The following is a 132,375-nucleotide window of genomic DNA, read 5'->3' on the forward strand; positions in this document are numbered from 1 at the left end:
GCAGAAATTTTGGGGGACTCATCGCCACGATCAGACCTTGCACGAGCATCCGGAGACCCTTTCGTTTCGCTCCTCCATGATGTCGCCATGTGCTCATAAATACATACGTATATGAACGCGGAGTGTTGAATAGGCAGGCAGTTGTCATCGATGAATATCAACGATTGCGGAGAATATTTCGATCCTCTCCGAGTGATTGCGGAAGTTTCCTTTCTGCATTCTGGGACAGAATTCTCTTGACACCGAATGTTGAAAGTCGAAATCGAATAGACGCGAAAATAACATTCTTCAGTGGATCTGTGGAGCGACTTCTCCCGCGCTCTATCCTTTTATCAAATGCCTGACACGGATCGCTTTATCTCTCCGGCGAAGAATCCATCGTCAGGAACGTGTAGTCGGCGGAGCTTTCGAATCGAGCGACCATGTACCCCGAAGACGACATTCAGAAGGTCGGGAGTCATCTCATCCAACGTTTTTCAAATATTCACGCTCCCACCATTCTGTACGTCTCCGATAATTCATAATCGCGTGGATAACTCGTAATGATCACAGGCATGCAAGTTCTTTGCATTTCATGACCCTTGGAGCAAAGAAGAGTCTACTGGAGCTGTCAGCTTTGCATCCTCGATGAGAGACGCGGGAAATTGAGGTGATGCTCTGCCAAACCCACGCCGAGCTCTCGACCATGGCCTAAAGCTTATCCTCCTTGGGGCTGGACGGTGCTCTAGCCTCTTTCCCTAGGATATTGTTTTCTAATGCTGAGGTATAGGAGCGGCTCACAATCCCGGATTCTAGCGCCATACAGATCCGAACCCGGCCTCGTCCCCCACAAAAATCCTGGCCACGCCTCTGACCATGGCAGTCCGCTTTCGCGAGCGGAATTCCTACTTCGGACGAGCGTCACGAGTCCGTTTTATATCAAAGGTGGCGAGTTTCTTGACACTCCTGATAACATTGCAAAATTCAAAAACAATATATCACACCGTATCACCGCGTTAAAAAGAAGACGCTGGCGCCAGCAAAACGACTCGTTGGGACGAATGATCGTAGTCGCACAGCGAGCCTGTGCGACTAGTAGCTCCACGGGGGACTGACCAATATAGGGGAAAAATTGTAAGTCATGGTGAAAATTCATTGCGACGCGGCTCGTTGTAGCGAGGCTGTACCGAATCGATTTATCCGAGCGAGAAAAAAATCGATTACATTCGAAAAATGCCGTATAGTCTCAGGTAGCATCACGGGCCGTCAGAATTCTGGAAGTTATTCCTCGCTGACAAAATGGTGCCGGTGCTGCTGGATGTGGTAGTGAGCAACATTTTGAGCTGCCATCGGAATGACAACCGAAGAACACCCTTTCATCAACTCACCCCTTTCTCGGTGCGCGCTTCGGAATCACCGACAGCTTCTAGGCGGGATCGTTCCAGACACTAGCGGAAATGAAAAACTTGTCTGGATTCGACTGTACGGTGATCTCCCGGTGCTCCTTCAGTTAGATACCGTGTCGATCGACGATCATTTTTTGGAATTTCACCCGACGAGCCTCGCTTCGGAAAAAAGGTATTTATGGACAGTCTGCTCCGTAGAAGAGATTTCTGGTCAAATCGACGGAAACCAGTTAGCACTTCCGATATCTATTGAAAAATTAGCTCGGAGTGTCCTTGGAGATATGAGGTATTTCTCACAGCACCTAGTGATGATTGTTAAAGGGCTGATCTTGGAGAATATACCTCTGCCGCAAGCAGCGTACCTCTCCTTGCCTGCGTATTCGAGAAGAGAACGAAGCGCTCCTCTGAGTATTCATGTGTTCTCATGCAGAATGAATATCCGGCGTTGTCTCGGACGACTCCATCCCCGAGCTCGATTTTCCAATAACGGATCCCTATCGAGTCGAGCTATCATCACTCTCACAGAAATTCGACATCCGTGGCCGATGTCTGGACATATTTTCGTACCAAATATCACCCGACCTCAGCCAGCGTTTGACTTGGTCGGTCTAACTCAGTGACCGTGGATTCCGATTCTTTCTACGGCGCCGGCGCGTTCATCTAGGAGGAACAGACTCGGTTCCTTGGCTCGCTTGGTCGCTCATCTGACCCTCGACTCGCTCATATCATCCGCCATAATTGGAATCTCGTTCTGTTGGCTGATGTGCGCGATCCGGCCTCTCATTTTCCGTCATGAGAGCTTGAGGGGTGAGGCCGTGAGGCGGCCGACTCGGACTGACCCTGTCCTTTCCGAGTGGGAGAACTCTATCTACAACAGAATATATCCGCCTATTCTGACGCTATACAATATTTTCTCTTCCGAGGGCGGTTCGGTCCCCGCGTCGGTTCCACGGTCCGCAGCAATTCCAGGCAGCCCGACATCCGTTGTGGTCTTCAGACGCTCTGATCACCATGCCCCGGCCCCCAATCGGATTCGCCGTCATGAGCTGGACGCTTGGTTACGCGATTGCTGTCACACGGGGGTTCGAGTCCATCGGTCGGGATTCTAAGTCCGGGCTCCCTTCTCAGGGAGCGGTCTCTCCGATTCTAGCGACATCCTGAGAGAGAGAGAGAGAGAGAGAGCGAGCGAGCTAGACCTGCGGGTTTTCCATGATTCCTCATCCTGAGAGGAACATTTGAGAGAGTCTGCGCCGATTGGATCACCCTGCGCTTCGACCAGAAAATTTCCAGTGGGGAGCGCTCTCCCTCCGAGGGCTCGACTGTAGCTCTGAAGATTGGCCGCCGGTATCGTGCTCTTAGTCCTGATAAACTGATCGAGGGGTGTTATTTTCGCTGACTTGCCATGGTGCTCAGGGATGCCCTCTCCGACCGAATTCGCGATCGGAGTAACACGACACAGAATGGGTTCCGTTGTGAATCCTGGCTCAGAGACTTGATTCTGCCGACGGCTTTCCGGAGGATATCGAACCATGAAGTCGCGATAATCCGACCGGGCGAGGACTGTGTCAGGATAGCGATCTATACCACTATCGGGAGTCCTCTTCGCTCATCTTATGGCTTTTCTCGGAAAGCGTACCACGTTTCTTCTAGATACTTGTTTCTCGAGTCGTCCTTCGATCCGTCCGTCGAAACCGTCAGCTTTCATCTTGTTCGGCTTTTTTAACATTGGATATTCTGAACCAGACGTACAGGGCAGCAGACTGTTTATCAAACCGTCTCTGGGTCAGGAAGCGGTCACATAAAGTACAATATTTGAGGTCAAGTGTTGCTGCGATCCTGCCGCGAACACATGACGAACCGCTTCTTCAAAGTCCGCCATTCGCTTTTCACGAGAATTTGTGGATGTCGGATGAGCTGCTTCAGGAGCGAAATCTGAAGGAAGTTGTGTGTACTTCTTCCGTTGCGGCTCTGAATGCAGAGGATCAGGTGTGCACTCCGAATGGCCCGGCCCGGGTATCGACTGAGCGTAGACGGCTGGAAGCGCTTTCGTTCTATCATTCCATTTTTCACTTATAGCACCAATTCAGAGCCACGTAATATTTTGTCATCGTGGGCCGATGGGGGTCGGTCTTCTGGACCACTACAGAGAAAGTCATGCTCCCGCTGTGGAAAGCGGCTGATGCATTCTTGATCGACGATTGTAGGCTGCCAGATCAGCCTTCTCCGATGGTTTCATACTCACTCGGAGTCAAGACTTTTTACAGGGTGTGCAAGCCTGGGAGGAGCTTCAGGAAGTTTTGAGATCTCGCAACTTTTGTTCTGGTCGCGAAGTCAGGTCTTGCACTGACGCATTCACAACTCTAGTCGACCCTTCGACGTCTATACATCTCCCCACGGGCCTCCCAGGTGGTGGTCATGGATGATCCATGATAGTCACTGCTGATTTGATCATGGCGCGGCGGCACCTTGATAAACCCCGCGGGGCTCGGCGTGCCGATTCCGCAACAAGGGAAAGTTATCGAGTTTTTGAGCCTCATAATGAAAGTGGGGTCGTAGCGCGCTCCACTGAACTTCGAATTAGCGGCTTCGAACTTCGGCCCGTGCGCCACCGCAGTGGATACATTTTTTTGTCTCCAACGCCTCCGAAATCATTTTGAAAAGTTCGGGAAGATACGTAAAAACAGCTCCGCTGGTCGGGCCGGGGCCCAATGCGACATTGAATTCGCATTGATTTCTCTGTGCCCGCATTGGTCCTCTATCTGGGAGATACATACCAGAATACACATGTTTCCCACCCCGAGCCCGAGTGCTATTTGCCCGAGGACCTGTAAATACATCTGGCTCTTCTGCACCTTACATCTCTGTTTCACTCCATGTCAGGAAAGATAACGTCAGCTTTCCTCCCAATGGTCGCATGTTTCCTACAGGTTTTTCTTTCGTAGTCGCGTCTTCCCTAAAGGTTTCCCTTTACGGTCGCATCTCCTCTACGTGATTTTTTTCTTTACCCAGTCCCCATTCATTTCAGTTTGTTTTGTAGGGCTTGCACGATGTGTAAGGTTCCGAGCGTGCAGACGCTTCACGGAGGCGATGAGGACAAAGAAAAAACGCCCGGGGAGACGTCAGCATTGCCTACCGAATGCCCAAATAAAGCCAGAAAAACCGTGCACTTCCATAAAAAGTTAGAGCCCGGCGCCCCGTTTCCGTCCGACGTGAGTTTTCGTTCTTCTATCCTCTCCGAGATCATTCAGTGCTCTTTCTTTTTGGTTTGCTCAAATTGGAAATCTGGTTCCTAATAAAAATACTACGATTAATGTTTCCAAACTTCGTGCATGAGTGACGGACTAGCCCTGTTGGAGCCGCAGCACCTTCTCTTCTCCACCTCAACGAGGCATTACATATCGACTAAATTCTCGAGACGGCCTTATGATAAGCTGTGAGCCGAGTCGGTTCAGAAGTTCGGTGCTTAAGTTTGGGGCATGCTAGACCAAGCAGCCTCGCTCCCGCTGAGCAGAGCAGCAGGGTCGGATAGGAGCTCATCATGGCGCATAATGTTTGATCTTCAAAAAATTTTCGGGGCAGATCGAGCGCGATTTTCGCCGGTCATCGGGTGTCAATCTCCGGCTTTCTGTCAAGCGAGACCACTGTCAGCATTGGAGCGAGTTGTGTCGGAGAGAGGATGTGAGTCTCTTCTTTCGACGCTTGACGAAGAGAATAGTCTTCCTGGCCGACAAGGTTAACAGCGATGAGACGAAGAGGACAAATATCGTCGAGCTTGAATGAGAGACGCAACAATTGTGTTGAAGTGGGATTGACAACTGCGTGAGAATCGGATGGGGAAATCACTTTTTCCGAGAATTATGCTCTATCGTGGGTTGCAATCTGCCACCGGTGCCACCAGAAATGCATTTTACGGCCTCGAAAGTTAAGGGAGGCTGATTCCATAAGTACAAGTATCCCGTAATTGGGTAGTCTGAAAGCTTCCCGATTCTCGTTCCCGTCTGAAGTCGATTATTCGCCTTGTTTCTCAAACACTCTGTTGCCGTGCGCCCATCCTCACGGGTAGTCTCATGATGAGTGACGAGCGGGCTCTAGTGTTCCAGCTTTTGTTCGTGCCCACGGAAGGGCGCAACGATTTGGGCGCTCCTTCCCACCGATGACTCAGCTCAACGACGACTACGGAGATCACTTCCGCTCAATCAAGCGGAGGGCAGTCCGTCGGTCAGACTCTCGTCAAGTGCATCCGAAAACATCGCATTCACCAGAACTTTTTCGTCATCAAGTCATTTGCGGCGTTGGTCCAAAAAAGTTCTCGACGAATGACAACTTTGAAATGTTTGTCCACGACATCATTGTTCTGACGGTCGTCAACCCTCCTCAATGGAGCGCGACGGGGAGAACTCGAAGTATGAAACATTTCTGTATATGTATTTCGCTCACGAGGCGATTTTTATTCCAAAATCAGGCGATTGCCATGAGCAAGAAGGAGGTTGTCGCTTTGCTCGTCGTTTTCATTCTCTTCGTTGTGATTGGCGGTGCTGTTTTCATGGCTGTCGAAGGTCCTCAGGAGCTGGAAACGCGAGCTGAACTCGTTCAACTGAGAAGAAAGTTTTTTGGTAAGTCGTCCGAGGCTGACATCCGCACGGAAACGGGTCTCTTGGCGCTGAGAGCAGCGAGTAAACTAACGCGGCAGAGTAAAGTAACATCCATACGGGAGAGCGCATCCCGTAAGGGTCGCACTTCCCCTCTTTCGTAGAAGAGTCCTCAGCTGATACAGTCTGACTACATACCAACAAATGTTCGATATCTCAAGTTCAGTTTCTTCCTCAGACAAGCTCGAGGAGCTTCATCATCCGAACTTCACGAAACGAGAAATGGTAGAAATGATACGACAACTAGCGAACGCTCGATCTCGGAATTTGCTCGACATGTCAGGACGTGAGACGAACGTCAATTGGAACTTCTACAATTCATTTTTCTTCGCAATAACTGTCGTTACTACAATAGGATACGGACACGTTTCGCCGTCAACGGTGTCAGGAAGACTTTTCTGTGTTGCATACGCTATGATAGGCGTCCCTCTCACCGGTGAGTCGAGCTTCCGGCAATGGCACAGCGTGCAAGCATTTGTTGGGATCAAGTTATGGGGTCGATTTATTCGGGGCCGCTCAACGAGCATGCCGCATGATCAATGATCGAACATGCGTCGAATGAGCTGTGAACTCCACTTTGGGAACTCCTCTCTGTGAACGCCGGTACGTGAAGGGTCGCGACGGCGCTGCTCGAGCGGTTCGGCGTGAATCGATCTCTATTGCCGGCGACTTCTTCAAGTCTTCGTCATGAGGCCTTCGAGCACATTCGCTTCCTAGATCGGTCCAGGAAAGCAATCGCTCGTCGGTAATGAATGATGAAACATACCTAGTTCTTGGTATGCGGTCCGGCCCGTTGGTGATGCATGAGATCAGAGGCGTCCTGTCCCCTCCCAGCCTCGGACCTTACAGACACGATAATCTCGTTATTCACGGAGGTCAGGAAATATCGTGAAGATCAGATCAGACATGTTCTGTGCACGGACACAGGGGGAACTCCTGAATTTTTCATTCAAGGTATCTTACTCGCTGCGATTGGTGACCATTTTAGTAAGCATCTTGTTAAACGAATCAATGCTGCCCGAAAGGTAAGACCGACCTACCCATGCGACTCTTGATCTCCGTTCTCCCGTCTCCGACATAATGTAATTTCCGACGTATCCACGCCTCGAATCCAGGTCTACACATCGAAGATCGCTCTGGCGGTAAACGCAGCCACGTTTCTCGTCCCTTGGCTCGTGGTATTTCTGATCCTCCCCGCCGGACTTTTCATGTACATCGAAGGCTGGACTTACTTAGAAGCTTTGTACTACTGCTTCATCTCTCTCGCCACCATAGGATTCGGCGATTACGTAGCAGGTGATTTCAGCACGGTAGAGTACTAATTCATGATGTCAAGAATTACCTCGTCAGCTCAGGGCTTCACTTCGGATCGATTTCTCTGAAGCTTTTGAAACGTTGCCCTACCCCTGATTTCCAGGCAATTTCGAGGGTGACTACATCTGGATTTACAAGGCTGCCGTTGTGCTGTGGATCATATTCGGGCTGGGCTATCTAGCTATGATCCTCAATTATATAAGTAGAGCAATGCGCTCGAAAAAGGTACGTACGACGAACGGTGGAGGACCGGCCAGAACAGACCAGATACGATCGAGGACGTCATTATTTGACTGACTGCATTCCACGATAGGTGCGTCGGATGGAACACCGTCTCTCCTCAAGCTTCCAAAACACGCAACAGAAACTCGGGGCTCGACTTGATGAAATGCAGAAAATTCTCCAGGAATTCGCTGTGAAGCAGCGCAAAACCCGACCATCACCGAGGAAGTGCCGTTCTTTCGGTGCGAACTATTTTCCACCATCCTTGCGCTCTGTTCCTTATATGACCCTTTTGACTCTCAGTGAGCTCTGAGAGAGACTCAATCTCATTTTCTCAACGATACAAGATCTATCCTGCGTAGTATGATGGACATTATGCAATAGCCGAGCCTGCGAGCCAAATTTCTCCATGAGATCCCGTTCCAGGTAACATGGTGGAGGAGAATGAACGGGACGGCGGCTACAGACTCTCCGGAAGTCGTCCAGGAAACCGCGTCACAATTGTTGAACATCCCAGTAGCGAAGGGAGCGAGACAGGCGAGATCGAACGCCTCTTGACGCTCGTCGAAGTGCTCAAGGAAGAATCGAGTCAGAATCTCTACAGAACGAAACAACTTCTCGAGGACACAGAGCGAGATCTATTGTCCTTCTGCAGGGAAGATTCAGCAGATTCCAGTCGCGGGGTTGCCTTGACCGTCCCCGGTAGGAAATCTTCTTTCTTATCGCCGCGTAGAGCTAATCGCTGGGCCATGAAACCCACATTACAACTAGTTCGATTCCGTCAGCAGGCACTCCGAACCGACGGCATTCCTTGCCGGTCCTCCTCACTCCGTCTCCCCCAACCTCTGGAGACTCTCTGAGCGGGGAAATCCCTGGTCTTGTGACGGCCCTCAACTTCCCTTCTCCACGTGCCGAGTTCGCTGCGTCCCCTGGAAACGCGTCTTTACTCGGTCGATCTTTCCAATCCTTCCTTTACCGCAAACGTCCAGACATCCTTGATCTGGAAACCGGGAACCGAGGGAGTGACGAAAGCGTCAGAGGAGTCAAGCGCAAGTTTTCCGGCGGAAGCACGGCTGGACTCGGGGGCCACAGAATGACTTGCGGACCCGTCGTCGATGATGACGGGGAATTGGACACGGTACAGAGCAGTCGCATGTAGGATGACCTTGGGGTCAGCCCTACCGACACGCTCTTCGCAGCCTACCGATTCGGAGAGGCGAGGTCGCCCCGAGAATCACCCTGTTCCGTTCTGTCTTATCAGCGCGAATTGCTGTCAACAGTACCACCTCAGCGGAGAGGGACCGGAAGGTCCCGGTCGCGGTCTCCGATTAGACCTCGAGGGATGACACAAGTGCGCCGAGTGCGCTCCTTCCAGAAGCCTTCTTCCGAGAGTTCGTCATCGATGCTCAGTCGCTATTACCAAGACGGTCCGAGGTCACAGCATGCTCGCCGATCTCTGGCGGGTGAGACTTTCATCAATATGCCGACTCTGGTGCCCCCTGAAAGCGAAGTCTGAGCAGAGGAGCTCACGATGATGATAGGAAGCCTGCGGAGAAGATGGATCGTCCGGCACCGAGAGAGGATAGTTCGGAGTTCGGTGCTAAGGTTCCGCCAGTGAACTCTCCGTCTAGCCCCATCAGAGGAATAATACCAACCTGGATGATGGCCGATCACGATAGATCCAGAGAACTGAAGCATGAAGCAGACGTATAATGCTCACACGGCGCACTGCGGCGGCCACGACGCGCCCGCTCCTATCCGATGACCCAGCGTGGTCTCCTTCAGGAGCGCCTCAAGATTTTTCTCTGCACATTTTCACATGTCACAGTCCCAGTACCAGGCGCGCACATCGTATATTTTTCCTAAGAAGGAGGGGGGCGGCGAGGGATAAAATAGTGACGCGCCCTCTCAGGGCCTTCGATATCCAGGATATCGACTGAAAACTTTCGAGGGGGTCATGGCCCGTCGGACCAAGCCCTCCCTCTCCGCTTTTTTTTTCCGGGTACGCCTGTCAATTGGGCCCTTGGATCCATGTCGATATCAATGTCCTTTTCGGGGCCGACTCGAGCAGGTAGGCGACGAGATATATGCGAAACAGACGCACACCAATTACGCGAGACAGCGATCCCTGACGAATTCATATCCAAGTTCATATATTCAATGCTCTCACGTTCTCCCTCGATGCCTCTCTATCGTTGTTTCATGATTTGTGACGACAGCTCCATTGCTCCCCTGAAAACTTCGGAGCTTCTCCCGAGTCCTTCATGAGCAATCCCTGAGTCTAGGGCACATCTAGCAATAATGAAGCTGATCAAGCCAAAGGACCTCTCTGTTTGCGCGTGGGAGCACCTAGGTACATATGACAATGACCCAGAAAAGCCGCAGCGCACCCTTCGTATCTCCAGCTCTCAGCCTGACATCTCCTGAAAAGTTTCAAACACCAGGGAAATCATGATCTGAAGACGTGGGAAGAATCGTATGACGATACTTTCCCTCCGTTACAAGCTTTGGACAGATTTCGAATGTTCCTCCCGTGCTATGAGCGAAACCCGTTCTTCAATGAGAGCGGATATAAGATTCTGGCTCAACCCAGCCAGGCAACGGATCCACCCCGCAGCGAGAGAAGACACTAGCGAGATGAGGATGCTCGTAGAACTCGAGAAAATACGATACCTCTTGACAATATGGTGACGAAACAGATCTTAACCTAGAGGAATCCGATGCAGAAAACCTAAAAAACAGTGCTTGGATGGAAACACTGCTCATGCGTAGCCCGCAGCCCTGCCGTAGTACACTACGGAACGCGGAGTGAATGTCCATTTATCGAGAAATAAATTGGAACTCAGCTTTAGAGGTATGCGAGCTGCATCCATCGAGCGTTTTGCTTCTTCGAGGACAGTTTGAGAGCGCGATCCTCCGTCGTCTGAGCTCGGCTCTCAGAAACGGACACGAGAAATGATAATGATGGATCTCCTCGAAATTGATCAGGTCACTCACGGGATGACAGCGTATTTTTTTTTCTGTTTTCTCGTATTCCCCGTATCCTAAGATATGCCGTGATGCTCCCGACCCGACTCACGGATCGAGGAAAAAGTTGTGACTGCTCTAATTTAGAGAATGTATTAAAATCAACCACATCTCCTCCCCTGACTTCAATTGATCCGTTCATCGTTGTGAGCGACTCACGTCGATTCAGAAACAAGGAGCTCTAGACTACGATTTGTACATGATCATGGAGCATTCGATCAACAGCTGACTCAAGGCATGTCTGCATGTATGTATCTATTACTCGGTGCACTCCCGCGAGTTCGGGTTCGTGGCGCATATGATCGGAGGTCCACAAGGCTCCACCAAGAAATGGCTTCTAAACGACCAGCGATTAGTAACACGTCTAACAATTTGTCACCGGGTGACATTTGAGGGCCGAACAAGCAAATTCGAGTCATATTCCAAGATTGTGGTCTCTTCCCCGCATGATGGTTATGCTCGCAAGCAGCCGGCGAGAAAATGAATTGCTCACATTCTTTCCCATCAGTGTTCCACGAGCCAGAACCCGAGAACACTCGCTGCGGTCAGAGCGAGATGTACAGGATATAGCAGTGCCCAATGCGCGTACTCCGACAGGTCAGATTGGAATGATTTTCATCCGGAGTAGATTGGGCATTTGACTCCTTCATCCAACAATCAAAATTGTCGCCGAGACATCGTGTAACGGCAGCTCACTCAGTCTTCATAAGATCTATGGAATGAATCCAGCGACGATTCATGAGAAGAAACACTCAACAATGATTATGAATTATGAGCAAATAGAACCGTTTCCTGGGGGAATCACGATGTGCGCGCTAGAGACGATTCTCAGTGGAACGATTCTCTCAGACTTCGAGAAGTTACCGGAAAATATCAACAACCCGAGACTGCATTGATTTGAGCCTCGCTGTGAAGCTTATGCTCGATCTTGCATCGTTCGACGAATCAATCGAACCCTCCGGTTGATGCAAGGAGGCTCAGACCATGATGTGGTTTGTACATTGAATAGGGTCTGAAGGGATTTACAGAACCTACGGAAAATACTGTCGAACTACCTTTGACCTCTTCGAAATTGCTCTGTTGTAGGGAGGCTCTCCTCGCGTGTTCCCGACTGTATTCGATTCGGAGAGTCCGATCCGATATTGTGCTTCAACACTCGTATTTGTATCTTTTGAATACACAGATCCGATTCCAGAGCCAGTTATGGAGGCCAGAGAGATAATTAGCTTCCGGCTTGCGAAAGGAAATTCCTTTCCTTGAAACAAAACGGGTTCGATCCGAGACCGAGCACAGCCAGATCCTCCTCGCCAGACGACTCGAGTGTTGCACTACCTCCGCTTCTCTGGCGTTGTGCGGCTCCCATACGGGGGATTAACTCTGCCGAAGTGTACCCGAGCCTTGCGGCAATAGATAATTTTCAGCAGTGTAAGTGTAACCACGGAATGCGTCTGATCGCCATATCTCGAAGCGGTCTAGGCTTATGTAGAACGTCGTGGAACCTGATGATCAGCTCAATGTCTCTCCCTCGAATCGGGAAACTTTCCGGAGGGAGGTTAGGGTTCGAGTTGCGACGCTAACAAATGCATATGTGTAATGAATAGCCTGGGAGTATTATTTCACAGACTGAATGCACAACGCGTTAACATCTCACACCCATTGTTGGGCTCTGATTTTCTTCGTATCTGTCTGTGCCGCCCATGGCTCCAAGAAATAAACCAAGCCACCGAGTATCTGGCAGCTCCCTAAAATCGAGTAGCAGATGACGAAGCTCCTTGTTTTCTCGAGAACGTATCCAATGAAGGGTCCTCCGGACAATCCTGCGATGCCGGTGCACATCGTTGCCATGGAATGTGCTTTTGCCACTTTATCGTTGCCGAAGGCATCGGCGAACAGGGCCACAGTCAGGCCAATGTATGCACCCGATGCCAAACCAAATCCACTGGTACAAATGAGAAGTTGCAAGTACGTCTTCGCGAACGGCATACAGTAGGCCACCATCCCCGAGAGTAACATGCCTGTCATGTAAAAATACTTCCGCTTACACAGCTGGAGGTCAGACAGCCAGGCACAGCCGATACGTCCTGAAAATCGGAGAGGTCTCAGAGGCTTCCGATGCGACCTGGATTAAATTTGGATTCGGGCTCTCGATTGCCACAAATCTGTCTCCAGAATACCTATGCATATTTCGGGTCGATTTCCAGAGGCGCTTACCCAAGACGTCAGCGAAGGCCAAGAATGAAAGACATCGGGCAGAATCTGAGGTAGAAAAGCCCAGAGAACGAGCGTACATCGGGGTGTACATTTGTATGGTAGTATATCCTATGCTGTGCAGAAACAGTGGCACCATCATAACGTAGAACACGTGTAGGCGGAAAAACGAGAAGTCGAAGTACTTATTCCGCTGCCGAGGAGTCGGCTTGAGGGGCTTCGCAGGGACAGTGCGTCTTCGCGCAGATGCCACTTGCGGCTTCGTGGGCTTCTCGGCAACAGATTTCCGCTGCCTACCGGACGCGCGAGACCGGGGCACATCGACTGCTTGTGGGGTCGTGTCCTTCAGGGCCTGCAGAAGCGAGAAGGTTGCTCGGATTATCTGCTCAATCCTCAGTCCAACTTCGGTATTATTCGGGCCGAACTCGGGCGCGAAACACATATGTAGATCACAGATGCGTCAAACCGGAGGTCGACAGCATTGTCTCAACTCACAGATATATCAGTTGAAGGGTCTGGCGTTATCGCTTTCTTTGGATGGAGGACAACCCCGAATTCTCTCAGTGCTGGATTCGGAGCCGAGGTGGTTTCGTTCGCCGAGCTCCCGGCGGCAAGGAGGCCAGCGATGTCCACCTTGAGATCGCTTCTCGCTCGAACTGTTTCATACACGTCGTAATCGTCGTCTTCGTCTTCAGAGTCGTCGTCGAGGTTGTTTAGCTCATCTTCTTGGTCATCCCCCTCGTCTTCGATGGCACCCTCCTCATCGTCATCATACCGGAGGTTAGTTATGTCTTCCACCGTTCCGAAAGACGGTCCCAAGTGGAATGTCGACAAGAAGACGAATGATGACAGGGAGGCCGTGCTTTGCGAGAAAATTGATTGATGATCGAGACTTTGTTGTGTTTCCAATGATCGATCTACTTTGTCGCGGTTTTTGCGCTGGCTGCCGCCGTTCACTTGAAGAGGGGGCGGGCTCGCGGACGGCTGAGACTGCACCTAGGAAGAGTGAGCACTTGTCGATACTCTGCTCTCGATTTTGCGAATATTCATACAAATGTCGCTATGTTCATCTACTGTTCAGGGCCAATTCTCCCACGGCTAACCTCAAAGTTCGCTGGCACGTCCCTCACCGCTGACGCTGCTGTCGGAGCGCTTATGTCGGGTACGCTCGTCGAGCATAAGGATGGTAGAGGCAATGGACAGCTGATGTTGCTCACCGCATTCGCGCCGGAAGACAACGAGTTATCTGCGTTGTCCAGGATGATCAAATCCTTAGGCGGCTGAAAGACTTCGGATGGCACTTCCTGGAACGTCGGGACACAGCTCTTTGGTCAGCATATCACGAGCACCGATAATGATCACACATGGGTACTCGCAGGCGCCCGCTCTGAAATCCCCTTCTCCTGATGAGAACATCTCCTCGGAACCTACGTCTGGGAGGATTGCGACCGCTTCGAGTTTGTCGTCCGTAGCGGTGACGTTGTCTTGTATCAGAGGTGCTGAAACTTTTTCGTTCGCTGTAGAGGCTTGAGCGCTCAAGGTTGGGATAGGGACAGTTTTCGCGGTGGCGGAGGACGTTCTCCCTCGAACGTTGTTGACCGTTTCCACGGGACGCCATAGCATAGCCCCAACGGCAGCGTTCAATAAGATGCCGCCCATGATGAGGAAGCCTCCGTGTAGAGAATATTCCGAAATCAGGCTAGCAGAAGAACGCAATCGCATTCATTAGTACCCGGAGCGAATCACCGCGGAAGTATCGCCTGATACGTTGGAGCAACGGAAATTTCTGTTCCTCCGGTGAGCGTGAATCGTTCGCGCCTCGAGATACTCACAAATCGGCGAGTATCGGCATGAATATACCGCCGAGAGAGTTGCCAGCCATCCCGAGACCATTGGCCAGCCCTCGACGCCTGTCGAAGTACTTGGCAATCATGATGACGCCCGGCGTGAAGGTGAATACGGCCGCAAGACCTGCATCGAGAGGAATCTCTCCGAAGCATTCATCAAGAGAATCAAGAACCCCCAATATTTCTTATGTTTTCTTCGCAACTGACCCATCATTACTCCGTAAGAAAAGTACAGATGGACTATGGACTTGGCCCTGGAACTCAGCGCCATTCCCGAACACGCGATGACTGCACCGACCAAGGTAACGGTCCTTGGCGAGAATCGTTCGGCGAGCATCGAGGCAATCGGAGCTAGAAGAGTGAGAATTCCGTTAAAAAGAGTGAATCCCTGAGTTCTAATCGTATGCCGCAACCCGCGATAGTGTTGACGGTACAGCTGATGTTCCATCTTACCGAAGCCGAGGAAGAACGAGAACTGAATCGATTGGATCCATGCCACTGTAGACGGTTTTTCATCGAATCGTTCAATGAGAGTCGTGATATAAACGCCGAAGGTCTTTGCGTGACCAATTATCAATATGTTCCCTATAACGACTCCGAGCAGCACCATCCAGCCCCATCCTCCATCTGGCGGGGGAGCCTAGGTCGAAAGATAATAATTACATTTCTTTGAGCTCTTTTATGGCGGTTTGATTCACTCCGAATACTCGGTCGTCGTGAGTCCCGATTGGCAAGGGAAGCGTTCGTCTCGCATGATGAGAGACTCAGAGATAAGCTCGCTCGGAGTATTTGGAATTCTCTTCATCGAAAAGAGTTTCTCGTGGCAAGCAGAACGGCGGCGCAGCCCCCTCGATCTCGCGGTGTGTCTGGCCGCGATATTTGAATTGATGAACTAACCCGAAAGAATCTCTGGGGACGCGCGGTCCGATTACTGACGCTCCGGGCTAATTTCGCGTCAGAGCTCGGCCGCAGGGGGAGCTCCTCGCCGCGACCAATGTCGTTCTCAGTGATGTCCAGGTTCGGCGATGAAATTTCTTCGGTACCCTCCGTCTGCTTCGTGACACAATCACGCTCAACCGGGGTCCGCACTGAAAAAATACCACACATGTTGTATTCTGGAATATCGAATTCGATCTTGCTTGAATTGGGAGTGTGAGATATCCCGAATGGGAATGACCGCGAAATCAGGCTCGTCTCCGGCTCTGTGGGACATCCCGCGATGCGGAGACGAGAGAGGAGCTGCGGACCGTTCTCCTAGGATTTTTCTTCGGGAGATACGGGCGTCCATCGACTCCGATCGGGCTCCGAGACATTGCCACCTCGACATTCTGGCTCACCCGAAAATATATTGAGGAGTCAAGGCACACGGACTCTCGATCGAGCTCGGTAGAGCGTCACGCAGGGAGTTTAAGCCCCTTCGTAGTGATTGAGAGGAGGACAGGAACGATCTCAACGGCGGAATGTCTCATGCGATTTCCTAGATCCGACGCCTGTGTTTGCCCGTGTTCGTTGGTTCTCTCCTTGATCCGTAGTCTGTAACATTGTCATATCCGGCATGTCGCGGATGGCAGGCATTCATGGATAGAGAGCACGGCTGCAGGACCGAGGGGCAAGAGTCAGACGATGACTTCCTGACCAAGTTTCACCATGATTCACTTTCGAGACCTAGCCGAGGCGGTCTGACTCAGGAGTCCACAATTCATTCTCGCAGAGCTCTCTCGATCTGTCAGTGGCTGGGAGCTGGCTCCGTAGGCGAGAGTGGGGATCTGATGCCGATACCCCTCTCGGAATGCACTCCAGCGAATTGAGTAGTTGGCTGTGCATGCTTTCGCCTGAGGAAAGCTCGCTCATCGGGTCGAACTGTTCAGAGCTGAACACGACCGACGATGAGCTCGTAAGCCGATATGCCGATATATACCCTCCTACGACGATCGGAGCGCTCAGTTTCTCTGCGGTCGCTGACCGAATCGAATTCTATTACACTTTGACATTGCCATGCGAATCAGAAACTCATGCCGCACAGGTTTCCGGAGCCGCGAGTCGAGCCTTCGATAGAAGCCACTGATGCGGTTCGCTCATCGGTGTGGAGCCAGCTTATCTTCGTTTGTCCCCTCGATGACCGCAAGCGGCTTCCAAATCATGACAAGTCCTCTCCCTACCTAGAACTTCTTCGATGCGTCCGAGTCGAATGTACTCGGTAAGACAGGTCGGAATTTATCCCTCTCGAGAAGCATGATGTGGATTGGTGCACTTACCCGGTGTCGGAGCTGCTTCCGGATGCTCCGGTCGAGGTGCCATTCTTCAATTATTCGGTGACAGATCTCTAAAGTGTCACCGGGTCCTCCCTCCGCTGTTAGAGAATTATTGGTGCAATGCTTCCTGCCTCCAGCCTTGCGACGTCGCAAATGAGGAGACGGAGCACATCCGAAGATTTTGTTTCCGAAAGAAGTCACCTTTTTGCGGATGGGAGAGCTTGGTCCGTCCTTCGAACAACTGATCAATAACGAGGGCATCGAGGTTGACGCGTCGTCTGAATCCCTTCGAAATAAAAGCCGATTTCTACAGGACCAAACTCATGAACTCGTCTCTACCTGATCGCGTTGGCCGTGCGCCCGACAGACTGTCTCTGACCCGCTTTCTCGCTCTGATCGGTCGTTGGCCCACGAACTGGAAAGCTGACTGACTGACGAACTGGCTGACTGACTGAGTCGCCAACCTACGAGCAGACAGATCGGCGATATTGATGGTTGTCAAATTACTCCACTCTGATCTGGTTCTTGTTCTACGGCGACTCCGCTAGTCCCATCTACTTACGAATGGTTCGATGTCAGCGACTGTCATTGAAAGATCATCGGTGCTATCGGATCACCGGTCGAGGACACGCTGTGGCGATTTCACCCAACTCCGTTCGAGCTCCTAGGCCAGAAGGAATGCGAGCGTTGTCGATCCGGTCTGATCTGCGTAAGACTGACTCTAGACCGCTGGCGGCCGGAGCAAGAGGGCCCTTCTGAGTAAAGCAGCCGCGGCAGCCGTTGGGGACGAGCGGTTGGCCGACAGGATAGCTCCCTCTCCGCTCGCAGCGAGCCCTGTGACGTCATCGAACTTCCAAGAGCGCGGGGTTCGCTGGAGGCCTCTGGAAGTGTTCTCTGCACCATGGAAAATATCCACTTGTCTCATCGTAAATTCTTCTCTCTTCGGGTCATGTTCGAACCCGGCTACTGAGGATGCAGTCTCGACGCGTCGACCGTAGATCTCATCGAGTCCTGCGAGTGGAAGGGAGACTGAAGCGAAAGAGCGGGAGTTATCCGGTGTGCTCGCAGATCATCTTCCTTACAGGTTTCCGCTGCTGGTCGAGCTTCTTCGACGTCCTTGCTCCAGTCCCCTACGATTCCGGGCGCGACATTTTCCTCCGACATGCACTCGAACTGCGACGTTTAACCTGAGCCTTGAGCCATGGGGTCCCGTCATGAGTGAAGGACTCCGCTGCTCACAAACCCCCTTCCCCCGACTCTCCCGGACTCAGCGTCATCATCTTCATAAGAACCGGCTGATCCCTTCCTTGCTTAGGAATGACGTAGTCATTGGTTGGCACTCGCTTCGGAGTGGAGCAAATCGCTAACACCAGTTGTGGGAAATGGCGAGAACTTGCAGCGCGTCAAGAGCACGCATGGGAGTACCATTCCACAGATTATTATCGATGAGGAACTCGAAAGGGAAAACAAACAGATTCCTACGTTACCATGGGAGCGTCGAAGACGGCTACGTATACAATTAGGGTATAGAAGCGGGTGGAGTCGACACGACCACAACTAACTGAGAATTCCAGATAAGCGCAGGTCATTGTGGTTCAGCCAATGCTCTCGATACGTCAGCGTGAAGCCGCGAGCGGATTGGGGAGGCTACCCTCGTCGACGCGTGCAAGCTGAGTCCCGCCGGAACTCAGAGCTCACTCACGTGGTGTCTCTCGATCAAAGATTGAACAACAAGGTCTTCGGTGCTCGGTGGCTGGGTGGGGAGATGTGCAGAGACGGTGGCCCGCTCTAAATTGATGAAGTTGATCATCCTCGAAGGTCCGGCGTAATTGAACGAATTTTGCGCTACCTGCAATCATCCATTTCCAGTCGAGGAGGATATCTGGAACGCTAAATAGCGGGCTCTGTCTGAGCCCGACTTCTCGCTCAATCGGATTTTTGATTTCGGGATTCGGGGCTCAGGAGCTGATAAACAGGGCCCTATCTTCAAAGTATTGGCTCTCGGAAGTACTGACACATTTCACCGTATTCTGCCTCCTATGCTACATGTTATACATTTATAACTCTATGGATGCTTAGGCGTTTCCAAAGTCATCGTCGCCAGCCTCGCGCTCCTGCATTCACGAACTTCCGCGCTGTACTTTGAGACAGAGAGACTCGAATTTATGTCCACCTTCCGGGAGCCGCTTCCAATATCCAATACATCGGATTTCGCTCGGCGTCTCGACACTCCGGCAACATTGGGTTGTTCGAGGGTCTCCCAATTCCCCCATGAACTACACGGGGTGCGTGTTCCAAGGGTCGGCGCTGTACTCGTCGTTTTCTACCTCTTCTTCAGGCGTTTCTGGCTGGCAGCAGAAAGAACGGACGAGAGATTGGAATTACTGGAAAAATACTTTTATTCGAAGTCGAGAGTGTGGCAAGTTTTTACAGTTTGTTCTATGTGTGATTCCGGTACAGCGAACAACATAGCACTGAGTCGCCAAGTGAAGATCTCCTCCTATAACGGGAAGCATCATAAACGAGCGGTCCGCCAAGGAAAATTTCCTCGACTGGTTGCGCCGGCCCAGCGGCTTAGGCATTGTACGTCGATGAGGCTACGTTTCCTCCAGTTCCAGTCCAATTAGTGTGGACGAAGCTTCCGGGAGCGTTTTCCAGTTCGTAGGTGTGAGCCCCAAAGAAATCTCGTTGCGCCTGTGAAGTGCAGCATCGAGTGAGTATCGAGCAAGCATCGCGCGTATCTTACCTGATTGGTAGAAAATGAGAAATCGACAAACCTGTATGAGATTGGCGGAAACTCTCTCCGAGCGGAAACCGTCGTAGAAGGCCAGCGCTGTCGAGAAGCAGGGAGTTGGGACTCCGAGTTGAACTGCCGTGGCTACGACTGTCCTCCACGAACTTTGACATCGGTGGATGGCTTCCGTAAAGAACTCGTCGAGGAGGAGATTCGTCAATCCTGGGTTTTTGTCGAAGGCGTTCTTTATGTCGCCCAAGAAACGGCTGTGTTTGAGGAAAAGGGTAATTGACGACGGTTGACCGGAATGCATCAGTTTTTCAGGCTGCATGAGCACAGGCTATCCGAGAAGACTGATTGTAAGGTAAGTTTATCCGCTCCTTGTCCCATCAACATCCAAAGCTCACCTGCGGATGATGCAGCCGCCTCGCCACATGAGCGCGATCCCTCCGTAGTTCAAACTCCAACCGTAAACTTTAGCGGCTTCCCGAAATAACATGAAACCCTGAGCGTAGGAAACGATTTTCGATGCATACAGGGCTTGCCGTATATGCTCGATGAATTGAGCCTTGTCCCCATGATATCGCGCGTCCGCTGGTCCTCTCAGCAGCTTAGCCGCTTCGAGTCGATCAGATTTCAATGAAGACAGACAGCGAGCGAATACAGATTCCGCTGAAAGTTGAAAGGTTATTCGAATGCGAGGGAGCTTCTAATTCTGGTAACATATGTTTCCTCAGCAGATTTTGCGGATATTCGTCGAAACGATAGCCTTTGAAAACCTACCGATCAGTGTCACCGGGATCCCTTTGTCGAGTCCGGCGATTGCCGTCCATTTACCAGTGCCTTTTTGCCCGGCGGTGTCCCGAATCTTCTCGACGAGAGGGAGACCATCGGTATCCTTGTACTTGAGGATTTTTGCGGTGATCTCGATGAGGAAAGAATCAAGTTCCCCCTTGTTCCACTCCTCGAAAACATCGGCCATCTCATCCGGAGTCATACCTACAACGGACGGTGGGCATGAGACCTTTGTTTGATTTCGCGCGCGAGCGGAAGTTTCCATTCTCGTCTGGGACGACCGATGTCAGTGACGCTCTCCCCGGCTCAGCGGCGTGATAGGGAGAATAATTATATGTATATATGTATATATATTATAATAATTATGGGAGAACTTACCAAGAGCGCTCTTCATGATTTGGTACGCCTCACAGATAAGCTGCATATCGCCGTACTCTATACCATTGTGAACCATCTTCACATAATGACCTGATCCTCCGTCACCGACCCAATCACAACACGGCTCGACTATGTTCTGATCCTTCGCGTCATTCACCTTGAAGCAACGATAAGTTTGAATGGGTTCTCTGGAAAGACTGTTATTGCGATCTCAACATCCAAAGACTTCAAAGCAGACTGACCTTTGCGGCGATGCCCTGGAAGATGGCTTTTATGTGAGGCCAGGCGTCTTTGTCCCCACCAGGCATGAGAGAAGGTCCATAACGAGCCCCTTCTTCCCCGCCGGATACACCGGAGCCAACGAACAAAATCCCCTGACTTTTACACTCCTTCACGCGTCTTTCGGTGTCCTCGTACTGGGAGTTCCCTCCATCGATGATGATGTCACCGCGTTCGAGGAGAGGCAGAAGCTGTTTGATGAAGTCATCGACCGCCGATCCAGCTGTAACTCGCCGAAGACTCATTGTCAGTGAACGGTGGTAGTTTTTTCGGATTCTGCCCCCTCAAGGATCGATGCCTTGTGGCTGTCGCTGTACCTTTTACAAGCAGCATGACACGACGAGGTTTCTTTAATTTGTTGACCATGTCCTTTAGGCTCGCGGCACCGATGATTTTCGTTCCCTTGGCTTCATTGTTCAGAAAATCTTCGACCTTGGAGACAGTCCGGTTGTAAGCGACAACCGTGAATCCGTGGTCGTTCATGTTCAAGATGAGGTTTTGACCCATGACGGCCAAACCTATCAGAGCGATATCACCCCTGGAAAATATCTCGTTCCGTTAGCACGTCATCCCAGCCGGTGACCACCTACTCGGCGTTTCCCGGTCCCGCACGTCAGAATTCCCATCTGGAAATATTCTTTGTGGGGCACATCGATTTCCCTAGCTGAAACCATCCTCTGGAACTCCGCTTCTCTACGATCCTCACCAGGGAGGACCCTGCTTCCAGTGGCATGGAGCTGGAAATCGATATCGGATGGATCGCGGAAAATTGGGCTCGCCCCCGTTCGATAGGATTAATTATCATTAATAATCGGAATTAGCGATGCAATGCTAGAACTTGCGGGAGGGTCCGAGTCGTCGCTGACGAAGCGAGCCGCTCGGTACGGAGCTGCTGTCAGCCACATGTAACTTTGGTTCTACCTGTCTGATAGCTCCATTTCGCCTTGCGAATCGGCATCTCATCAGTGCCGGCAGGTGAAAGCTTCTCAGGTCTATGAGCCTTTCGTTGACAGATTATTATGAGCATCATTCCGAACCTTGGTTCCCCACGGGGCCATGAAGAGCATCAACCTGACTTGAGCCTAATGTCGGTCGGGCTTCCTGAAGTAACTCAATCGCTCAGTAAACAAATGTAGAGAATAGTGCCAGAGAGTTCTTAATCGAAACCGCGGCAAGCGAGCGTGAAGCGAAACTTCGAATATAAGCCGACTTCCCTTGAGGCGACCTTCAAGGGCATAAAAAGTTCCGGAAGCCTTCACGGCGTGGAGCAAGCCGCTACAGGGGCTTTTAACGACAAATTCATATATAAATATATATGAATAATGATCAACTGAACAGCCGTTCCGTCTCGGAAAAGAAACATTTCAAGCCCGTGTTTGATACCCAGGTCTCGCGACGTGTTGCGCTCCCGACGGAGAATCGGATATTATCCCGCCTGTTAGTCCTGCACCACATCGAGAAGCAGATGGACAGTGCGAAGATTCATCGGAAACTGGCTTTTGCTGAAAACTCAGCTACAATTCATGTCGAGAACGACCTTAAAATCGTGCATGAAACCTTCCTCGACGTGCTCTGACGTCACTCCTGCGCTCCCTCACAGAAGATTTTCCGTGGCAGCCGCTGAGAATCGGAAAAAATCAGACGAAGTTCGTCGTCTTGACTGAAGCTATCTCTGCTCTGAGGGCATGAAAGTGTCGAACTCATCCTTCGCGGTGTTGGAGAGACGCTCCCGGGAGGTGGCGCACCTCTTGGAAGCTCCTGTCATGGCATGGTCAGAAGACAGACAGCAGACCCGACTTCCATGCGGTTCGACTCACTCAGTGAATGGGTACGAAATCAGGATTATCGGGTGCGCTCTCGTCGGAGACGCGTGTGCCAGTATTACCCGGAGTTAACTCGGACCGACGCACGACGACGACATCGTGGTTATTATGATGAGCGGTCAAAATCAAACAGCGTACCCTGAACAACAAGCGAGACAACATACCCTGAACGAGGATCCCAGAGGACTTTTTGGGTTTCATTTCTAGTGCACAACGAGGCTCCCATCTTCGCGAGGCGGAGTTTTTCGGATGTCCTCCGACGTCACGACACGTGTGTTCAACAACGAGCAGTCGTACTGGTCTTCCGAACGCAGGAGAGAGGCAATCGAAAAAAAACGCTTGCCCTCCCATGAGGAAAGTACTCACTGAATGTCCCAGAAAGCCCTGCTTCAGTTCCGATCAGTAATTGGCTCGAATTTTCTGTTTGTAATGCCTGTTCAATGCCCCGGGCTAAGATCACACCCATTCACGAATTTCGGGGCCACATCCCGGAATCCCGGTTCCGCTACAGAGGAATGGGAGGAAGTCTACACGGATGTCCAGGCTACGACTCGAAGCTCGCTGATAATGCTTCGGAACTCCGGAGTTACATCGTAGACTCTTCGACAAGAGCAGCCCTCCACAAGCCTTAGGCCAGCGTGGAAGGGATACAGATCGATAAGGGTCGAGCTTTGAGGTCACTCATCCTCCGATAGAGAATTGCATTCCCTGATCCTCGTAGAGGATTCAGAATTCATCATTCAATCAGCGAAAACTCGATTGGCCCGCAGCGCTTCGAAAATAACCGGAGCACCCTTGTGACTTTGCGAGCAAAAGCAGTGACAGATTAGACAGATCACACCGATATGAATCGCAAGGGCAGCAAACAGATGTCGAGAGAGGTCGCGTGGAGGATAGTTCTCCGTTCTCGATGATTGTCGCCTGGGAGGAGCATTGATACTTTCGGGACGGAGAAAATGAAGGTCTTCTGGGCTCTACATACTATATATTTTGCGAGAAAAGATATCGACCGCCAATGCTTCTATCGATTCACAGAGGGTAGATGGATCGTAGAAGAAATCAAATCCTATTTAGCGTCTACTTCCGGCCATCTGATCTCGGAGAAGAGCCCTGCCACGCCAATCGAGACCCTCAACGCTTGATTACGACATTGGGAGAAGTACTCTTCAGGGTCATATCCGGGAAATACTAGGTGCGCGCATTGCAAGCGGATCAGATCGCAGATATCTCTTCGAACACCTTCTTCTAACTTCGACAACCCAGATGTCTCGTCGTCCGCTCAATGCTCGAGGATTCCAGCTTGCGATGGAACTTCACCTCAGATTTCCGCTCGCTATTCATCGATCCAAGATTGAGCCGATAAGAGTACGTAAGAGAGAACCTATCAGCTGCCTGGCGGAACAACCAGGAGCCTCGGGTACCGGAGCACTGGCGCAGATTGATCTATTTTCGTAAGCTAGGCTCCAGTCTGCGTGCGGAGCAAATGTGGAAACGATCTCGTTTCCTCCAAAATCACTCGACTTTCCAGTGGCCAGATTAGAGTCAGTCAGCGAGATGTCTCGGATATATCAGTAGGATAGGCGGAACTCTCTTCTCCGGCTGACAGTTACGTAGACTCCTAATTCGGTTCGCTCGAGGAATGACAAGGATGGGGCACGACTGACACTAGGTATTCCTGAGGAATGTCGCTTAGCTCAGAGATTCAGGGCTACCGGGAATCAGCTGATCCTGTCGGATCTGAGGGACGGTGACATCGGGCGATGCTGACGAGTCGGCCCCGAGCAAATCATTGTTCCGAACTTCCACGGCTTTCGACTTACGTTTTTTCGCACATGTTGATCCTCACAATAAAATTTTCCGCACAATCAACCACGAGCTCAGGAAACGTTCACGCCAGACCGTAGTGTCCAGCGGCCGTCGGCCTTCTTGGAGAGAGTACCGGCACGAGGGGTGAGCGCGCAATTCGAAATTTCCAGATTACGTACGAGGGCTGTCTTCCGAAAAGCTGATTGTGAGCCACATCATTTTGGAGGGAGCCACACCATTTAAGAGAGAAGAGCAGAGAGGAGAGCGATTGAGAAGGGGCGAGATGCTTGGTGTGGGTCGAAAATTGTCCCGGCGAGAGACCAGCTCAAAATGAAATGGGAGTCTTGCGAACAATGCTCACTGCGATGTGCACCCCCATCTTAAAGAATCTTCAACAGACAGCGACGCGCCGATTCCACCGCAGGGGAGCCAATATCGAACCTGCTCCCCTCGAGCTGTGACGAGCGCTCTGAAGTCGACTGCAATCAGAAGCGCATCAGGTCTATTGAGGTACCGAGATCGAGAGCATGGACTTACATCATAGAGGCCGTATGAAGCCATGCGGGGTGCCAGGAATCGTGATACACTCGATCGAGATTGTCTCGAGAAGATTATATCACACATTGAACACCCGACCCCCAAGACTCCACAAGAGTCTCACCCATCCGAAGTCATCCCGAGGGTTGCTCCGGAATCAGGCTAGATCGATGGCTGGCAACCAGGCTCAGATTCTCGCCTTCAATGAACTCCTCAAGCCGAATGAGACACTCCCAGCTTCGAGCTCCGTGGCTCTTCTGCCGCTAAGGCTTATCAGAACCCTGGGTCGAGGATCATTTGCGCCGACGGGGTGCGCTCCTCATGTCCCCGGTTACTTTAGGGGGCCTCCCCCAGCCGATACGTGCATAACAAACTCGACGGATGGCGAGACTGCCGTTTCGCAATCTCGGCGATTCTGGCTTCTCGAAAGTTTGCTTGCTTGTTTATTCAATCATTCTGTCCTACGCCTCGTGCGGTTCGGATGCCTGCACCTTGAACATCTTGCCTGCTTCACTCATGTCAGTGCTGAGAACACTGATTGTGACGGAGACACGAACAATTCCCTCCATGTCTTGAAGATCCTCCATAGAGTAGAATTTCTGATACTTCCATAATCAGCCGGATTCGCTTCGCTAGAATGGAGCGTCGATCTTCCGAGCCGGAAAGCGAGTCTCGCCCTATGACGTGCTGTCGACGGAAAGGGCCAGGCGGACAGTCGGCATATCAACGTTGTCGCCTGTTTTTTGGAACGTCCCGGGAGCGAGAGCTCACCCTCGCGCATCCCGCGCGCCAGTCATGTCCCGATCGACAGCCGGATGCAATCTTTCCGCCTATCAGTATTTTCCGAGTCGATGCTCAAATACACATCATCGTTTCCCGTCCATGGGAGCCGGAAGAAAACAAGGACTCAATCCGACCCTACGAATAAATACCAAGATGCAAGTGGGAGCGTTCTCAAACGAATCGAAGAGGTCTCCGGAACGCGGTGTTCAGAATCGCTGCTCACTCATCAAGCCATCGACAATCGAATTTATTTTTCATCCCGATGTTTAGTGCGGTCGAAGAAGTTAACATGAGAAGAAACACCGAGACCTCAGACCGTTCAGCGCTCCGATCGGTGTGAAACTTCGTAAGGACCAAGAGGGAAATTTTCATTCGTCCGTCAGAGCATCCGGAAATGGGCGCAACTTGAATGACTTCTCGGAGAGCTCCCTTTTGACGTGAAAACGTCTTTAGGATAGGTGGTCGGTCGAATGTACTTCGTCTTTCGTGCAACGAAAGTCCAACTTCGGGGCCATCAAACTCCGCTTGTGCGGCTCACATCTAGTTCTCGTTCGTCAAGACTTGAAGCGAATTTATGGTGGCTTCTTCCGTCCAATTTTTATGGAATTGTATCGTCGATCTGATCATCTTCAACAGTCTTGAAAAGGCCCCTCCGAATATCTTAAAATATTGATAAATAGATAAATTGATTAAATAAATAAATAAATTGATCCCGGCGGTGAATGAATTCTCCGGGACTTGCGACAGCTGAGCAGGTAGGCCAATTTGTAGCGCACCCGATAGAGTGTACATTCGAAACCAGAACACCTAGGAGGGTGGCAAGCTCGACGAATACACCTCGACCCGTTCCCGGATAGCGTACCTACATTTATCTGCTTTGGCAGATTCTATTCTGATATGGTTTCTAACGACGATGTACCAAATATCAGTTTGAAGGAACGGCACTTCCCACAACTGCGGTGGGCATCTCATTCCAGAGGAAGTATTATTTTCTTTTCCACATGGTCTCATTCTCAGGATGAGACCTAAACTAGCAAGTCGGAAACGCAAGGCGACAAAAAAATCGAAGACGGGCGCGGAGCGGGTTGCTTAGCACCGAGCGCGGACTAGCGGAACCATTCGACCCTTCATTGATACGCCATAGGGGCTTCCGTCACGAACAGTTTCTCGCATGAGGATCAGCCAGTGGTTGCGGGAGCGATTTTTGAACGGATTGACCCGAGCTTTGCGAGATCTCCCGAACTGTTCCATGTCTGGTAACGAGCATCCTCATACATCTGCCGTAGCTTCGAAGAGAATGAGTTCGGACAAGCGCGCAATGTGTGCGATCGGCTATGGTTTGAGCGGGATTCAAAGGCAGTGACCTCTCGAACGGCGAGCATGATAACTAGAGCTGCGAAGTTCAGGCATTATGCCTCAAACGCCTAATTTTGCCTTTTTCAGCGGAAAGATGGCAATTTTTCCTATTTTCGGTTTTCCCTGCCATAAATGCCTATTTTGGCTTGATCGGCGTCAAATTTCAAGGAGAATGCCGGGAATTTCGGGTCTTGAGTCCTGTCACTACTGATCCGGATACACCCCTCGGTCGGGAGGTGCGTGCTTTGGAAAAATCATGGTGTTCGAGAGTTCAGGACGTGGTTGCGCGATAACACTGAACGGAAATCTTCCCCCGGGTGGCGTTGTGTCATTCCGTAAACTGGATAGAGCTCTAAACTGGGGTGGGGATCACCGAATCGGAGCCAATCGAAGTGATTTAGATGGCAAAACACCTGCCTTTTATGCCTATTTTGCCCAGTTTCAGTGCCTATTCCGGTGTTTTTCGGTGCCTTTTTGCCTGCCTTTTCTTCGACTTTTTAGTGCCTGAACTTCGCAGCTCTAATGATAACCATTTCCCAGGCGAGGATACGATCATGTTTAGACTCTGCGGCAATTGTTTAAGAGTTAGTCGAACAAACAAAATCCCGGCAATGAGTAGGACGAATGGACATGTGTTCCCCCTAAGCCATCGAACTTGCCGGACTTGAATCTTATAAGTTATAACCGAAAGACTGATCTCCCCGCGAATACCTTTCATGCAGATCCGTCGCCTACTTCGAGAGGGTTCTCATGGTGTCATTGACCAGGTGATAAATGTGCCCGCGGAAGTTGACACTATGGTGCGATCCCTGCCGCGTGGTTTAGATGACGACTCCACGCATTCAATGTCAACTTGAAGAAAAAATCATTCATAGGTCATCATACATCAGCGGATTCGTGAAAAAATCATCAGTGTGGAGATGGCTACATTTGGTCGAGCGAACCCTCTACAATCTTTACAATATCGAGGTGGATCGGTCTGTCTCCAAGGATTCCCTCATTGGAGCTGATTCCATCGCTGATGACGGTATAGAACACCTGGATCCTTGCGATGCGCTGAAGTCCGAATCGATTAATTTACGGCAACATACTATGATGTTGACTGCAGAGTACTGTCTAAATAATTTTCTCTTCATGTTCGATCATACTCTCTTGAATCCCTCCATACACCCTTCAAATGAGGTTAGGAAGACGTTTTCACACCTCCATTACGGTAGTGTCCATGACACTTCCACTGTGACTTTTTTGCTTATGCTTCTCAGTGTCCTCGACGATCTTCGACCTCCCCCGTCAAGGGTCATACAGCACCTCCGAGAGCGAACAACGGTGTCGAGGATTGGAATTCTACATGACAAAACTCTGAATCCGATCCCAAAGAGACAGCACCTAGGTATGCTCTCTCTGCCCGGATCAAACTTTGAAAGAAAGGAGGCCTCGACATCGGACCACAGTCTGATTGCAGCGCTTCCGAGACCTCATTGGAACCTGCCGGTCCACTGAATCCTCGTCTAGAACACCTCGATCTCGGCTCTTCGCTTCATGTCGATGCTCGGATTGCGGGCATTATGCATGCATGTGAGTGGGCATAATTCCACCGAGCTGGGAAGGGTATTGAGAACTCTGTCTTTATTGGATTAATCGATGTAAGGTAGACAACTTCACAATTCGATACACCAGTGTCTATGTAGAACTGTCCGTTCGGAGCTGGCGCTCCAGTCGATCCCTGACGTCATCCTCGCGGCATGAGCCCGAAGCTCCGAAACTCGACATCTGATCCTGTGAACATGACGGAACGCCCCTCCGCTCGATCGTAGGTCTGAGGTTTCTAAGAGCTCGATCTCTCACGTCCGAAAGTCCCTCCGGGTCCTTGGATCATGGAAACGCAAAATTTTCTTCCCATGGCTCGCGATAGCTCCGGCTCCGACCATACCTACATAATATGTATCTACATCATTGTACCAAGTCTTTGAAATATTGCTTCGATTGCTCTCCATTGCGGAAATTCTCGGAGCATCGATGGTAGTCAGACGGATCGGATCGCGCTCGTTTCTGGGATGGAGATTCGAAACCGTGATTGGCGGAGACTACGGCCCGCGCGTGTTCGCTTCCGCGAGTAAGATTAGAGCGGGCTTCTTCCGCCTCTGGAGCCGACAGCGTAAAGAATAATACCTAGATAATCACAATGCTTGTGCTATCTCGTAAGATTCTCAGTTCGCGCGACAACCCGAAGAGCGCTCCCCGAAATCACGATCAGAGCATGCGAGTCAGTCGTCTCACGCGGTGCCCCCATCCACCGTGAGAGGGGGGGGAGTGACGGGTGGTGTACGTGTAATCTGCGTCGGCATGAAAACCTGGGCTTCGATGCGCTGTAGCTCATCTTCAGGACGTTTTGTAATATCAACGCGACACATAGGGCAGCGTTTGTCTGCGCGGAACCATTGATCGATGCAAGCCGCATGGAATAGGTGCATGCAAGGTAGTCTCCGCACTTCTTCTTCGACTTCGTAGTCGGTCAGACAGATCGAACACCTCACACCCTACGGAGAGAGAGACAACGATGAGAACGTCGGCGAGGAGCGCTTTTCCGGAAAGGAAGCGATGAATTTTCTCGATTTCGAAATTATTTCCATCTTTGAACTTACCTCCTTCATGTCTTCTATCTTCAAATTGTACTTGACGGTGAAATTGTCAATCACAGCGCTTATAATGCCCATCATCGAAGGGATCGGGCTGACGGGTGGGAAACTGCCGAGGGGCATGGAAGATCTAGCGGTCGCCAGCACCCCCAACCGCAGGAAATCACTATGGTTCATCGGCCTCTCGAAATACGTTCTCGATGGGTCGCCCAGCGGTAGGGGCAGATGGGGCGGAGGAGGAGGAGGCTGCGCCGGAGCGACGCGACTCGCCAGACGGTAAGGATTATACGACGCGAAGTAATCTGGCGGGGGACAACTGCATTCGGACATCGTGCGCCGAGGCTGCAGAGGTCTTCGATTTCTGCCCGACTGGTTGGCGCTTGAAGTGGACGGTGCCGGAGACGCTGCGCTGGCTACTGTCGATGATGATGATGAGGAAGCTAATAATGAATTTAAGGATGAAGGTACGGAAGCGGACGAAGAGGTTACGTTCGGTATGACTTGCGGCGCGGCTCCAGAAGTTGAGGGGATGGCCGTTTGTTGCTGCTGACGGAGATTGCCGTAGAACTCGAATGGAGAAGCCGCCGAACGTGCCGGGAAGGATGGCCACTCGCTTCTTGCGGCAGCCGCCGCAGCCGCAGCGACCGCCGCTACGACCGCTACATGCGAGCCCGGAGGCACGGGAGCTGCCGAGGGAGTTGAGAGAAGGGTCGGGGACGTTGAGGATTGTGGAGCCGCAGCCGAGGGAGATACGGCAGCCGACGACGATGGCCAAGTGCGAACGTATGGATTTTTCGAGAAGATGTAGGCGTTGTTACCGCGTATGCGGTGATGGTGGTGGTGATGATGATGGTGGTGATGGTGGTGATGATGATTGGATGGTAATGACGATGATGACGATGGAGACGATGGGAACGGTACTTGAGTCGAAATGAATCTTTGGAGCTCTGCACGATTTTGTTGCTGTTCCCACAGAGCATTTTGGCGGAAGTTCGAGCTCAGACGTGCAGGTCTCACCACAGCTGCTGGCACGGCGCTTGGAGCCGGATTCGCCGCGGTCGAGTGCGCCGAGGCGGCAACGGTATTGCTACAAACTTGGGCAGACATTGTCGGAGGGGTTCGGCTGGGGAGATTTACATAAGGAGCCACTGAAACAGGAGTGTAATTCATGGCGGCAGATTCGCCGTGAACATCCGATCCTTCTGTCGCCGCGGCCGCCGCCGCACGTGGAGAAGCACCCGTGAGCGCGACACTGAGGGTTGATCCATCGCGGAGTCTGATGATTGTTGGTTCCATCGGAGAGTTGTGATTATCGGTGGGGCGCGAATTCAAGGCCCGACAGCGGTATCCGTGTCTACGTCGACCGCATTGGCACACATCATCGAAGTTGGATAGGCAGCATGAGCAATGGTGATATCTCGCTTGGGGCTCTATTCCCAAGACGCGCGAAGGCGCTCCCTCACTCCTCGGCGTTGAGGCCGCAAACTCCGCCGTCGTGATGATGGGTGAGCTGTTTGTAACCTCTCGGGTTCGTGGCGATGAAGGAGAAGAATTGCTTGCCGCTCCGACATTCAGCTCAATCGGCAATGACCCCGTATTCGCAGGGATTTGCTGCTGAGAAGTTGCGGCATCCGCAGAAACTATTATGGCAGTGGCGTTCTGAGGCGCAGCTTGACTACTTCGAGCTTCAGGCTGATGGTTTTCAGAGTTTGTTGCGTCGTTCGACCCGGATGCCGAAGGCTTGGAAAGTTCTTCGTCGCTGTCATTGGTGAGATCTACTACGTCGTGCGAAGGAATCGGCACCGGCCGGTATAGGGATGTACTCTGGAATTTTCTGAGAGAAACACGATTAATTGCATTGCTTATTTTTGAGGGAGACACAGCCAGCTTTTCGGTCGGTCGGTCGGTCGATGCCCAGATAATAATGAACCCACAAAATGCGTTTAACATTCGCGCCTACCTTCTCATAAGTTTCCGTAGACGCTGACGTCTAGCGGTATGGAAACTAGGTCTGTGCTGAATGAGTACTTCTCTCGATGGCGGCCTCAATATTTCTACAGTTGAAGATCCCTCAGACGATGAGTCTGTGCTTTCCGTGGCTCCGCTCGATGCGGTCCTCGAGACTCCGTGATCCCGACTCGTTCCAGCAGGTACAAGATGACTATCGCCTGAACCTGAAGAGCGTCCGGCCTAGAAGAAGAATAATTGAGAATCGATCATTATTGATGATGAGGGAAGATGGATTCTTCTCAAAGGATCGCGACGACTTGCCGCACGGAACATTACATCGAGTACGTACCTTGACTAATCGGCATTGACCGTTTTCCGATTCGGAGTCGTCGAGAGCGGGCCGCCGCAGATTTCGCGGAGGAACGTACACGGCTCCTGTCAGTAGGGAACGGGAGTCTCCGTCGTCGCTGCTAGACGACGAGTGCATTGTCGTAGACGGTTGCTCGCTAGACGTTGTCGACTCCTCGTCCGAATCCGAGCTGATGAACGACGTTTGCTGGAGACACTTCGTGGATTAGACCTCGACAGAGAAAAAAAGCCCCCTCTACAGACTTCAACGCCGAGCGTCGCAGGTTTTTCGGCGAGAGTCCTCAATGGCGGAGGGCTGCGGGAGGCTCTCCTTCATACTGTTTCGTGAGGACGGCTCTCACGAGAGGGCTCACGGAGCCAAGAGATTGCATGGAAGCATCCGATATGATTAGCGAGGAGATAATTTTCAAATCTTGCGAGATTATTGGGGAAATCTACCAGCATGTATCGCATGAGTTCCGCCTATTCAGCGCAATCGACTGAGAATTGCGTGCTCCCGCCGAGCGAGTAGCGGGGAAATCAAGACTGGAGTAAAGAGTTTCTCCGGACGTCATGCAATTCGGAGGGGTGACGAAATGTCTAGAAGTCTGAGGGAGCGGGCGAGAGGTCTACGCAAGACTGATAGCAACATTGAAAACGTTTGTGAGCAGGCCAGCCGACCGGAGCCCAGGAGGTCGCTTTCCAGCATATCGGTGAAAGTTTTCAGGACGGAGGAATTATTTATCCAATCAAGGGCTGGAACATATAATTGTTTCCCTTCTCACGGCCGTCCTAGCGACGGCGAGGGAGGGAACAAGTTTGGGGGCTCCTGCATCCTCTAAGAGATGGAGGTCAAGAGGAGATGCAGTAACTTAATCGCGGGACGAGTCGATAGTAGGCGCGTCGCCAAGGAGCACCTCCGACACAGTGATGTGAGTCGCACGCGATAACTATCTCCCGTAGAATTTCGCTTGAGCGCGACAATCTCTATAGTACAAGGAAAGTCAGCGCACGGTCATTTCGGCTCAGCGCTTCGAGGATTCCAGCGAGTCCTGACCGCACATGACTCATGTCCGAGGCAGGCCGAGGTATCGCTCCCCTACCCGGAACAATGACCCCTCCCCGCAAGAACAGTTCCGAGTCGTTGGTCAGAGCTCTGTTCACAAGACTTCAACATGCTCGGCTAAACCTAAAGGTGAGAGCCATGTCACAGAGCTTGATGCCCTACTCCTTATGAGCTCATTCGAGATATGTATACGGTTCTCCTCATCCGAAACATTGGCTTTTCCCTCCGAGAGATCCCGCGCCCCCCGGCCTAGACGGGATCTCCATCTACACTCATGGATCGCCTCGCGTTGGGAAACTTTGATCGGAGGATAGCGAGGTCAAAGTTCGTGCTGGTCGGAATGCTCGAACAAGTCACACAGCCGCCGAGAGCAAACGCTTTCGTTGCTCGGCTCTTCGATACCAACACAAACATTGGGCTAAGGCCTCCGCAAAAAGCCTCATCCCGGAGTTCATCACGACGAGCAGTACACGTTCGAATCATCAGAACTCGTGCAGTAAACTCTTCACGAGTAGAATCGCTCTCGTATGACAGCATACGCAGGGCTACCAAAACTGTTTTTATCGTTCAACCGATCGAGCATCAGGCGTCTCTGCTGTCGCCGTCCATCATTTCCGAGAAGACCAATGGAATGGCATAGGATACCTCCGTTCGGGCAGCGGATGCCTTAATGTCTCATCGATCCGGGGGAAAACAATCAAGCATTTTGAATGATATCGAACCCGACTCACCTCGTTGCTCGATTCGAAAGAAGGGATCTTCTCCATGTTCCAGCTCAAGTGTTCAAGACTAGAACAGCATGAGTGCGTCGATCAGGCCCAGAGCTCCCCTCCAAAATGCTTCCCGAGGGCGACCGAGCTTCGATGGCCCGATTTTTGTTCGAGGGACTCCTTCGCCAGCCGAGGAAAAAAACCCCTACAGCAATAATCTAGCTATAGCGAACAAGACAAGAGGGACACAGCAGCTGCAGCAGCGGGCGAAGGCACCTGATGCGGTCCTCCGCTATTGAGCTGTCTGCTCATTGCTATCGCCATGGAATACAGAGCCGGGGGCTTCTGAAAGCGCGGCAAGCAGACGCGTTCTTCCGAAAATCGCTTCGGAAGACTACAATAGCATGAAAGAGTTTACATCGCTCCGGGGTCTCTCCGAGCGGCATGGAGAAGCAAATATCCTCAGTTCCAGGAGAACTCAAGGAGGATTCCTGACGATGATCTTTACCAGATATCTCGAGAGACGAGAAGGGAGCGGGGATCCTCTCCTCATCATCCATTAGATCGCGATCAGAGGCGTCGATGCTCTGGTATTGGATGTTTCCGTTTCAGAGGAGCTCGAGCAAAGTTTCTGGCCTCTCGAATCCTCAAATCCAGGAGCTTCGTCGCCTGGATCCGCGTCTGCCTTGCAGTCCATCGAGTCGAAGACGACCCTCCATTCGCTCCCTTGACTTCCTCGTCCCTATACCGCAATGACGAAAGATGCTCCGCACTAAACCTTTCGACTCCAATTCGGCGATGGAGCGAGTCAAGAATCTTGAGGACTCTTTCTCGGTAGAATGGGATCTTGTTTCCTTCAACCTCGAACAGCGAACTCAACGTTTCCACGGAAGATCCGTCGCATAGGTAGACTCTCGTCGACTCCATGATCGAGTCTTATGCTTCTTCGCTCTTCCTGGACATCCGGTGAAGCACCGATTCCCACACCGCTGAGACGGATGATTTTTCAACATCGCTCAATAAGCTGATTCCAAGAGTTCGGTCTACATCCTTAATTCGCTTGCAATCGCGAGCTCATACTCTGCGTAACAGCCAACACTATGCTTCTGGACATACGTGGAGCCTCCAGCGGAGGTTGCGGGATGAAACTCGTCTGAAATGTTGACTTCTGAAATACGTCGGACGAAACAAGTGAATTGACGGAACAATTTGTATCATCGCCCAGGAATGGCGTATGCTTTTCAAAATGCTTCTCGGTGATAATCGATGATTCAAGGAAGTTCCCATCGTACGCTTCATGTATTTACACATATATAAAACAGCCTACAGGTCCTAGGGCCGCCGTGGTGGATTCTTCCCATCTCGCATAGCTCGGGTGAAAGTTCTACGAAGTCGAAAAGCGAGTCACTGATTTCAAGCGAAGATCACCATCAGCATCTGGTGGTGCTGCTGATGGTGGTCATCTGCCTTCAATCTTCGAACGAGCTCTCAGGTCTGCGCTCCTCAAGGAATCATGTAGGCAGCGCGACGCAGCGACCTTTTTTCCGCGCTCTCCGCCGTTCCCTAGGAATGTATACGTAAGGTAAAAGGTTTTCTTGCACGTATGAGAGTGAGACTCTCGCCCCGAAGAGTCAGCATTACTTGGAGTGAATGCCGGGATGCCGGCGCGGATTCGAATGAGCGGTTGCACTAGCGGCCTAGACTCGTTGAGTGTCTCGGCGAGTGCGTTTCGCAGGGATTGGACGCGATCCCAGTGAGAACCTTGAGAGAACTCATCTTTCATTGTAAGCGAAGCCTTGGCAAGCCTGAATGGACGATCTATCCTTTCATTCTCCCCCGCTAAACGAGTATCCAATGGTTGGGTCCTGTCCTAACTCGACCAGTCCGAGTGATGGAGGACCGTAATTGATAAGAAATCATTCGCCGCTGGATTCGACAAGCTCCCATCATGTGCAAAATGAGTTTGATATTCCCAACAAGAATTGTGAATAATCATCACTCAGCCGTGATTTGAAGGAGAAGTACATATGCGAGAATAAATGCTCATGCTGGTAATCATTTTGTACCGGATCTGAGGAAAGCCCGAACCAAGCTCTGTTCCTTACGAAGAGCTCTCTCGTGAGACACTCGGACCTCAGGGCCATCAACGTTCACTAAGAGAATCGGAAAAAAACAGTTCATTTTAGTATCGGAAATTGCTTGACAAAACTTACAACAATTGACGATTCCGGAAATCGTGAATGAGTAAGTCATTGTTCTTATAGAAAACAAAAACGAGAAGTATCGCAGTTGCGCAGACCGGGGTGAAAAACGGTATACTGGGGTGCGAGGCTGGTGCTCAGAAACTCGTAGTGAGCAGACGTTAGAGTGAATGCATATACGAAGGGTCGAGAAGACTCGGGGGAGGGGAGCTCCGATTTCTTTCTCGTCGAAAGAGAGATCCCAACACGATAAGGCAATCTTGATGACGTCGCCCAGATTTGGACCTCGGTGCTCCACATGGCTCGTACGCCTGATCTGGGCGCCGAAAAGGAGCGAATCCTGGGTATTGACAAGTTGCTGGAGGAGCTTCGGCGGAAGATACGAACGCTGCGTCTAGAAGAACGAGCGTTGGAAAATGAACGTAGAGAACTCCAGGAAGTCATCAAAGCCAAGGTGAGCGGGCGTCACTGCCGATCACAATTCATTTGATTCTATTCGATACCTCGAAAATTATATGCCTGGGATTGTCGTTAGTGGCAGAATTCCGGTTCCCGCGCGCTGTTATCATCGGTGCTTTCCAGACCATTCGGAAAGATGGCTCTCAGTTCAAGGATGTGGACTTTCCGTGGTCTGGGCCCATCAGGAGCATCATCGCAGACACATTCAAGATCCCGGCCTTCCGCGGATCGCAAGAGGCGGCTATCAACTGCATTCTGTCTGGTTAGCGGCTCGATATCAACGAGATGACGACCTTATTAATTGCGTCGAGATGATTGGAGGTGGTGGGATCTGCGAAGACCCTTCCGAATTTGAAGCTGCTGTCGGATGGGCATGTCTCCATACGTGGTTTTCTCGAATGCGGTCAAGATGAGGCTTCACGCACAGAATTCCTCCATAGGCAAGGACTGCATCGTCATCATGCCTACCGCGGCTGGAAAGAGCCTTATCTATCAGCTATCGTCCTTCTATCTCCAAGGACTGACGCTTGTTGTAACACCCCTCATCTCTTTGATGGAGGATCAGGTGAGCGGAACATTGAAGCGCATGCACCAGCGTGCAAAGCCCTCCGCTCCTGTCGCGCTCAAGTGATGAGCTCTTCTCAGGTAACCCAAGTCTCCGTAAGATACCCCGCCCTCCCAGTCGGCAGTCTCCATTCGCAACTGACTCGAGAGCAGACATCGGCGACTCTCAAGCGAATGCTTTTCCCATCACCGGCGGAGGTCACGCTCCTCTTATACGTGACCCCGGAACGCCTGGCGAAATCCAAGCTCTTCATGACGAAGCTGCAGAAATGCTGGGAGATGAAGAAACTGAAGCTGATCGCGATCGATGAGGTTAGTTAAGAAGCTTCTGCTTCATTTGAGCCCTCCCCACCAGGGGCGGTCGCACATTTTTTCCTTGGAGGGGGCTGGGTTCGGATCTTCATGGGGATTTGAATCTAGATTCGCGACCCGCTCGTTTACTCAAGCATTTCGAGGCAATGTCCTGGGGCTAGGAAGGGGGCAGGCACGCAGCCCCGAGGCGGATACGCTAAGGCATCACCACAGTTCGAGCGGGATATTTTTCTCCCACAGGTGCACTGCTGTTCGCAATGGGGACACGACTTCCGACCTGACTACAATTACCTCGGCATCCTGAAGAAACAGTTCCCAGGAGTACCCCTAATCGGACTAACTGCCACGGCGTCCCAGAGCATTACTTCGGACGTTATTAGCATGTTGAACCTCGATCAAGATGTGGTCGTACTCCGAGACTCCTTCGATCGACCGAATCTGCGGTATTCGGTCAAGAACGATACCGATGATATCACTGCAGCGATAGGTAACCTCATAAGAAATGAATACGCCGGTCAGAGCGGTATCATCTACTGTTTCTCGATCCGTGAAGCTGAGCAGGTGGCCAGATGCCTCGTATCGGATTTCGGCATCTCGGCTGACGCCTATCACGCTAACCTCGAAGCTGAACGAAGATCTCGAGTCCATCGGAAATGGTCGACCGGTAGTATACAAGTTGTCGTTGCCACGATTGCTTTCGGCATGGGTATCGACAAGGGTGATGTTCGTTTCGTCATCCACTATTCGATCCCCAAATCACTGGAAAATTATTATCAAGAGTCTGGTCGAGCTGGCCGTGACGGCGAGCCCGCAGACTGCATAGTATTTTTCAAATTTCAAGATATTTTCCGGCAGTCTTCCATGGTCCTTTCGGAAAAAGCTGGAGTGCGCAATCTCTACAACGTCGTGAACTATTGTCTCGATACAATTCACTGTAGACGCCTCCTCCTGGCTAAATATTTTTGTGACGGAACATCGTTCTCAGGCACATCCTGCGGGCAGACCGAGCAACGCTGTGACAATTGCTCTCGTGTCAAGCAGACTAGAACGATAGACATTTCGAGATATGTCGTGCTGATGAGCGAGGCCATTGAAGAGGCTCAAACGACGGGGGTTCGCTTGACGGGCAACAAGCTTGTGGACGTACTCCGAAAAAAGACGAAATCGTTGCCCAAAGCTCAATTTGAGCAACTCGTTGCGTGGTGTTTGTGCCAAGGTTTTCTGGAAGAGAAATACCACTTCACGCCTTATTCGACGATTCCGTTTCTAGTATCTGGCTCGAAGATGAATGGCGTCGTCGCCGGGAAAGCCTCTGTGGAAATGGAAACGAATCTTTCAAGTCCCGACCCAAACGTTCCGGCCGATGGACCCACCTCATCCAGCAGAGCACACAAAAGGAAACGCGCGGCGCTACTGGAAAATTGAGTCCGATCACCTCATGGCGGAATGTGTGATAGGCGACTGTCCAAAGTTATGAAATTCAGGATCTCAAAACGTTTTGGCAACGGCTCGAGACGGAACCACTGACTCCTCGAAAGTTGGATTATAAAGTTTATTGAAACGTCAGAGAATCGTTGACTCTTCTTTCCACCCATGCCATGGATGCTCCATGATTCCGGTAGTTCTCCATAATTCCAAAATCTCGCGGAACTCAGAAGGTCGAACATTCGAGAGCGGACGAACTCGACCGAATTGATAGAACTTGTGGAATGATATTCTCCTCAATTTCTAGTGAACCATATCACGATTAGACAGCCGATCTCCCTCCGGGAATAATGGAAGTGGAAGAGGGGGAGGGAAGCTTGAGATGGATCGTCTTTCTGCACGATGGTTGAGTTCTTCAGCCTTTCAGAATGCTCACTAATATATCAGCAGCGATAAAAATCCAATCGTGAACACAGAAATGTCTGATTAACAAGGTGAGTCCCCTCTCGTTCAGAAAAATCATCGTGATCTCTAGGTCGAAACTCACACAAAACTCTCGCGCAGTCCACTCGCATCGTCTTGCTCACGATGGAGTTCCGTCCTAGCTTCATATTTCGAATCGATTCGTGAAGCCCAGGCCGCATCCATTCATGCGGGGTGGAAGCGAATGTACCCTCCCTCACGCGCTCGAGGCATACGCCATAGACTTGCACTTTTCCTCTGCAGATGGTGTCAGGGAAAAACCCTTCATGGCTTACAAATGTTTATGAATTAAAGTAGATACAGGTACTCCCACTGACGGAACCCATGCGCGTGGGATGATCGAAAGTGTTCCCGGAACATGCAGCTGACTGACTGAGTATTTCCCTCAATACGACGCACTCCGCAAGCTCTTTCGATCGACTAGATGGATGTTTTCGATTTCAGTGATGATAGCAGCCGAGAGAAGCTACTGGTACATGCCATCAGGGAGTCCGAAGATCATCCCGGATAAAGATGCATATGTATATATATATTCTCCATGCGGGGGATAAAAGTAGTAGAAAATTGAAATTGGCGTCTGCTTATAACGCAGCATCGATTTTAGGTGTCATGGGAATGAATATGATGGTGATGATGGGTGAAGAGGCTGTGAGGCACTTCTGTGACCGGGGCCTTCTACTTGGCGCCCGGAATCTTCGTCAAAATCTGCAAAGACAAAATTCATTGAATTCACACGCTTGAGACTCCGAGTGACTCATGGAGATGAGGTGCAGCTCAAACGTGACTCGCTGCCAACAAGAACGCAACCGACGAAACGCTCGTTTTTGAAGCATCGGAAATTGGAGATGGAGGGGAACTCGATAGCAAAGCAACTGCGGGACTGCATGGAGTGTCGCGGTGCGCTCTGGATCGGGTCTCAGTGTAAGCCTGGTCGACGAGCATCGCGAAAGCTAAAGAGCAGCTAAATTGGTGCTTGACTCGAGAAGTTCCTCAAACTTTTCTTGTCATGATCGGTAAGGAGAGGCTTCTCAAGTCGTCCACTGCGATGGTCCGGAACGAGAGCTTCAAGCTGCCACATCGCTAGACGACTCCACTCGGACGTCGAAAACCGAAGAAGTTGCATGGCCCACGCGGCCCGACAGTTTTTCGAGCACCTAAAATGGCACTCTCTCTATAGTTGTCAACGCATGCGAGATCAGTCCTTCGTCTTCTCAGCGAATTCCATATTCATCTGCCAGAAATACGTTTGAGCGTCTCCCAAGAATTCTCCCGGAAATCGAAGCAGCATTCCTTCGCCAATCAAATAGAGCGGATCATCTATCTCATTGCTGTCTGCCGGCTCAGAAACTGAGGCGATGTCACGTTTAGCGTCCACCAAAATCGGGGGCGTGATCACGGAAGCGAGGTCCCATGCTGAATCAATGAGTTCGGTTATATAGATCTCCCGACCCACCAACGAGCGTCTCGCTTACCTTAGATATATCGACACCAGTAAGGGCTTGAACTGTTGGAGGTATCTGGGAGCATAGTTTCCCGATTTCTTGCGCGGTTCGATCATCTCCGCCGAGCATGATGATTTCGTCCGTCTTAGCCAGGGGAGCAGCAACCTGTAAATAGATGATAGGTAAGTACGATTCAGTTTCAAACCTTATGATCCACCTCTCATAATTGGTTCAGTGTTTTGGGAACTCACTTCGGCAGCCAGTTTCGGTAGAGTTTCCAGAACCAACGACAGGACGGCTGCCTCGCCATACTGTTTGTAGGCTGCAGCTCTGAGTCGCATCCTTTCCGCATCAGCTTTACCTACCGCCTCTATGGCGTAGGCTTCGGCGGCACCAGTCATCTTTATCTTCTCTGCGTCACCCCTGGCATTCTCGAGAACTTGTGTGCTGTGGAGGCATCGGCAGTATTAGGAATCAGATCAGAGCGGATACTATCGATGTCAGCGAATCTGTAGGTTCCAAACGGGAAATTCACTAACCGTTTGCCCTGCGCGATCATCTCGAGACGGAAAGCTTCAGCTTCGGCCGGTAATCTAATCATGGCAGTGAGTTCTTTTTCCTTACGGAGGATTTCTTTTTCTTCGACTGCTATGTCTTTCCTCCTTTCCACGACATCAATTTCAATTTCTTCGTTACGGATTTTTTGCTTGAGCTTCGCAGCTTGCAGCTCGTAGGCGAGTTGAGCCTCGGCTTTCTGGAAGAAAAGTCAGGTGCTCGCGCCCTTTCAGTCTGTCGGTGGAATTCAGGAGGCGCAAGAAGGATGAACAAAATCGGCTGAGCATACCTTCGCGTTCACTTCTGTGTCGAATTGAGCTTTCTGAAGCTCGTACATGCGGATGGAGTCTTCGATTTTGGTGTTCGCCCCATATTTCACATCCATAGCGGACTTCTCGCACTCAGCTTCCCGGATCCCCGCGTCACGCTCTGCTTGGGCAACCCCGATATCTGCGTCCCGTTTTACGGCGGCCGTCCTGGCCTTCCCCAAAGATGTCAGATACTCGACTTGATCAAAGACATCCTTGATTGTGAACGACAGAATCTCGATACCCATGCGGCCGATGTCTGGCGCCGCAACTTCTCTCACCAGAGAAGCAAACTGATCCCTATCCCGATAGACTTCTTCCACCGTGAGCGTTCCGAGGATAGCTCGGAGATGACCTTCGAGCGTTTGGAGAATGACAATCTTGATGTGGTCAATCTCCTTGCCAAGGAACTGCTCGGCAGCGGTCGAAAGAAATTCCTGCTCGGTCATGACCTTTTACAGAGAACAAAGAAAGATATTAGTCGCCGTTCGTCCCGGGAGGCTCGATCGTATAAATGGTTTCTATGGTTCTTCCAATTTGAGGTAAATTGAGTACTTTGCATTGAGCCACCCCCGTGACGGTCAGTGGAACTCCTTGTGCTGTCTCAACGTGCTCGCAACGAGGTTTCAGGGTCATCACTTCAAGACTTAGTCGCTGAACATCCGTGACGAACCACCAAGCCCAAGCCCAACCACCGACAACCATTTTCTTCGCAGAGTTGCCGCAACATCCTCCTGCAATTTTCAAAGAAAGGGCAATGAGAGTCGTTCCTTTCGTCCAGGATTATCTCATCTTTCCTCGGGGATGTTCATGCTAATGAAGCTACAGAGAGACTATATGTCGCTCGCAAACGCGATGTCCGGAAGTTCCATCGTCTAGAATGCAGGGATCAGAGCGGAATGACCGTTCTTCGTCTTCATAAATTCACCCAAAGGGTGCTCAGGAGCTTCTACGAAGACCCATCAGGTCATGGAGAGTTCAACGAGGAAGTTCATCGAGGGAGCATCATTGCCAGTGCCGGAGACAGCCACTACTAATAGCTCCGTCACGGTATATGTTCGATCATTGTCAACAAGATGAAAGACGGAAGAATTATGCATGTCTTGCGCGATTCAATTCGTCATTTCAGGCAGGACCTAGCAGAGAACGATCCAAACAATTACTTTCTGAATAAAACTGCACGAGCGACCTGAAGAATGGAAAGGATGTGATCGATAACACGATTGTTCGCCACCCGCTCTGGAGAAGGACACGCCCGCAGCACTCATCAGAGAATCCCGTCGCTCCCAGGAGCAGTCTTCTCGATCAATTTTCTTCAAAAGAGCTGGGACGCTGATACAGGAATAAGTTTCCACCATGCATCGCCATCTATGTCTTATCGGTGGGGGGCTGCATTGAATAGACGTCGTGCTTCATGATCGCCTCCATTGCATGATTGCGACACGGGTCGGACGGAATTTCGATTATCGGTGAAGATACATTGGTAAATTGGCGATATGAGAGGACACTTCATTTTTTGTAGTTTCGTCCGCTTTTCCGAGATTTTCTGGAGAATGTCCGCTTTCCGAAATTTTCGAGGAGATACCATTCCATTGAATTCGATAGATGACATTGAATTTCTGCACAATATTCCCGGTCTCGGCACCGAGGTCCATGGTGCACGAGCATAAGCCAGGGATTGGGTCGGAAACTTTTCCCTCAGTTCACCCGAGTGTAACTCATGGGAAAAGTTGTTGGAGATTCGGAATAATTCCATGGAAGGACCAGAGACATGAAATAGACTGTCCGCTCGTCGATCCGATGCCCGCGCGGACAAAATCCTTTTTTCGGGAAGAAATGTTCCCTCATATCGCAACTCTATACATAGATCTATTCTCTCGCGAAAAATTCGAGGCGAGCCGGAGACGAACTTTTCGGCCGTGTCGGTCGCTCATGATCTGACTCTGACCTGTAGAGTCACCGTATTGCGCCTAGGGATCGATACAGCTCCGAGGACGCGAAGGCAAGCCTGAGCTATCCTGCCGTAAAATTTTATGCTTTTCAGGCGGTTTCCAAGTTCCGCAATTCCGCAGTCCAAACAGACTCGTCGATCGAGGACACGAGAAAGGCTGTACAGGAAAAACCTAGATCACTAAGGAATCGAGATCGTTGACTTAGCCATGTACATCATCGACCTTTCTGTATTGATAGGCGGGTCTAGGACATTCACTCCTTCGAGGATGATTGTATATCAGCAACGCTGGCCTGGAAGCCTCGAGTCTCATATTCGCGGCGCCAATAGAAAATATCGAGACTAGCGGGGATAGGAGTCACCGGTTAAATTCCGTTCGCCCACAAGTCGACTCCCAGAGCGAGCTCCAATCGCTCGCCGGCGCCGTAGCATCTCCATGAAGGGACTGGAGCCCCTGTCCGTCAATGAGGCCAACGCCTTACAGTCGCAATCAGAGCTCGGAACTGATGAGAATCGACACTTACCCGAAACGATGAGAGCCTCGTTAGGCCCTACGGTCTGTATATTTCCCATGGCCAGGTACCACCGGTTCGTCTTGCAGGCAGAAAACCGGCTACACTCAACGGTCGACCACCGTGGATCTGGCTATACTCGAAGAAGTTGACTCACTCTATCTCACGGAATAGCCAGCTCTATAGTAGCTATGATCGCAGTCGACGCCGCACCGTCGGTCGTCGTCGAACTCGAGTGGCGGCCGGTATATCCGAGCTTTTACGAGATTCTTCCTCCAATCGAAGGTTGAGAAAGCTCAACAGCTAAGCTGTCAACTGTGGGGGAGCAGCTGCTGAAACTTTTCATTGATAATCCACGCTGCGCATCGCGCGAGCCGTCATCGGGTCTGGCTCATCGACGGCTGCTTCTCTGACGTCGGACCCAGTCGTATCCAAGACAACTAAGATTGCTTCGATGCCTTCAGCCACTGCTTTCTCTATCCTTCCTCTCACTCACGCATGCACGCATCCACTCGCCACTATCACACAACCGCCGCTGCGCCGCCGCCTCCCAAAAGATTCGTCTGCTGCTCTGCTGCACCCACACACACAAACAACACCACTCAACTCACTCATGCCGCCGCTGCTTGACCGCTCTCTCATGGGAGACAGGAGACAGCCTCGGTTCTACTTTGGCGGGAACTTTCGAATGATGTCGCACGGACATTTGACAGTGACACAAACACGCCATCTCGGCGAATTTTCGACGCGCTTCTCCCCGGGCCGGTCGTCACCTCGAGGCCTGGGATGTGATGATATACCCCGGCTGTGAGCCCCGATCTGGTTGTGCTGGAATAATCGCCGACGTACCTACCCGGCAGCAACAGCCGGGGACTCGGAACCGATTCCGAAAAGTATCCCGTACCACGACACGAAGCGCAAAGAAAACAAGTCAAACGTCATTGAGCTGCGCCTCGATTCCCTGCGATCGACTTCCCTCACATTAAATCGTGAGGAAATCTCGAAAATACCGGGAGAGCTCATTTTCTGTACGATGAAGCCCTCGTTCGATTCGAACCAGTCCCTGGTACTCCTCGCGCTGGATGAGGCTTGTTTTTGTTGTGTTCACTTTCTGCAGCCGCTGGTGCCGCCGCCGTTGATACGTCGTGGTGCTCATCTTCTGAGTGAGGCTCGATGCTGGAGCGCTAGCGCCGTTGGTCAAAGTGCTGAAAACTCCACTGATGCTGACAGACCGGATCCAAATCGACAGCGAGTTCGGCACATTCGCGTGATTCGGTGCATTCGTGTGACCCGGAGCCACTGATAGCGCGGAGCTGCACGCGACCGAGGGGTAGGTGGCGAAATGTCAGCGAATGACTCATTCTAATACTTCACTTCCCGCTCATGTCATGACGCGAATCTTTCAGAATTTCGCAATGGGGGAATGCGAATGCCCGTCTAGCTTGTAAGAGACATCTTTTAGATGGATGAGATAGGTAGAACAGGGAGGAAATCTATTGATCGAAGCACCTTCTTGAGAGAGAGATCCACGGACTCGGCCTACTTCTCGGGTCCGTGATGCTGCGCAGCTCGTGAACCGTCGTCATGAAGTTGATGTTAGAGATGAGGGATGGCCTCGGCTCCATCCGGTATTCTCGGACTCATGGAGAAGTTGTCGAGCCCTCAGCATTCTAAGATGTGCAGTCGAACGTCCGCTCTTCTTCGATTCCAAGAGCCGATGGCCATCAGCTCGGCTGTGGTGCATCGGTTGGGGCTCACGTCAGACTTCTCCGGGCTGTCGTGTGTGACCCTCAACGCCCTGGACCGGAATCCTCATGATACGCCGGGTTTTATACCTAAAATATTTACTCTGATCTCCCCAGGGTAGGGCTCCCGCTCTTCCACCTCCACGTTCGATTAGGACAGAAATAACGCGCTCTTGTTCGAGGTCTGGGATTAAAGCGAAGATACGGACCTGTAAATGGTCTGTATGGAGATATTTGAGGGCGATCCGTTCGAGGGTGGGAATCCCGGGGGAAATCCTCCTCCCGTGTACTTATCCATGATCGGCGAAGCGGGCTGTTCGTCGACGGGAGTTCCCAATAAAATAGAACAGAATATACTTGACGCTTGACGCTCCTTTCCATCCGGAGGTTGGAGCGAGAGAGTTCTCGGGACATTAGTGCTCTAACAGGAGAACATCACGTCGGGGGCTCATTACTAATGCTCGCTTGGATCGAATGAGGCAGTGTCTCAATGGGAATCATCGGCACCGGAATTCTCGCTGCTTGAAAACAAACCACTCCCCAAATATTCGGAGCTCATGGTGTCTGTTCAATCAAGGTTCACTATCTTGAGAACCAGCGTATCCGACCGCCTCTCTGAATTTTCTCACCGCTCAGGGCGCTCTGTTTCCAGTCGCGCTACGCGACCAGCAAGAGGCTCTGTTTGTGGGTAATGTCGTAGTGATTCGGGTTCGCGAGAGGGAATGTTCCTTGACAACTGTGTATATTGTATTTCAGAGAATGGCAGATACCATGGGCTTTTCGATGTCGGATCTGGACAGACAAATAGAACAGCTCCGTCGCTGCGAGATTATCAAAGAGAGCGAGGTAAAAGCTCTATGCGCCAAAGCTCGAGAAATCCTCATCGAAGAGAGCAATGTTCAAATCGTCGACGCACCCGTCACGGTAAGTTCGAGCTCTTAGCCAATCGAGGAGGGCTTTCCTGCAAGCCTTGAGGCGGCTCTAGGCGCGTAACATCCCCTTCTTGGAGCGATTGAATTTAGCACGCTTGGTTCAAAATCGAACCCCTGACGATGATCACAAGGCGACCTAGACAAGCTTCGAGAGCAGAAGTGCCGCTAAGCGACTTCATGTGCACTCATCGAGAGATATTTGTGTTGCAGGTGTGTGGAGACATCCATGGCCAGTTCTACGATCTCAAGGAGCTGTTTCGGGTCGGGGGCGACGTTCCTGATACGAATTATCTTTTCATGGGTGATTTCGTCGATCGAGGTTTCTACTCCGTGGAAACATTCCTGCTTTTGCTTGCCCTGAAAGTAAGATATCCAGACCGGATCACCCTGATACGGGGGAATCACGAAAGTCGACAAATCACTCAAGTGAGTCTTTCGCTTCCTCTCTGTCTGAATGCAATGGATTGAAGCCTCGAAGAGGCTCCGCTCTAGCCGAGCATTCCTCAATGTTTCTCATTCGATGGTAACCAATTTCTCCGGCAGGTTTATGGCTTCTACGATGAATGTCTAAGGAAGTACAACAGTGTCACCGTTTGGCGATATTGCACGGAAATTTTCGACTATTTGTCTCTATCGGCCATCATAGACGGTAAAATATTCTGCGTGCACGGTGGTTTATCACCATCGATTCAGAGACTTGATCAGATTCGCACCATTGACCGGAAACAAGAAGTTCCTCATGATGGTCCAATGTGTGACCTCTTATGGTCTGACCCGGAGGAGACTCAAGGATGGGGCGTCAGTCCGAGAGGCGCAGGGTGAGTGTCAATATAGTTTTCTGAATGAGAAAGTGTCTACTGTCGAACACTGCGCGAGTTCACTTACTCCTATCGATGCCGCTCTCGCCAGGTACCTTTTCGGAAGTGACGTCGTGCAGCAATTCAATGCCACAAACCAAATCGATATGATATGTCGAGCGCATCAGCTCGTTATGGAAGGCTATAAATGGCATTTCAACGAATTAGTCCTGACTGTATGGTCAGCACCCAACTACTGCTACAGGTATTGCATTCAGAAGAATCCTGAAGAACTTATATGGAACTATCCCTAAATACGGACTCCCTAACTTGGTGCCATGACAACTGAAATCCCTTGTGCATTGAAGGTGCGGCAATGTTGCGGCTATACTGGAGCTGGACGAGTACCTTCAACGGGATTTCACGATATTCGAAGCGGCGCCCCAAGAGAGTCGAGGCATTCCCACGAAAAAACCTCAACCAGATTATTTCTTATAAACACGGCTCCCTACGGAACGAGCACGAGCAGTGGGCCGAAGTCCAGCCACATTTCAAGGGAGAGTATAAGCCGCCTCGCACAATCCATGTGGCACTCCTGCCAGGGTCCACAAATACGGTCGACACGGGGAGTTCGATTCGGGAAGGGAAGATCTTTTCGGGCACATCTATCTTCCGAATCGCTACTCAAACATTTCCTCAAGTTCGGCATCTGATGCACTTGTTCCACGACTCGTTTGTAAACAAATTCAACATCAATAAAGAAAATAACAATATTTCAACAACTGTTGAAGCTCAGTAAGGCAGCTAGCTCCATCCGTTATCCCTATTCATCCATTCGAAACACTGTCGATTCGCCGTAATCGAGGGAGTCTTGGGCAAGCAGGCGGCCAGAATGCAGCAATACACAGGTTTACTCTAGTCGTCGTGAACATTTATTCGCTGACCAATAACACCCAACCTCCTAAATCTCGAAACACGCGATAGCCATCGTGTCTAGTCTCGTGATGACCGACTAGGATTCCAGTATTCAAAGCCTCATTTTCCCAAGATGAGTTTCCCCTCATTCAAGAGAAACGATACGATGATCTGATCGACGTCCTCTTCAGAACGAGCCATCTGCTTCTCCATGGCCAATCGTAAGTCTTCCTTCGCCCCCCTGTTGACTCCCCTCGTGACCGTTCGTGACCTTGCTCCCAAACCCGGTGCTGGTGGCAAGAGATCAAGCTGCAAGCGACTATTCTCCAGCTCAAGGCTGGGTTGAGTTGCCAAGTAAGCGAATTCCTCGAGAATATCAGGGAGAACGATGTACGTCATGAAAAGAGGATAGGAAAACGCTTTCACTTTACGGATGTTCTCAATCAGTTGATGGAACTGAGTCTCATACGTAGGCCATTCGGACTGACAGAGTACGATTAGATGTCCCATCGCCGAATCGTCTCTCTGATCGGCGATACGATCCTTGAGACAAAGCATTATCAGACGAACACAAAATCGCAGAATTTCGACTCGAGAACAGAGAATGAAGCATAACTGGTTTGATTCGGGGACCCGCGCGCAAAAATTCCGAGCACTGGACAGTGTCGACCCGCCAGTGCTTTCACCCGATTCAGGAGCGGTCTCCGGCAGATCCGTGATTACTTCGAGAACCCGAGCTAGCGCGTTCTGCCGATCACCGGTCGCGAAGAAACAGCTTGCCAAACGGACATTCGCCGTGAGACGTTCGTGGAGCCCCGTTTTTGCCGTCACCATGAGATTGCACTGCATTCGAATGGCCTCGTCATGTTGACCATGATAAATCTTAGAGTCGATGAAGAATATTTTCGAGAACGGCCATTCCGGCAAACCAACAGTTTCCGACAGTCGGTCGAAGTCTTCCTTGTAGTTTATGAGTAAACTCCAAGTCTTCACCGCGGTCTGGAAGTGATTGATCAAAGAAAAAGCTATGTTCCCCGATAAGTGCTTGCTAGCCGAGAGCTGATTAGAGCCCCGATCGATTTTCTTCTTCTTTGGTACCTGAGGATGCGTTTCCCGAAAGTCTGTAAGCACACATCCGGGAAGATCGTCCATTACGGACGTGAAGCGACCGTAAAAATGTACAGAGCGCAGGAATAGGACCAAAGTGATGTAGAACCTTTGGATCTCGTCATCGGCAACGACTCTCGATTTCGATAGGTCGACGATACCGATGCTAGATCGAGGAACCCCGAAGCTCTTCAATCGAGACAGTTGACTGTCCGAAATGTTAGTAGTCTCGAGCAGATCGGCGAGGTTCCAATCCAGTTTTTGTGCGATTAGACGCGTCAGGTTAAACAGACGATCCCAGAGTTCTTTCGGCTCCATGGGCAAGTCTAGATATTTATCGCTGGAGCTCATGTAGCGCACGTAGAAGACTAGGGAATGCTCTAACAGCTCCACGACGAGTTTCGCCGGGAGTTGCAGTCGCGGTAAAATCAGAGGCAACACATCGCAGACAAGGAGCTTCCTGTGGATGCTCACGGGGATCTGAGACTCATTCTGATTGCTTAGTAATTCTTCAATGAGCGGGGGGCCGAGTTTCGCGGTGCTCTCTGGAAATCTCCGCATTACGAGCAACAGAAAACGACATCGTTCAGTTATGTCGATGGCATTATCGCAAACTGAGAGTAGGAGATCGTATTGGACGGCGGGAGTCATGTGTTTGAATATAGCAACAAGCTGGCGCGAAGAATCGATGACCGTCGTGCTGTCCTGTATGGCGCCTGGGGAAGAGAGACCGACAATTAATTTTTCCTCGACTCGCACTCCGACTCTTATCATGTCGGGTCATGCCGAATGGAATTCCGAGACTTCTTGGAATATTACTCACCCGCTATGGATTTCATCTCTGAGGCGAGTCCTTGTTCGCTCGGGAAAGTCGACATCAAATTTGCCAGCTCACGTGCGGCGTCGGAGCTCCGATGGGTTCCTTTGTACATGTCGTACATGGCGAACTGGATCGCGAAACTATTTGGGAAGAGCGTCTTGGCCGTGATCAGCCATGCTTCGGCTCTGAAGGGATCGTCGCACATCGATTGCTGGATGAGGTATTCCTCCGCACTAGTGGTAGCGATCCCGTGTTCCGCATGGCGAACGCCAATCATCTCGCTCTGGTCGGAGGAGAGCGATTCTCAATTGCCTATCGCCTTCTAATGTATCCTTCCAACACAGCACACTAATGAATCGGATCTACATATAGCGTCAAAATCCTACTCACTTGTTTCTGTGAGAAGTCAGCCCACCGAATTCTGTATCACAGTGTTTTCCGCCAAGGAGACGTATAACTGGTAGGGAGATACGATAGGGAGACCCTTACTCTCCTCAGTGCTCTACCGGCGGGGTCTTGGACACGTTATCCACGGTCTGGTCAGACGTGTTACCATTCATTTTGACCGTTTTAGGCTCTGGCGGAGGTTCTTCCGATCAGCTCCGAATGCAACTCGTCGGTCGCCTTGTCGCTCTCTTGTTCGATTGCGCCCGACACTTCAACCACCTTTGAGAGCCTATGGATCGCCGCCGCCGAGAGCCGCCCTCTATTTACTGAAGAGAGAGAGAGAGAAAACACCGGATGCCTCTTGTTTATTTTGCGAATGGAAGTATTCGACGGGGAGGAGGAGCGAGATGCGGCACTCTGCGTTGGTTCGATCTCTGTCATTAATCGTCTCATTGTCTGAAAAAAAGGGGCCGTTCCCTGGACAATCTTGACCCACGAAAATAATGTTTACCTATTGGAATTCCTCAATTTAGGCCGCGAGATTCCTTGGACGACTGCGTGGCCGGGCGGTAAGTCCGGCGGATTCGACTCCGTCCTGATCTCTTTATAAGCGTCACCTGGATTTTTCATGCCTGAGCCGCTCCCATTATCTGACGAAATGGATTGATGATGATGTCGGCATCCTTCCTCTATGATTCTGGATTCCGACCGCGACGACTCTCCCATCCCGCTACAACAACTTCTCGGGATCATCCCCGCGTCCCAACCCCAGGTGGTTAAGCATAACTTTAGCTGAAGTCGGTAGGCTGTCTGGGTAGGTACGTATGACAACATCAGTGTCGATACATGCCCCGGCCCCTTCATGAGCACCTCGGCATCTTCGTGGTCGGAAAGCGGCGGAAGGTGTCTCACAAGTCACAATCAGTGCTAGAAAGAAGCATCACGACAGCAGATGCCACTGTAAGTCAGAGAAAGGGAAAAATCATCGACATCATTGTATTCTACTTGCGCTCTGTGTTCTATCGCGCTGTGAGCACGTGAGCTTATGTCGGACTGTGGACGGACGGATAACTTCTTCGATCAACACACACGTTTTACGAGCTCTCGAACTTATCTAAATGCACCCGCGCACACTCTTCTAATGGGGAAAGGTGGCTAGTGGCCAGAGAGACAGGTCTCTCAAGGACTATAAAGCAACTTCACAGGCTCCTCTGATAGTTGGAATAAGTTAAAAAATTCAGATCGAGAATGAAAGTTGTAGCTTTGATCTCTGGCGGGAAAGACAGTTGTTACAACATGATGCAGTGCGTCAAAAATGGACACGAGGTTGTGGCACTAGCAAACCTTACGCCGGCAGACGGCGAGGACGAGCTCGACAGGTTAGAAAACACTGTTCCATGCTGAGCACAGAGTGTTCTTGGAGGTCCGATCATATTTTTCGAACGCACGACAAGTAGGTGCCTAACGTCCCCTGCCTCGCAGTTACATGTATCAGTCAGTTGGAACGAAGGCCCTGCCGATTTATGCGGAAGCGATGGGTCTACCATTGTACCAGGACAAAATTCTGGGGACACCCGTGGACACGCGGATGGAATACACGCCTTCAGAAAATGATGAGGTTGAAGACTTGTATCGACTCTTGAAAAGGATTCGGCACGAAATTTTTTTCGACGCCATTTCAGTGGGAGCCATCTTCTCGGACTACCAGAGGATTCGTTGCGAGAGCGTCTGCCAGCGACTGGGCATCGAGATGCTAGCCTACTTGTGGCACCGGGATCAAAACCAATTACTGCATGAGATGGTAGATTCCGGAGTGGAAGCAATAATCATCAAGACTGCTGCGATGGGACTCTCGCAGAAGCATCTCGGTCTCACGTTGGCCGAAATCCTCCCAGATATGCTACATCTGAATGAAAAGTACGGGCTAAACATTTGCGGCGAAGGTGGGGAATTCGAGTCCTTCACTCTCGATTGTCCACTTTTCAAGAAAAAAATTGTTATTGATGAGATGGAGCAAGTCATCGATTCTAGAGATGCGTTCTCGCCCGTTACATTCCTCCGCTTGAAGAAACTTCATGCGGAAAGTAAATGCATGAACGAAAGATGATCTCCCGGTCGCGCACACTCGTCATTACCATTCTGTTGATTGTTGTGAACCTCTCTCTTCGAAAACAAAGGCTCCAACATTCCTTCCCCATGTTCAAGTTGATGGAGCTTGAATAAAAGGCAGTTCGTCAACGCTCATCACGAGGGCCTGGATCTTCAGTCGAAACGCGATGGGAGCATTTTAATCGTGTTCGTTGATTCCGCGACGTTTTTTCGGATTACATTATATTCAGTGCCTCTCTCCCTGATTTCCAGTGCTTCCAGGGCTGTCTTCCTCAGTGCCTGAAGTCTCGGGTCTTAATCACTTATCACTCTTTACCATTCGGATCAGATGTGCCTGCATTGGTGACGGAATTCCTTTGAACTTCATAAAGAAAACATATTAGACGACGCAGCTCCACGCCGCGACACCCGTACAGGTGATCCAAGTCTTCTTCATGCTCATCATTGACCGGGCAGCCGAAGAGGATCGAGTATGGATCGACGTAACAACCTCGAGCTCGGCTGATGCAGATCGTTTCGCTGGACTCCCACGGACACCGAATTTCAATCATGGATAGATCCGTATAGGTTGTCCTCCTATACCCTACTGATATAGCGCGCCTGTCCGTGATCGGGAAGTCGGGAAAGTTACCTCAAGGCGTTGATGCTCTGCTCAGGGCTTCGGTAGTCGACGTATTCTCCAGGGAGCGTGCACAGAGCAGCGACCCCGCAGGTATTCCCCTTTATCCGAGTCATTGATGTCGGCGCTCTTGCTGCAACCGCTGGAAGATCTCGTCATAAGATCCGGCGTGGGGTTCGTCATGAATCGAAGACTCCTCTGTTTACGCTACACTATTCTATTACACGCGGAAACCTAGAAACCGAGACTCTGCCATTTCTACTATTCCACGGCCGTCGTTTCTCAAGCCCTCCCTCACCTTACCCTCCCATGCCCCAAGCTACGCTTCGTTTCTTTTAGACTCCCCTTAGATCGAAGGCCGCCTTCCACAGGCCTGGTAAGGTTTGAATATCCAATAAGGTAAGTCCTTCTGTGTAAAGAAGAGCAAGACGACTCCCCAGCAGCTTCCGTAATATATTTACGCTTTCGACTTCGGATGCAATCAGGCCGGCGGTGCCCCCGACCGTCGTATATCACCTTCAGATAGTCTAACCTACAGCTCTCAGCGATACAGATAATCTGCTCGAATGTTAGCCTGGATCTCAGGCTCCCATTTGTCTCCATTATCGAGTAGTTTCTCCTTGTTGTATAGCAACTCTTCGTGAGTTTCGGTAGAGTACTCGAAGTTGGGTCCTTCGACGATCGCATCGACTGGGCAGGCTTCTTGACAAAAACCACAGTATATGCACTTCGTCATGTCGATGTCATACCTTGAGGAAAAACGGAGGTGAGCTCAGCGAATACTTCACCAGGAGCGCCCTTGGAAGATGCGTCAACGCCCGGATCACCTACCGTGTGGTTCGTCGACTACCATCAGCTCGTTCTTCGGCTTCAATGGTGATTGCTTGAGCTGGACAGATAGCTTCACACAGTTTACATGCGATGCAACGTTCTTCTCCCGAGGGGTACCTTCTGAGAGCATGTTCTCCTCTGAAGCGGGGGGATAGCGGACCTTTCTCGAAGGGATAATTTATTGTGGCCGGCTCTTTGAAAATCATTCCGAGCGTAACCATCATCCCTGAGAAAAGAGAGCAGATGAGTTACGCGCTCCTCAAGTGTCAGTTTTTTCCTCGATCGGTAGCGCGTTCCCCAGGCCCCCGCTTACCGCGGACGAGTTCCTCGAAGAAGAAGAGTTTCGCCGTGCGGTCGGCGATAGCTTCTCTCGTCATGAGCTCTTTTTCAGGGATCTGGTTCACCTGTATGTATTCGCCCTGTCCCTGAAGGATACTGGAGGTTCGAACATAGCGCAGACCGAATGCTGTAATATGACCTTTCGTTCAATTAGGGACCCTAGGTAGCTGTAGACTGTCTTAGGCGAAGAGCGGCGTGTCTGATCGGTTAGACGTCTAGTCTGTGTGAGCGCGCTCTATCTCCGCAAGTACAGTTGCGAGAGGACATAGTTCTTTCCGTCAGAGTTAGACTTCCGCAGCGGCAAGCTCGCGGATATCCGCAGAGTCGAATGTTCCAATGGATTCCGGAGCATCAGGCTCCTAGCTCCCGGTACGGCCCGATAAGGGACATGCCACGATAAGTTCGGATGATGCGGTGGATGTTCCCCGCTCAAGAGTCAGAATGACCTTTTGAGGGACAGTTCGGTGAATTTTCGAGCCGATCGCGAAGAAACCATCTTGGACTGCTGCTCTCTCATCAATATGTTTTGAGCTTCTCGATAGACCCTTTCTAGTGGCTCTGGAAGATGCTATTCGTGCGGTTTTTCGCTCAATTCTACTCACTTTTGTCGCGGAGAAGTGTCCGTACGAGCGCAGCCATCTTCTCTGTTGTGGTACTTGAACCTGTGTAGGGTCCCGGCTAGCCAGAAAGAGGGATACAGCGACGATCTTTGAAATCGGCTCAAAAGAAAGCTTCGCAATGATCTCGACGGACATCATGATTCAAAATGAAGAGCAAACATTTCTCATTCATGGTCGTAGTGATCTCGAATTGATTGATGACATCAGCCTTTCATGAGACCGGAAGGTCGAGAAATCTCGCGCTCCGACGTTTCACGAGCGAGAGGGGAATAACTTCACTTGGTGATTGGAGAGCTGACGACGCGCGAGGAGAACCACGTGTGATTGTAAACATATCAGCACGCTCATGCGCCAGAAGTTGGAATTTCGCTCGCGAGTCTCTATTCCCGCAAACGTCAATTCAGTGGACTTATCGGTGCCTTGCGTAAGCTTCGAGAAGAGTCTTTCGACGTCTTCGTCCCCGACGACGCGGGAATAACCCATACCACACGTTGAACTCGGCTCGCGCGTGAAGTAAGTCCTTTCGAACAATGGGCAGAAAAGCCAAATACGACGAGAAACAGAAGAAGGGTAAAGGCAGGAAATCGAGAGTTCAACCAGCTCCGCAATTGCCCAAGCAACTGAAAGCGAAAATAGGTGAGTCCAAGATAGTTGACATGATCATGGTTTGATGTGGGCAAGACGACGATGGAGTCCTGGATTTTTCTGAGCTCGCCCTCGATATTTCGCAGACGAGGATGCGAAGAAGCTATCTCGGAATCAAGTCAAACGACTCAAGAAACGCCAACTCAAAAGCTCGTCGAAGACGGATCAAGCGAAACAGAAACGGAGCCCCGAGGAGGCGAACTCCATTGACGACAGGGAAGACGGTGCGCAGTCGAGCGATGACGCGTCCGGTATGGATTTCGAGAACGATTCTCCTCGGAAAGGATTCACGGACGAAAACGACTCGTGGCTCAAACCCAAGCAAACGTCGAAGAGAGCTCTCTTCGATGACGATGCGGACGACGATGGCGTCATGGATGACGATTTCGACGAGGACTCGAGGGATCCGGGCAGCGAGGCTTCGTTGGAAGATGAGGGAACGATGAGAATAGAGAAACAATCGAAGAAGATTCTGGAACGTCGTCGGGAAGACAAGGAACTAGAAGAAGATGAGCTCCGTGATCAAGCGGATGAGCAGCAGAAACAAAAATTTTCGGACTACTTCCGCCTTCCATCAGAGAGCGAATTAGAAAACGAGAAGGAGGTTCCCCTCTCCGTTCAAGCTGTCCACCAGAGAATCAAGGATATACTCCATGTCCTTGCGGATTTCAGCAAACGGAAAGAGGCGAGTCGTTGCAGGCAGGACTATGTTCGTCAGCTGATACTCGACTTGTGCTCATACTATTCATACAATGCGTTCCTGATGGAGCGCTTGTTCTACCTGTTTTCGCCGACTGAGCTTTCCGAGTACTTGGAAGCGAATCAAGTCCCACGTCCGCTCACCATCAGAACGAACACCCTAAAGACTCGAAGACGTGAGTTGGCTCAAGCGTTATTGAACCGCGGCGTGAATCTTGACCCGATCGGAGAGTGGTCGAAGGTCGGGCTGGTGATCTATAACTCGCAGGTTCCTATCGGGGCAACTCCGGAATATCTCTCTGGACACTACATGCTCCAAGGTGCTGCCTCGATGTTGCCCGTCATGGCCCTCGACCCTAAAGAGAACGAGAAAATACTCGATCTCTGTGCCGCTCCGGGCGGGAAAACATCCCACATTGGCGCCCTGATGAAAAACACCGGGGTTCTATTTGCCAATGACTCACAACCTGACAGGTGTAAGGCTGTCATCGCGAACCTCCATCGTCTCGGCGTTACGAATGCTGTCGTGAGCACGATGGATGGTCGGAAATTCACGAAGGTGAGTTGACTGACTTTACGCAACATAACTTCATGAATGATTGGATCGGGCAAGGACAGGAGCCATCGTTACAGGTGATGACGGGTTTTGATCGTGTACTCGTGGACGCTCCCTGCTCTGGCTCGGGGGTGGTCTCCAAAGACGAGCACGTGAAAACTTCGAAGGACGAGAAAGACATCCTGCGATGCTCTCATCTCCAGAAAGAATTGTTATTGGCTGCTATTGACTGCGTCGACTCCAATTCGTCGGCCGGATTCGTGGTTTATTCAACATGTTCTGTTCTGGTGAGTTTATCGTCGCTGAGAGCGCTGTCGGTCCTGACGACTTACGAATTATATATTCTAAAGCTCAGTGTCTTTCAAGCCGGAAGAAAACGAGTGCGTCATTGACTACGCGCTGAAACATCGACACGTGGAGATCGTTGATTCAAGCTTGAAGTTCGGCCGAGAGGGCCTCCCTCGATATCGGGAGCACAGATTCAACCCCAATATGAATCTAGCTAGACGATTTTATCCTCATACCCATAACATGGAAGGGTTCTTCGTTTGCAAGCTGAAAAAACTTGCCAACGGCAATGCAAATAACGATGGGAAAGGTGGAGAGAAATAAAAGAAGCCTGATATTGCGAGACAACTCCTCTCGATCATTCCTCGGCCACGGCCACTGAAAGAGCGAAATCTACGCAGTCTCGTAGAGATCGGCAGGACTGGATATCCAGCTGAGTTCCGGTGCTGATGCATCCTTATTCGTACAGACCTTTCGATTCGGAGGTGGGGACTGCGCCCTTGCTTTCCCAGATGACAAGGCTGATGATTACCGGCACCAAGCGACGCTGGAACCCTCCAGACTAGAGAGCCTTGGTATCCTTGCAGAAAAGAGCGCAAATTAGGCTGCTCTGTTCTTCACGAGCGTGCTGTCGTTGACCGGCTACCTTCTCAGCCTTCGCCCCATGCATTTTCTCTGTGGCGGGCGGGTCTTTTCTATCCATTCACAAATCGGATATTCCCACCGGCCCGTATTCCTCCCCTAATCGCTCTGTCGGGAGCCTCGTGCGAGGGCTTGCCAACATGGAACGGAATCTGCGTGATTCACTCATTCGAATTGGAGCTCGAGTTCCCGTTACCTCCGATACGCCTTGGGTCTGGTCCCGGTCTCGTACATCCATCCGACTCCATAGTATACAGCCTGTGTCGAAGGTTCGTGGTTTTGCTTCGATTTCTGTGAGAGGTAGCATCGAAACGCACAGAAAGTATTTCTCGAGAGAAAGCGCCCAACGACTTCGAGAACGTCGACGTCTTCATGGGACGTGGAGTGGGGCGAATGAGCGATGCAGAGGTGATTCTTCAAATTATTTGAGCAGGTTGGGATCCCCTTCGGTTCGAGAATCTAGGTAATTCACTCCGGACATCCGAAACAGGGTAAGAGGAACAGTTTCGTTCGGCAAGATGACTCGGAGAGAGACATCTCATTGAGTTCTCGGTTCCTCATTTCTAAGCGGGAATCGCTCCCCTCCTCTGCGCGACCTAAGCCGATAGATTTGGCGTTTGATGCTTGAGCCATAGGTATCGATGAAAATCGCACAGCCTTCCGTTCTATTGTTCAAGAATGGTGAGAGCGCATCACGCCGCAGGCGACTTCCTCTGGTGGGGGGCTGCCGCATGATTACCCTGATTCCTCACCGGGGATTACCCTCCCTGGGCGTCTCGGAGGATTGAACCGAATAAATCGAATGATGCCTAGACCGTGAGCTGGCTCCGGAGACCGCCCTTCTTCGGCGATGTCAGGTCGGAAACTTTGAGCCTCAGGTGTCCGTCTTCTCAAGACTGATGTCGAGACCAGAGAGAAGACTCATTAGAAGAGAAGGAGAAAAGACTACCGTTTTTTTCCGTCGCAAAATCTGCCCTCCGTCATGTCTACGGAAATGATGTTCCTTTCACTGGCCATCATATGTGTATCGAGCACGCCTCCAAAGTCATGTCCTATAGTTCTATAAGTTATTGATCCCTACCAGGAGAGACCTTTCTTCATCACTTCACGTTCGAAACACTCCTCAGATGTGATGAGACCGGATCCGTATTTTTTCTCTGGGGTAACGCAAATCACACTAGCCTTCTCAGAAATATCGTCCGGGCTGAAGGGCCGCCTATTGATTTCAATCCGGTTCCAATGAGTCCCTGAGTCATTCTCTGAGGGGCGTATAGCACATAGAAGCTCCGTCATGATCCATATGTGAGGTGAGGAGAACAGGCGGGGGGGGGGGGCTCCTCAAGATCCATTCCCACATCAAGAAGAAGACATGACACCCTGATCGTAGCCTGACCGCTGATGAAGATCAGTGAACTCGAGCCTGCGTTCCGTCGCCCTTCAGAAAGCTGACCGTACCGAATTTGGAACAGTCGATCCAAATTCTTAAGTCGAGGGAGGATCCGCTTCTCGTACGCCCGAAGCAATAGACCCAGATCGGGATATTCTGAGATCGACCTAATCAGGCGGATGATCCAATGGAGCGATGCCACCTAAGAGGGACTTTCCCGTCGTTAGAACATTTCCGTATCGCTTAGGCCCCAAGTCGGGAAATCCACACAGATTTCGGAGATCGTAATCCAGACTGACTACGACGCTTTGACAAGTGGAACTAGCGAAGTATATCGGATACCGTGCGAAAGGATATGATGAGACCAAATATTTATATCTGGTGTCCAATCAGATCGAGCATGCTCTGGCTTATCATGCAGAGATTACTGCCATTGCTGAGCCGTAAATTATGCAAACGAGCTTCGAATCTATGATCGGAAACCCCACTGTTCAATTAAGAGACGATCGGGGACGAATTTCCAGGACTTATTTCTTATTCAGAAATACGGCGCGAAATGCGATACATTGGCATGAGGTATCCTTCAAACTTGAGCTAGGCTCTAAGCTTCGATCGACATTTAACCATCTCTACGCTGCTCAGGACCCTTCGTGATATAGCCGTAATGACTGAGTCGGATGAATTCTTCATTCCTAGCGTAAAGTTCTCCGGTTATCCAGCTCCAATCGAAAGGACCGCCTTTCCCCCCGTATTCCTCCGGGAGGATGCTAGGACAAATGTGCTTGTGGAGAGACTTTACATTGGCGCCGTGCAGATACACTCGTTCCTTGATCTTCGCCTTCAAGAAAGGTTTCGAAACAGCCCAGATGTAGTCCCAGAGTGAAGAATTATTGACGACGTGGAATCCTTTGAAGCGGCACGGATATCCGTCTTGGATGGTCATGATGAGGGCCTGTGGAGAGGGAAGAACGAGGAAGACAAACTCGAAAAGGAACAAGAGCTTACAAAGCAACCCCCGAAGTCGAGATGAACCGACAGAGGTGCTCAGCACCACGATTCTCGGAAGACGCAGTTATGACTTCATTACCTTGATCGCGGAGAATGGAAAATGCCGAATGTACGACAAATGCATCTGACCTAAATCCATCACCATGTGACATCCCGCCACTTGAGCCTGCTCCTCTCGGAGTCGGAAGTCCCCACCCATGGCAGTAGGCGTGAAAATATCACTGAGGTCGAAGCCACATTCTGGATGCCAATTCCCGACTCGCCATATGACGACGAAAGAGCCATCGATCGGATTGTACTCTCTGAGCTGTGTTCCGGTAGCGAGATCAAATCCGGGCTTGTACCGCAGAGGACCCACCCCGACTGGCAGATAACGTTCCGGATCTATCAATCTGGCCGAATATGGAAATTATTAGTGAATAGGAACCGATAGCTCCATAATCTCCGCGAGAACAGTCTTTTCTCCTGGCACGCTAGCACCGACCTGATGGTGTGGAACTTCTTGTACGACTTGAAGGCTTTGTCGACGTCAAATTTCTTCGATCTCAAGAACCTGAGCAGGAAATTCTCATCCAATCGCGGATTGAAGTTCTCAAGCTTGATCGCCTTGGCCGCGAATTCCTGTGGAAGCAATGAGAAACGACTCAATGCAAGTTACGGAGGGGCTTGCTCGCATCCGAGAGTATTTGCCCCGCTCGCTTCGCGGTCATTGGTTTGATCTCCGAATGACCCGTATTGCCTAATATTCTGAAGGGTGTCTCTCAAGCACCTCGCGAGTGGTGGAGACCATTGACGGGTCACCGGTATGAGGCTCAACAGGCGCGAACTTTCTTGGAGGTCCAAAGAGTTCAGCGTCGCGCAATCCATTGCGATATCATGCAGAGTTCCGAAGCTCAGGTTGCCACTCGGAGTCACGAAAAGAAGCTGTATATCAAGCTCACAGCTTGTCGAGATTCGCAGAGACCCCTTCGGGAAAATCACGGACACTATCGTCGGGGGTCGGAAAATACGTGGGGATACCCTACCCTCCGAAGGGAAAACGCTGTCTCTGATATCGCATTCCCATCCACGGTCATACCTTGAGGGCAGCTTCTCTAACTTCCGGCGTTTCTCCGAGCTCTTCCCGAGCTCGTGCTTCCCAGTCCAAAGGATGCGGCTTCTCCATTGCGTTCGGCTGGGTGCTTGTATCCGCACGACGCACTCGGCTGGATTTGGCTCTCGGCGATTTCTTGAATAGTGACACGTTTGAGCCCAGGCGATCGAATCGGGAGCAGCAGCCAGCGAGCCGATATAATCAACAGGATGGAATTGGAACTCGGCCGACTGTGGGGTGGTTTTGTGCAGGAAATCGTCGTGAGTTGTCGAAGATTTACCGATTCTCATCTGACTGAAAGTGAAAGGCGGAAAGTGAAGCCTACTGCCTCACCACGGGACGATTATTCAAGCTGACGGAGCTCCAAGGACTCCAGAATTTGAGGACGAATCAGACAGTCTTCAGCGGGTTAACTTCGGAGAACTCATTCACTTATGGGGAACTTTTGATTATCTTATGGGTGAAATATATGCGCGCAGGAGGAACGAATGACGCTGGCTTTCCGAGAGAGGCCAACCGGGAGCTCTGAACTTCCGAATCTTGCTCTCCCCGAGAGCGATGTGAAAATAAATTCCCTGAAGACCAGTCTGCATCTGAAGTGACGAAGTATGGATGACTGAAGTTATTGAAGGGAATCGAGGCAATCTCATATGATTTCTGATGGCATCCACTGAAGAAACGGAGATAATCGATCCGCTTCGTGACCCTGCATCGAATCACGTAACGTCTGTAGACGGAAGACGATGACGAGTGACCGGCTCCTTCCGCTGCAGAAGAATCTTAACCGGATGGCCTTGACCGCAGTTGCCGTCGGAGCTTCCGCGTTGCAGGTTACTTCGCGTTCGCTACTGCAGCACACAATAAAGAGAAACAGCCGACATGCGGAAGTGAAGGAAGCTTCTTTAGTACTTGACTCTTTTTCTGCCCATACTCACGACGCGAGGCATCGGCGCAGTCATGAAATGGTTAATGTCGCGCCCCAACATTCCCGGAGAAAATCAGGTTCAGATTTCGGTCCGGTCATGACTCCGGTCAATTTTTCTCTCGTTTAAAGTCCTAGAGCGTGAAGCTTCAGACTACCCGACAAATCGGGAGTACGCCAATTACAATCGGAATCTCTGCTACCAAGTGCTTCCCCGGAAGTCGGCCACTCGGCGAAGAGGAAACTTGCAGCCTTGTATACACTCAGCGCGTGAAGTCGTCCATGTTGTGGATTGTTGGTATACTGATCAATGCCCAATCTACCCCGTATTCTGAGCGGTCAGCTGTCCTGATAGAGCCCATCGGAGATGGGCCGCTCCCCGTTCCTCCGTGGTGGGCGGCCCAACTTCTCTTAAGCGTGAACGAATGATCCATTCGGTGAACCCGTGTGCAGTTCGCCGATGGAATGCCCGGAATTCCTAATCGAAAGTCCGAAGTTTTATTCTATCTCGCTCACTCGCTGATTCATTCACCATCGAAGAGGGCCTGAATAGGACCGAGTCTGAATAAACTGCGAGGAGATGTGATGCTCCCATGCGAACATCGCTCTTCCGAGCTCGAATGCTGGCGCCGACTACCATCTTGAAGGCAGGTTCAATAATTGGGGGCCAACAAGAATGTCGTACAAATATCTCCGATGCTTGTCGTCTCCGGGCAGAGCCGATATAAGACTCAAGAGTTTATAATCCTAAGGCGTATCCTCTCGGGCCTGACTGCGCGAGGAAGTCACCGGCGGGCCCGCATCAAAACAGGACCTTCGACAGGAACCAGCAGTTCCAGCAGGCCTTGAGAACGACGCTCGATCGAGCGCTATCGTTCCTGACAGCCCTCCTGTTCCCGGAGCAACGCAGCCGTCCAGTATATCTCGGCTCTGCGTTGAGCCTTGTATATTCATAACGAACGACAAGCTTCAAGCCCCGCGAAGCGATGGACTGAATTCCACCGAGCATGGACTCCCGCTTTCGAGCCGCGGGAGACTCCAACACAGTCGCAGGAGCCTTGATAGGAGAAGCCACGTGGGTCCGTGACGGCTTCGATGCGGGTAGGAGCAAGCAAAAACTTCCAGAGTCGCGGAGCGCAGTTTTTATCGAGCAGGCTCTAAGGCGAATAATACGTCGCGTCATTGACAGGATGGTAGTTTTATTACAGCAGCCTCACCTACGACCTCATTGAGACATATACACAGCGCGCAGAAGATTTTCTTGCAGTGGTCGATTGCGGATACGGTTCGGAGCTTCCATGCGCTGAATACTCAGGACCTGTCTAGGTCCTAAGCGATCCAGCTTATCTGGAAGTCTCAATCCTACGAGAAGCTCGTGGAGGGGTTCCAGTGAGACGGCGATGACCCGGCTGCAGGTGCTCAGCCCGTCGCGCCCTCTCTGTGAAGGTGGCAGATGAGAGAAGTCGATTTAGACAATCAGCATGGTGATCAACCACACCGCAGAGATTATTTACTTACAATGACACTTTCTTCGCCTCTACTTCGTATATCAAAAGCCTCCACATTTTGACTACGAAATTTTCCGCCTCGACATCTAACACTATAGAGACATCCCCAAGGAGACTTTTAGCGTCGGCCCCGGCGATTATTTTCGTGCAAATGAAGTCCACCAGAGTTGCCTCTTCTGAAAAAGGGACTCCCGATCAGTTTGAGAGGGAAACCAGGCTGCTGTGATGTAGAACCCGGGATCCGTGAATTCCGAAAGTCAAGTCAGCGCTACACGTACCTTCACCGATATACTCGACTATTTTTTTGTTTATCCAGGGACGAACACGTCTCTCCATCAAAGTTTCATCCACCAAACTGCGATCGAGATCGTAAGCGAACAACTCCTCTTTGTTAGATGGAATTTTCTCCACCAAAGTCTTGATGTGTCGGAGCTTGTCTTCCTGAAAGTCGGAATTTTGCGATTAATTCCTCGGTTGTTCTTTGAACACGAGACCACCAAAGGAGAATGGCGTCCTAGTCTCCACGGTTTATGGTCGAACCTTCGTTTTCTCCTTCGCTTCACGTTGCTCGCGCGCAGCGCGTTCTTCCTCGGCGGGATGATTTTTCGAACTCTGGAAGTTCAAAATTGTGCATCAGAAAATAAGACCAGCAGGTTTTCACACGAGGACATGGGCGTAAAATAGAGTACCTTCTCCTTCCTCTGTGGCGGCTTCTGAGCTGGTGGAGTGTCCTCATCGTCAATGCTCCCGGGACCTGCTCCTGAAGAGGATTCGGAATCAGAGGATGCCAGGCATTTCGACCGCGGTCGATGGGGGAAAATGTCGGAACCCTCGAAATTCCTTACCGGCATCGATCTGATCGTGGTCATTCGCTTGCGCTGGCTGTGGCTGCAGCTGCCGCTGGGCTTCGCCCTCGGGGTCCGGGTGACCCTCTTGCGCCAGTCTTCGTTTCAGTTCATCGAACTCTTCTCGCTCGCGTTGGCGATCTCGTAGATCCCATTCGCTTTCTCGCTCGCGCTCCCGCATCCTGAGAACAGATCGGAAGAGGGGATGAGAGCGAAGGAACTTGAATGATTTAGCGAACCTTTCCGAAGACAGATGTCCTGACATCGCCGATCATGTACCGTCTTTGGAGGGAGGCTCCGCTGTAGAAACGAGGATCGTCCCGTTCATCGTCGTAATCTTCGAAGAATTCGCGTAAGCGTCGAGCTTCTTTCTGTTCTTCGATCAGGCGCTCTTCTTCCTAGGAGAGTAGTCTCTTAGAATATGATACGGGCTCAGTCGCGGGAGTTCCCGCGGGGAAAACCTTAGCCGCTGAGCAGGGACCGCCTGTACTTACTCTCTCCTTCTCTTTGAGGTACTCCTTGGCACGTCGTTTCTCTCTCGCCTCCCATTGTTTGAGGTGATCCTGATAATTGGCTTCCTTCTCTCGGAGTCGTTTCTCGTTACGCTTTCTCTCTTGCAACTGAAATTGAGTCATCGACTCGGGATGAGAACATCCCTTCTCGAGGCATACCCATATTGTGAGACCTGAGGAATCAGGGAAGCTCACCTCTTCCTCTTCGCTTTCATCGAGCACATTCTTATCTTCCCGTCGTTTCTCCCTCTCTATCCTCATGTACTCTCTCTCGCGTTCCTTCGCTTTCTCTCGGAGTTCCTTCTGGTATCTTTCATCGTCGTCTACACTGTTCGGTCTTTGCTCTCGGCTTTTTCTGTCGGATGGTCGTCCATCGGGTGATCGTCTCGATCTTTCCGGTGTGCGTCTAGGTGATCGCGGCCTAGGACTCTGGAATAAGGAAGCAGACGCTAGCAGAAGATCTTGACAGCTTGCGGAAGATGATGTCTTCAATGGTACAGTTGTGGAGCGTACATACCCTGCTTCGCCGTCGCTCGCGTTCCCTTTTCCGGGTCCCGTTGCTAGGCGATGGACTCCGTTTTCTTTTCTCGTCTTTACGGCTCCCGCTCTCCTCTTCTTCTTTCTGAAATGTTCAAAACTTCAGTTGGTCCATCGAGTCGGCATTACTTGCTTCCGGAAAATGCTCGCCTTGGGAGGACTTCCATCTGATATGCTCCGCTCTCAATAGAAACGATAGGCTCTACTGTCAGCCTGCGACGTGAAAAAAAAAAGCGTCGCTCGGTAGCCCCAGCTTCTGGCCTCCTGGGTCTCCAAAGCAGATAACACAACGGAGCGGGATTCGATTAGGAAAACGAGCTCATTACAGAAAGAAAATGATAGCGATTCCGAACGCCCGCACACCTTCGTTATTGAGGTCACCATCGCTGGAGTCGACCTATTGATTCCTTCGCTAGATGCTTCGCGATTCGCACAAAGATACTGTTGATCGAACGCCTCATGGGCAAGTCCTCTCAGTTCAGCAATTACGGGGAACGATATTCGATCTTTGAAGAGACCAATGGCCTGAACCGATATACTGGAGGGTGGGGCTGCGCCACTGGACCGAGCCATACGGCGCCGGAGACGTTGAGCGAACGATTCTTCAATGAAAGGTTCTTGATGCGGCGAAAAACTTTTAGCGCAATGAGAATCTGATGTGGAAACCCTGTCAACTGCTCGAACCATCTTCTCCGAGCGTCTTTGTATACCGACACCACACACGAGAAACACACGGAAAGGACCCATCGATTCGCTCAAGAAGCCGGATCTCTGAGCACCACTATGCTTGTATGTATTGAGCATCCGGAGGAAGCGATTCGGGGATCGGGAAAGCTTTGACTATAATCATTCAAGCAGAGCGCCCGTGTACCTTGATGGAAAATGAGGAGAGAAAGTCACGCTGCCCCACACGATTTTTCAGCCACTCACCCCATGAGCATATCGGTAAATCTACCCCTGGACTAACGGGCTACAAGTTTGGAAGTAAGCATTTTAGAAATATCGGCCTCTCATAGAGAAGGAGGATTCGCACGAGAAACTGCACCACTCGTGGGCCGAGACGCTGCAGCGAGACTCCAGAAGTCGGTTCTTCAATTCATTTGCCTCTTTCCAAATCCAGTCGACGAGAGCATGAACTTCCATAGGAGCTCCGTCCGTGACTTCGCTTACGTTACTCCTCCGACCACTAACATGGAGAATGCTAGCATCACTCACTTTGTAGGCGTCCCGGAATTTGTCGATCTCCCGCGTGATGAGACTCTTTTTCTCTTCGTCAAGCTCCATGTCATCCATGGATTCTTGTATCAAAACTCGGTTATTCCTCTGACCACGGTCTTTGTCCTGCCGAAAATCATGCTCATCAATCAAGTATCCCGGCCTAGGAGTCAAACGATCCCGCGATATATGAGGTCGCCGAGCGAGGTCCTACCTTGTCCGCTTTCTCCTTGTCGATGCCGCTCTTCTGCTTGAGTTCTGCTGCGTGAACTTTCAGGAGCTGTTCGATTTGATCCAAGACCTCTCGATCCACCTTGAGCGAAAAGATAATCATTCATTCCAGAGATCTATTTCGATGAAAATCATCATGACGGAAAATACTTCGATTGTTCATACCTTCTTGGTCAGCTCAACATAATCATCGGCGCTCCCGTTGCCAACGGCTGATCGACGTTCCTCGTCATATTTCGAAAGCATTTCCTTCGTTTTAGAATCGGCTTTGACCATAAGGTTCTTGTCTCCGATCTCCATATCGTTGAGCAATCTTGAATGCAGAGGAAAACTAAATATTTCGATTCGTCATCGAAGATGAGCGGACCAGCAACCCATCCGAGAGGCTCACCGTATGGCTCTCATGGCGGCATCGGGCTCTGAGAATTCACAGAATCCGAAGCCCTGGAGAATTCCGTTAGCGCCATGGGCTCGCTTCCAATTCGCTATGTACCTGCGGAGCGGAAAGCATACCCAAAAGGGAACGACAATGTTCTGTGAGTCATATGCGCTTACAACCAGAGAGTATCTGCGATGAGAAACGACATTCATGAGGAGACGTGAGACTCACCCGCACTTGGCGAGTACAGCTCGGACCAGGTTATCAGTTGCGCGTTCGGTGATATTTCCAACAAAAACGGTTATGGTGGAGACTTTTTCATCAGTCGAAGATTGCTGATTGAGCTAGAGAAGTGAGTCTCGTTTACGAATGATGCTGATTCTGACTGATTTGAACACACAAAGCATCCTCCGAGAGTAGCCTACGCTCACATTTTTCGGAGGAGGTTTCGAATAGGGCACGCGAGGTCTACGTTCTTGAGAATTCACTGCCGGAGGTATCGCAGGGGGTAAACCCGGCGGCAAACCGCCAGGCATTCCGACAACCGGGACCTGGAACTGACAGGAACGGTCGGTGAGGATCGATGTATCCCCCAACGCTTGTACATATAGATGTAAAATGATGCGCCAAGGCGCGCTGCGATCGATGCAGCAATTGAATACTTACGCCTGGAGGTCCCATCACTGGGAGTCCTAATACGGGTTGTGGCATCGGATATCCAGGAGCGGGAATCAGAGGTACGCCACCGAGAGGTGGCGGAGGTGGGCCGCGCGATCCCGGGAATGACATCTGCCGTAAGCTAGAGCAAATTAGGAGAAAAAATGGTTACTACAAACGGCAATCAGTAAATTCCGGTATCCTATCCGATAGATAGGTTTGATGATTCTTTCGAGGGCGAGTCAGCTTGTCATCAGGGGAATCGCTACGGTTCCGCATAGGGAGCACATCGGAGTCTCCAGCCACTTCAGGGTAAATTGGAAAAGTTTGGGGCTCGTTCCGGCTCCAAGAGATAAAGGATCCTGGACCCGGAGAGTCTCAAAACGTTCGTGACAGAGAACTGTTCTAGCCGGATATCCTCCGCGTCATGTCTCTCCCTCCGTCGGTCACGAAGTATTTTCCGAGACGAGCACGTCCGTGAGCTCACCGTCGGACAAGCTGTTGACGCGATCCAAGTCTTGAAAAGTTAGTGACGGGGAGAACTTCAAACGTTTCCTCCAGACGCCGTCGGAGTGCACACCGACGAGGCTCGAATTGATTTAGCGATCAGTTTCACTAGAGTGGACTTCTCAAAAACCTCGAGCAAAAGAATTGCCCATCCAACAATTTTTCATGATCTTTCAAAAAAGTACATACAAGCTCGAATTAGAAGAGAGTAGAGAGGTTTGAGTCTGTCTGTATGTATTATTTTTTTGATGAGCATCCGCTGCAGACGACACAACCGCACACACACACAAACAAACACAAGACGACAGCGCAGCAGAAATCAACGACGACAGCAACTGACCAGCTCCATCACGAGAAACCTTTTAAAGCGGCGCCCGGGATCGCAACCAAACGAGACTGCCGGTTGTTCGCCCACAGTGATCGGATATCCTCCAAAATAGTTCTCCCAGGAATGGGCGAGGGAGCGAGACACAAAGCAGAAAATCCTCCATCGCTCAGAGCTGATGCTTGATTATTGATTATGTTCACCAGACAGATATGTCGATGGTCCCTGTTTGCCGCTGGCGGAAGAGCAAAGTCTGAACTGTTGCTAGGTATATATACCTATCATTCCGGGTTTCTCATCTAGAGGTGCGCCAGCGAGAGCGACTGCATCCGATTCCTCCCTTTGTGGATCCTGAGCAGGCTCACCTCCACTGCGGTCAGCTTTCCCCCTCAGTCAGACTTTTCTACGGTGCTTCCGCGCAGAGGAGCACTCGGTGCTGCAGCAGTATATGATATTGTGCGGGGTGCACGCGCACGGTGAAATGTTTCCCACGGAATGAGGATTCTTCGTCGTTTCCCCAAGTCACCATCGACACCGACAAACTTCTGTTTACCTACCAATTCGTCACCCCTTTGCTCCTTCCGCCTCTTCGATTCGCGCCGCGGTACGCTTAGAGACGCTCCATCCAGACCGTGGAGATCCGGATGAGTAGTATGCTCATCCTCACCTCCGTCTATTCTCCGCGAATCCCACGTTCTGGTCCGCTGACGCTTTCACGTTGACGAGATATCTCGTCCCGATCTCCGGGAGCCTATTCTCGAACGAGGGATCAGAGTATCCAAGCTTTTGGTGCTCTCTCGGAGCCCTAGCGCCTCATCTGTTCGGGATTGCAGGCAGAGATTATCAATGGCATGTCTCGCTCACGAAATGCGTTTTTTTCTGGTCCCTGCCTCGGTGAATAGAGGAGATATACGATCGCTCTCTCTCTCTGGAAGCCGAATTTCTGAATTCCCCAAGAGTCTCCGTCTGGTTCGGGCAATCCGAGTCCACCGGATGCTTCCCTCGATGCCGTGGGGCTGCATGTTTGAACAGACATGTGAGTAGCTCTGCTGCGGCCGACGGATCACTCAGTTTCTCGTGCCGACCGCCGCTGATAGGGGGAAAAAGTTCGGCTGTGCAGCTCAGCCGCGCATCGGGAAACTCCGATATTGAAGGTTAACCCTCCACTTGAGCGGGAAAAGTGAGTTATTATTTGCAGCTTACTAGCTTGGGCCCTTTGAGTTGCTCATGCTAAAACCCCTCCCCGGAATCCGCGAGAAATCGCCTGTTTCCACTTCCGCGAGCTGCGCGATCGATTACGGAGGTGCTCGGACAACTTTGGAACTCGAAAGAGCGAATACATGACACATGTTGGTTTCCACAGTGGTAACGCTCACGTCCGTACTCGCCCATTGGGTCAAAACTCCGGCAAACAGATATTGGAAGAGGAGACGTGTATTCATAGAAAGCGGTCATTTCTACGGAAGATCGAGAAATTGCTACGCCATCGCGATCAGGTTCGTTTGCCTTTATATCAATAAACAATTAGCTCGTTCCGAGCGAGACATTCGGTTAAATGGACGCGTCCTCATCGAGTTCAGACGGCTAGAAAAAGCGTGGACGAACGCAAAACATGGCCGCGCCGATCTAAAGAAGACGACCAGCCAGACCTGGCAGAGCCGGATATCCGCATCGACTGAATCCCTAGGCCTCAACTATTTTCCTTTCGCACATGGCTTGGCGCACCAGCAAGTAGCTCTCGGGAAAAAGGTGAGCTCGATCCTCGAGATTCTCTTGACTATCGATTTCCCCGTCGTTCCGGCGGAAATCATCATCTGATTCTATGGGGATTCTAATCAAGATGCCTATTCCGCTCGTGAGGACGATGCCAAACAGCCATAGTATCGACAGAACGCTAATCATTGCCGGTATCATCCCAACTGAAGGTACTCGCCGATCTCGCGTGGTCCGAGCCCAGGAGCTTCCGAAGTCTTGTCGAGTTGGCCAGGAACGATGCCTGCAAGGATCCTGCGCACATTGGTGAGCCTAATGAGAATGTCATTCTGGGGAGCGAGGGCGTCGATAAATGAGCGTGATCAACGGGGTTGTGCTTCGTTTGATAATAAAATACGCCCATTGAGTGGTTCTGCATCATAGACTCTTTGCTTAGTAGGAAAGCAGGCGTCATGTGAGCGATTTTATCGCCGCGGAGGAGACGATGTGAGCCTCCCGCTTTTCCATACCCGAAGCTATCCGAGCTGATCCTCACAAATTCCTCGGTGTTGAGGTTTACGCAGCAACGGCTCGCTTACTCCCCATGCCGCCGAGGGCCTTAATTTTTCCAGTTCTCTTTTTATCCATTTCCGGCGCTGAAATTGTTGGGAACGGCGGCTCCGATCTGATCTGCGGGAACCTTGACCATGCCGGGGTCGATCATTTCCCCCCTACGAGCACATTCTCCAGCTCAACTCAAAAATCGAAGCGGAATGCTCTGCCTTCTTCACGTGACCTTTTCTCCTCCCGCTTGAAAAGTGCATGTTCTTCTCGCACGAAAATGCGAGTCGATCCTGGCGTCCGTTCCCCAAATCCTCCCAATCGTCCCGATTAAAGCACCCACAGATGAAACTAGATATGATTTATTATAAGTTTTCGACAACAGCCAGTTGCCCTCACGCTCGTATCTGCATCGTTCCACGAGAATTCATCCAAAAAGCTTACCCACGAGAGCTCGAAGATTCCTTCGCTTTCATTGGGTACACTAGATTCTCCCTCGACACGTTCACGGAGAAATTCTGAATTGAAGCCTCATGATATATACAATTCCTCTCATCCGAGTATTTCGTCTCACGGTTCTATTTCATGGTCGAATAGTTTTCGCGCGTCCTGCTCGCCTGACTCTGAGTGTGATCGCCGACTGACTGACTGACTGACGAGCGTACGAAGACGGTCAGTCCCGGAAGCCTCCGAGAACGGAGTCGCGACCCGGTTCTCCAAATTCCGGCCTCCCTCCCTGTTTCCCCTTTTACCCCAGACCGAATGCACGCTTCATAGTTTCGCGATCACCTCTATCATCGAGCGAGCCTGCTGGGATGGCCCGAAGTCAGCCTCGGCGGTCGGTACAAAGCCCTAACCGTTGCCGCTCCAAGTATACACATGAAGTCTATACCGCGATCTCTTCTCTGCCGGAATCTCGGTATCCCTCATCATCGCTGAGAAAAGCCACAGGGGTCTCATTCCGGAAGAAAGGCGCGTTTCTGTCTTTCATCTCGGAAAGTACAGGCTTTGGTACCTGTGTCGAGCCCCGAATCGCGAATCTGTCTCGACGAGGAGACAAGATCCGACTACAATGAGACAAAAAACTGATCACTCGCATCGATTCTATAAAAAGGTTTCTCCGAATTCTCACAATGGCTCAAAAATATTACTACATGAAGCGACCGAGGCATATCCCGATCTCGCCCAGTCTCGCTATCAATGCACTCATATGAAACAGTCTATCACCCCCGTCCGGACTCCGAGAATAAAAAGAACGTTTAATTCCCTTTGAAAACAGGCCTTCCTGCAACAGCCAGTCCCTGGAGTCGTCTGCAGCGATGATCAGAGCCCGCCATCCTGATCCTCTGATGGAGCTTGCAGACCCGGGGCTGATAGGGCAACGAACGGCTAATGTGATTAGCCCAGAAGATATTCGGCCGAAAAGCAAACATTGGTCTTACTGAATCGCGCAAGAACCCCCCAATCGAGAGATCGTGTTTCTAAATCGGTGAGTCATTTCAGCTAGATCGAATCTGTTCTATCTCGCCATCGAGCCTCACGCTGCAAATCCGTCCCGCGATCTCACGGTGGGATCTCCCGAAATTGGGTGGCTGGGTTGGATGGTGGGTGGTTGGCTTGCAGACGGGCAGGCAGGCATCGTATAGTCAAACTTGTGGTGCGTCTCCGCTCTCATGAATTCGTACAAAACTCCGAAAACCCCTTCGATGCCAAATGTTTCATTGAGTGATACATTAAAAAAGCAGCTAGAGCTCCTGAAAGCGCCCGAATTCCCCGGCTGGCTCAGCGATCTAGGCCAAGTAGTTGTATGTATCTCTCTGACCTTCCACTCTGGCCAAGTACTCCTTCTCGATGAGAAGATCGATACATTTCTTTATCGTTTGCACCATGGGCTTGAATCTCGAACTCAGCTGTTCTAGCACCTCGACGATCAATTGTTGATGGTGGTAGACTTTCCGCATTTTCATGATGCGCACAATTGCGGCTTGTATGAGGACCATCCGGTTTTCTTCAAGGTTCTTGTGCGTCTGTTCTTGTTCTGTCTTCGTCTCGGTCTTCATCGGCTGATTGATGTTTACTCGGTACTTCTTGCTCTTGTAGCTGAAAAGTTAGTTCCGTCGTGAGTCTAGACTCTAGAGTGTGGAGCTCGAAGCCCGAGGAGACATACATAATCGGAGCCCGCCTATGGTTGATCATGAAGCGGTATACAATCTCGCCCCGTCATCCTGTGAAATACGCATTCGGCGTGACGCATGACTTATGTGCGAGCCGACTCCCTGTAAACATAATACGAGCGACTGGTCATCTCTTGTGAGACTTACGTTTCGTTGACGGTGAGCTCACTTTGAGGGCCAATGTTGGCGTCGTCGGAATTGGAACTATTGAAGAGTTTCATCTTGACAAGGCTTTGAGCGATCTGATTGACGTGTTCCGTCTTCATGCCTGTCCCCTCCTGGATTTGTTGCACGGTCAATGAAAAGCTATTGTTGAACAACAAAAGCACCCCCATCTGGAACGTTGACGCTTGCAGAATGAGCTTCTTCGCGAAGCAATTGGCGTTCAATTCGCCTTTGCTCATCTGATACAGCCACGTGAGTTTGCGACCCGAATGCTGATTGGAATAGAATGCAGTAAATCGCTGCAGACTTCGTTCCAGAGCGTGGGGTAAAGTGAACTCCAGGGTTTGATGGAACGGCCATGAGCCCGAACTGAGCACTTGGATGCTGAAATCCATGCCGAGCGACTCGTGGGTGTCCTCGAGATGTCGTTTGAAAACATCGTTCAGCTCCTTCGACACCGTGATGTCTTGGAACATGCGCTGGAGTTTTGAGGTGTATTCGAACCCGCAGGCGGCCTTGAGCTTCGTCAACATCGACGCTTCAGCATCATCGCTCGCTGACATGTGAGACACGAGCCTTTTTGCCAACATTTTACAGTAGAAACGCTGGAAAACGTCCTTGTCCTCGACGTATTTGAACACAATCATAACTTGATTCAGGGCATCTTCGACTTCCGCCTCTTCGGGGTTCCTGTTGCTCTTCTTCAATAACATATCGCAGTACCGAGCCAGTAGTTCCGGGCTCTTTGAGCTAGACTGTGCTTGTTTCGTCTGGTGGTTGTTGTTGATGAACTTCCCGCAAGCTTTATCCAAAGCCGCCACGAATCCTGCAAGCATACTCGTTTGTATGAGCGTGGATTGGGATCTTTGTGCAGTCCAATCAAGCTAGACCGTTGAAATCGGTCACTCGGGAGGAATGACTCACCAGCGTCATTTTTGAATGAAGTCTCGACGAGGAGCGAATATTTCTTATGAACATCAAGAATCGCTGCCACGTATTGCTTTGGTTCTGCGTCGCTTCCGCAGGCTTCGAGAGCTGCCTGTCCCTGGTCGGTGATGTGTCGCTCGAGGTGCGCTCTCAGGATGGTGAGACCGTCCTGAACTCTGGCGACCAATTTGAACATGCGGCTGAGATCTTCATTCTTTTCGTTTGTGAGGAGAGTTTTGAATTCTGGAATCAAGAGAATTTGGGCCATGAGTGCTCCGTTGTCAATAGCATCCGGAGGGTTGCCACTCATGGAAATTCCCAGACGGAATGTAGCTCTTCCTCACCCATGTGGAAGGCTTCGAGATGCTTCTCGATTAGGACTCGCTCGCATGTTTTCGCCAGCGAAAGTAAAGTTGTTTCGTGTAGGTAATGATAAACGCGGTCCTGCTCCTCAGCAAGCTTGGTCTCTGCTTTTTTCAAGTACTCGGTGACGGGGTTTGCTCTGAGGAAATCGACGCTCTCTCGGGTGTAGAAACGCCGTGTCTCTTCCAAGAATGGGTTCTCGAATGCTTCCCGGTAAACTGTCAGGTTGGGACCGCGTATTTGGGGATTCTCCTCGTTGAGACCCAACTCAACGTAACAATTTATCACACCGGAGATCAGTCGTGTAGAAACACACTCTCCATTGCGTTCCCGCTCGATCAACCGAAGAACGGACGCGGTGACCTGTGCAATAATTGTTCAGAAATTATTTCGAGCTCTTGCTCTCCAATGTGTTCCATCAATTACTGGCATCGATGGCTTCAAGCTGCTTGTTCCGGCTACTCACCACTTGATGCAGCGGGGCGAAGAAGTACTCCCGCCAGCTGACGAGAGCCAGCTGGTAGATCTCAAAGACATCACGCTTGCCATCGCATTCCCTCTTTACCCAATGCCGGTTCAGATACGAGCATATACCGTCGAGAACCCGTGACGAAAATTGATATTCTTCCCACTGTAGTGTGTAGAATTTGAGAACCTGAAGCGAGAACGTAGGTTGGTAGAATGATGTCTCCATGATAATCACTGTATTTAGACAAAGAAGCAAAGACGGAAGCAAGTCAACCTACCTCTTCATCCATTAGTCCTTCACCGTTCTTCAGCAGATCTTTGAGATAATTGGTCAGAAAGTCCCTCAATCGCTCGTAGAGACATTGGCCGACGAACTGAGCTCCGGATGGAGTCGCGGCAGCGGTCCGTCTTGGACTAACGATTGGTATGGGCGCTATGTGTATGGTTGCCGCAGGTGGGATGATTTCTTGTCTATGACTCGAGTGCACCAGAGTACAGTAGTCGTATACGTGAGTGTACAATTGCATGAAGCGTTTCTTTTTCATTGAAACGTTCTTCTTGATATACACCTGGAATCCAAAATCGGAGTGTATCGATTTGGGTTGATATCATGATGGCGCTTTCCGGGGAGTTGCAAAAAACTGGATAATCCTCGGAGCTCCGAATTCTCCCTTCGGAATGGAATACTATCATCGCTGCGACGCAATGAACGCATCTTGCAAGAACGCCTCGATAATGGCAGCTGCCTACAATCTACGCGTCTGTGACCTGCTGTTCGATTAAAGAACCTGCGCCACCACGAAGTGCTCGAAAGCAGATGTCGCATCTCATCACATCAATATAGAGATCATTACTTTTCAGTATCGTATTCCCTGCGTCAGAACACACTTCCGATTCCGAAGGGGTCCTCACTACGATTCCAGCGAGTTTTGATCGAGCCCTTTCAGTTTCCAGGACTAAGTTTCCAGCACGAATCCGCTCCGGTCGGATGAGCTCTCACACCGTCGAACGCGAATCAGTCAAAATCTAATTACCTCTTCGATTCCGTGGCGGAGATCGTCCCAAATGTGATCGAGGTCGATCTGCCTCGGATTGTGGTTTGAGGCCATATTGGATGAGTCTCGAAAGTTAGACGTGTTGGAGACCTGGTGAACACCGATGGCGGTCTCTGGGCCTAACCTCCGAAGAGAATTCTTCCTACGCGGAATATTGGCGGTTTCCGAGAAGCTAGTTTTTCCCTGTCAGGTTGAAGATGTTGTCTCTCTTTCGCTGGAGCTAGCTGTTGGTCCGGTGATGATGTTGAAGGCAGGGAAACGACGACCGCCAGATGAACGCATTCCCGAGGAATATTTACATCGAGCATGACCGCTAAATTCGAAAATCGCTCAAAATTCGCGCTTCTCTCCCCGGTCTTGCAACAACCAAAGCCCTGACATGAGCAGGACAAATGACCGCGATTTCGGGTTGATCGCGAACCATGCAGCGTCGAGATTCTCTTTAGAATAAACGACCTCGGATCGCGCGACTCGCCTCTCAGTCAGCCTTGCTCCCTCACCTCAGCTATTCTAGTCGACGAACTTCCGTGGTTTCTCTTCGAACACAATTTCATGTCATGAGCCTTCAATTCCGTTTTGTCATGCCCTGAGAATTGGCAGAACGCACCATGAGGTCGACGAAACGCGTTCCCGCACAAGCTCGTCCGCCGAGAAATCCCCGAACACGGAGTCCGTGGGCATCGAATCGAGCCATTGCGATGGTATGTCAGCGACCGCGAATGTTCAGTACACGATCCTTTCTGTGTTGCAAAAAAAAGGGCTCAAAACTTTATTACTGTCTTTTCCATCATTTCGCGGCCATTCTTCATGCATATCTGCCCGCATCGCCCACGCTCATCCAATTATGGTCTATCGCCGCTCTAAGTGCGACAGCATGGATTCCGTCTTGGACCTATATGAGTCGGGATGAGGTTATGAAGCTCGATATGCACAGGTCAAGTTCACTTAGAAAATCGGCCCGAGTTCCTTTCGATGAATACTTCGAGCAAATCCCCTCGCCCGAGTCCCGAACTTACACGTATGGCACGGCAGCCCCAATCGGCTATCGAGCCATTGACTCAGATGAAAGACTTGAGAGGAACGGGCTCCTACAACAATTACTAGTATTGTGCCAAATATGGATAGATTTCATAAAAAAATATGAGGAATATAGCAGACGTCGTATGTATAACGATCTAAACCCTAAAACGAATCGCCGAGTCACTCTACAAGGTTTGAAAAGACCCGTATGAGTTCCGTCCCTCGAAGCGTGAGCGAGAACCAGTGAAATTTCCGACAGGCCTCATCAGATTGAAGCTGTCGTCTTGCTTACACCGAGAACATGTACAAAGTATGCGCTGTTCATTTGTTCCAAGAAGATGAAGGTCAACACGGTGTGAGGACCCAAGCGCGCATAGTACGGCAGGAATCCTTTCCATAAGGCGAAGATACCCTCCGTCTTGATGACTTTGGAAAGCACGTCCTGGAAGAAATGCCGTCAGAAAAAAACTATCCACGATCGATCATTCACGACGATTCTCAGATCGGGGAGAGACCTACTAAGGCTCCGGTGTACTGCGGTTTGCCGTCAATGGTCTTCATGTTCTGGATCCGGGTTTTTGCGATGTCGACGGGCATGGATACAGCCGTTGTGACTAGCCCAGAGATCATCGCTGCTGCAGTGTGGCAACCGATGTTATCTGCGACGATTTCGCGGGAAAGTAGGAACTCCTTTGCTTGCGAATAAGAAGCCAGTTGAGCGCCATTGACGATGACGGCCCTTCCCATCGTCGGTCCACAGCCTCTCCAGAGAGTCAATACTCCTTCTTCACGAGAGATGCGTATAATCGCATCGAAAACATTCCTATAACCACGCCGTTCGGCTGGTGGGAGCCGACCATCCGTCGTCATACGGACCAGTGCAACTTCAGCCGGAGTGCCAACGAAGGCACCGACTGCCCCGGCGAACATGGCCATGGCGGCTTTCGTCAGAAAGTTCGGCTTAGAGTTCCCTGGGGGATGGATAAGTTGGATAATATGGACAAGTTGCTGTCAATGGCACGCATCACCAAGTATCGGAAGTAATAATTACCCTCCCGCAACTCACCGGATACGTATTCAAAGAGCGATGTGTAAACTCCCATTCTGACAGTGGTATACGACGCTTGTCTGAGCAGTCCGGCGCTCAAGCCTTTATACAATCCGGAGAAACCCTCCTGCTTGAATATGGACTTGGCCGCAGCCGCTGTCGAGGTATATTGTCTCGCTTTACCGCCCTCCCCGCTCAGCTGCATCCGATTCTTTATGAGATCCATCGGTTGCACGAAGAGAGTCGCACCCATTCTGGAAATCAGACTCGCGCTTGAGAACCTTCATCGAGCCCACGGCGTTGACTCCAGTGCCAGCAGATCGACTTCTTCCACAATGCTGTCCCTCGTTCGAAAGCGTGTGTCAACTGTGACCCCGAGCGGCCCCAGATATATTTATAACACCAGTCGAGTAAATAGCAGGTCGCTCGATGTATCATCTCGAGAAATTTCAAAGTTGGCGCCGAGAGATACGATGTGGGCTCGTCCGGTCATCCGCGCAAGGTACATTGGGGCCCGGAGGGAGTAATCATGCTCGCATATCCGGCTCCCGTGCTATCCACTCACCCAGCGACTCCTCCGAAGACAAACTTGATAGTGTTTGGGATCGTTTTCGGTACATCTTGAGACGACATCGTCGACAGTCCTCCACGGTATACAAGGAGAGAACTGCAAGTCAGATCAATGATGAGCTCATGGGGCAAAGGATGATCAGCAGGAGATCGCGCGGATTCCCGAGCCGGACCGGATTGACTTTCAGCCAGGATAGGCTTCCCTCTGATAGATACCGTCACTCTCATTCTCATCACCCGATTTTACTCCTAAATCAGTGAGCCCCTACATCGATTGCTTATATGATAGTCCGTCAAGGCTCCCGTCATTTTCAAGCCGAATACGACGACGACGTTCAGAACTGCTCCGCAATCCTGCGAGGGCCCCCTCCGAGAGTCGCGTGTCGCGTCCGTAGCCGGAAATCTTGTCCCGGCTGCTTCCTGAGCACTGGTTCAAACGTGAGACGGCCTACTTACAATGATTATGATCAACGTTCCAGAAACTGGTCTTCCGTCGACTTTTGGAACCTTCAAAGTGTAAATGGCAACATCGGCTGCGGCTGAGCGCATGCTCTCGAGCGAGGGCTGAACGTTGGAGTTTACCACTTTTGGCACACCGGCATGGACGAAGGTCCGAATGTGCGAGAGGTTTCTCCAGGTTAATTCAAAGCCGTTCAGATCTCCGTGACGGACCTGCGCTCTAGGTCTCTCGAGAGGATTTCGCGAGGCATCTCTGACTGTCATCCCACTTGATTTGAATTGGCGCCGTCCGAGCTGCCGCCGCGAGAGTAGGAGCGAAAGGAAGAGGAGAAGGGGATTGGAATTTGGAATTCCCGTCTGTTCCGCGGGTAGGGTCGCCGCCGGTGAACTCTCAGACAGAAGACGACAGGCGACAGGCGACTCACACAGACTGGTACTCGAACAGTTTTTCCGGCAGCTGAGTTCGTTGCCGAAAGATTGGAGTATTTGGGCAAAGCTCGTGATTTTGCGGCTGAGGGTCTCGGAGATCTCGGTCGTCACTGAGGAACTCGGCCGTTCCGATGACGACGGTACTTTCCTGACTTCAAGGGTCTTCAGCTTTTTCTAGGAAGACTCTGCTGGCTATCTGATAGAGGGCTGTATCAGACGGCTATAGAAACGGAGCGGGCGCTTCCAGAGTTTGTTTGATCCTCGCTAGCTCCGATGTAGAGATTCGGAGGAGGAACGGAGTAATCGTTCCGGAATGAACTAGAATTGAGTAGAGCTCTGGGACATATCAGTAGTCAGGAGTGCCCCGGAGCTATTTCCCGCATCCGGGCGATTCTGCGGGATACGGAGGTTTCCGTAATGTCTCCCGTAAGATAGGAGAGCACACTTTATGTTCTGGGGTGGGGGCCGATGCGGAGGCTCGCTATCTACTTGCGAGAGATGACGGTTGGGATTCTCGATCGTCAGTGCCACGCCCCGCCGATGCCACCGATTCGTCTCTCGGATAAGTGATCATAGCGTGGACGAGAAACGTGATCGACAACGAGATGATAAACCGTCTTGCCTCGCTGAGAGCTCCGATTGATTGACGAGGGCGGGTAGTGTTCTTGACAAATGGCTGGGAAAAGGTTTTTGAGGTCCCGCATGATGGGATACCAGAATCGGAAGCCGAAGAATATCGATGAGCACCGGAGAATACCTTGGCGATATCGCAGCTCTCCCCGTCTTTGCTTAGCCGCTCGAGAGAGGAGAGTAGTTTGTGTGACGACATTTGCCCATTGGTAAGAGGGAAAGGAGCTCCAGAAACTCGAAGGGAGTTCGGAGCTCGAGGCTCCAATGGAGGAGCTCACATAGAACATAGAGCCTTCGGACGCTCAATCGAGTTCACGAAAATCATTTCCAGATACTCATGTTTGATCGAGGGAGAACTCTCCCCCAGTTGGTGATCCTGGCGATTTTGATCTGATGGTCGATCTGAAGAACGCTTCCGAGCGATGACGACTCCATCCGGTCAAGCTTCTTGAACTACTTGACGCTCAAGCTCGTTCGAATCAAGCGAATACCGCCTGTACTATCCATGGGCGGTAGAAATAGCGTCACGTCCACGGTTGGATAACTGAGCTGTTCCCATGCAGTGAACCTCGAAATTCAAAGCGTATGAGAAATGTCCGGTTTCGGGGGCCCACTTGATGTCGAACGAATCTTGATGCTTCGATGCTCTCTCTGATGGAGGTCTGCAAGAATCCTTCATAGAGACCGTCCCCAATGGAGACGGTTCCAGGCGGGAGAACGGGATCGGAGAAAAAAGAAGGGGCCGCCCCGTTCCGCAAGAACTTCGTGCAAAGATCATCGACATCATCTCATCATCATCGACTCCACTGTACAGCGACATCAGTTTATTAGGGAACTTAAATCCGCGTTCGTTCTGTGCGCAGTCTTATCAATATTAGCATTCTGGAAGTCGTGCGAGACCTTCAGCTTGCTCACAAGACATAAGATTCGCACAGAAGGATCGCATAAGTGTTCAAGACGAGTTCATGTCTAGCTGGCGGCCGCCGCTGCGGAGAAGACGAAAACGGAGCAGTAGCGAATTACAGCCATCAACCGTGCCAATCTCACGGAGCTCGGCGATTTTTGGGGACCGCCAGCATGGCAACCTCTAATCAAGACCGCGAGCAGCACATCAACGAGGGTCTTCGTCGGGTAGGTTTGACAGTTTCGAATTTTGACGATGGTCTGTCTCCTTCGCTCAGTAGCGGGCCGTCAATTAGAAGCCGAATCCGCTGACAGCTCGGACAATATGATCGGACGTGCCGTGAGATTTCCTGGTGTAGAGCTGGCTGACGGCAGCAGGAGCAGTCGCTAAGCTAGGGCGGGATTCTCTGAATGGCTTGCTGCAGAATCACTTCGGCAAGGCCGAGAACGGGTGTGATTAAGAGTCCCGAGGAATAGCTCATTCTGATTGACGAATTCCACGGAACAACTTCGACTTTTTCCCTCTGTATCCCCGCTTGGTGGCAGGGAAAAAGAAACGTGAACGTTATAATGATCGAAGGATATTTTTCCCCGGAAGCTCGAGGAGTTCCAAAGGAGAAGGGTACAGGGCTCTGACGCGGGACAAATGGCTGTGCAACGTCCGCCCTCGACGGTCGCGGTGTCTCGAGACCCAAACGCTACTCCGGCGTCTCTTCCGAGTCGTGAGTACCTGAACTTTATTTGGGTCAGGTGGTCAATTGTGAGATGGTCCGTGTCTATGGAGCCGAGGAAGCAGAGTTTATGTCACGGGAGAAACCCAATTTCCAGCGTCACCGAGCTCCTCGAGCGCGAATCTCGGTGTGTCGACCAACCCCGCTCCGATAGCGGGGACTACATCGCCGAGGAGCAACCCATCTCCAGCTGGCGCCCTGACATTTCCGTTCCCGGCCAAGTTGCAAGCTCTGCTGCAATATCTGATGAGCACGCAGGCCAGCAGCGGAGCAAACTCACCGCCGACGTTGGATGAAATACAACGTCAATGCTCAGAAATTCTGAGAGAATCGGCCGCGGCGGAGGCTCAGCGGCAGGCGATGCTAGCTAGGATCCATTCCTTAGAAGAATCGCATATTCAAGCTCACAAAACCATCGACCTCCTGGTGGCTGAGAAATCGCGCTTGAAAGCATCGCTTGAAGCCCTGGATTACCAACTCTACGCGAAAACGCACGAGGTGGAAGTATATGAATCGGAAGTGCGAAGTTTGAAGGGGAGAATTACGACGACCGAAGGCCAGATGGACGCTTTACGGGCCGAGTGTGAACGTGTTCAGAGTTCCGCGACTAGCGCAAGGTAAGAATTACAGCGATGGAGGATCATCGATTGAATATTACGAGTGCGTTGTCCGAGCCTCTTCCGCCATTCTATTTTCTCAATGTTCCAAGTTCGAATGGCGCTCTCACCACCGCAGCCGAAACGGCTCATCAGAAGCAGATAGAGGATCTTCTCGAGCAACGAAAACATTCCGAGGAAAAGCTCAGCCAGTTGCTTAGAGCTTACGAACAGAAAAGATCTGCTCTGGAATCAACCGCGAAAGAGCTCTCAGTGGCTCAGGCATATATTCGGCAGTTGTCAGGCGGCAATGAGAACGCCTCGACCGTGACGACGGCGAGCAACGACGAGGTGAGGGGACTCTGCTTCAGTGTAGGGGTCTCAGCCCTGGATCTCAGCTCTATACATCTCTTGACCTTTTCGTCTCATCGATTCGAAACTTTTCAAGCTTGACGCCCTACGGGAGGAATTGCGGACCGCCACCAGCGAGAAGAGCGCGGCAGAGCTCATCTCGCGAAATCTCGAAGCGAGCAACCGGGGACTTCAGGACCGTATCGCCAAACTATCTCATGAGCTGCAATTGCTCCAGCAGACGGTGCGAACTTCAGTGCCAAGTGGACAGGGAGGACATCCAATTCAATTCTACTGTCGGACACTATCAAACACGTTCCTTCATTGCCTGTCTTTCCATCTAGGCAAGTCACTCAATCCCAGCGCCCGTGGAGGGCCCCCCAGCCGAATCTGGCGGAATCGTTTCCCGTGAGAAAATTTCGGTCGAGACGCAATGCGAATCCCACCGTGATTTCGGTGACGAGAGGCGGAAGATCGACGCTGAAGAGAACGTCATGAAGATGCAGCTGGAGGCTTCCCAACGGTTGGCAGAGCAATATTATCAGGAACTAGCAAGCTTGCGGTCTCAGATGGCTGTCACCGGTGAACAGCTTCAAAAAGCTAAACTCGATTCTAGTCGAGCCTGTCTTCAGAATCGCGAGCTGAAAAGTCAACTCGAGGAGCTTCAAGATGTGTTCGTTAGACTGGTAAGGACAGATTCCTGGCACGGGCGTGTTCGAGCTTTCCCCCGAAAGTATCACTCCAAGCATTCGATCGCGACTCGACGAGACTCGCTCCGTCTTTCAGAGTAATGAAAAACTGGATCTCACAGAACAGCTCGACGCTGAGAAGCATCGAGCACTTCATTTAGAGAACGAAGTTCGCCGAGCGAAGATCCCCACGACAGCTCACCAATCCCAGTCGAATGAGTCTCAAACGGTGGCGCAATGGGCGGAACGATACGAGAATCTTGAGAAACAACACGCTGCGTGTCAAAGAGTTATCGCGGAGCTGCAGTCGAAGATTGTGAGTAATAGTAGTCCAAATATGCTCATGTATCCTCGTCAGCCCGGTCTGATCGGTTGGAAGAGACTGCGTACGAATGCGAAGTCCGGAATTTCAGCCGCCGAACAATTGCCGTCCGAGTGAACAATTGAGCAGTATCGCAGAGCCCAAAGCTCAGAACGATTCACCGAGTGAGTCGATCTCCGAATACGAGTTCGTCGAGCAGACGCCGGAGCACTCAGTGAGGGCAGCCGGCGATCACGATTTGGATACAGATGATTTGTCCACATCGAGTAGAGAGTCGACCTCGAAACGTGAGTTGTTCGGAGGATTCCGCAAGCTCAATATCCTCTTGTGCCAGATGAGCTGCCCCATGAGGTATAACTGAGCAGAGATCTAATCGAGCTTGAAACCAGATGCCCGCGATTCCGAGAAGAATACTTCGATCTGCAAGGACGAGCTCCTAGCGAAATTCAGAGGAGCTCTCCAGAGAATCGAGACTTTGGAAGGTGAGCCGATGAAATTCAAGTAGACATATCGAGGACATTTCGATGATTGAGCAGATTCTGCTGCGTAGCTGTAAGTCGACGTGAACCAGCCTCGATGGTAATTCTTTTCAGGACAGAAGAGTTTCCTGGAGCATCAGGTGGTTCAACTCCAGATGGAGACAGACACTATATCCGATTACATACAGCTTTATCAGCAACAACGAGCTGCGCTCAACAGACGGCAGTTGGATAAGGAAGCCCAGATGAATCAGCTCATTTCAGATCGGTAAGAAATCGTTGAGAAATTTCCCTGTCGGTCACCAGGAGTCCGTCGGCATCTTCTACGACTACCTTGCTTTCCAGAGAGGAGTTGCGGAAGAAGGTGAGCCAACTTCAGGCGCTTGTGGGTAGACTGGTTCCCGCACCACCGAAGGAGAATGTCTCGGATCCGCGGACTGCCGCTTCCTTCGGCGACACGGACAGCTCACAGATGAACAGAGAGGTACGCGGTAGTTCCGTCCGTGCTCATCGCTGGGTATATACGGCCCCGGCGCTAGCCTCGAGAGATGACGCTCAAGGGTCGCTTGAATTCCAGGTTTTGACGCGAGAGATATTCAGTACTCTCGAAGATATTAGTCAGGCATCAGCTTCGGTATCCTTCGATGGATTCAAGTGTACCTCCTGCCACGGGTGCCAGGGGAAACTGATTTCTCTGTAGTCACGAGTCATCTGGAGCGCGCACAAATTTTTGTCGAGAATTTCGAGTGTTGAAGAACTAAATAAGATTCGTATCTGAGAAAACGAATGACGAGACTCTTGCATCCGATGCATCCGAGCGAGTGCTTGCAGACAAGAGCATCGAATCCAAATATAGCTTCGTCAATCAGTAGATAGAAGCTTGCAGACCTTCTGCCACACAGGAGGCATATACCGAAATTATACAAAGCGGTGCTGATTGCTAAGAACATGCTTAATCTTGCGTGGCTGTCTGACCGTTGGAATGATCGCGCCCAGACAGCGCGGATGAGTCCGAACAGTCTCCAAGTAGTGAAGAAGTTGTAGGGGATGCGATAATTTCTGATTCAGCCGCGATCAGATGATGCCAATCGTAGCCAATGAAGAATGGATGATTGCGCAGAAGATCGAAATCGCCGTGACGGGCACCCAATCTGCTCTCGGGCTCCTCTTGTAGTAACTCCGTGATGAAGCTCTTCGTTGCCATGGCCAAGCCAGCGTCGACACGAACTTTGACATTGGCTGCCAATCGATGCCTGTCTCCTTCGCTGAGATCCTCCAGGTCGACTCCATTGTTTCTCAGATGCATAGCCAGGGGCGTGAATTTGTGATTTATCGCGTATAAAACTATTCCGTACGACCACCAATCAGCGGCTTTGTTATAGCTCCTTCGGGCAAGCATCTCCGGAGCCATAAAGGCCAGGGAACCGGTTCGCCGCCTGCGAAGAGTCGCGACAGCACTCGAACTGAAATCACCTAGCAAGCAGCTGTGTCCTCTAGACAGGAGTACGTTCGAACAGGTTATCTCTCTGTGCATGATTCCAACGGCATGCATCGTGTGAAGAACCGACGCCAGCTCAGCGAATACTTTCTTCAAAGCTCGACGCTCGAAGGTGACTCCATGACGAATCAGATCATCGAGGGATCGGAAGGGTACATATTGCACCACGTAGCATAGATATCTTTCAGTCTCGAAGCTCGCGTAGAGATTCGTCACATTTGGGTGGCTGGACAATGCTTTCCAAACATTCAGTTCACGCCTCAGCCGTATGTTCTTCGCAGCACGTTTTCTCGTTCGTCTCTCATTACACTTCAGAACTGACAGCTTGCCCGAATGAGACATCCTTATCAGATAGCAGTCCGAACTTTTCTTGCTGGGGAGCTTCTCTTGAATTTCAAACTCCACGTTACTGCTGGGCACCGATCCGCCGACCCGTGGATTGGCCCAGATCGAAGCTGGGTCGATATCGCCGAGAATCTCCTTGATTCCCTGTTTACCAAGTAGGCGAGCGGCGAACCGGCACCAATTGCAGCAAGCTCTCCGTCTAGGTCGTCTGTTCGTGTCCTGCTCTGGAGATAGATGGCTAGAGTCGTATTCATTCGTATTGAAGCTGCTGGAATCATCAGACGGGGAGGAGTCCCTGTCGGAAGTGAGGCTCCGAGTTCTTTGTAACCATTGTCGCATAACCTCCGTCAGAACCGGCCCTTTCTACAATTATGAGAAATGTCGGTCGATAGCAACTTCATTATCATCTGAGCAGACCACTGGTCCTCAATGCTGTGCACATCGGAAGCTTGTTAATGACTCCGCGACTCCGGAAAATGGGAGTGCTCAGTGCCCGACGAGGAGGACGCAGTTTTCCGAGATGGGCGCTCGCGTTCGAATCCGGGAGAGGCGCATTATCGCCGTGTGTAGAGTCGATTGTTCTAAACGTACTCACAATTATGTGTCACGGAAGACTGCTGAACTCCCTCGAAATCTGTAAATTAGTCCCTCTCGTCAGCAGAAGCTCTTGTCTCTGGCATTGCTATGTAAGGTCGCCGCGCCGTAACTTTCAACAAACATGTGTCGGGCTCTGTTGTGAGCGAAGGATAATAAAAGCAAATTGGCCCGCTGGGTGTCCGCAGTCGGCACTCAGGCAGGCACAAGAAAATTCATTTTTCGAAACAGCAGGGGCGGATGTGGCGAATTCCTAAATCGGAAATTACCGTCAAATGTTGAGTTGCAAAAGCGGAAAACATATCGCTGAAAGGAGGCCGGCGAACTTCGATCTGACCGCTCGAGCTATTCAGGAGACTTTCTCACGTCGGAACGAGAGTCAGATGGGCTCCATGCAGGAAAACTCGACACATGGCCGTCCCCGCATGCTTGAGCCCCGGTCGGAGACCTCTGAGATCAGACAGTGGGACTTATCCCGAGTCGCGGGGGCTCAGGACAATGGGATCCTGATATTTTGGCGCTGGAAGATGCCCTCAACCCTCAATTGCTTCCATCTGCGCAGCGGCCTGGATCGGGGTCATCGGCGAGAGCTCCTGTGTGACAGTCCCAGAGAAAGGGGCCGAGCTAGCAATCAATGCCAGACGACTCTCTTGGCGCAAGCCTCTAGAATTGAGGGTGGGCTCGACTTGCGAAGCATGAGTGATCGAGGCTGGACCACAACGAGGGCCCTTGGTGTACAGAAAAAATCAGTGACGCTGCCGATCATAATAAATTGAAAGCGTACACGGAAACGTAGTTTCAGAAGTTTCCACGGAGGAGCTCGAGACGCAAAAAGTGACGTATATCCGCGGTATCCCTCAGAGACTCGAGCCTACTCCCTTGAAGAAGCTCCTTACAAGAGTGCCGCCGTGGAACTTCTGTAGAGGACACGGGACTCAGTCAGGATCAAGATTACCCCCTTCAAATTGGGGCACTGATTCAAATCACCGAGGTCGGAGGACTCGTGCCTCTCCTGTTCTGAGGCGCCCTCCGATCATGTTCAGGAAATTGCTTATCCAAGCACCCCCGTGGACGATGTAAGAGCTTCCCTGGAATATCTGTCCGAAGTCTCCTCAGCTCCCCGAGCCACTGCGATTGAGGTCGGGATTGAATTCAGCTTCATCTCCCGAGAGGCTCCTCTCGTGACACGGGTTGTACATACTTTGATCGGCTCATTAGGAACTGACTTCTCGGATCGCGAGTTAGCTCAAACGTTGCATGAATGACTTATGGATCCCATCAGTCTTGGAGCGAGGTCCGATACGTCAGAGAAATTTGAGTGTCATCAGTCGTAGAACATGATAATATGTACTTTGGGGCGATCAGAGTTTCCTCAAAGCGATGGGGACGAGACCTCCTTGAGTGAATAGTTCCTCGAGCGGGAAATGGATCCCGCTGAGCGGGAAACCGGCTCGCTCCTTTCTGGAATGCCGGGGAACCCATTGGGAAAAAATCATTGTGTCGTGAAAAAAATCGGAGTCGAGAGACAATTCCGGAACCTCCTTCCAAGGAACTCTCTTCTAGATTACGGGCTGAGGGGAATGCCCGCACGAGGAGACCCCCTCGCTCATACGAGAGCTCACTCATACGAGTCTCCAATAGTGATCCCCTTCTCTTAGCTCCCCGGAGCTTCGAGGAACTTCTACAAGTTTCGACACGAGAACGACAATAGTAATCGAATCACCACGTTCCTGGAATATCTGAAGCCAGATACCCGATAGAGACCGAGAGTTTTCAGGGAAGGATCATCCGAATCGTAGATTATGAAGATTGCAGACGACAGACGGTGTGACAAGAGATGCGTGTATCTCCGCGACCCCTGATCAGCGGAATGAGATAATTCGAGAATGAGTGGTCTCGAGCGAAGTTGCTCTGATCCATGTTTCCCAGGCATGCTACGGGAATCCGGTGAACTTCGGTGCAACACAGAGCCCCTTCGAATCTGGGGCCGTGGCCTTTGTTAATATCGCGGCATTCTTCAACCTCCAGAGTCAGCCTGCGCGTGATGGAGCGGTGAGCCCCTTCATTTCTTGGATCACCAGTCACGACCGAGAGCATCGAAGTCGTTCACGGGTAGCGGGAATGAGTCGTTCACTTCTCACACGACTTGCCCTAAGCCCTAGAATGTGCTATTGCCGAACGATTTCGGCTCGAAGAGAGAGTGACTTCTCAATTGTTATTGGTTTGAGCGTCGCGAATGCTTTCTTATAGTGGTGATCAACCATGACCTGACGTCCTCAGAACTCAGAATGGAATGAAATGACGTCCTCTGAACTCCCCGCTCTCGATCAAGCCGGCACGACAACAGATGCCTGCATAGGATGCGTCTGAGCGGACGCATGAGAATAATGTAACTGGCGGGTTGACGGTGAAATCGGGGATGCTACTTCACGCTCAAGGTTATATCGAAAAACAACACAAAAAACGGGGACGCGTTTTCTCAATTCGCGCATCGAGAACTTTTTCTTCGACGTTTGCTGGTAATTATTGTCCCTCGGCGTTCCTCAAGACCGACTCTCGGTCCCGGTCGCTGGAGCCGCGGCAAAAAACAACTTTCTCTTGAGGTTCGGGGAAAGTCACCGATCGCTCCCGCGGAAAATCGCGCCGGATGTGCTGTGGATCATGATGATTCGTCTCCGCCCATGACACTCTGTTTGCGAACCATACAACGAGCAAAAACAATTCGTCGAAATCACCGTCCCTGGGTATAACAAATGATGTCACCAACAGAAGTATTGCAGTCGTGGAATCTTCCCCCTACTCGGTTAGAGTGGATGCGAATCCAGATTCCACTCCACGCCTTCGGAGATGTGGAAACTCTTTCCCCAGCAAGCAAAAACAGAGCAGATAGCAAAGGGACGGATATCCGTCCTCTCAACTACGACAGGTACCACAATGACAGCATAGTCGGAGGACGAGGTATCCATTGCAGTCTACTGCTTCCTCGAATGCACGGGAGGAACGGCTCGGGGAATTCAGAATCAGGAACTAACCAGCGTACCTCCCTGGAAATTCCGAAACGTCCGAAGACGAAACCATGGCTGGATAGAAGAGTGCCGGAAATTTTCTGGGAGCAGAACAACAATCGTGATGGAGGATGCCGGGTATCGGCTCCCCGGAATGAAGCTCATATTGCTCGAGGGTACCCTGGAAAGGAAACATCAGGCAAACTCCCATAGAGCTCCGAGATCTTATGTCTCAAAATATGCTTTGCTTCGGGAGGATCGGTCAAATTAGTAATGGCCACAGAAAAAACCTAGGCGATCGTTAAGGTCGATGGGATGAGTCAGGCAATCCGAAGGATTACTCAGGGAAGGATGATGAAGCGAATGTATACTATCTTTGAGTGCTGTGGGAATGTCTCTGGGATCGATTTCGGAGTCGGGGTAAACAATTGAGCTCACTCAAAGATATCGATATTATTGGCATCAAGCTCGCTGGGAGACTTGTAGCAAGGAGCGCTCGTCGCGTGGACGAGGCTAAATTATCCACAGAAGATCGTTGAATACTCTGATTACAGTACTGGCCGTCTATGAGAGCATCTCTCCGAGCAACGAGTCTGACTTCAGATCGTAGTCATTATGAATCTTCTTTGAGTCCATGTATGATTTAGAAAATAGATCCTCCATCCTCACTATTCGGCGGGAGAAATACTTTTCGAATTCTCTGCATCTTCCTCCAATGCTCCCAGATGAAGTACGATGTATGTGTACAAAATACGGAGACCTTGAGACGCAAGATGCTCGTGAGAGATGTCCCGCTAGGATCCGGGGCGAAGAACCCTTGAAAGAGACGTGGAGCTACTTCCAATGTCTCATTGGATTGAAAAGTCCCTTCATAGCGGGTCTGTCTCTCATCAGTGCCCCATTCCGGAGATGGGTGTGCGAGTGAGCAAGGTAACTGCTCGCCTGAGAGGATGATATTACCCCGAGCCCTCGATTACTCGCTCTTCAATCTCCGCCCCCCCCCTATCCACGGATATCCTTCTATGGACTATACGATTTTCATTTTCCCCCCAATGCGAATGTAATCGCCTTTTATCGATCCACTGACTGAACATCAGATTTCCCTTGATCGTGGCTAGACTTGATCCATGCTTCCGGTCAATGAATTCCATCATCGTTAGAGGAGTGGCAGGAGCTTTCCCGGGAGGAGAAGGAAGTCGACACCACGACACGAGTTTCTCGCATTTGAGAAGACTCATAAGATTCCATCCTAGAAACGAATCACATTGTTCTCCGCTAAATGGCGACTCCTTCATCCGGTCGGCCTCCCCCACGATAAGCCTGGATGGCTCGACTGCACTGCAGCTTCTCGAAAAAACTCGGAATAGAGTGTCCCTTGGATTTTCAAGATCCGACTCCGGAGAACGATCAATTCAGAGCGAGAAGACGCTCCATTCCGACAGCCGGAATTCGCCCATGGAAGAGCACTCTCTCCGAGTGATTCCATGCCTCAGCACGATCCGTGGCTTATAAGTATAAAGGGGTATGAATGCCGGTACGTACGCAAAGCAGCGATGGGTCAAGGACTCACAGTGTTGAGACGTCATTTTCAAGCGGGGGTCTCATCGGAGCTTCGACTTCTCCACGAGCCGATTCATAGATCTCCGTATATTCATCTCTCGCTCTATTATTGGGTCTCGCTCATGAGGGTGTATGTATGCGGGTATGTCTGCCCGATTCATATAAGCACAGGTCAATAATTCACGCCCGGTCGTGCAGTAATATCGCCGTACTCGAAGATCAGAAGTTTCGCTCGCAAAGAGCCGGTGTAGCTCACTCGTGCGCTGTGCTCAGACGCCCTGTTCTTCGGTGGTATCACTCACCGGATTTCTTCTTTCTGGTTTTCCTTTCCCCTCGTTTTACTGTTTGCGGGAGGAGCAACTCTCGCCGCGCGATGGACTTGCGGTGCCAAAACGACAAACGAATCCAAATTTCATTTCACAAGAAACATGCGTCTCGTTGTTGTGACATCATAAAGTTTCCCAGTTTTATAGCACCGATACCGCTGGCGATGCGACTCGGATATCTTCCCCGATCCGTGTCTCTTTATCTCACCTAATGACTTACAGTGGGACGAAAAGTTAGTTTCAAGTGTGAGTGTTCCTCTCCGGTATCGACCCGTGATCTCCGGACGCAACATCGACGTAAGACTCCTTATACTTCTGAGTAGTTTACGCACTGAGTCTATCCCAAGGATTAAAGTCCATTGAAATCGGTCTCGAGCATGAGGTTTCGTTGCCTCCGCTGGGCGCCCCGAGGTCTGGCAATGATTGGGAAAATCTAATTTATTCCTCTTAGGACTAACTCCGCCCCGAATCACATGGATAATCCACATTCGCGGTCAGATATTCTAGCTTTGAGTTCCCTTTCCTTGTGGGAAAACAGCGATGCGTAAACAAGCGCGAAGTCTACCGCACCCGGGACTCCTCTTCTCAGAAACCAGGCAGCTTAGACGTCACATTCGGAGAGGCAGTAACTTCGAGGGCAGCTCCAATCGAAGAGAAGATGCATCTGCGAATGGTCGACGTTTTTATCCGAGCAGACAAGCAGTCGAAAGTCTGAACCCCCACCCATCTCACTTATCAGTAATGTCTTATCAGTGTCATCAGTCATCAGAGACCACATACCTAACCCCGACGATGGTTGCGATGGTATATTGAAAATAAGTTTCGTGGAGCTGGCTCTCGGGGCTGGAACAGCTCAGGAATGCCATTCGATATCTTCTGGCAGTCATCGAGCGAAATTTCGAGTCCTGATCTATTTCAGAACGAAGGTGTGAGAATCGATTAGGTGGGGGCGCGGACTCCCAGATTACAGCGGATGCATTTACACTCTGTTTGCCTGCCGGACCCGGGAGATTGATACGGAACGCGAGGTCTACGAGATTCCTTGTTCCCTGGGGGTGTTCCTACTTCATGCGGTCGATTAGCGGCAGAGATTCGTGTTTCTGAGGAACTTCCTCTCCGACGATTCTTCCACACCGGATATGGGGACTGGAAGTTGTACTAGGGTGCTAGAATCTCGATGCCGAATGTTTCTGACGGCATCGCCGGTCGAAGGGAAATCCCTAGACTATGTTGTGAATCTGACGGTGCGGAACCAACTATTTATCTCTGTCCAATTCTGCGTAAATTCGTCGCCTTAACGGGTACGGAACCTCTTTGGTCATGGAAACGTATCTGAGAAGTTCCACAGAAATTGCCTCGGATTTCCATTGAGTCTACGACTACTTCGACGAATTAAAATAGTATTTCGTTATCGGGTGTGAGACCAACACAGATAATTTTTCACTAGGAGAGTCAAATCCGCACAGAGCGAACGCGGCGAGTCCAACATCCGATGCCAGGTATTTTCTCCGACGTATTGAGTAACCAGGATACTCAATAGGACCCGATGCTTTCTTCACGACAGTTAATTCACGTCAGTGCAGGGGTGATTCAATGATGGGAGACAATGGGTCGCGTGAATGAAGCTAGAACAACAAGGTGACAATCAATGTATCATACAGCTGCGCTCGGATATCTTCTACACTAGGTCAATGATTGATCGCGGAATAGATCCCCCTCAAGAGAGGGAGAGGCATTTTCATATCTAGAAGGAAAGCCCGAAGTCACCCCAGTGATGAAATAGAAGCCCTGTATAGGAACGAGAGAGATTTTTTTCTACATCTCGCCGATGTAGATACACAGATACATACCTATGAAAGGTATGTATGTACATTAGAATGAGCAGAGAGGAAATCGGAGTCTTGGATTTTCCCTGGAATATTCTAGCTGAACGCGGACCAAGATCGACGGCTGGTCTTGTCTCGGTCGACGGCATGATCGTGTAAATGCTCGCGCGGACTAGAGAAGCGAGATAATGTGCTCGACGAGGAGAGGTTTTTCTGAAGTTGTTCTCCAACTTTAGAAGGGCGTTCGTTCATTCGAAGCGTCTCGGCGGCCAATGTCCATGACCTCAGATTTTTCTGGCAAGCGCAAATCTTCCAACATTGGAATGGTGGTCCCGACTTGCATCGTAGATGTCGTCATGTAATATTCCGTAATTCGCCACGAGAGTCCGGCTCCTAATTTTCGCTGGCCTTCTGTAGTTAAAAGATTCCCCACTATCCATCGGATTTGCTCATCTAGCGGACCCGATATCCGTATCTTATTCGAAAAAGGGCCGCTCGCCCAAACATATATTCTTTTGCGGTATGAATGCAAAATCGGGGGTAATGCACATCTCCTGTAGGAGCTCGGATTCTTCCCAACCCTGCCATGAGAGCCGAAGACCCGGAGGGCTAGCTCGGAATGTCTGGACTCTAAACCATTTTCAACGGAGCTCTGTCGTATGAAACCCGGGAACAGATAGACGAAGCATGGGAGCGCAGAGGCGCGTATATCCTTCTCGAAAACCAATCAGGAGAGTTCCTAAATCTCGGACAGGTCATATCTATCCAATTCGAAAGAGCGAAGACGGAGGTGCGCATCGACGAGGGAATCGCCTCTGGCGAGTTTCCCCCGTCGTGTCGCCGTAAGGTGTGGGAAACGCAGAAATAAGGATTTTGCAATCAGATCTATCTTCATCGAAATTCGGAAATCAAATCGTCCGAAATTCAGGAGCTTCACCAATGAGATTAGGAGCATACTCATCTTGATTTGTTTCCCGATAATGTCTGCTATCCTGCTTAGAGCTCTGTGTGCCCGCTCAGAGGAAGAACCCACGGATACTTCCCCGATTCAGCTATTTCCCACAGTGGATTTGGCATGCGGATCCGATTCGATGCCGGAAGAATTTTCGGACATGATTGAGATAGTTCCGAACATGATTATGAGTAGAAGATGTTTCTAGACTTGGTCCTCAGAAGTTTCTACCTATGCAGCCGATATGGAAGAACATCCAGAACATCGGATCGGCATTGCTCGGTAGCCAGATCGCCCATCGTTCGCAAAGAAATTCGAGAATGCTACTCGAACCCATATTTCGCAAATCGATCCCGCTATGGGGACACTATGCAAGACATCGGCAAGCACCCGAGAAAAGAATTTTCTGATGGTCGTCGGCGCTGGGTACTCACGGTCGAATACTCGAGGTACAGAACGCGGACCGGAGATGGCAGAATTTTCTTGATGGTTCTGTCTATCTTTTCCCTTCCTGCTTCCCGCCTCCCGTCGCTCTACGGTGTCCAAGAGCAGAACATTCCACCTCAAGTCTATGAATGGAATGAGCTCGGTGCCTCTCTCCACGCTTTGATCTCAATGAGCCGCCTCATCATTTAGGCGAAAGATCCTACCGTTTAGGGCTTCTCTGAATCACTGTATGTGTATCATTGAGCATCGTCCCGGATGCTGCAGCAATGATCTGTTTCAATCTCCCACGGTATTCGGCCGTGCTTATCTACTAGCGGGAGGCGTGCTCACGGAGTTTGCGAGTAATACCCCGAGCGAACGGAGATCGCATTGATGTCTCCTAGTTAACGGGAACATGGGTGATGTCCACTAGAATCCTCACGATGCCACCAGCCCTCAATTTCTCGGAGTTAAACTCAGAGCTCTTATCATATATCAAGCGGTCGAGCCCCGATTTACGAATTCAATCCGTTCCAGAGGACGATTCGAAAATGGTAATCTACGTGAATCGACTCATGATTCCCCGTAGGATCGCGCAGAAAATCATTCGTGTATCGAGTCCTGCTTTCTAAGTCGAGGCGACTTCTCTAGAGATATATTATCGTGAATCGGGGTCGGACCGTACATCATGTGTGTACGATAATTGGCTTCTGATTTTCGGGGCGAGTCTTTCGTCGCTGACTGCCCTGTCCAGCTCGCTTCCCGTAGCGCTAAGTCCGCACAAAGCAGTCCGGTCAGCGTCCTCCTTGATCCGAGCGAACAAATATCACGATCACACTTATCTGGTGGCTCCACCCGTTGAATCCAGCGGGACGGTCAGTGCAGACGGCTCTCACCGGAAGAACGTCGATTTATAACGAGGATTTTTGTCGACTATTTATAGAGAGCCCGAGCCACTGACTGCGGCGTCACGCAAACCGAGAAAGTGATTTATCAATGAATCCAGTGATCGCAAGCAGTCGCTTTCTAAACCTTCATGATAAGACGAAGTCGAGGAATACGTCTGTCGGTACGACATTAATCGGCGCTATCGAGTCGTCGACCAGTCAATGATAACATCAGAGTCGTATAGAAAATTCTAGAGCGGATAATTGGAACGATGAATGGACCACCGACGAGATCTGGTCGCTCACCGATCATCTCCGCGATGAGCCGTCTCAAGGTCCTGAACACTTGACTGCGAGACTAAGCATCGATAATCACCCCTTTCGATTGCTGCATTGTCTTGTACTGTGATCCTGAGGGAGGGGAGCCACGCGCGGAAACCCCTAACGATGCGGAAGATACCCTCCGGATCGATCCCCTCTGTAATTCATTCCGTTGACATCTGCAAGCGCCTCACTCTAGTTTCCACGGACGGCTCCTTCAGCTCTTCGAGCTGACTAGGACTCGTATCATTCGTGAAGAATAGAGGAACTTACACGGGACACGCCCTTCGGATTTGTTTTCGCCCACGAACATCCCAGAAGGAGCTCCATCTCGATTTGCGTCAGGATAGGGACTCTCCGAGCGTAGAGACTCACGCGAGCCATCCAATCCTAACTCCAGTGAACATTGTAAGGCCCGCTCTTCGTAGGCATTTCCGCTTGATTGAGCGAGAGGAGTTCGCGAACGATACCGCGTCTACGATACGCTCGAATCGAACGCATCGGGGAAATACGGACCTTCGAAGCACAGAATCTGTCTACTGGGGAAAGATTTCGCGCTTTTCGATGACACGGTGCTCAGGAGAACTCGCAGAAAGACGCGTCACGAATCAGAGATGGAAGATGGCGAAATGGAACCGCTTTGTTGGTTCGCTATCATTTCCATTACGTTTTTTTACGCGATTCACGGACCGCCTCCTCGTTCAGGAAAAGCCCTCATTCCGCAATGAGGCCTTCCGTTCCCCGGATCCGATAAGTGTTTGATGTTTTTCGATCAAATGTGGAGCGAATAACCGAAAAACCTCGACAGGAATCGCACGGATTCAATTGAGTGGTCAATCGGCGGGACTTTCGGGCAGGCGTGCACAAATAGTCGAAATATATATGTATAACTATGTCCGATGACGCTGGAAAGCACTGTAAAGAGCTCAATGCACGCTCTCCATTCAGCGAAAAACGGCGTCTCCACTCCACTGCAAGTATCACAAAAGCGGTAGGAATGATCCGACGCGACGTGAAGTTTTATGATGTCTACAATTCACATCGTTTCGTGCAGATAGAGCGGAAATTTCTGCGGGAGAGACAACAAGAGGACCCAGTGGCAACGGCAAACACCTGGTCCATCCGATGTGCGAGAATCTCTTAGTTTTATCAGTGATTCGTTGATGTGTGTCCCAAAGTGAGACTATCCGAATTCGAGCGAGGACCTCGTGCGACAGTTATACCCACAAGCTCATAGGAACTTGCGACCCAACGTAGTTTTGCACCCGTTCACTTTTCGGATCGGTTAGCGCACTGATCTGGAACGATTCGTTCTGAAGCAGGTTTTCATGAGAGATAATTTTCTGTCGGAACTCCGCCCGTCTTAAGTCTTGACGTTTTCGAGAAATCAGTGAAAGGTGCCGCCGAATGATATAGATAGCGCTTGTCGACCCATCTCGAACGAGCGGAGGCAGACACACAGAAGCGTGAAGCAGTCGCCGCAACGGAAGTCACAGAAGTTGATTCTGAGCAAAGTCGCGTGTCTTAAGTCCGGAGGGAGCGAAACAGCCGATTCGTGAAATCCACCCCGAGGCCGGAAAGGATTCATGAAACACAGGGGAAGATTGTTACAGACCTCGCTTGCGAGTCGGAACTTCTTGACTCAATTCTGGAGCACTTTGATTCCGCCAAGAATCGGCGTCGGAAATTTGCGAAGTCGTTGCTTCAGTGTTTCCGACTTCATTTATCAGACAAGGAAGTGCCACCGAGACGAGCCTGTTCGTTACTGTAATGTAGAGGGACCTGGCGTTCGGCCCCGTGAACAAACTCAAAGCTACACTTCACATTGAATGGAGCTTCCGATTCATCAGTCTTGGCTGAGAATTGATTTGTCCCACAGAAGAAAACTCCGACCACTGAAGGGCTTTCACCCAGCGGCGACTAACGTTGGCTTCACCCGCATTTTATGATGGGAAACCGCTTTGGAGGCAGACGATGAGCATAAGTACACCAAGTTCCGACCGTCGTGTCGGGAACTCGGGAATTCGGAGCCGTCGCACATTGATCGGCTTGACGTAAGTTTGATTTCAGCCTGAATATCGGGAACAATGGCGGAGCTCAACAAGATGGACATGACCCAAGATCTCAAAAAACCAGGAGCTTTGGGAATCGTGTGGACGACTCGCAGGAAGATCATTCTTTCTGTTTTGATCATCGGCACCATGCTCGAGAGCTCATGCTACGCATTGATGGCACCCTTTTTCCCCGATGAAGTGAGTGCTTGCCGCGATATCCCGGAAACTCGGAGCTTCCCCGGAATCCCGGAAACTTCCCTTGGGAGCGATAGCAAGCGAATGAGTATGAGTGCCCCAGGAATCCCTCATCGAGTTCGTTTTTCTCAGGCAAAGAGCAAAGGCAACTCGGCAACTCAGTTTGGCATCGTTTTCGGAACGTATCCCTTGGTTGGATTCGTTTTCAGCCCGATTTGCGGCAAGCTGGTGAGTGACTTGAGACGCCGAATGTGCCACCATGGTGGAGCACTTTCGATGTTTCCGCATCCATATAATGATGATTATTGAATTGGAGTCATGCATTTTCGCAGCTCTCGACGCGCATCAAGCCGAAGACTATGCTGATCTGTGGCATGCTCGTAGACGGTTTCTTTCTCTGCTTGATGGGGTAAGAACGAGTTCGGCTTCCAATCGCAAGATACGTGCACAGACTAATTATCTATTGATCCCGCGCTATGGCTTCCGTCAGGCAGGCAGCAAGCACGTCCGCCTGATCACTTCGGATATGGCGGGCGATTCATCCCGTCGGCATCGAATCTTCCTTGACAGGGTGGTGTGAGGTCTCGTAATTCAATACCGAATCGTTTGCGGGCAGCACTGCAGCCGCGGATCGAGATGAAATATGTATAAGAATGACTCATGGGGCTATCTCTCGTCGCTGTTTGGATAGTGCGCCTCTCCCCCAGGAATAACTGCCGCCGTTTCTACATCCGAGCTCAAGAACGAGGGATAGGATTCAGGGCTCAGTTCCTTAGATGCCTCAGTTTTTCCTATTCAGAGGGAGTACGAAGAACGAGTCTGCAGGGGGAAATCCGTTCCATCGGTCTCGCGGATTCGCTTGTGCAGCTTTCATTGAGCAGCAGCGGCGGCGGCGATGGGGAAGCGATATTCCCGAACGTTCGGCCGATTTGCAGTCGCTGTGAGTGCAGATGCAATGTTCGCCCCCTAAATACACGGGGGATAGTGCGCGGCGCCGTCGAGTTTTTGGCTCTTCATGGCGACGATTTCGGTTGTGGGGTCCTCGCACGAACCCGTTTTTTTCCAGGTTGGGGGCGGGAGGAACCTCGCCAAATATGGTAAGGTCTGCTATCGAGCTGTCACTAAATCGTCACTGTGATATCATCTCGCGAGTGAACTCTGAGAGCGAGTTCGAAACCCAGACTGACTTGTATGAACCGAATATGTATCCTGTCGATCTCGATGTCTTCACTCGCCAGCTTGAGGGCTGTCGCTCGTTCTCGAACCTGAGCTCTGTCGCGATAAGTGGATCCCTACCGCAGGACTCTCAAGCATGTGAACGACTCGAAACTCTTCTTCGCTCTCGGGGTGCTCATCCGGTTCTTCGAAGCAATCGGCTTCTCGGCATCCATCACTTGCTACTACGCAATCGCCTCGTCCGAGTTCTCTGAGCGCGTTCACTTTTTCGTGGTAAGTATGAGCGGTAGGAGGCATACACGTATGAGCGAATCTTCGCGCAGCTTGTTGACTCAGGAATCGGTCGCTCTGCAATTAAATGATCGAAATTTCTGTACTGAAGAAGGTCGTCGATCATCCGCCTAGGCTTTGCTTCTCTCTCGCGATTACATGTATGAGGGAAGTTCCTTTGAGCGGAGCAATATCTAAGCACGATTTCCGCAAAAAAAAAAATCGAACGCTGCCATATCTTCCATACTGATACCGAGCGCATTCTGAGCCCATCTGTTGGCTGGTGCCCGTCTCACGGTTCGATCTGTTCCAATTCTCCCGGTGTACCTTAAAGGGATCATAATCTTCTCCTCAGCCCTTGATCGAGACAATATTCGGAGTTGGCATCATGGTCGGTCCGACTCTCGGTGGAGCTCTGTACGACGTAAGTTGGGTTCCCTGCAGCATCTAGCCCAGAGCTTGCCTCCTGCGAGCGAGGCCCCGATCTGAGTCTGGTTCCGATGATTCCCAAGAGTTCCAGGATCGGTCTTTCGACTACTTTCTGATAGCGATGATATTTTGCAGTTAGGTGGATACACGGTTCCCTTCCTGACGTTCGGCATTGCGACGATAGTTTTCGCAGCATTCACATTCGTTTTTCTGCCACAATTGAGTAAGTTCCATCCTCAGATAGGGGCTCCAACTCCCAAATCGCCGAATCGTCCCACGCTCAATTTGCCTCCGTAATTAACTCTGGAACGATCCCAATCTAGAGTCGCAAGACGAAGCACCCGGGAAGGGTCTCAAAGATCTCTACGTGACCCAGGTGGGAATCTGGATGTCGTCGACACGATGGTCACAGGCATCCATTGGGTGGAATCATTTCATGAACATTAAACATTTCTGCTCTGCCTACTCGACGGAACGCATCTGCTTTTCGAGACCTCGCGCTGGTCGGGGACGCTTGCTTAATTGCTATTAGCATATACAAATAGCAATCAATTGTCCACAACGGTATCTAGTAGCTGTTTCCCGCAGATAATACTCGATTACTTCATGGTGGTCGTGTGCTTCATAATAATCGGCTTCAACGAAGCTACGTTGTCCATCCACTTGAAGCAGTTCGGCTTGTCAGAGTCTGCGAAGGGGGCCTGCTTCATCATTCCTGGTGGAATATACGCCATATCAAGCATTTCGTGGGGCGCCTTCTGCAGAAGAGTGGTGGGTCTTTCGTCCCGTATAGACTCCGATGGCTTTATCGATGTTCCTTTAGCTAACCCCAGGGTATTTTGATCTCCATTACCAGGCCGATTCGAGATACTTTGTGCTCCTCGGTGGCTCGGTGGCGTTGGTAGCGCTACTGATTTGCGGTCCCGTGCCCTGGCTCAACTTCAAAATGTACGATTCAAGGTCTTGTCCCCAGCAGAAGGGACCTCCTAACTCCTTCAGTCTATCGGTTCATGAGCGTACATTGTGCCTAAGAAACACAGACGAACTTATTAGATAGCTCATACTATTTCTCTCTCATCAGACAACTGTGGATCATTTTACTCTCTCAAGGACTGATGGGTTTCGGTGACGGAGCCATGTACGTGTGCAGCTTCATGCATTCCCTGGCATTCTTAACGTGAGTAGAGCCTTTTCCACGAGAACATGTCGAAGCGTCGATGACTTATCACTGATCGTCTGCCGGTGTGAAGCACGTATCTCTGTATGCTTTCTGTATGTATGCTCTATGATGTAGATATTATAAGAGTATTTTCCTAAATCACAGGCAACGTAAAGGATTCGAGGACGACTTCAGCACCTACGCCTTACTCGCGGGCATCTTCTCATCGGCTTTTTCGCTCGGGTATGTTCTCGCTTCGACGTCATTCGCAATCGATATGAACGAGAATGAATCCTAACGAGCGGTCGTTTGGAAACCGCGAAATCGATTACGCACTCATTTCTCGATTGCCGATTTCCTCCCCGCAGTGGATTCCTCGGTCCGATAATCGGTGGCGTGCTGCTCGATCTCGAAGGCTACGAATATTCCACTGGATGGATCGCCTGCATTCTTTCTGTCGGAGTACGTCGTCGGGTCGTCAATGACACATTATCTTTGCTCTTTTTTTGTGTTCGCCTTCCCTTCGATTCATGCCCCCCTCATTCTCTTGTCCGCCGTGCTCACATTATGATCGTCCGTTTAGCTCTTCTTCGTGGTACTCAGTGTGGCTCGAGATCATGTTTCTGGCATCGACCTAAGGGATGAACAGTTCAAAACGGTTAGTATCAACAACAGTGGCCGAAGGAGACGCGTTTCTGAGACAGCAGTTATCCAGCGGCCCCGTCGACTCGAATTTTCTTTCTCGCTCCAGCGCGCCGAGGCTTCACTGGATGCAAAGCCTGATGTCGAACGAGGATCCCGGGACGACCAGGACAACGGGCAGACTCCCCAACCTCTGGCATTGAGGGACGTCGGGCACGACAATCCAGCAATGGAGATGACTCACCTCTAGAGTTCTTAGCCCTCGACTGTGCTCGTGTCAAATAGGGAGCAGTTCTGGATTCTCAGATGATCGAGATGATTCCCGTGGTTGATGATCGCACATTTTTGTGTATTGACATTCTCGTGAGCCATCACTGCTCTCCTTCGGGGAAAGGGGGCTGACGTCGCGAGTACGAGCCGGAACTCAAGGATCCGTCGCGGAACTTGAGAGAAGCGCTCGTAGCGAAGGTGCCATCAAGTCGGAGCAACGGCATTAATTTCGATACCTCAAGACGCCTCCGGTGCCGCGAATGGGGAAATCCTCCTACATATGGCTCCTGTGAAGGCTGCGCTGTAGCGACATTTATCCTTCACTGCCAGTCTGTCTACCCGTTTTCGTTTACTTTGTTTGAGTCGCTCTCACTCGACTGAGTGACCGATCATTAAGATAGAGTATGCAAAGACTGAAAGTGTCATAAAGAAGTGCTAAAATCATACAGGGCTGCAGAGGCAGCTCCTCATTTGTACAGCCAGAGGTCCTCCGTAAGGATTTCGATCACTGAACGCAAGCTCAAATGCCATGTCGAAGACCCCTTCGATAGCCATGCAAGTCACCGGTCACTCCATCTGGCCGAAGCCAAAATCATACACGGATTCGTCTGTCGCAATGAGCTTCCAATCAGGTCGGGCCTATTCGAATAAAGATCGACGAATGAAAATTAGTAGAAGCATCAAACTGGATTATACCAAAGCTTAAGCCAAGCTCAATCAGTTCACATTGCCTCAGGTTAGGAATTCGATAAGGAGAGGGCGATTCGGATGTAAGCAAGGCCGGATGATAGGCATCCCGAGAGCTCTTCGGCTCGAAATTTCGTTTCCCTGCCTGACAGTGGCAAGCGCCAGCGCTTTGATCCGCCGGGCCTATAAGTACTATAATTCGTAAGCATATACTTTGTCGACGGTCGCGGCGAGCGACTCTCCCGCGACGCGACCGTATGATATAGGTGTTTTCCTTCTGTTCCGTTCTCTCCGCAGGATTGGGCCAGGAACTGGCCGTAGATATTCTTTGTTTTCGGGGCTGGCATTCGAAATCGAGCGAATGTATGATCGGGCATGGGAGCCGGCCGTATCCGCTCTCTTCCGAAGCCTCCTCGTGGAGCGCAGGGCGAGGGCCGATTTTAGCGCTTGAGCCTAGGAAGGATTCGAGCGCGAGCGCGATCCAAGAGCGATTATTCCAAGCCCATTGATCGGTCTCTGGTGATCAGAAACACCCCACGAATTTCTGGTCGCCTCCGGATGGCTCGTCAATCTATGTGCCTCGTACCTGTGTTGGCCGATCGGCCCTTGATTCTACATTGACCAACAAGGTATCGGTCGCTCACGCTGCACGCTCCTAGACTCAGTCAGTTATGATTTCTGGTGATCGGCCTCGAGGGCTTTTCCAGGTCTTCCAACGTTTCGCGATCTCCCTCGGGATCCGCGCTCACAAGTGCTCCTAAGCTGCGTGGGAAAAATGCTACATATTTTCATGTGCCTATGTGTGTGGATGAACATTGAACATATGTGCATGATCAGCGGATCCAGTTGCAGGCGTGAAAGTCCACAAAGAGCCCTCGTAACTGCAGCAAGAGCACGTATGTTTTCGTACTGGGAGTCATCAGAGGAAACCTCGAGCGGAAGCAGGAGATGCCTCGAATCTATTTTCAAACGTCGGTCGCATACATTGGCCTGCTGGAAGGTAGTAAGTGCTTGTCTCCCGCGATGCCACGTGCCGTTCCGTCAGAAATGCTCCGAGATAGTCGAGCTCCGTGCTCCTTTGCGATCTTAAATTTTGATCTCGGATACGATCTCGAGGTTGCGATTGCCGTGCTCTGGAGGACTTCGCCCGAAATACCCGCCTAGCTCTAGCAAAAGAATTTATCCAGGATCCAGGGGTGTAAATTCAATGACTCACATCATCAGGAGCAGAATGACGACATCGGACTCATTTGAAAACGAATCGCTCTTCTGAATAACATCAACCGCTGTAGACCTATACTCATCCGCTCTCGTCGCGAGGGTAAGCATTTCTTTTCTTCGTCCAGTGGGGGTGTGACTCCCATCTCCTCTCCGAAAGAATTTCGTCCGTTTGACCTGTTCCTTGAAGAGATCACTGGGTATACGTGGGATGTGGGTGTGTATCATCCGTGGGTAGAAGGATGGAATTGAGAGGATAGAAAGAAGGGAAGATGTCGTCATGTTGCAACGAATATCATACACCTGCCAGGACAACTCATCGGTCAGCGTTTTCGGTGACGTTGGTCCAGAAGAGCGAAATTTTATTTTTCAAAAACTTTCCCTGAAAGTTTTTTCCGTCTATGATTTTCGCGATAGGGTAGCACGGCGGACACACTGTTGTATCTAGTACTTTCTGTTGACGTTGCTGTTCGTGGTTTTTGAAGTCTGATCTCGCTGAATTGATTGAACATCGGTTCTTCACTGAAGTTGTCGATATTCAACTTTCTTCCGGAGATGGATGGTGTGATGTGTGTGGTAATTGGTAATGATTTTTCTGGACAGTGGTTGTTCCGGTGGTATTGATTGATTTGATTCTAGCGACTTCCAGAGTCTCCATTAGCTGTGAATGAGACCAATTTTCGAGTAGGTGAATTAATTCGAACTTTCGGAGATAAACCCATAAGGTGACTTCTCGTTGGTCGTATTCGATCACGACCATCATCCAATGTGTATATGTAGTCCGGTGCTCGCATATACCTCCCTTTACTGGGATTTCGAGGGAGCGATCATGATCTAGCTGAGAGAAATTCCTCAGAGCTTCGTCGGATGGATCGCGCGGTTCTCAAGTTGGAAGACGAAGACGGCACATGCGCCGCGTCGTGCAGCCATCTCCAGGCCCACGAATGAATACAGCGAACCGAGATCCGCATTTGGAGGCACGACGGTCGCGAGAGTGCGGGAGTGTAAGGGATGGGGGAGCCGATCTTCGACGCGGGGTCGACGGTGGTGGCTGAGCCCGAAAATGTCGAGAATTCGGAGCTCGATCGCGTCACAGCTACACGACCATCAGCCGCCGCTCTACTTTCACGAGAACTCGCCGTGCCTCAAGGGCCTTCTCATGGGTGGGACGAGCTGTTCTCCACCGATGGAGAGAATTTTCAGAGAAAAGGTCAATCAAATTTTTGTTTTTCACTGTCAGAGGGAAGGAAAAATGACTTCACAGTTTCCCGGTTGAACGAGACTTGCTCCTTCAGGTGGATTTATTTTTGTTCTAGTCATCGATGGTGGTGTCAACTTGAAATCTCAGCGATTTCGATCGAATCAGTTGACGAAAGGTCAGATGACGGAGCCTTTTTAAGGAGAGGATATGCGAGCACTGCATCTTTATGTTCATCATCATCCTTTCTTTCGAAGCATGATCGCTTTCTCTACATAGATTGACATTGGTAGGGGTGGCAACAAGACAAGCGCATCGCTACTTGGAGTTTGAAGGAGTTGATGTCGAGGATTTTTCGATGGAGCGAAAATTTTTCGCTCGTTGTCAGAGCTCGGGTTCGAGTTAAGGTAGTCAAGTCGATGTTGTTTCTCGGTTGATTTTCTAAAGTTTCCGGTCCGGTATTGTGGGGACATTGTTGTCAATGTTGATGATGCTGTTGCTGCTGCGTTTTCAGCTGTTGCGGCGGCTGCAAGTGCGGCTGCGTTGAACGAGGATGCGCTTGTCTTAGATGGTGAGGACACCCGGACACGCAGCGTCCGACCTGACCCACCTCCCATCGCGAAATGCTTTTTCAGAGCAGAATCGCGTGTTGGCTGTGAACCGCAGCGGCTGCCTCGAGCTTTTGTCGTTCGTCTCTTATCCCAGCTGTTCTGGATGTTTGTCGGTGTTCAGAAGTTCAAGAGTTTCCAGAGAGCTTTGCGAGGGGAAGTGGGACTAGACGTCGGGCATCCGGGTGTTTGAAAGGGCGCGCGACTCGGCCTGTTGACGACGGGTGCTTATGCTTTTATGCTCATGCTGCTGTTCTGTCGTTTGTTTCTAAATCGGAGATAATCTCCGATAGCTGAGTAGTAAAGTACATAAATCATGTTGTTGTTGTTGTCGATGTTGTTCTTCTTGTTTCTGATGTTTTTGACTGTTGTTTTCTTTTGTTGCTGCTGTCACGGAAGTTGATGTTGTTGTTGGTTGCAGTTGGATAGCGGGCGACATCGACCCGTCGAGGACAATGGACGAGGAGGCAGATGAGAAGAAAAAGGAGGCTTCATCCATTCTTGCTTGTCGTGAGGGGTACTTTGGGGAGAGCTGAAGGCGTACTTAGCAAGGAAACCTCCTTTGCGTTAGACTTTCCTCTCTTCCGAATTTCCGAGACGCCAATTCGCCGATCGCGTGGAGAACTTCTCCAGCGATTTGCTTTGCGATTCCGCAGTGAGCTGTTGTTTCGATGATTCGCTATTCGGTTGTTTTCACGATCACGATAATCACAATTACGAGCGACATCTGTCGGCTCACAGACTGAAATCGAGTCGTGGCGGTCGATGAGCAATCTGTTAGATTTTGATTGGGTTCCATCCTCGTGGGAACACTTTTGTCCTCGGCGGGCTTTCTGTTGTGATTATTACGTTCTGGTTAGCGTTTGACGGGCTGCTGAGAGCTACACACACTTTGCTGTTGCTTTGCTTGTTTATATGTATGTATGGTTTTTTGCTTGTTTGTATGGTTTTGCCTTTCGATAGAGAGATAGAAAATATTTTTCGTCCCTTCTGTCTGAGTATGTGCCTGCCGCCGTGATCTTTGATAGATAGATCGAATATCCTGGGGCTGACTACCGCGGACATAGCGGGCTCACTGACGAGAGGGCTTAGTTGTCTCCACCGTCGCCGTTGTGGTGATCACGGGGACCCCCACGGCCTCTCGGAAGACCACGGCCGCCGCGTCCTCCGGGTCGGCCACCGCCGCCGAAGCCGCCGCCGCCGGAGCGGGGTCCACCACCACCCCCACCTCCTCTGCGGGGACCGCCGCCTCCACCTCTTCCTGTACCACGGCGTGGGGCACGATCTCCGTCATCACGGTGGTCGCGGTCGCTTCCTGCAATAAGTCAGTGAGAGGAGTTCTCTTCTTAATCGAGCAGACGTTCACGAAAACGTCACTGATTCGTCTGAAAGAAAGATTCCGGTCACTTACCGTCGTATTCGCCATCGGTGTCGGAGCGAGGCGGTCTCCTCGCGGGGGGCCTGCGTGGGCCATTCCCTCCCCGGCCTCCACCGCCGTAACCGCCACCTCCTCCACCGTAACCTCCTCCACCTCCTCCTCCTCCGCGGCGAGGTCCTCCGCGACCTTGGTCTCTGCGAGGTGCTTCTCCATCCACGTCATCGTCTTCGCGTCTTCTGCGGGGAACGGGTCTTGGCGGGCCAGAGCGGAAAGCACCCCGGCCTCCGGATCCGCCACGGCCACCGCGGCTACCGGAACGCCTAGCGGGCGGGGGCCTTTCACCAGCATCTTCATCTTCATATCCGTCTTCTTTGACATCGCCCTTGCTTCTGCGATCTCTGGGAGGCCCCCGACGCCGCTGAGAGTATCTTCCGCCCTGACCACTGCGGAATCCACCGCCACCTCCTCCGCTCCGTCGATTGGCTGCGTAAGGACTGCCCTGAACAGGGGCGCCCTCAGGGCCAGTCACGTTCGAGGCTTCATTGCCCTACGGAAATAATATGATGGAATAGAAAGAGCGATGCGGAAAATCTTTTCGGGGACGTCATACCATGGATGGAGGAATTCTGTCGACGGGAATGCTCGAGGAATCTTACTTTTTCACCAACGACCACATCAAATTCAACCTCCTCACCCTCGCCGACGGATCTGACGGCTTTTTGGGGGTTGTTCTTCATGATGGCTGTCTGGTGGACGAAAATATCTTCCTTCGTATCATTACGATTGATGAAACCGTAGCCATTCTTCACGTTGAACCACTTGACAGTTCCACGCACGCGTTCAGCTAGAGAAGGAGAAATTGAGTCGAGTTCAGATTTACGCGTGGTTATAGTTGAGAGATCGTCAAGCGGTCTCGTCACGGCCTCTGTTTCGGGACCGGGCTCCCGCATCCAGTAATCTCTCTCGGAAAGCAGGAGAACTTATGTAAAGACCTCAATCCTAGACTTCGGCCTTGTTGTGTTCCGATGGTTCGTCTCATTCCGATGTCTATCCAGAATCGCTTCCGACAGCCAAGTGGTTCGCAGGCTGTCCTTTCGTCCAGCAAGGACGGTAACGAGGGACACCGCGGGCGATGACAGAAAACTTCAGCTAGCGCACTGTTTGCGGCGCTTAACTAGCGTTTGGACAGGCCACCGAATGATTGCAAAATTGAACGACGCCGAAGAGCTCTTGCGGCGGGATGAATTTACATTTTTCCACCAAATCAGAGTCGGAGACGGTATAGGGTTTGCTGCGATGTTCGGAATGACTACGCTGCTCATCTGACCCCCGCAGCCTCCCGTTCCCCTAAATCTATTCAACGGGAGGGGGAGATCCCGCTCCCTGGATTCCTCAGCGCGATGCCGCAAAGATCGCTAGCAAAACGAGCGCTCTTCACATAAGAGATGAGAGAAAAGCTTCCTCCAAGCCGCGCGCTGCTAAGAATAGCTCTCTTGCTTCATCGTCTTCTATTTCTTCGCCGGCTGTTTGCTTGCCTGGCTCTCTGTCCGTCGGTCTGCCTGTTTTGTCTGTCTCTGACTGTCAGCCAGCCACCGAGTCGCTGAGCCGGCCGGCAGGTAGGCCGGTAGCCAGCCAAATGAGTAGGGAGTCAGCAAGCCAAACTACGGGTCTTCCGTTTTTTCTTCCCGATGCTCGCGGTCTGACTGTTGTTGATCAAAGTATGTAGTTCTGATAGTTGCTTGCGGCATATGAGGGCGGAAGCCGACGGATGCATCAAAGGCGGGGGTTGTTCTCAGCGAGTTCGACCGCTCTCATTGGAACCCAAGCGGCTCGGAGCGTGTATAGATATAGCGAATGCAGCGTCAGAACTTCAGCAGGAATCGTCGATCACACGGAATCATTTTCCGAACCCCAGTTCCGGGAGCGACCTCTCGCTCAAAACTGCCGAACAAGACTTCCATCCGAGGACAGATTCTTCTAATAAGTAAGATCGGCGAGCAACCCGTGAGCAAAAAAGGTCCGTTCCGACAGAGCGTCTTCTCTTCTCCTCCATGTAGCATCCGCTACCATTTTCGGAATCAGGGATAGCCCAGATGGAGCCGCTTCCCGGACACAAGAATTGGGAAGGCATCGATCGCCCGGGAACACGATCAGGATAGCAAAGGCCATGCAAGACTTTTGCCGCGTTGATAGGAACACCGCGAGCTGCGGATCGAACGCAAAAATCCACAGCCAGAGTCGCGAATGATCTACCGAGTGAATCAAACGCGGCGCTCATGATCTTTTCCACCTGTATCTATTGGTTGATCCCTTAAGTCGGAAGTGATTAAGCTTCTACTTTTCACTGACAACAAGATAGGCGAATGGGCTAAGCGTTGCTCACAGTCGCCTAGTCGGCCATTGCGAGTGGAGTGTGGTGGCTACTGGCGCCGCCACAGCCGCTCATGCAGTGAAGATTCTATCCGATGGGAAATCGTCGAATTTCGACTCTAAAGCTCAGCTTACCAATGATCTTTTTCGGCTGTTGCTCGGGCGCGGCTTCTTTGTTCTCTATGTCGCCCTGTTGCTCTGCTTGCACCGCTGAATCCGTCATTTTGGCCAAGTTTTGCGTCGCACGACCGGGCCTCCCTCGTAGCTCTCCAGGTGGTGCCGGTCGGAGCGAAAGCAACGCCCAGCCTGCGCCGATTGATGCTCTCACGAGGCTTAGCTCGACGAGAGGGAAAACCTCTCTCAGGGGATGATTTTATATCAACTTCTCTTTGAATATTCCAGGTGAGCTGATTCCTTGGAGGGTCCCGTTTATTCGGGCTTTGTAGAAGATCTACGGGGGCTTCCAGAGCGGAGATATGGTCATTAGGCTTACCGACTACAGGATCGAGAATGGCGGGCCGATTCAAACTGCAAGAACACAGAAGCCGGGTAATAGCTTCCACAGGCTCTCCGGCGCTCCTGGGAATGCCGCGGTCATCTTCGCCGAGGAAAGCGAATCCATTCTCGAGATTCACCTGATCGAAAGGCTGCAGCGTGAGCCGATTTTTGCTTGGAATGGTGGAGATGCGCTCCGATGTCGGAGACTTTCTCTACATCTCTCCTTCAACATTCAGCTCTACTGGCAATGATCAGGGAAATGGACAGCTGATTTCTTCGGTCGGCTCTCCCGGAACACAGGATGCGGCGAATTCTCCGTACTTTCCGATTTGCGGTCCCCCTCCGCGAATGAGTAGGGAGACCCGTCCGAGCTTTGGCATTCCGGTATCTCGCTTTGATTTCTCGCGTCCTTGTTTCTCGAGAGCCGGAACTCCGGAACACGGTAAAGCTCCAACCCCGCTCGCCAGAGGATCCCATGTTGATTGAGTCGCTGGATCGGTAACGAATCAATTCTTTCGAAGAACACTCATCATTCATTTCATCGACTCTTATTTGCTACTAATATATAGACTATATTTTCGAATTCTTATTTGCTTCGTGACGGAATGACGATCCTCAATGCGCGGTCGGAGCAGACCGACCTCAAACGAAAGTTCGTCGCGGATGAGCGAGCAGGGCATCGACTGCGAAGTGGAAACCCTCACAGACAAAGAGTTGCACCAAGGAATTTCAGAGCCTGCTATGACGACTGTATCTCCCAAAAGAAGCGGACTGAGTTTGCGCTAGCCGGATCTCGCGATACCGGAATATAATCACCGGAGCCTTCGTGAGATGTCGGAGCTGATAGCGATGCGAAACTTGAGTTTATAATCTTATCGTTTCCGGTCTACGACCTACTCGTGACATTTGTGGAGGGAGCGAGGGATGTGGGGGTGAGGAGGGCTCGGCAAGAAAACATTGCGCGAAAAGTCCAGGTCGATCCTCTGAGCTCGTGGCCTTCGTCGCTGAGAGACTGCAATCGCGAATGTACGCGAGCAGCCGGTAGATCGCCGAAGGATTCCAACGAATGTGATCGTAAGTCGTGGGAATTTGGCCTCATGCACGAGAAAATGTAGTGGGGTGAAACTATGAGCTTTGGACAATCAATGATGAAAATCGACGCCGCGACTTGAAAGCATGTTCGAACGAGGTTAAAGGACCGCATAGAGAAGTTTTCAGATCAGATTTATTCTTGAGATGGTCGTCTGTCCTAGAATTAAGGGCTCGAAGATCAGGCGGAAGCGCTCTAGCGCGCCTCGGATTACGGTGCAGCGCCCGTCCGAGAGCCGTCTGCCTCTGACCGGGACTGCATTGATGAAATTCGGAAAGGTCTGCTCTTCCCACCGATATCGGTCGGGAGCGGATCAAGATGCGGACTAGCGGCGGGAATGAGTGGTTTCGTTGAGCACTTGGAGAAGACACAAGTCCTTTGCGCAGAGATGAGACCTAGAATACCATGATGACTGCATCACTGGGTGAGTCACCTCTGTTGGATTTAGATCTTCACCGGTGAAGATCAGATAAGAGTAATCATATTCTCCTATCCGATGGGCCCGCTCATCTCTCATCGAATCTCTGAAACTGCTCATTGTTCAAAGGCCTCTGGCAGGGATGCTCCTCCCTCGTATCGGAAAAGTATACATATGACAACGAGACAAGACTCATAAGTGGGAGAGCGGACGATCATGGAGCAAGCGCACGAATAGCAGGCGAATAAGCATTCACACCCGTCAGGACAGATCGAAGCATTTGCGATCGCAGCCGATTTCTAGTACACATTCACAAGTTCCGTCGGCCTGCGTGGAATTCGCCGGAACTCCGGAGTTATCCTCATTAAATTTCTAAGCTACCGTTGCTCGAGCACAGACGCCTCAAGGTGTATCCCCCTCGATTCTCCTCGACTAATCAACCTAAGGGCCTATTCCTAAATACATGTCACTGGAACTTTTTCACAGGAATCATTCGTACTCTCTCCTACGCCGCGGCGAAATATTGTGCAAGAGACAGATTGTCGACTGCTAATCACGAGTTGTGGAAATGTGCCATCAGTCCTTTGGCGTGGTGGACGAGACGGAGTTTCACATCCTGCAGCGAGAGCTGCCCCGAACCCGGATGGCCGCCTTCAATCGGCCCGCCGGGTTTCGATTCTTCTTCGACACATGAATGAAGCCATCGAACGACCTGGGAATCGAAATCTCTCGTCAATCGATGCCGTTCGATCGTTTCGTAGCGGGCAACCGACCTTTTCATCCAAAACAATCATGGCACCTGCCTCATCACTTTTCTGGACTTCGTGGACGAACGCCGTTCCGTATGCAGATGAAAGTTTTTCGCTGAGGGAGCCGGAATTACTATTCTCTTGTATAACTAATCTGTAAATTAGAATTTAGGTCGGACACGTTCAAGTAAATCGTGGTGTGCGCCCCCATATGAGAATAGAATCGGTATCAAGCAAAATTTTACCTCAATCCGCAGAAATATGAGTTTAATTGCGATCGGAGCCATTCTTCGCTTCCCTCCCACTGGCACCGTGATTGCCGGCATGTCCTCTGTAACCAGTCCGCGAACCTAGATTGTATGAAATCGCGGCATGTGAGCATCTTTCATATTGAAGATCCTTCCCTAGGACAAGCCTGGTTACTACCCACTATTCTCACGACTCCTGCAATCCTCTCGACGAGACAGGCGATTCCGCATGGTGACCATCGTCGTTAGGTAGATGACAGGAGCCTTGGGGCTGCCCTCACCTCAGATCCGCTTGGGTCGGACTGACGATTTTCTCCAGAGCCTTGTCAGCGAAACTGAGGCTCCCACCCTCCACCAGCACGTCGAACTGCTCTCTCCACTTCTGCTTGTATAGTCTATTGGAAGCCCCGACGAAACTCTGCGCCCTCGTGACGATTGGATCTTCCATCATCGACAGAGTTATGTAGGGGAAGCACATATCGCCGAATGGCGTGGCCGCTTCGAGAGCCAGAATCTTGAGGGAACCGATAGCTTAGACTTGATGATCAACCATCTCGCGGGAGTTCCCCAGAATATTTCTGTGCATAGGCCTGGAATCTATACCTCGGAACACATCTCGTTTGTCGGTTGGTCGGAAGTGAGGAACAGTACTTTCCGCTGCAGCAGCCTCAACTTAAGTAGAGTCAGTAATTGCACATCGTATTTCAACAGGACGGTGCGCATCTCCAGAAGCAGATCATTCACGGTTCCCACGACCTGTTCGGGGTGGGAAAGGACGGAGACTCCCATGAACAAGGGTCTTGAGGGGATTCATGATCTCACTAACAACGGATATCGAGTCCCGTCATGATCCTACCTGACAGAGACCCTCGTAAACCCCCTCGAGAATGGCGGTGTCCTGATGTTGAATGTAAGCGTGAGCGATGGGCTCAAGTTTGGCTGCGATTGTACGCCAGGCCGGGTTGAAGTTCCGACCGCTCTGGCCGACCACGCATATCGATTTTTGGATCGCACTCCGCGTCACTTCAGGATCCATCTCTACAACGACACAGAAAACGGGTATAGTACAAGGAATGTTTCTTTCTCGTTCGCAATGGGGGCAATGGAGAATTCACTTCGAATAATATTCCACCTTTGTATGAAGCTGAATCCACCTGCTTGTAGGAACACACCCCCCACATGGCACATTCTTCTGCGTTCCCGAATCGGAAATACACCGTATCCGAAGCAAAGTTGTGGGCTCCATCTGGCAGGCCGATGGGTGCCAAATAAGATGTCATCCATAATTTGTCGGCTTCCCGTATGGGGGGATGGCAGAACTCGATCTGAAAAGCATTCATCTTCGATTTTTCATCATGTTTGGGACGCTGCGCCGTTCTAATCCCCAACGGAGCCGGAGCGGATGTGCAAAGAGAAAAAGACTTCAGAGTTCAGGGTTTGGAAGATCTGAGCCGGCAGCTCCGACGAGCAGCTCCGATTCTGCCGCAGATCTGAAGCCAGAGGGATTTCAGGACCCTCGTGATAGGTGGATCTCTCGATTCCGATTGATCATCTCTGGTACAAACACAGTGTCACATGAGATTCCGCCGTCGACATCTATCTAATGAGGCTCGTCGGAGCGTAGAACACTGTCGCCTCCGGGAAAGACCCGGCGTTCCGCGTTCAGGAGTAGCTCCACTCACACCCGTCAGAACCCGCTGAAGGAGGTATAATATTTCTCTGACCTGATATCCTTTAGAATGGTGGAACCCAACAACTGCCAAATATATCAGCTGGTTATCGTCCATCACGTCATGATATGTTGTTGTCGGCGGCTAACTTTGCTTCTCTCGCGATGGGACAGTTCAATATCCTCACTTCTCTCTCCCACCGGCTGGGCTCCTGTCTAGCAGCTCGAATGCACGGCGGGCACACACCCAGCTCATATCAAAAGCCAGAGCATAGGGCTCCTGCGGACCAGAGTACACAACTCGCGATCGCTGCATGTCCGCGGACACATATCTCGCGGGAGATCTCATTGTTTAGATCAGGGCCCTCGCCCTGCATTGTGTAGGTCGGGAGCCTGGCTTACGGCCCGCCACAGTCCGACATATCAGTCGGATGAGGGAATTTTTCGGAGCCCCAAGACGCGGGCGGCCGGATAATTTGTTTTTCAGGCGAGGAGCAACCGAATGAGATCGCCGGCGTCGAGGGATCTTCACTATGTGATCCGGGGGCGGCTTAAACGATTGCCAGAGCGGCGAGCGGAGTTTCCTAGTTTACGGCAACGAAGTAGCGGTGAGAGATCATGACAGTTCTTACAGCACCGGGTAGCCAGGAGCGAACGGAAAAACAGTAGGTTGAGAATATATATTTTACCCCATCTATGTGACGCGCGCAATTCAGATGATCGAGATCGAGAAATGCCTACGAAAAATCGCCTGAAGAATCTGTTGAGTTTCCTCCCTGTTTTTTCGTTCGATCTATTTCAGGAAGATGCATGAACGTCCCCCAGTCCACATGATAGGTGCATCTTCATCGCTCATGCGCGGCAGGTTTATCTTCGCTTCTGTCTATCTTTCCACCTCACTGATGTGACATGTGTGTCTTCCCTATTTTTCGACTGACCTTCCCCGCGCGAGAAGCTTTTGCTTGATTTTCGTACGTCTAATGAAAAGGAATACCAGAATGCCGCCTCTCTTCGGCCCGCTCCGCCTGTAGTGAAGTCGACGATTGAGAATACGTATTTCGGCACGAAGCTCGGCTCGACAGCGCGCGAGGCGCGCGCGGGGGGTTCAAGCGTACCGGCTCATTAATGACCAGCTGTCGAGCGCGGCCGAGGGCCGCACTCACCGGTGTTAAGCGCTTGCAAGCATGAGATACGGTTGCAGGGACTTTGTAACCTTGTGTACTGAACATGACGATTCTTCAAAAACCATTGAGAGATTGAGTGAAGAAAACCACGTCGGACGGGGATGTATCGAACGTCGGAGACAGTTAGGCTCATGTCACGGATCCAGTTCATATAAGACAGGGAGACCGATCAGCGCATGTCTTCTTTCCTGTGACGGTGATAATCTCTCTCGAGGCGACTCGAAGGGGAAAAAAAACGAGCAACGAAGTCGGGGGATCGAGGATCGGGGAGTCGGGGTGGAACCGTACAGTATCCGCCCGATTCTCGGATGTTCATCGTACTGATCAGGAGAGAAAATCGATGAAAAAAATCCTCTGAATTATTCCGTTCCGTTTGACATTCGCTCGTAGACGCCTCCAGAATTGGTCTTATTGTACAGTTACAGGGTGTCACTAGATTGCGCGTTAGAAAGTTTCACACTGTTGGCCATGAGTGCGTAATTTTTCCGAATTGCGGCCCGCGGCTCTCGCCGACGAGCCAGTGCGACCCGTCAGAAAATTGTGGTGAACCCCCCTTGTTTGAATCCGTCTCGGGGGTGAAGGAAACACGTCAATCGGGGCCGACGTTGATCCCGAGCCCACTCACTCAGATGGAATTGCAACGATGTTGGAGAGCCAGCGGCGAACGGCCGTCAGCGGAGAAGGGGAGCCTTCGAAAATAGGCTGATAAACATCCTGTCTCCAGGGCTCGGTTTCGAGCCGGGGATAGGTTGCCGGAGGCAGATGGATGCGCTTGCTAGGAGGGTAAAGCGGAGAGCCCAATGTATAAGATTGATTATGCGTAGCCTTTGCATGCTCAACATTCTAAAGAACGTTCTTTCGGATGACGCCGATGCGGTATGCCCTCGACTGCTTCTTCTTGTCCTAGCTGCCAGATGTTTAAGTCACTCTGGATTTTATCCGGAAGTTGTGTTAAAATGAGGCTCCGCATTATCTACGAAGATTCGTGGATCGGTCGTTTCGAATTCGCGCGCTCTAACGGCTGCTTAGGTTGATACAGTGAAGCATCATGGCCGCCCTTTTCGTTTCGTCAGCCCTGCGGCACGTGTCGTGAAAACCGACTTAAATAGCGAAAACTTGAAGTAGGGTACCATGGCGAAGTCAAAGAATCACACTTCCCATCACAACAATAGGAAGGACCACAGGAACGGGATCAAGAAGCCGAAGCGCAATCAGACTGTAAGTTGAGAATCTAAGCAGAAGAACTTCGATGATCGAGATCGAAAACGGTTGTCGCCCGGGTCTAAGGCTGGCTTCACGCTAGAGCTAGCCTGTTTTTTTGCAATGTCTTTCGCTGGGATGGAGCAGGGCTTCGTGTCTGCCATTTTATTGGAGGGTAGTTCGGCCTGTCGACGGGGTGGCCGCCTGCGGCTTCGCAAAGGATCCGTCGATCGGGTTCGGTCCCGAGCAATCGATTAGATATCTACCGTGTATTATTCGGGATCCATGTGTACACCCCCTAAGCAACGAGTAATCTCTGAAGGCTGATAGTGAGTCTTGATGGGCCTAGCCGTCAAGCTGTCTCTCTGATTATCACGTTACCAGATATCTAGATACTTGAGCCTCATCTCTGACCCAGGATGTCTGATGTCTATCATTCTAAGTTCTCATCCGAAATCGCAGGAATCGATGAAAGGATGCTGTCCGAAGTTCCTCCGTAACCTCCGTTACATCAAAGCTGGAACCCGCAAAGCATTGAAGGAGCAGAAGGCCGCCGCCATCGCCAAGAAGTGAATAAAGTCGCCTTCGGTCCGATCTTGATCAGGAGTCTTTCTTTCGAGAACGTCTACTCTTTTGAACGAGGTCCTCCTTTTTTCCTTCCATGTCTCCGTCGGTATATCTCGATCGTTCCAGCTCCTCCCCGGTTGCCAATGGAATCTCATTATACTCAGCCATCTTGGAAGCATCAATATTCCTGAGCATGAATTATTGAGGTTCGAAGCTCGCTTCGAAGGATGGGACTCTGGATTTAGTGCACGCAATTAAGAAAAGTGCCGCTGCCGGCGGATTTCGTCTTCTTCAGATCGGAGAGAATCCTATGGTTGGGTCATTTGCTGTCACCCTGATGACGTCGGGTACCGGACGGAGGAGCTCTTCTTCCCCGCTCCATAAGGGCAATTATCTTTCTCCGACGGAATATTTCGGATAACATTGATTCCGCGCGTGTGTACCGGATCATCTGTTTTTCTCAGCATCTCAAATTCAATCGATCTCGGATCGGCTCACAGTGAACCTGAGGGAAATATGCAGATAAATGAGACAAACCCCACAATCGGTCCAAAGAAAAAAATCCCCGCTGTATGTCCGCCCTCTTGGACTCAAATGGCAGAATTCCCGGTTCCATGAGGTTTTCGGGACTGCGTCGGCACGTCCTCACTTCCTCGACGCCGCGCCGTGGTGATCGAGTTCGGGATCCTCAAGAGCGGTAATTCGGGGGCCATGTCCAGGCATGAGCATCTCACACGAAATACTTCACATACGATGTAGCTTAATTCAGCGCTTCTATCCACCTTGTCAAGAATTTTCACTATGAAGTTCCGAATTGTTTATGATATAGCGGTTCTGAAAGACGGAATCGAAGTCCCGGGTCGGAGAGGATGTCAATCATCAACGCGAATCGAAGAACTTGGGGGAGTCCCGTGACATTCTTCACCGGGCCCTCGGGCTCCCGACGATAGCCAGGGAATGGATAATGGGTGGAGGAACACGTGTAGCTCTGGCAGTGTCTTTCGACTGCTCACTCCTCAGTCTCCTGAGGGCAGGAACAGCGATGAGCTTGTGCGGAGCAGGTTATATACAAGTAGCGGCAGTTCCTCTTCCATTGAGAAAGAACACGAGCTCTCTCCAGTTCAAGAACTCGCTGCATTTATTCATTTGATCATTATAATTAATAATTTTCAGTTTCAATTATTACTCCTAGTGGATTAGAGGCGGTAGCATCATTATTTACTCAAATCATTCCTCTTTTATATTCATATCTTGATCCCTGTCGTCCATGGGTTCCTCTCATTGATTCATTCACGCGAGTTCCAAGAGCATGGCGCTCGAGACGCTCCGAAAACATACCATTCCTAAATCACATTTCCGAGGGAACCGAAATATCATCTCTGATCGTTAGAGAAGGTCCCGTGCGTTGGCCAGATTCGCCGAAATCGTTCGAAGAGAAGCACTGACTTGCTCGTCGGCTAGAGGTAAAGAAGGCACGAAGTAAGCAAGGCTCGTCTTTCAAAAGAGAGAGCTTCAGGCACATTAAGCAGGACAATGATAATGCAGCGGGATGATATATATGCAGGACTCTCTGACGGGTCTTCGAGGAAAAGGTTGAAAGACAAAAGTCATCGTCATCGGTCTCCCTTGACGAACCTGCTGGGTCAGCTGTTGCGCTTTTCAGGGCAGCTCTCGTTCATGGAGCGGATTGAGGCGAATCCGTTGACACACATGAGTCAACTAGATAGTGGTATCCTTATGAGACGGAACGAATTTCCCTCTTCTTCGAGTTCTCCGTGAGCCCACCTAAGAGTCGATGGCCGGTCGAAATGAGCGAGACTCCAGATAGGGGAGCTCATTCTCTGGCGTTCCGCCTGCTCTTAGGCAAACGACGGGTCAAGACATGATTAAGATCGAGAGCAATGAGGGAAATCTTGTAGGTAATTACATTTATTCGCCGGAGGGTTTTGTGAAAATCAGCACAACGGGAGAGCCCCACCGTCAGTGAAGCATTCGCTCGTCCGCTCGACCGTCCCATCGTCATCGCAAGTTAAATAAGGTAGGAAAAGTAAGAAATAATCAGAGGTTACCAACACTTTGCTCTTTGTGCTTGACTCCTGAGAGCCGTTCCGTGAATGCTGACCGGATCGTCTGGCGACGCTCCGCTCGATTATTGAACTCACAAACGTCGTTCCTATGTTCCTGCGTCTCTCTGTCTACCTATCTATCGGTCCTTCAGTCAAGAAAAGCCCACTGGATGTTTCGCCACTCTATCTGCCACCTCCGTACGTCGGATTCTTGAATGTGGTGATCGCGCGTTTGTAAATCGGGTTCTCACCAGTCCCGAATCTGGCTTGTTTGCTTTCGTCTTTGAATTTGGCATATTCTCTCCTATCATGGATCGTGGTCAGCAGCTTCCAGATAAGCAGCAAGAAGAGACCGATCAACACAATACCCAGGATGACAGCGATGATGATCGCTAGAATATCGACAGGCTCGGCGCATTCTTTATCCTTGGCACGTACCGAATACTTTCCATTCTCTTCCCTGAAACAGCAAGCAGTTATGAGTGACTTATGCGATCGAAAATGAACGCATATTGTGAGGAGTGACACAGCAGTCACGGAGCGTACAATATCAGCCACATGAGCCGATCAGAGGAACTTGCCTATAGACGAATGTGATTTTGCAATCTTGTGCGTCTCTGAATATGCACAATTTGTCTCCTTTGTCCTCGTTGTAGTCCAGAAGCGGACTCTTGATCGTGATGAATTGATGATCGCATTTCTCATGACACAACTCTTTGGTGTCGTAGCGGCGTCCAGGATTGTCAGGGAACTGTTGACACTCGACGCAATCCTTAAACTCGATACATTTGCCCGGACAGGTGGGACATTCCCCGCATGTGTCTCCGGTGAAGTCTTGCTCGCAAATACACTTGCCGCAATGACATTTTCCATGCCCATTGCAAACTCCGCCGTTCGCCGTCAAGCAGCGCTCGTTCGAAGTGGCACAGCTACAGTCAGCGCCTTCCCAGCCGGGTTTGCAAACGCATTGTCCACAAACGCAGGTCCCACGGTCTTCACCGCCGCAAAGTTTGTTATTGTGACGATCGCATGAGAAATTGTCACACTCGCAGAATCTGCCCGTGATGATTTCAAGAGGCGAACTCCTTTCGTTGCAACGACATTCTCCGCAGTGGCATTCACCACGACCTGAGCAGAGTCTGCTTTCGCCTGCAGCCCTGCAAGTTTCCTCTCCGACTTTCGACTTATTCGAGTCTTCGCATTCACAGAACTTCCCGCTGTGACCGTCGTTGCATTGACATATACCGCATTGATGAGTGCCGACGCCGTTACAAAGCGGTGATCGAGGTGTTCCGGGAATACTTTCGCAAGCACAAGCGCAGACCATCTCGAGATCGATGGTGAGCTTCTCGCTCAGGCCGACGGGTGAAATGGTGATAGTTCTCTTCCAATCCTTCGGGTCCTTGGGACACTTCTTCAAGTCTATAATAGCATCGAACTGGACCTGATCGCCCACTTTTATCTTGTCGCACTTGTTCGTCTCCATGGGTTTGGGTGCGTTCGTGTCCAAGCATTTCGATTGGAAGGAGACCTTTATGAATGTTTCGTCGTCTTTCTGCTTGGGCTGCTCTTTCTCGATTTCGTATTCCCTTCGAATTTCGTAAGTCATCTCGATCTGGGAGGTAATACGTTGGTATTGCTCCTTGACGAGATCGACTACATTCGAAGAGTCGTTGGCAAGCTTTCCGTGACTGCAACCTTCGAGCATGTTGGCGAGCTTCGAGTAAATAGATTCTTGATCTTCGGTGACTGCGAATATTATGCTGATTTTGTTCTCTTGGATCTTCGAGTTTATCTGGCTGAGGGACGGATAATCCAATTTGTCGCTGTGCGTGTACTCATTCGAGACCAAATGACACTGACCGTCATTCGGTGTCACAATGCCTGGAAAAGTCGCTGTCATGAACACTCCATCTCTTTCCCGGAGCTCTCGGATCGAAATCGTACCGGTTATCACTGATCGCATCGCTGCGTCCGCGTCAGTCTGAATGCTCACCTCCGAGTTTACCATCACCCGCATAATGGAAACCGGCGTCGGTGGAGAAGAGCAGGAGACGCCGGGCGTTTCTCCTCCACGCGATCTCCTTCTCGCAAACGACCGCCTGCAAGGAAGTGATCTTGATATCATGCTCCTTCCGTGAAAGGTCCTCGAAAGACTCCGCATGGATCTCCGTGCTCGAGTCCGGAACGAATATATGTGCGCCGATGTTGGAGCATGAGATCTCACCTGCATGATGGCATCGAATCCACCTTCGGGAGCGTCCAGATTCCCAGAAACGTTTGCAGCTTGCACCTAGAACCATCTCCCGTTAGTTCCGATTGCGGCGGGTTTCCCGAATCGATTCACGGGGAACCACCTCGACAAACAGACACTAACCTCGGCCACGAATCGCTGGGTGTTTCCAGTCAGGGCGAGATGATTCCGAAAACCGTAAGGAGGGACGCACTTAGTACAAGGTTCGTTCAGTTTTTCGGGTACCATGCTGACGTAAGGCATGACGACTTTGTCGACGAAGGATCCGAAGCCCAAGCGGAAATTGCGGGTGATTTTGTTCATTTCGTCACCCAACTCTTTGCCGAGCTTCGCAAGCTTCTCCTTATCGTCGCTCATAGAGTTCGACAGATCCATCAGATAATAGAGATCAACGGGATAATCTTCGGCTTGCCTGAACAAGATCGGCACGGTGTGACTGCAAAAGGATGCTTGCTAGATGAATGCCAGCAACGCCGTAGATCCACTGGGTCGTCTCCGAGACATCGATTTTATAAATTTTCAATAGGCCGGACTCCGTGAGCTCTAACGCACCTCACGCCGGGCCGCAGCTTTAGTGTCAGCCTCTGGGGCTTGAGTTGTACAATCGTTTCCGCATTTGTGGAGCGTGGCTCAGTCAGGTTTCTATCTTCGACAATGTGTACCTCCTGAGTTTTCTGATCGTCGAATTCCCCCTGCAAGTTTTCAGGACAGTCCGCATGAACCCGCATTCTGAAAGAGCGTTCTTGAATAGACGGAATTATCCGCGAGCTGCCTGAATAAGTGGAAACTAACTTTGCATTTTTCTCTGTGTATGACGTGAAGATCGCATCGGGAACCTTCGTAGGATTCCTTGTTGCACCAGGAACACAGAGGCCCGGCCTGGAGGCAGTCTTTGCAAGTCCTCTGAGTCATGCAGACGTCGGCTGCTCCATCTGCAATCACAGGTCTAATTACTCAATATATCCACCACGATGATTCAGCGGATGTCCGAAACAAGCATTCGTCAGGTCTCGAACCCCGGACTCCGGGGGAGTTTTTTTTCTCAATTACCTTGGGTGGACTGAGCATTGACCGCCGCGGTCAGGAACAACGCAGCTAGAAGCCACGGAGACTTCATCTCCTCCACGGATACGATTTTTCGGTGTTCGATCTAAAATTCAAGAGCAATTCGCAAGAATTCGGAGCCGTGACAACAGGGGTGAGGCGATGCGTCCGACCGAGACAGCAGACAGATTTCTCTTCCGAATAAAATCGCGGTTCATCGTGGGAACATTTGCGCGCGTGGGCTTCCTCCAAAACAGGAAACAGCATCGTGTTTTCTCCGGTCAGAACCTAGGGGCATATTACGGATGAATCGAGCAAAATCGGGAGAATCAGCAGCACCTCGTAGAAAAACTGTCCGAAATCGGGGAACGGAACCCGTTGGGGCTGTTTATTCAAGCCGAGCTGAGGCCTTGTCTGCCGCCTACGTTGCCCGCTGTTAAGGGAATAGAGCGAATATTGAGCAACCCACTTTCCCTGGCTGTGTTTACGAACAACACGGAGGCCATTGGAACTCTACAGGGGATGGAGGAATCATCTCGTACCAATATCTTAGTCGCGTACTCTGACAGCTTCGGAGCATATTCGGCCGGAGAATGTGAAAACATTGAGCTTATTGGAAACTATATAATTCGCTCTGAAGGGTGAGCGGTAACGTTCGCCCTCTATGCCAGGGGAAGATCTCCGCCCTCATGGAGGAGTCTGCGGAGTTTCTCGCGCTGGCTCTAATCGTCACATAACATATATGATCAGAATGACCAGGCAAGCCTCCCCAAATGCTTCTCCGAGCCGTGATGATTGTAATGGGTCGGACTCAGGACGGAGAATCATGAATTTCGCTCTCGGAAAATGCGAATGCATCATCATATCAAAGGGAGATCGCCGGACTTCCACAGTAGTCGGGCTCGACGACGACGACGATAAGCGGAAAGCCGGAGCAGATCCACGGCGAAGTTCGATCGAGCGGTCCTTATAAGGGGAATCGCTCATTCCCGTCGGTCAGTCGATACACATCCAGCTCTGCTTGACGCTCAGGTCTAAGGCAGATCTTTTAATTCCGTCACTCACTCTACTCTGCCGCGAGGTCGGCTGAGGCGAATATGGCTCTAGTAAGAGTGGTGAACCGCAGAAATCGATGACGGTCGCTTAGTCATTCTGCAAAGCGCCATGCGAACCTTTCCTGGGATTCTTTACGATATCGAGTCACAGCGTCTTTCTCTCTTCACGGCTTAAGGAAACGCCGACGCGTTTCAAATGCTAAAGCTTCAGCTTTTGATTTCTACGTCCGAGACAGCCGCTGAAGTACCCCTGTGGGCTGGTAGTCGAGCCTCCTCCAGGGACCCTCCCGGAATCGACTGCGAAATGTTCCCGAGAAATTCAAGAACCCCCGACTCTCTCGTATCGCGCTACAAGTCGAGAAGATCAAGGGGAGCTCTCGCCGCGCGATGCCGACAATGCATGATTCTTGACTCAGAGACTCGTGAACTCTACTGCGGTTGGACTGCAGTGTGCAGCTCAGAACGGCGCAAGTGACAGTATGGGAACAGCATGGCTTACCACAAGTCAAGGAACTCTCCGAGGTTTCTCTCTGAGAACAAGAGCGGGGAGCGATCTGGGGAAAGCCACAACATTCACTTTGCCGGTCCACTAGTCCATCACTGAGAACTTGGAAGCTTCCGAAGCGGCGTGAATAGGAACTCGCACCGTATCACTGCGTGCTTCTCGATGGCGAACAACGCTCGTCAGACTTTCAGCTCTTTGTTGTTCCCAAAACGGTGATGGGTCTCTTCTCGATATGGCAGGCCGCCAGGAGTGGCGGTCATAAGAGAAGCATGGCGAGTTTTGTTCGCAACGCGCCGCTGTCCCGCGCGTTCGCCAACTTCGAGCAGCTCCCGAGAGCCACTTCAGTGTCCTGCGGCGTGGTCGATTAGAGATCGCTGTCTTGCATTTCCCCGCATGGTGGAATTCCCGAGCGAGTATGGCGTCCAAGATAGGTGCGTCCGAAAATTAGGAGCCAATGCTCCGGAGTACTCGACCGCCTGGAGCCGAAAAGTTGTCGGTGACATCGGACCAAAAAGTTTCCCAGCCATCTCCCGGATCGGGGCTCGGGGCTGACATCTCGATCGTCCGGCACGGAATACGCTCACGGGAGCAGGGAATGGGCTCAGAGCGAGCTCATCGAACCATCCAGGGATCCGAATCGAGACGATGAATTCTCGCGTTGATCGGCTTGGAACTAGAGTTCCGGGGGAGATGTGCTGCGGCTCCGCTCACAGTCAGCGCGCATTCGTCAGGGCACGCTACTCCTCTGGCGTTGCTCGAATCTGATATAGCCCCAGCTTGGATCAATACTTCCCGCTACGATTTTCCAGAGCATTGAAATCGTCGAGGAGACAAGTTCGTTGACTTGGCACGGTCTGTTCTCCATCACATGGGGCCCCACCGTGCGTGGGTGCGGGAAGATAAGCCGGCGAATTTCTCCGCCAACAAGCCGACTTAGCGGCAAACCATAAGAGAGAAGAACTGCGGCAAAGCGCTTCTTGGTATAGCGGCTCCCTTATACCCTTGGTCGTAAGTGAGTGTCGATGTGTCAGCAAGGCCCTTCATGAGAACTCTCCCTTTCGCGACCCATACACGTCCGGTGATGGATCAATCGACCCGGAATCGAGAGAGTTGTCCGAGAAACTGATCTATTGTGTCTCTTTCGTCGATTGGAACTTCGTTCCGATAAGCGCTTTCGGCGACTTCGATTGGGACTTCTCGTCAAAATTTCGAGTAGAACAATAGAATCGTATCGAATACTCGAGCACGGCGTCTGCCCCACTGAGCTTGGCGCATATCAGCTAGCATCGCCAAGTCCAGTATATGCGCGTCGCAAACTCCGTCCGGAGGATCTCAGCTTGGTCAATGAGAGACCGGCCTGAATGTGGCCGGAGTAATTGAGACTGAACGATGCAGTCTGACCCAGGGAGTCGCCTCTGGAATCATTGATCTGTAGTCGAGTAGAGTCTAGAAGAAGAGCGGTCGGTCTGGGAGCCACCTCGGAGATGTCGATTGAGGAATTCCATTTCTGCTACCTTCACCGAGAACAAATACGTGTTCTCCATGTCACCCACACGTTGTACTTTATGGGCTGATGTGCAAATCGTGCGCGTCTACGGAATGAGCTAGCTCTTTGGGAGTCCTTGGGAGCCGCCGTGCGGTTGTGGGATGGGGGTAATCCATGATGAGACCAGTATTCTCCTCCCAATCTTGATATCTATTTAGAGACGGTTGAGTCCCGGCGATCGCCCGAATCAGCTGGAACCTCCAAGGGAAGATCATCACCATCATTGTATTCACCCTCCAAGGGTTCTTGGTGGAGAGCTAGTTTGCGTGATCCGTGTTCGCATCCCACTGAATTATCCTACGACCCTGAGGCTGTAAGCTGCACAAAGCCAACACACCAGAGTATGGCGGGGGGCTCTTCGATCGAGCGGGCGGAGCGGCCGATATTCACTCTTATCGACCATTCCAGGACGTCGCGGGAATAATCCATTGTTTCGATTCTGACGAACAGATTCAAGATGATGGAACCAGCGAGACCCCTCCGGATACTCAGGAGGATAGGCGTTGTGTTCCCGGTTTTTGGTTTCTGCATCGTCTTCGGTACCTATCTTGAGAGACAGCAGCGGAAAAACTACACCAGATTCCGGTGAGCGAAAACGTCTGATGTCGGAATTGGATGGTTTTTGGATGAATTCAATGAATTTTTCATATTGCTTCCAGCGGCCAGAGCCAGCTGTACGGCAAGCCGTCCAAACCGGGAGATCCCCTACCATGGGAGTGACAGAGCCGACACCCGTGCGACGGAATGACGGAAACTAGTTCGCTTGATAAGCTGTTTATATAAAGTGAGATCATACAGTTCGCAGTTTGTTATCTTTCAACCGCTGCGCTCTCTCGTGGAACATCTAATGTCTTCAGTCGTTGGGAGACTCTAAGAGAGAATGGCTCGAGACAGTGTCTAGATTCTGCTCCGGCTTCGTCCATGAGACGGCGGAAAACGCCGAAGTCATGCTGACGGGTCTTCCAGAGCGGCGGAGTGAAGTCTATCGGTGTCACCCGCGGAAGCTCCTCCCGGAATGTCTGGGGTCGAGCTCCGATCATCGAGATTCCCGATCGCTCGTTGAAAACTCAGCGTTTCGATGAGTCGTATCGTATCCCCGTCGCCTTTCGATCCAAACAGTGTGACTCGGTCTCTGAATAGCTTTCGCGCACGGAGGAGCATCGATGCCCAATATCACCCTCCACGTCCTGCGACGATAAGAGGGCAAAAGGAAATGTGTGTTCTTTTGAGATGATCGAGATGATTACCGATACGGAGCGAAGCTTTCACATTGAGGCATTCGTGCAACACAGCGTCCAGTCCTTCCGGGGCAGTCGCGGTCCGTTTATTCCGCCCGAGTACTCGGCGTTAATTACAGATCGATCTTGCGAACCCCGCTCCGACTCCTACTCTTGGTAATGCCCTCCCGCCGCGATATCGATGCTCCTTTGGGGATGAAGATTTTTCGCGGAAATTCGCGGCCTCCATTGAAACTCTTTGAAGAGTAGCCGGAAGTTTCCGCGAAAATTCGCGGAAAAATGGCGGTCCGCGAAAAATCTTCAGCCCTACTTATCATTGACCTGGCCCTCCAATCGGTGCAGAAGCCTTTATTTGTTGGTCTGAGTCTTGTCTCAGAGCGTCCAGCCTATGACTCGAATGATTGCAGTAAGAAATTCCTCTAACGACATTCATAATTCATCTTCACGACTTCCTCCTCTGACTAGAAATCATCTTCCCGATCTTCTTCATAACGTACTCCGTCGCGATGATTGGTCCAGACGTCAGCAGACCCTGTGAACATGTAAGCCAGAGGAAGTCAAATCGACAAGGATGGCGATTACCCGACGAGCAGGCACTCTCAGACGACGAGGTATCGATTTTGGGACTCACCTTGAGACTTTGTCCAAGTGCCGGACCTCTCACGATGGAGCGGACGCTTCTGTGAACGATGTCGGCGCAGAGTGATGATGGATTCCGCGCAATAGACTGCCGAATAGCAATACATGAGAGTAGATTTCAGCTCGAGCCATTTCAGTCGATTCTCGCAAAATGTCTGATTGAAACAGAGCTGTTCCCGGGGACCTCATCTGGTCCTACCTTGAGTACATCTTCTACGTCCTTGTGCCGATTATCGCCAGGTCGCCATTTAGTGAGGAGTTGATGCTGGACCGATTTTGGCAAAAGCTCGAGGTGGTGCAATCTAGCTGCCTGGGAGAGGTCCTGATGCACTTGAGAAGAACCCGGGGACCACTCCACCGTGGTCATCGAGGTCAGGAACGGAGAGTAGATGTCTTCGAACTCCCTCATAGCAGGTTTCACGATGTTTGCTACCTACGGAAGAAGATTTTCACGATTCGAACCACTGGAATGGGGGGTTATTGAGCGTCTCCCGATGTTCGCTCCCCTCACCTTGTTCTTGTCCTCCCCGAACAGCATGCGGAAGTCCCCATCGTAGGAAAGTCGTGTGATTCTGATGAAAAGATCTTGCAAGGAGAACGTCTCAGGCAGAGTGAGCAGAGCGGTGTGCAGCGCGCTCCTCAGATTCATGTCTTGGGCCATGCTCATCTCGGTGTCCACCTGCGGCAGTCGGTCAGTCATCAGGGATCGGGAATCGAGCTCCGATCTCGTTCGCCGCCGAACGAAAATAGGGGCTCGCATAAGCTCAGGACCTCAACTCACATCCGTGATGTAATTTATCGGCTTGTGCATCCGGCCAGCTGTATACAACACGTCCCAGTCCAATAGGTCCGAGATAAGTCGATCTTTCGAAATGACTCCGTACTTCAAAAGTTGCTCATCGATCCGGACAGCTGCAAGAGGATTGTGGGTCAAGTGGAAGAAAAAGCTCTTCCGAAAAGAAGAATTCTCGGCATGAGTCGGCTTTTGACTCAAGCTCGGTAGAACTCACCTGTGTTGTAATAGACGTATGCGGGGGCGTCGTTTAGTCGCGATATAAAGGCGGGACCGAAGACTCTGACGAATGAATAATGGTGGGGATTCCTCTGCAAATTCTCCGAATGGAACTCCTGCAAGGATTGCGATCACGCACGATGAAAATAAGGGTGAGAGGATGACCATACGCATGCCGGGCGAGTTCGCGGGCGTTTCGCAGCTTGAAACAACCTTTGGATTATCTACGACGAGGATCAGGTCAAGCATGTTGTCCCTCGAATAATTGTTGGCTTGCTTGAAAGCTGCACTTCCATAGGCAAAAGCCGCTGAGACCGATGGAAGGCTCGATAATATACTCCGTGAAGCTAGGACAGGGAGTGAGGCCGCCATCATCTGTAATATGATGTATATGTACTTTGATCGAAGGCTGTTCGGCCCAGAGGGGAAGTTCTCCGAGGCTGACTATGTTTTCTGCGGAAGAACGCACATGTCACGGGATTATTAGCGATGATCCACCCCTCACCTGGATTCGTCTTGGAACGACTCGGTGATCAGAATGGAAATTCGGTACATTGAAGTTCGAAAGGTCGGCTCAACCGATGTTGCATAGGTCCGAGAGGAATTCGTCACCGACTTGATCGCGCGGGAGTCAGAACAGCTCAGACCCCTGGTCGCCGATTCAAGACAGTATTGAGCGCACGGAACGATTTCAGGTCAATGGCTCAGGGTGCTCACAGGCCGATGCGGAGAGTTCCTCGCGCAGACTTTCTCGATGGATACGGAGACCACGGGAACCACAGCTGATACTTCGACGGATCGACGCAGACCTCGCGCTGTCTCGCCGATCGTCGAACGTTTTCAAATTCCGCGCGCCTGTGCTGCAGCACCACCCGGTGGATGTTAGCCGAACTAATGCGATTGCGGTTGGTTGTATTGGTGGTCGTCTCTCTCTACTCTCACAACAGCAGCGACGACGAGCCATTGTGCCTGTGTGTGTGCTTCAACGGCTGCTCCCGTAACATCTCCGATTTTCCGTGTGCGATCGACGTTCGACCAAGAGTCGTGCATTGAGGAACGTGCCCAAATCTGATCCATAGCCGGGACACTTCATACCGAGCGATGTCGTTCCACCGGGGCCCAGCCAGGTAATCCTACAACCAGACATACAAATCATCCCGAGTTCGACGAATGCCGGCTTCGTTAGGCTTAGGGAGAGATGAATCGTTCTCGCTGTTATTAGTGCAACGACGGTAGTCTCGATCTCTGATTCACTCCCTGTGGATGGACCAGTTGCGATGCTCGAGGCTCCTCGATAGGTCGGGGATAGTTAATCGGCTGTAATCTTGTATCGGGAGCTCTCGGTCAGAAATCCTTCTCGGTTGCCTTCGGTCAACCATCGCTTGTAGCACAGCATCACTTTTTGAGCATCTATGTTTCGAACTTATCTAGGCACGGCGAAAACTTCAATTTCCTCGAAAAGTCTCGATTCCACCTGCTTCTTCAGCTCGGGTCAGAACCGAGCTGTGTGCAAGCGAAGAGTGTGTCCGGCGTTGCTGCCTTGAGAATCCGCGAGCACGATTCAGTTGGGATATTCGAGCTTCAGAATGAGGAATTCGCCTATTCCGGAATCGGAGTCGGCAAGAGTCGAATATAGGCCCGTGCGTCGACCGAGGCTTCTTTGAATGCAAGATTGCGCGTGTCTTCCTTTTTTCCCGCCTCTCTCAATTCACTGTACTAAGAGAGCTCTTTCACCTCGAACAGTTACGGGAATCCGGGTGGCCGCGATATGGGATTCCGTAATGGGAATTCCCGAGGGGGTGGAAGTCAACCTGGGGGATCGCTCCGGAAGCCTCGTTGGGACATGGAACGACTGCCTCCTTTCCAGAAGGATTTCTACCGCGAAAACGAAATCACTCAGAGCAGGTATGTAGCCCCGCAATTCCCTTCCGTAACATTCCAAAAATAGAGATCTGCGAGTATCCCGAGATATTATCGAAGGCGATATCAGAGCAAGATTCTACCTTCCAGATCTTCCGCGGACGTTGACTTGTTCCTCCAGAACAACGAAATCACTTTGTCTGGTCGGGGAGTTCCGAAGCCGATCCTCACGTTTCAGGAGATTGAATTACCCCCAGACGTTGTGGTTGTGATCCAGGAGCAAAAATATCAGGCACCGACCTGCATTCAGGCCCAAGGTTGGCCGATCGCGCTCTCGGGGAGAGACCTCGTTGGAATCGCACAGACCGGCTCTGGGAAAACCTTGGCTTTCATACTGCCCGCCATAATCCACATCCAGAACCAACCAAGACTCCAACGGGGCGATGGTCCCATCGCTCTCGTCCTTGCTCCTACCAGAGAACTGGCGCAGCAGATACAGACCGTGGCCGACACTTTCGGGAGACCAGCCGGTGTGAGAAATACCTGTGTGTTCGGAGGGGCACCGAAAGGCCCCCAACTCCGAGATCTTGAACGAGGTGTGGAGATCTGCATCGCTACACCTGGACGTCTGATTGATTTCCTGGAAGCCGGGAAAACCGACTTGCGACGTTGCACCTATCTCGTGTTGGACGAAGCAGACCGTATGTTGGACATGGGTTTCGAGCCCCAGATCCGTAAAATCATCGAGCAAATTCGTCCTGACCGGTAAGATTCCTGAAATGATATGTTCCGCTACAAGTCTCGCGGGTCTCGACGCATAGCTCGATAGGGCTCCTGATTCGGGCACTATGCTTATCTACTGGTGTACTTACAGTCAAGTTCTCATGTGGTCGGCAACGTGGCCGAAGGAAGTCAAAAGTCTGGCTGAGGATTTCTTGAAAGATTATATCCAAATCAATATTGGAGCTCTACAACTGTCGGCGAATCATCGGATTCTGCAGATCATCGACGTC

The 132,375-nt window shown here is 51.0% G+C and overlaps 25 protein-coding genes and 1 long non-coding RNA gene across 28 annotated transcripts in view; 11 read left to right on the forward strand and 15 right to left on the reverse strand.

The window, feature by feature from the left end:
• The first annotated feature begins 4,558 nt into the window (after positions 1–4,558).
• Positions 4,559–8,729, forward strand: LOC100903082 (potassium channel subfamily K member 2-like). The gene is made up of 9 exons (XM_003745428.3): positions 4,559–4,594; positions 5,848–5,998; positions 6,213–6,470; positions 6,989–7,059; positions 7,150–7,330; positions 7,452–7,573; positions 7,662–7,812; positions 7,997–8,272; positions 8,359–8,729. The coding sequence occupies exons 2-9, from the start codon at positions 5,857–5,859 to the stop codon at positions 8,727–8,729; spliced, it is 1,572 nt and encodes a 523-aa protein (XP_003745476.1). The 5' UTR covers positions 4,559–4,594; positions 5,848–5,856.
• A 3,403-nt stretch (positions 8,730–12,132) lies between these two features.
• Positions 12,133–16,950, reverse strand: LOC100903228 (uncharacterized). The gene is made up of 10 exons (XM_029112068.1): positions 16,908–16,950; positions 15,550–15,740; positions 15,106–15,292; positions 14,860–15,003; positions 14,638–14,776; positions 14,237–14,504; positions 13,909–14,109; positions 13,301–13,801; positions 12,809–13,157; positions 12,133–12,678 (listed from the first exon to the last, which is right to left on the reverse strand). The coding sequence occupies exons 1-10, from the start codon at positions 16,948–16,950 to the stop codon at positions 12,245–12,247; spliced, it is 2,457 nt and encodes an 818-aa protein (XP_028967901.1). The 3' UTR covers positions 12,133–12,244.
• Positions 16,951–19,279: 2,329 nt separating this feature from the next.
• Positions 19,280–24,926, reverse strand: Pgd (phosphogluconate dehydrogenase). Of its 2 annotated transcripts, none has more exons than XM_003745382.1 (8): positions 24,734–24,926; positions 21,408–21,628; positions 21,054–21,313; positions 20,812–20,968; positions 20,422–20,637; positions 20,046–20,310; positions 19,682–19,904; positions 19,280–19,598 (listed from the first exon to the last, which is right to left on the reverse strand). In XM_003745382.1, exons 1-8 carry the CDS (start codon positions 24,745–24,747, stop codon positions 19,479–19,481), a joined length of 1,476 nt encoding a protein of 491 aa, XP_003745430.1. In that variant the 5' UTR covers positions 24,748–24,926; the 3' UTR covers positions 19,280–19,478. The 2 variants fall into 2 exon arrangements, with proteins under 2 accessions (XP_003745430.1, XP_028967907.1); XM_029112074.1 differs by lacking the exon at positions 24,734–24,926 and adding an exon at positions 23,078–23,192.
• A 4,667-nt stretch (positions 24,927–29,593) lies between these two features.
• On the reverse strand, positions 29,594–32,468 carry LOC108864521 (mucin-5AC). The gene is made up of 4 exons (XM_029112069.1): positions 32,331–32,468; positions 31,992–32,221; positions 30,038–31,865; positions 29,594–29,932 (listed from the first exon to the last, which is right to left on the reverse strand). Exons 1-4 carry the CDS (start codon positions 32,466–32,468, stop codon positions 29,669–29,671), a joined length of 2,460 nt encoding a protein of 819 aa, XP_028967902.1. The 3' UTR covers positions 29,594–29,668.
• A 3,072-nt stretch (positions 32,469–35,540) lies between these two features.
• LOC100903516 (putative ATP-dependent DNA helicase Q1) lies at positions 35,541–39,205 on the forward strand. The gene is made up of 6 exons (XM_018640343.2): positions 35,541–35,687; positions 36,584–36,760; positions 36,889–37,027; positions 37,206–37,330; positions 37,411–37,641; positions 37,882–39,205. Exons 2-6 carry the CDS (start codon positions 36,605–36,607, stop codon positions 39,064–39,066), a joined length of 1,836 nt encoding a protein of 611 aa, XP_018495859.2. The 5' UTR covers positions 35,541–35,687; positions 36,584–36,604; the 3' UTR covers positions 39,067–39,205.
• Positions 39,190–44,844, reverse strand: Flo2 (flotillin-2). The gene is made up of 7 exons (XM_003745383.2): positions 44,330–44,844; positions 42,410–42,588; positions 41,836–42,306; positions 41,531–41,745; positions 41,243–41,438; positions 41,022–41,156; positions 39,190–40,254 (listed from the first exon to the last, which is right to left on the reverse strand). The coding sequence occupies exons 1-7, from the start codon at positions 44,376–44,378 to the stop codon at positions 40,225–40,227; spliced, it is 1,275 nt and encodes a 424-aa protein (XP_003745431.1). The 5' UTR covers positions 44,379–44,844; the 3' UTR covers positions 39,190–40,224.
• Positions 44,845–45,595: 751 nt separating this feature from the next.
• On the forward strand, positions 45,596–48,559 carry Pp4-19C (protein phosphatase 19C). The gene is made up of 7 exons (XM_029112079.1): positions 45,596–45,651; positions 46,185–46,280; positions 46,819–46,986; positions 47,205–47,420; positions 47,538–47,812; positions 47,904–48,056; positions 48,160–48,559. Exons 2-7 carry the CDS (start codon positions 46,278–46,280, stop codon positions 48,287–48,289), a joined length of 945 nt encoding a protein of 314 aa, XP_028967912.1. The 5' UTR covers positions 45,596–45,651; positions 46,185–46,277; the 3' UTR covers positions 48,290–48,559.
• Positions 48,546–50,876, reverse strand: LOC100903660 (integrator complex subunit 10). Its single transcript, XM_029112078.1, has 2 exons — positions 50,637–50,876; positions 48,546–50,529 (listed from the first exon to the last, which is right to left on the reverse strand). Exons 1-2 carry the CDS (start codon positions 50,836–50,838, stop codon positions 48,827–48,829), a joined length of 1,905 nt encoding a protein of 634 aa, XP_028967911.1. The 5' UTR covers positions 50,839–50,876; the 3' UTR covers positions 48,546–48,826.
• Positions 50,877–52,044: 1,168 nt separating this feature from the next.
• LOC100903799 (diphthine--ammonia ligase) lies at positions 52,045–53,127 on the forward strand. The gene is made up of 2 exons (XM_003745433.1): positions 52,045–52,399; positions 52,503–53,127. Exons 1-2 carry the CDS (start codon positions 52,269–52,271, stop codon positions 53,125–53,127), a joined length of 756 nt encoding a protein of 251 aa, XP_003745481.1. The 5' UTR covers positions 52,045–52,268.
• Positions 53,128–54,181: 1,054 nt separating this feature from the next.
• ND-23 (NADH dehydrogenase (ubiquinone) 23 kDa subunit) lies at positions 54,182–55,581 on the reverse strand. 2 transcript variants are annotated; one of them, XM_018640347.1, is made up of 4 exons: positions 55,521–55,581; positions 54,893–55,045; positions 54,580–54,805; positions 54,182–54,497 (listed from the first exon to the last, which is right to left on the reverse strand). In XM_018640347.1, the coding sequence occupies exons 1-4, from the start codon at positions 55,555–55,557 to the stop codon at positions 54,290–54,292; spliced, it is 624 nt and encodes a 207-aa protein (XP_018495863.1). In that variant the 5' UTR covers positions 55,558–55,581; the 3' UTR covers positions 54,182–54,289. The 2 variants fall into 2 exon arrangements, with proteins under 2 accessions (XP_018495863.1, XP_003745433.1); XM_003745385.1 differs by having other exon boundaries at positions 54,893–55,057; positions 55,521–55,563.
• Positions 55,582–56,068: 487 nt separating this feature from the next.
• LOC100903945 (probable 28S rRNA (cytosine(4447)-C(5))-methyltransferase) lies at positions 56,069–58,076 on the forward strand. Its single transcript, XM_029112080.1, has 4 exons — positions 56,069–56,170; positions 56,272–57,441; positions 57,516–57,725; positions 57,805–58,076. The coding sequence occupies exons 1-4, from the start codon at positions 56,069–56,071 to the stop codon at positions 58,048–58,050; spliced, it is 1,728 nt and encodes a 575-aa protein (XP_028967913.1). The 3' UTR covers positions 58,051–58,076.
• A 2,298-nt stretch (positions 58,077–60,374) lies between these two features.
• On the reverse strand, positions 60,375–62,014 carry LOC100904092 (alpha-tocopherol transfer protein-like). The gene is made up of 4 exons (XM_003745435.2): positions 61,842–62,014; positions 61,248–61,384; positions 60,843–61,155; positions 60,375–60,707 (listed from the first exon to the last, which is right to left on the reverse strand). The coding sequence occupies exons 1-4, from the start codon at positions 61,926–61,928 to the stop codon at positions 60,375–60,377; spliced, it is 870 nt and encodes a 289-aa protein (XP_003745483.1). The 5' UTR covers positions 61,929–62,014.
• A 2,078-nt stretch (positions 62,015–64,092) lies between these two features.
• LOC100904233 (RNA-binding protein 25-like) lies at positions 64,093–68,794 on the reverse strand. Its single transcript, XM_018640344.2, is given in 17 exon segments — positions 64,093–64,216; positions 64,297–64,462; positions 64,565–64,727; positions 64,827–64,898; positions 65,132–65,177; positions 65,179–65,313; positions 65,411–65,529; positions 65,626–65,751; positions 65,839–66,072; positions 66,161–66,265; positions 67,396–67,521; positions 67,610–67,708; positions 67,792–67,939; positions 68,018–68,119; positions 68,237–68,349; positions 68,437–68,556; positions 68,672–68,794. Coding segments are annotated over 17 exon segments (2,016 nt in total). The 3' UTR covers positions 64,093–64,197.
• A 1,779-nt stretch (positions 68,795–70,573) lies between these two features.
• On the forward strand, positions 70,574–71,622 carry mRpL20 (mitochondrial ribosomal protein L20). The gene is made up of 4 exons (XM_003745386.2): positions 70,574–70,674; positions 70,858–70,990; positions 71,075–71,243; positions 71,420–71,622. Coding segments are annotated over exons 1-4 (447 nt in total). The 5' UTR covers positions 70,574–70,673; the 3' UTR covers positions 71,564–71,622.
• A 1,622-nt stretch (positions 71,623–73,244) lies between these two features.
• Positions 73,245–76,389, reverse strand: LOC100904374 (cullin-1). The gene is made up of 7 exons (XM_029112083.1): positions 76,123–76,389; positions 75,843–76,031; positions 75,572–75,739; positions 75,358–75,484; positions 75,011–75,256; positions 74,069–74,912; positions 73,245–73,847 (listed from the first exon to the last, which is right to left on the reverse strand). Exons 1-7 carry the CDS (start codon positions 76,387–76,389, stop codon positions 73,538–73,540), a joined length of 2,151 nt encoding a protein of 716 aa, XP_028967916.1. The 3' UTR covers positions 73,245–73,537.
• A 1,247-nt stretch (positions 76,390–77,636) lies between these two features.
• Positions 77,637–80,056, reverse strand: LOC100909089 (mitochondrial 2-oxoglutarate/malate carrier protein). Its single transcript, XM_003745387.2, has 5 exons — positions 79,994–80,056; positions 79,533–79,634; positions 78,986–79,221; positions 78,439–78,890; positions 77,637–78,361 (listed from the first exon to the last, which is right to left on the reverse strand). Exons 2-5 carry the CDS (start codon positions 79,598–79,600, stop codon positions 78,185–78,187), a joined length of 933 nt encoding a protein of 310 aa, XP_003745435.1. The 5' UTR covers positions 79,601–79,634; positions 79,994–80,056; the 3' UTR covers positions 77,637–78,184.
• Positions 80,057–82,132: 2,076 nt separating this feature from the next.
• LOC100904519 (golgin subfamily A member 2) lies at positions 82,133–85,908 on the forward strand. The gene is made up of 12 exons (XM_029112070.1): positions 82,133–82,186; positions 82,557–82,680; positions 82,787–83,306; positions 83,399–83,657; positions 83,734–83,880; positions 83,981–84,322; positions 84,423–84,641; positions 84,739–84,934; positions 85,037–85,129; positions 85,241–85,394; positions 85,472–85,610; positions 85,704–85,908. The coding sequence occupies exons 1-12, from the start codon at positions 82,133–82,135 to the stop codon at positions 85,824–85,826; spliced, it is 2,370 nt and encodes a 789-aa protein (XP_028967903.1). The 3' UTR covers positions 85,827–85,908.
• A 170-nt stretch (positions 85,909–86,078) lies between these two features.
• On the reverse strand, positions 86,079–86,966 carry LOC100904667 (serine/threonine-protein kinase D6PKL2-like). Its single transcript, XM_003745438.1, has one exon. The coding sequence runs from the start codon at positions 86,964–86,966 to the stop codon at positions 86,079–86,081; it is 888 nt and encodes a 295-aa protein (XP_003745486.1).
• An 11,987-nt stretch (positions 86,967–98,953) lies between these two features.
• Positions 98,954–103,041, forward strand: LOC100904814 (MFS-type transporter SLC18B1). Its single transcript, XM_029112071.1, has 14 exons — positions 98,954–99,118; positions 99,248–99,343; positions 99,448–99,524; positions 100,417–100,564; positions 100,917–100,985; positions 101,126–101,213; positions 101,314–101,366; positions 101,579–101,761; positions 101,847–101,938; positions 102,072–102,167; positions 102,315–102,392; positions 102,518–102,611; positions 102,733–102,807; positions 102,901–103,041. Exons 1-14 carry the CDS (start codon positions 98,954–98,956, stop codon positions 103,039–103,041), a joined length of 1,455 nt encoding a protein of 484 aa, XP_028967904.1.
• A 3,834-nt stretch (positions 103,042–106,875) lies between these two features.
• Positions 106,876–110,743, reverse strand: LOC100904956 (Y-box factor homolog). The gene is made up of 4 exons (XM_029112085.1): positions 110,656–110,743; positions 108,807–108,994; positions 108,184–108,697; positions 106,876–108,087 (listed from the first exon to the last, which is right to left on the reverse strand). The coding sequence occupies exons 1-4, from the start codon at positions 110,741–110,743 to the stop codon at positions 107,861–107,863; spliced, it is 1,017 nt and encodes a 338-aa protein (XP_028967918.1). The 3' UTR covers positions 106,876–107,860.
• A 1,667-nt stretch (positions 110,744–112,410) lies between these two features.
• Positions 112,411–115,541, reverse strand: LOC100909230 (late secretory pathway protein AVL9 homolog). Its single transcript, XM_003745388.3, is given in 9 exon segments — positions 112,411–113,238; positions 113,330–113,429; positions 113,521–113,625; positions 113,805–114,037; positions 114,127–114,279; positions 114,317–114,561; positions 114,656–114,848; positions 115,248–115,337; positions 115,440–115,541. Coding segments are annotated over 9 exon segments (1,380 nt in total). The 3' UTR covers positions 112,411–113,079.
• A 1,879-nt stretch (positions 115,542–117,420) lies between these two features.
• Positions 117,421–118,149, forward strand: RpL29 (ribosomal protein L29). The gene is made up of 2 exons (XM_029112072.1): positions 117,421–117,594; positions 118,039–118,149. Exons 1-2 carry the CDS (start codon positions 117,508–117,510, stop codon positions 118,147–118,149), a joined length of 198 nt encoding a protein of 65 aa, XP_028967905.1. The 5' UTR covers positions 117,421–117,507.
• Positions 118,150–120,070: 1,921 nt separating this feature from the next.
• On the reverse strand, positions 120,071–123,624 carry mys (position-specific antigen beta subunit myospheroid). Its single transcript, XM_029112081.1, is given in 7 exon segments — positions 120,071–120,669; positions 120,791–122,093; positions 122,206–122,311; positions 122,437–122,899; positions 123,016–123,155; positions 123,256–123,395; positions 123,514–123,624. Coding segments are annotated over 7 exon segments (2,496 nt in total). The 5' UTR covers positions 123,581–123,624; the 3' UTR covers positions 120,071–120,392.
• A 3,208-nt stretch (positions 123,625–126,832) lies between these two features.
• On the forward strand, positions 126,833–127,413 carry LOC100897407 (uncharacterized). Its single transcript, XR_145564.2, has 3 exons — positions 126,833–126,926; positions 127,022–127,198; positions 127,273–127,413. It is a non-coding gene; the product is annotated as an uncharacterized LOC100897407 (long non-coding RNA).
• Positions 127,414–128,187: 774 nt separating this feature from the next.
• LOC100897556 (phosphatidate cytidylyltransferase, mitochondrial) lies at positions 128,188–130,356 on the reverse strand. The gene is made up of 8 exons (XM_003745391.1): positions 130,008–130,356; positions 129,716–129,877; positions 129,501–129,618; positions 129,272–129,402; positions 129,002–129,169; positions 128,690–128,923; positions 128,483–128,578; positions 128,188–128,383 (listed from the first exon to the last, which is right to left on the reverse strand). Exons 2-8 carry the CDS (start codon positions 129,875–129,877, stop codon positions 128,294–128,296), a joined length of 999 nt encoding a protein of 332 aa, XP_003745439.1. The 5' UTR covers positions 130,008–130,356; the 3' UTR covers positions 128,188–128,293.
• An 80-nt stretch (positions 130,357–130,436) lies between these two features.
• Positions 130,437–132,375, forward strand: part of LOC100897702 (probable ATP-dependent RNA helicase DDX5) — a 5,589-nt gene continuing 3,650 nt past the window's right edge. Inside the window, exons 1-4 of the mRNA XM_003745392.2 lie at positions 130,437–130,629; positions 131,246–131,407; positions 131,513–132,127; positions 132,237–132,375. The exon at positions 132,237–132,375 is cut by the window's right edge and continues 72 nt beyond it. Coding sequence (XP_003745440.1) covers positions 130,604–130,629; positions 131,246–131,407; positions 131,513–132,127; positions 132,237–132,375 — 942 coding nt within the window. The 5' untranslated portion in view covers positions 130,437–130,603. The remainder of the gene's footprint in view (positions 130,630–131,245; positions 131,408–131,512; positions 132,128–132,236) is intronic.

This window comes from Galendromus occidentalis, unplaced genomic scaffold (assembly GCF_000255335.2).
Source record: "Galendromus occidentalis unplaced genomic scaffold, Mocc_1.1 scf7180000077483, whole genome shotgun sequence".
NCBI lineage: Eukaryota > Metazoa > Arthropoda > Arachnida > Mesostigmata > Phytoseiidae > Galendromus > Galendromus occidentalis.

Bases quoted from the DNA above. Each gene is read 5' to 3' on its own strand.
- LOC100903082 (XM_003745428.3), top strand. From the start codon at position 5,857: ATGAGCAAGAAGGAGGTTGTCGCTTTGCTCGTCGTTTTCATTCTCTTC. The intron at 7,331-7,451 runs GTGATTTCAGCA...CCTGATTTCCAG, and splicing joins ATTCGGCGATTACGTAGCAG to GCAATTTCGAGGGTGACTAC. The intron at 7,813-7,996 runs GTGCGAACTATT...ATCCCGTTCCAG, and splicing joins GAGGAAGTGCCGTTCTTTCG to GTAACATGGTGGAGGAGAAT.
- LOC100903228 (XM_029112068.1), bottom strand. From the start codon at position 16,950: ATGGCACCTCGACCGGAGCATCCGGAAGCAGCTCCGACACCGG. The intron at 14,110-14,236 runs GTAGGTTCCGAG...CCGACGTTCCAG, and splicing joins CGGTCGCAATCCTCCCAGAC to GAAGTGCCATCCGAAGTCTT. The intron at 13,158-13,300 runs GTGAGTTGAGAC...TCGCTTCTGCAG, and splicing joins ACCCTTCAACTGATATATCT to GCCCTGAAGGACACGACCCC.
- Pgd (XM_029112074.1), bottom strand. From the start codon at position 23,139: ATGGGAGCCTCGTTGTGCACTAGAAATGAAACCCAAAAAGTCCTCTGG. The intron at 21,629-23,077 runs GTATGTTGTCTC...GATATTTTCCAG, and splicing joins CTCTGGGATCCTCGTTCAGG to GGGTGATATCGCTCTGATAG. The intron at 20,311-20,421 runs GTAGGTTTTCAA...TTCAACTTTCAG, and splicing joins GATCCCGGTGACACTGATCG to CGGAATCTGTATTCGCTCGC.
- LOC108864521 (XM_029112069.1), bottom strand. From the start codon at position 32,468: ATGCACTCGTCGTCTAGCAGCGACGACGGAGACTCCCGTTCCCTACTG. The intron at 31,866-31,991 runs GTAGGCGCGAAT...TGTTTCTCTCAG, and splicing joins CTACGGAAACTTATGAGAAG to AAAATTCCAGAGTACATCCC. The intron at 29,933-30,037 runs GTAAGTTCAAAG...CTCTCTCCGTAG, and splicing joins AGATAGAAGACATGAAGGAG to GGTGTGAGGTGTTCGATCTG.
- LOC100903516 (XM_018640343.2), top strand. From the start codon at position 36,605: ATGGCTCGTACGCCTGATCTGGGCGCCGAAAAGGAGCGAATCCTGGGT. The intron at 37,331-37,410 runs GTGAGCGGAACA...AGCTCTTCTCAG, and splicing joins TCTCTTTGATGGAGGATCAG to GTAACCCAAGTCTCCGTAAG. The intron at 37,642-37,881 runs GTTAGTTAAGAA...TTTCTCCCACAG, and splicing joins AGCTGATCGCGATCGATGAG to GTGCACTGCTGTTCGCAATG.
- Flo2 (XM_003745383.2), bottom strand. From the start codon at position 44,378: ATGGGAAATATACAGACCGTAGGGCCTAACGAGGCTCTCATCGTTTCG. The intron at 41,439-41,530 runs GTTAGTGAATTT...ATGCCTCCACAG, and splicing joins ATGATCGCGCAGGGCAAACG to CACACAAGTTCTCGAGAATG. The intron at 41,157-41,242 runs GTGAGTTCCCAA...ATCTATTTACAG, and splicing joins TACCGAAACTGGCTGCCGAA to GTTGCTGCTCCCCTGGCTAA.
- Pp4-19C (XM_029112079.1), top strand. The intron at 47,421-47,537 runs GTGAGTCTTTCG...TTTCTCCGGCAG, and splicing joins AAAGTCGACAAATCACTCAA to GTTTATGGCTTCTACGATGA. The intron at 48,057-48,159 runs GTATTGCATTCA...TGTGCATTGAAG, and splicing joins GCACCCAACTACTGCTACAG to GTGCGGCAATGTTGCGGCTA.
- LOC100903660 (XM_029112078.1), bottom strand. From the start codon at position 50,838: ATGTGCGACGATCCCTTCAGAGCCGAAGCATGGCTGATCACGGCCAAG. The intron at 50,530-50,636 runs GTGAGTAATATT...TCTCTTCCCCAG, and splicing joins AGAGATGAAATCCATAGCGG to GCGCCATACAGGACAGCACG.
- LOC100903799 (XM_003745433.1), top strand. From the start codon at position 52,269: ATGAAAGTTGTAGCTTTGATCTCTGGCGGGAAAGACAGTTGTTACAAC. The intron at 52,400-52,502 runs GTTAGAAAACAC...CCTGCCTCGCAG, and splicing joins GGCGAGGACGAGCTCGACAG to TTACATGTATCAGTCAGTTG.
- ND-23 (XM_003745385.1), bottom strand. From the start codon at position 55,557: ATGGCTGCGCTCGTACGGACACTTCTCCGCGACAAAA. The intron at 55,058-55,520 runs GTGAGTAGAATT...ATTGAACGAAAG, and splicing joins GACACTTCTCCGCGACAAAA to GTCATATTACAGCATTCGGT. The intron at 54,498-54,579 runs GTAGGTGATCCG...TTTTTCCTCAAG, and splicing joins GGTAGTCGACGAACCACACG to GTATGACATCGACATGACGA.
- LOC100903945 (XM_029112080.1), top strand. From the start codon at position 56,069: ATGGGCAGAAAAGCCAAATACGACGAGAAACAGAAGAAGGGTAAAGGC. The intron at 57,442-57,515 runs GTGAGTTGACTG...CCATCGTTACAG, and splicing joins ATGGTCGGAAATTCACGAAG to GTGATGACGGGTTTTGATCG. The intron at 57,726-57,804 runs GTGAGTTTATCG...GTGTCTTTCAAG, and splicing joins ATTCAACATGTTCTGTTCTG to CCGGAAGAAAACGAGTGCGT.
- LOC100904092 (XM_003745435.2), bottom strand. From the start codon at position 61,928: ATGGAGAAGCCGCATCCTTTGGACTGGGAAGCACGAGCTCGGGAAGAG. The intron at 61,385-61,841 runs GTATGACCGTGG...TTGCTTCCACAG, and splicing joins TTAGAGAAGCTGCCCTCAAG to GAATTCGCGGCCAAGGCGAT. The intron at 60,708-60,842 runs GTAATGAAGTCA...CCCTCTCCACAG, and splicing joins TTCCATTCTCCGCGATCAAG to GCCCTCATCATGACCATCCA.
- mRpL20 (XM_003745386.2), top strand. The intron at 70,991-71,074 runs GTTCGTTTGCCT...CATCGAGTTCAG, and splicing joins TGCTACGCCATCGCGATCAG to ACGGCTAGAAAAAGCGTGGA. The intron at 71,244-71,419 runs GTGAGCTCGATC...TCCCAACTGAAG, and splicing joins AAGTAGCTCTCGGGAAAAAG to GTACTCGCCGATCTCGCGTG.
- LOC100904374 (XM_029112083.1), bottom strand. From the start codon at position 76,389: ATGAAAAAGAAACGCTTCATGCAATTGTACACTCACGTATACGACTAC. The intron at 75,740-75,842 runs GTGAGTAGCCGG...ATTATTGCACAG, and splicing joins TCGCCCCGCTGCATCAAGTG to GTCACCGCGTCCGTTCTTCG. The intron at 75,485-75,571 runs CCATTCTTGGAA...TACTTGAAAAAA, and splicing joins ACCGGGAAGCATTCGAGAAC to GCAGAGACCAAGCTTGCTGA.
- LOC100909089 (XM_003745387.2), bottom strand. From the start codon at position 79,600: ATGTCGTCTCAAGATGTACCGAAAACGATCCCAAACACTATCAAGTTT. The intron at 79,222-79,532 runs GTGAGTGGATAG...TCTGATTTCCAG, and splicing joins GTCTTCGGAGGAGTCGCTGG to AATGGGTGCGACTCTCTTCG. The intron at 78,891-78,985 runs GTGAGTTGCGGG...TCCATCCCCCAG, and splicing joins GCTCTTTGAATACGTATCCG to GGAACTCTAAGCCGAACTTT.
- LOC100904519 (XM_029112070.1), top strand. From the start codon at position 82,133: ATGGCAACCTCTAATCAAGACCGCGAGCAGCACATCAACGAGGGTCTT. The intron at 84,642-84,738 runs GTGAGTAATAGT...CCGGAATTTCAG, and splicing joins CGGAGCTGCAGTCGAAGATT to CCGCCGAACAATTGCCGTCC. The intron at 85,395-85,471 runs GTAAGAAATCGT...CTTGCTTTCCAG, and splicing joins AATCAGCTCATTTCAGATCG to AGAGGAGTTGCGGAAGAAGG.
- LOC100904667 (XM_003745438.1), bottom strand. From the start codon at position 86,966: ATGTCTCATTCGGGCAAGCTGTCAGTTCTGAAGTGTAATGAGAGACGA.
- LOC100904814 (XM_029112071.1), top strand. From the start codon at position 98,954: ATGGCGGAGCTCAACAAGATGGACATGACCCAAGATCTCAAAAAACCA. The intron at 99,344-99,447 runs GTGAGTGACTTG...GCATTTTCGCAG, and splicing joins GCCCGATTTGCGGCAAGCTG to CTCTCGACGCGCATCAAGCC. The intron at 102,808-102,900 runs GTTAGTATCAAC...TTCTCGCTCCAG, and splicing joins GGGATGAACAGTTCAAAACG to CGCGCCGAGGCTTCACTGGA.
- LOC100904956 (XM_029112085.1), bottom strand. From the start codon at position 110,743: ATGACGGATTCAGCGGTGCAAGCAGAGCAACAGGGCGACATAGAGAAC. The intron at 108,995-110,655 runs GTAAGCTGAGCT...CTCCTTCTCTAG, and splicing joins ACAGCCGAAAAAGATCATTG to CTGAACGCGTGCGTGGAACT. The intron at 108,698-108,806 runs GTAAGATTCCTC...TTATTTCCGTAG, and splicing joins ATGTGGTCGTTGGTGAAAAA to GGCAATGAAGCCTCGAACGT.
- RpL29 (XM_029112072.1), top strand. From the start codon at position 117,508: ATGGCGAAGTCAAAGAATCACACTTCCCATCACAACAATAGGAAGGAC. The intron at 117,595-118,038 runs GTAAGTTGAGAA...CCGAAATCGCAG, and splicing joins AGCCGAAGCGCAATCAGACT to GAATCGATGAAAGGATGCTG.
- LOC100897556 (XM_003745391.1), bottom strand. From the start codon at position 129,877: ATGATGGCGGCCTCACTCCCTGTCCTAGCTTCACGGAGTATATTATCG. The intron at 129,619-129,715 runs GTTGTTTCAAGC...CAATCCTTGCAG, and splicing joins TCGTCGTAGATAATCCAAAG to GAGTTCCATTCGGAGAATTT. The intron at 128,924-129,001 runs GTGAGGGGAGCG...CTTCTTCCGTAG, and splicing joins TCGGGGAGGACAAGAACAAG to GTAGCAAACATCGTGAAACC.